Source organism: Copadichromis virginalis, linkage group LG14, assembly GCF_057382275.1.
Source record: "Copadichromis virginalis isolate Kocher_CV1m ecotype Utaka linkage group LG14, C_Virginalis_male_GT1.1, whole genome shotgun sequence".
NCBI classification, from domain to species: Eukaryota; Metazoa; Chordata; class Actinopteri; order Cichliformes; family Cichlidae; genus Copadichromis; species Copadichromis virginalis.
The window spans coordinates 2523522-2635968 of NC_140631.1; the positions used below are offsets into that span (position 1 = coordinate 2523522).

The 112447-nt window shown below is 45.6% G+C and overlaps 5 protein-coding genes across 11 annotated transcripts; all 5 read right to left on the reverse strand.

Moving 5' to 3' along the window:
• Positions 1–16414: 16414 nt before the first annotated feature.
• On the reverse strand, positions 16415–26809 carry LOC146693211 (aldehyde dehydrogenase, dimeric NADP-preferring-like). Of its 2 annotated transcripts, XM_085479018.1 has the most exons (10): positions 26619–26808; positions 25468–25631; positions 25143–25374; positions 24500–24585; positions 23431–23639; positions 18901–19018; positions 18656–18797; positions 18410–18576; positions 18221–18320; positions 16415–16856 (listed from the first exon to the last, which is right to left on the reverse strand). In XM_085479018.1, the coding sequence occupies exons 2-10, from the start codon at positions 25621–25623 to the stop codon at positions 16543–16545; spliced, it is 1524 nt and encodes a 507-aa protein (XP_085335144.1). In that variant the 5' UTR covers positions 25624–25631; positions 26619–26808; the 3' UTR covers positions 16415–16542. The 2 variants fall into 2 exon arrangements, with proteins under 2 accessions (XP_085335144.1, XP_085335143.1); XM_085479017.1 differs by having other exon boundaries at positions 25143–25631; positions 26619–26809.
• Positions 26810–26962: 153 nt separating this feature from the next.
• LOC146693212 (aldehyde dehydrogenase family 3 member A2-like) lies at positions 26963–41450 on the reverse strand. 5 transcript variants are annotated; one of them, XM_085479020.1, is made up of 13 exons: positions 41377–41450; positions 41149–41208; positions 40496–40658; positions 38875–39106; positions 38049–38134; positions 37752–37960; positions 37550–37667; positions 37310–37451; positions 36945–37111; positions 36759–36858; positions 36439–36677; positions 29809–29912; positions 26963–27340 (listed from the first exon to the last, which is right to left on the reverse strand). In XM_085479020.1, exons 3-13 carry the CDS (start codon positions 40655–40657, stop codon positions 27262–27264), a joined length of 1638 nt encoding a protein of 545 aa, XP_085335146.1. In that variant the 5' UTR covers position 40658; positions 41149–41208; positions 41377–41450; the 3' UTR covers positions 26963–27261. The 5 variants fall into 5 exon arrangements, with proteins under 5 accessions (XP_085335146.1, XP_085335148.1, XP_085335145.1 ...); XM_085479022.1 differs by lacking the exon at positions 41377–41450 and having other exon boundaries at positions 40496–40670; positions 41149–41296; XM_085479019.1 differs by lacking the exon at positions 41377–41450 and having other exon boundaries at positions 41149–41294.
• A 3550-nt stretch (positions 41451–45000) lies between these two features.
• On the reverse strand, positions 45001–79713 carry ulk2 (unc-51 like autophagy activating kinase 2). Its single transcript, XM_085479025.1, has 27 exons — positions 78542–79713; positions 74557–74649; positions 74332–74373; positions 65535–65567; positions 63414–63450; positions 61508–61681; positions 61091–61164; positions 60870–60971; positions 60725–60783; positions 59506–59588; positions 58850–58900; positions 58679–58767; positions 58165–58333; positions 56626–56683; positions 52325–52474; positions 50824–50969; positions 50657–50737; positions 49882–50144; positions 49627–49805; positions 49225–49334; positions 48951–49088; positions 48617–48858; positions 48333–48511; positions 48088–48206; positions 47843–48000; positions 47620–47755; positions 45001–47451 (listed from the first exon to the last, which is right to left on the reverse strand). Exons 1-27 carry the CDS (start codon positions 78629–78631, stop codon positions 47387–47389), a joined length of 3120 nt encoding a protein of 1039 aa, XP_085335151.1. The 5' UTR covers positions 78632–79713; the 3' UTR covers positions 45001–47386.
• Positions 79714–81171: 1458 nt separating this feature from the next.
• On the reverse strand, positions 81172–83640 carry tmem97 (transmembrane protein 97). Its single transcript, XM_085479026.1, has 3 exons — positions 83449–83640; positions 83229–83373; positions 81172–81636 (listed from the first exon to the last, which is right to left on the reverse strand). The coding sequence occupies exons 1-3, from the start codon at positions 83560–83562 to the stop codon at positions 81362–81364; spliced, it is 534 nt and encodes a 177-aa protein (XP_085335152.1). The 5' UTR covers positions 83563–83640; the 3' UTR covers positions 81172–81361.
• A 14540-nt stretch (positions 83641–98180) lies between these two features.
• On the reverse strand, positions 98181–108155 carry LOC146693215 (tyrosine kinase receptor Cad96Ca). 2 transcript variants are annotated; one of them, XM_085479028.1, is made up of 13 exons: positions 107644–108155; positions 107457–107529; positions 107299–107386; positions 105487–105712; positions 105203–105341; positions 104280–104378; positions 103726–103886; positions 103453–103590; positions 102248–102359; positions 101380–101479; positions 99621–99720; positions 99087–99227; positions 98181–98802 (listed from the first exon to the last, which is right to left on the reverse strand). In XM_085479028.1, the coding sequence occupies exons 2-12, from the start codon at positions 107470–107472 to the stop codon at positions 99120–99122; spliced, it is 1287 nt and encodes a 428-aa protein (XP_085335154.1). In that variant the 5' UTR covers positions 107473–107529; positions 107644–108155; the 3' UTR covers positions 98181–98802; positions 99087–99119. The 2 variants fall into 2 exon arrangements, with proteins under 2 accessions (XP_085335154.1, XP_085335153.1); XM_085479027.1 differs by having other exon boundaries at positions 98181–99227.
• Positions 108156–112447: the final 4292 nt, after the last annotated feature.

Sequence of the window (112447 nt, forward strand, 5' to 3'; positions counted from 1 at the left end):
AGGGGCACACAGGGGGTAAGAGTCACGAAGGGAAAACACATAAGGAACAACGTAACAGATCAACCCAGGAAGCATGGCCTAAATAAAGAACAAAATACAAAAATACATGAAAACTAAGAATACTGGGCCCACATGGCCCAGGACCATGACACCACCCCCCCCTAAAGGGCTGGCTCCCGACAGCCCAAACCCGAGAAACAAAAACAGAAAACAACCCACCCAGGGCGGGAGGCGGGGGACCAGGACGGAGGGACCAGAACGGGAAACAAAACAAACAACAGAAAACACAGGAGCACATGACCGTAGTCAAAATAAAGTTCAGGGGGCCGACCCAGAGCCCACAGGCACAAGAGTTCATGGGTCACACGGTCGGGGGGCCGACCAGGCGGGTGGCACAGGTGGCAGAGCTGGTCCGGAGGCCGGCCGTGCGGAAGGCAGCGGCGGCGGCGAAGGAGACGACGGAGCAGTTCAGGGGGCCGGCCGCGCGGAAGGCAGCGGCGGCGGCGGAGGAGACGACGGAGCAGTTCAGGGGGCCGGCCGCGCGGAAGGCAGCGGCGGCGGCGGAGGAGACGACGGAGCAGTTCAGGGGGCCGGCCGCGCGGAAGGCAGCGGCGGCGGCGGAGGAGACGACGGAGCAGTTCAGGGGGCCGGCCGCGCGGAAGGCAGCGGCGGCTCTCCAGTGTCAGGCGTGCTGGCCATGGCCCGGTGGGCACAGGACCAGACGAGGCACAGGCCGGGGCTGCGGCAGGCGAGGCTGAAGACTCGGAGGCTGCGGCAGGCGAGGCTGAAGACTCGGAGGCTGCGGCAGGCGAGGCTGAAGACTCGGAGGCTGCGGCAGGCGAGGCTGCAGCTGACGAAGGCTCTGAGGCTGCAGCTGACGAAGGCTCTGAGGCTGCAGCTGACGAAGGCTCTGAGGCTGCAGCTGACGAAGGCTCTGAGGCTGCAGCTGACGAAGGCTCTGAGGCTGCAGCTGACGAAGCACAGGCTGGACCAGGCGTAGCAGAAGCACAGGCAGATGCAGCCGGACCAGGCGACGACGAGGCGGTCGCAGGTGGCGGCTGGACAGGCTCCTCGGGCCCTCCAGCTGACGAGGCATGAGGCTGGACGGGCCCCTCGGACCCTCCAGCGGAGACAGGAGGCTGAACGGGCCCCTCGGACCCTCCAGCTGACGAGGCATGAGGCTGGACGGGCCCCTCGGACCCTCCAGCGGAGACAGGAGGCTGAACGGGCCCCTCGGACCCTCCAGCTGACGAGGCATGAGGCTGGACGGGCCCCTCGGACCCTCCAGCTGACGAGGCATGAGGCTGGACGGGCCCCTCGGACCCTCCAGCTGACGAGGCATGAGGCTGGACGGGCCCCTCGGACCCTCCAGCGGAGACAGGAGGCTGAACGGGCCCCTCGGACCCTCCAGCTGACGAGGCATGAGGCTGAACGGGCCCCTCGGACCCTCCAGCGGAGACAGGAGGCTGAACGGGCCCCTCGGGCCCTCCAGCTGACGAGGTAGATGGCGGCGTGGGAGCCGCGGAGTCCTGGATGAGCTCATCCGAGCTCCCAGCAGGAGCTGATGCAGAGCCAGAGAGATTTGAGACCCCTGGCTGGATGTTAAGCTGACCAGCGGACCGTACTGCTATCGGGGCCTGCGCTACAGGCGGCACTGGAGCTACTGGGGCCTGCGCTACAGGCGGCACTGGAGCTACTGGGGCCTGCGCTACAGGCGGCACTGGAGCTACTGGGGCCTGCGCTACAGGCGGCACTGGAGCTACTGGGGCCTGCGCTACAGGCGGCACTGGAGCTACTGGGGACTGAACCGGGGGTGACACTGGAGCTACTGGGGACTGAACCGGGGGTGACACTGGAGCTACTGGAGACTGCACCGGGGGTGACACTGGAGCTACTGGAGACTGCACCGGGGGTGACACTGGAGCTACTGGAGACTGAACTGGGGGTGACACTGGAGGCCCAGGTGACACTGGTGTACTGGGGTGAAGGCAGCGAGGATGCAGTCTCTCTCTTAAGGGAGGATCGAATGATTTAGCGATAAATCTTGACGGGAAAAGATGCCGATGCTGAAAATACCAGGCAGCGGGGGCTTCCAGGAGGGTAGCCGACTGAGCTGTGAAGGGCTGCGAGGGAGCTAACTGAACTGAGGGTGGCTGCGAGGGAGCTAACTGAACTGAGGGTGGCTGCGAGGGAGCTAACTGAACTGAGGGTGGCTGCGAGGGAGCTAACTGAACTGAGGGTGGCTGCGAGGGTGCTAAGCAGCTCGCTTTGACCTCCGCCACACAAGACACAGCTCCTGAATGAATAGTCATAATGTCTGGAAAAGACACAGAGTCCTCACTCACCACAGCAGGTGAATTAGGAGTCCGAATGTCCGGCTGTGGGGTGGTGCGACGGCGGCGTGAACGCCGTTCCTTCTTGACTGCAGCTCCCGATGAACCAGACAACGGCGCTTCATGCGCGCCGGGCGGCGTCGCAGAGGCTGGTGAACTGGGTGCTGATGGAGCGGTAGATGAGAGTTCCTGGAAGCTCAGGGGACCCCCGAGAGCCAGGCGGGTTCCCCGGAAGATCTCCTCATAGTCAGGAGCTAGCCACGGCTTCCACCGGAGCTCTTCATCCAGTTGATCGCATGCTGCACGCTGCCGCTCCTCCAGGTCGAAATCCATGACCTCCCCCGCATCCTCGTGTGGCTCGTTGGAGGGCGAAACATGCCGTAGCGCGGGGCGACGGCGACGCGAACGCCGCTTCCTCTTTGAGGTGGTCGTGGATGAAACTTCGATTTCTGTGGCGACCGGCTCCTCGTCTTCTGACCACATCCGTGCCAGATAGGAAGCGGAGGACGGGTAGGTCGGTCGAGGCGGTGAGGGTGAACGACTGAGCTGCGACAGCGAAGTGGAAGCCGGCGAGTAGAGGGACGGCGCCAGCGTAGAGGAGTGTGGTGCCGTGGCGAACCTCAGCGTGCCGACTTGTATGCTCACAGCAGGCGGAGGGGAGGCTGCGCGGCCACGGGGCTGTGGTGACGCAGTCCGCACACCGGGCCGCTGATGCTGCCGAGGGCAGGCTGGGAGGATGGTGCGGAGGAAGTCCGAGATCAGAGGGGGTAGCGCCTCCCATAACCAGGGAAAAACCGTGACGCTTGTCCCCAATGAGTAAAGTAACTCCTCCCTCTCCTCCTCACTAGAGCTTCGGCTCCACTGGTAGCATAACGACTCCACCGCTTGTATTACGTCTCTGCCAGGAGTCGCTGGGTCCATATCGTGGTCGCGTTCTTCTGTCATGGTTCGTTGTGTGGCAGGCAGGAGAAGGACCCAAGATGCAGACTCACAGACACGGGGATAAACTTAAAGAACACAGCTTTAATGCTGGCACGGCAGAACGTAGGAAATACAAAACTAAACTGGGAAAACTAAATACAAAGCTCGCCAAGAAACACAGGGAGGAACACACACAACATGAGGGAGAACGCGACGCCGAACAGAGGAAGACGCAGACAGAAATACACAGAGGGTTAACGAGGAAAGTGGGAACACACGGGGAACACAGGTGACACAGATAACCATAACGAGACAGGGCGGGGTGAACATAACGCTGACGGGTACAGGCACAGAGGTTCAGACAGGAGGAGAGAGAGCACGGGGAGAACGCAGACATAACGGGCTGGGGAAAACATAGAATAAGGCACAAAGAGAGACGAGGGCTCATAAATACACAGAGGGGCACACAGGGGGTAAGAGTCACGAAGGGAAAACACATAAGGAACAACGTAACAGATCAACCCAGGAAGCATGGCCTAAATAAAGAACAAAATACAAAAATACATGAAAACTAAGAATACTGGGCCCACATGGCCCAGGACCATGACAAGAGAGGTCTGTTAACACATAGTGAGTGAGAAAGGTGACTGGAAAGGAAAAACTCAATGCATCATGGGAATCCCCCGGCAGCCTACGTCTATTGCAGCATCACTAAGGGAGGATTCAGGGTCACCTGGTCCAGCCCTAACTATATGCTTTAGCAAAAAGGAAAGTTTGAAGCCTAATCTTGAAAGTAGAGATAGTGTCTGTCTCCTGAATCCAAACTGGAAGCTGGTTCCACAGAAGAGGGGCCTGAAAACTGAAGGCTCTGCCTCCCATTCTACTTTTAAATACTCTAGGAACAACAAGTAGGCCTGCAGAGCGAGAGCGAAGTGCTCTAATAGGGTGATATGGTACTACAAGGTCATTAAGATAAGATGGGGCCTGATTATTTAAGACCTTGTATGTGAGGAGCAGGATTTTGAATCCTGGATTTAACAGGAAGCCAAAACAGGAGAAATCTGCTCTCTCTTTCTAGTCCCTGTCAGGACTCTTGCTGCAGCATTTTGGATCAGCTGAAGGCTTTTCAGGGAGTTTTTAGGACTTCCTGATAATAATGAATTACAGTCGTCCAGCCTGGAAGTAATAAATGCATGAACTAGTTTTTCAGCGTCACTCTGAGACAGGATATTTCTAACTTTAGAGATGTTGCACAAATGGAAGAAGCAGTCTTACATATTTGTTTAATATGTGCATTGAAGGACATGTCCTGGTCAAAAATGACTCCAAGGTTCCTCACAGCGTTACTGGAGGCCAAGGTAATGCCATCCAGAGTAAGAATCTGCTTAGATACCATATTTCTAAGCTTTTCAGGGCCGAGTACAATAACCTCAGTTTGATCTGAACTGAATCTAAATGCAGCCTGGTTAAAATGGCAACAGGTCACTGGTGTCCTTTGTGACAGAAGAGTGCCAGATCGACTCAAGGGAAAAATCTACAAAACGGTGGTTGCCCAGTAGCCCTGTATGACTCTGCATGTTGCCCGCATTGACCACACATGAACTGGCCCTAAACACCATGGAGATGCGCATTCTCGATGGAGCCTGGGAATTACAAGATGGGACTGTGTTATGAACAAAGACATACAGAAGTGACTAGGTGTAGCCCCAATCAAGGAAAAGATGCTTGAGTCCCGCCTGAGGTGGTATGGACACATGATTCAAAGCAATGAGAACTCTGTAGCAAAAACGGCTATGAGGACCAACCCAGAAGGACGCCGGCCTTGAGGCAGACCGAAGAAACAGTGGATGGACAAAATTTAGGAAGACATTAAGACCGTCAACGCATCACCTGAGGACGCCTTGGACAGAACCAAATGGAGAAACCTTTGCCAAAGAGCGGACCCTCCACCAGCGGGAAAAACGCGAGGATGAAGAAGAAGGCCCCTGTTACAGTCCACCACATAACAGCAGGCAGGGCATACATGAAACACCTTAACCAAGTGGCCGACACAGTACACAGGAACATCTGTGCCGAGTATGAGCTGAAAGTCCTGAGGGGAAAATAGGATCTGCCCCCTAGGGTGGTGGAAAATTACTGAGCTGAGATCCTGTGGGACTTCCAGATAGAAGACAGGTAAAGTGGTGATGGCTAACCAACCGGACATAGTAGTGGTGGACAAGCAGAGGACAGACAGCGTAGACGAACCAAGTAATAGCAATATCAGGAAAAAGAGAAACTCGAGGAAAACCAAGGGTTGTGAGTGGAGCTCGAGAAGATGTGGAGGGTGATGGCAACAGTGGCAACAATCAGAGCAGGGCAGTGACTCAAACTGGGCGAGTGGCTCCACCAGATCACAGGAACAGCATCTGAGATCTCTGTCCAGAAGCCCAGGCACAGCAAAGCTACTGCGCAGGACCCTCAACATGTGAGACACACCAGTCTGACGGTCCCGGGGTCCAGCACCAGGAACCAGGACCTGGTCCATCCAGGTCTTTAGATGACATGCTCCATCCTGAGCCATAGGCGTCCCCAGCAGAGTCACAATGCATTCACACATTAAATGAGGACGTGCGTCATCAATGTGAGTAACTTATAGGAAAAGAAGGCTGGTGAATGCCCTTTATTTACTGACAACTGCATCACTGAAAGCATTAATAAAATGTTAAATATTTTCTACGTCATTGCAAATTCTCTTGAATTATTGATGGTGGTAAAATCAAAATAAGCACTGGAGCTTTGTTTGTGCATTTGGCAGACGTTTGTGACCAGAGATGCTGCCTGTCTGCAGGGAGTGAATCACCCTGTAATCAAACGCAGTAACCAGCAGCAGCCCGACGTTCGACATATACGTGCTGTAGCACTTCCAACATTGATGAAAGTTGATGCAAACACACACATGAACACATTTCCATTATGAATGTATGCAAATATATGTTCACCTTCGCACTTGCTCTTGAATTGAGGTCAAGATTTCAAAATTAAAAAGGTGTGTTCTTCCTGATCTTCCAAACTATGAGACTGATGCATTATTCATGAACTGTAATGAGGCAGCAGTGTATGAGACATCCCACTGTACCTCACATATCGTGCCCTGAAGCCAAATGCTTGGCAGGGAAAAAAGTATGTTTACATGTGTCTGTTCCAGCGCAGCAGTGTGATGAAGGCGGGAGCTGTGCAGCTCGCTGCCAGCAACATTCAGGCAGACAGCTGCTGGCTCTCTGGCTCAGGGAGTTTTATCCACAGAGGACATGAGGGCAAACCTCAGCAAAAGTTAACTTTGCACATCAGCAGCAACTAAAGCTCTTCAGAAGCATCTCCCGCAGTGCATGAGTCATGTACAAAAGGAACAGATCACTACAGGAGGTCAGATAGTGAGTGCTGCAGATAATAAAAGCCCTCCAATCAGAACTCAGATTTTAGGCCAAGAATAGAAAAAAAACTTGGAAAAGTGTCTCTTTAAAAATCACTTGAATGTTGCCATAAATCCAGATATTTTTGTTCTGATGACATTTTCTAGCACGCCTTTGTTCTGCGTGTTACAGCCCGCCTCATGTAGCAACATGAGACGTAAGTTGTGTTCGGTCTGCAGGCTCCTGCTCGTCGGAGGCGTGGGAGCGTTGTGGCAATGTCACGCAATTACATCCCCATAACCCCAACTAAACATCACTATAATTAAACAAGGGCTTTATAAATTCTTAAAACAGATTACAATTGTGTCACACACTCGCTGTCATGGTCCTGAGTCATTTTGACCGAGCGTTCTTAGTTTTCTTGTGTTTTTGTATTTTGTTAGTTTGTTGCCATCCTGGCAACAAGCTGTTCCAACTTCTGCAATCTGGTAGAAGGTTCCGCATCTTCCAGGCAAGGACAGAGAGACTCAAGAGGAGCTTCTATCCCCAAGCCATCCATGCCCTAAACACACACACCCGCCCTCTCACATCATCTATAATTGACTGAGACAGGACTCTTCCAAACACTAAACCAAGGCACAATGTACATTTCAATTCCTTTAATTTTAAATATGTTTATATTGTCTATCCTGTAAAATAGTCAGATGTCTATTCATATTAATGTACAGAATTCACCTGCTTGCTGCTACTACTGCACATTCACCCAGTGTATATATATATAAAATGTTCTTCCTCTACACCCCCCCCCCCAATTTTTGCGCATGTCGAGGAGCGTGTCAGGCTACATTTCACTGTGTGTTATACTTGTATATTGCGTTTGTGTCTCTGCCCCCGTGTCTCTGCGCCGTGTCTCTGCCCCCGTGTCTCTGCCCTCGCGTCTCTGCCCCCGTGTCTCTGCCCTCGTGTCTCTGCGCCGTGTCTCTGCCCCCGTGTCTCTGCCCTCGCGTCTCTGCCCCCGCGTCTCTGCCCTCGTGTCTCTGCCCTCGTGTCTCTGCGCCGTGTCTCTGCCCCCGTGTCTCTGCCCTCGTGTCTCTGCCCTCGTGTCTCTGCCCCCGTGTCTCTGCCCTCGCGTCTCTGCCCTCGTGTCTCTGCCCCCGCGTCTCTGCCCTCGTGTCTCTGCCCTCGTGTCTCTGCGCCGTGTCTCTGCCCCCGTGTCTCTGCCCTCGTGTCTCTGCCCCCGTGTCTCTGCCCTCGCGTCTCTGCCCTCGTGTCTCTGCGCCGTGTCTCTGCCCCCGTGTCTCTGCCCTCGCGTCTCTGCCCTCGTGTCTCTGCGCCGTGTCTCTGCCCCCGTGTCTCTGCCCTCGCGTCTCTGCCCCCGCGTCTCTGTCCCCGTGTCTCTGCCCTCGTGTCTCTGCCCTCGTGTCTCTGCCCTCGTGTCTCTACGCCGTGTCTCTGTCCCCGTGTCTCTGCCCTCGCGTCTCTGCCCCCGTGTCTCTGCCCTCGTGTCTCTGCCCTCGTGTCTCTGCGCCGCGTCTCTGCCCCCGTGTCTCTGCCCTCGTGTCTCTGCCCTCGTGTCTCTGCGCCGCGTCTCTGCCCCCGCGTCTCTGCCCCCGTGTCTCTGCCTCGTGTCTCTGCCCTCGTGTCTCTGCGCCGTGTCTCTGCCCCTGTGTCTCTGCCCTCGCGTCTCTGCCCCCGTGTCTCTGCCCTCGTGTCTCTGCCCCCGCGTCTCTGCCCTCGTGTCTCTGCCCCCGTGTCTCTGCCCTCGCGTCTCTGCCCTCGTGTCTCTGCCCCCGCGTCTCTGCCCCCGTGTCTCTGCCTCGTGTCTCTGCCCTCGTGTCTCTGCGCCGTGTCTCTGCCCCTGTGTCTCTGCCCTCGCGTCTCTGCCCCCGTGTCTCTGCCCTCGTGTCTCTGCCCCCGCGTCTCTGCCCTCGTGTCTCTGCCCCCGTGTCTCTGCCCTCGCGTCTCTGCCCTCGTGTCTCTGCCCCCGTGTCTCTGCCCTCGTGTCTCTGCCCCCGCGTCTCTGCCCTCGTGTCTCTGCCCTCGTGTCTCTGCCCTCGTGTCTCTGCCCTCGTGTCTCTGCCCCCGCGTCTCTGCCCTCGTGTCTCTGCCCTCGTGTCTCTGCCCTCGCGTCTCTGCCCCCGTGTCTCTGCCCTCGTGTCTCTGCCCTCGTGTCTCTGCCCTCGTGTCTCTGCCCCCGTGTCTCTGCCCCCGTGTCTCTGCCCTCGCGTCTCTGCCCTCGTGTCTCTGCCCTCGTGTCTCTGCCCTCGCATCTCTGCCCTCGTGTCTCTGCCCCCGTGTCTCTGCCCTCGCGTCTCTGCCCTCGTGTCTCTGCCCCCGTGTCTCTGCCCCCGCGTCTCTGCCCTCGTGTCTCTGCCCTCGTGTCTCTGCCCTCGTGTCTCTGCCCCGTGTCTCTGCCCTCGTGTCTCTGCCCCCGTGTCTCTGCCCCCGTGTCTCTGCCCTCGCGTCTCTGCCCTCGTGTCTCTGCCCTCGTGTCTCTGCCCTCGCATCTCTGCCCTCGTGTCTCTGCCCCCGTGTCTCTGCCCTCGCGTCTCTGCCCTCGTGTCTCTGCCCCCGTGTCTCTGCCCCCGCGTCTCTGCCCTCGTGTCTCTGCGCCGCGTCTCTGCCCCCGTGTCTCTGCCCTCGTGTCTCTGCCCTCGTGTCTCTGCGCCGCGTCTCTGCCCCCGCGTCTCTGCCCCCGTGTCTCTGCCTCGTGTCTCTGCCCTCGTGTCTCTGCGCCGTGTCTCTGCCCCTGTGTCTCTGCCCTCGCGTCTCTGCCCCCGTGTCTCTGCCCTCGTGTCTCTGCCCCCGCGTCTCTGCCCTCGTGTCTCTGCCCCCGTGTCTCTGCCCTCGCGTCTCTGCCCTCGTGTCTCTGCCCCCGCGTCTCTGCCCTCGTGTCTCTGCCTCGTGTCTCTGCCCTCGTGTCTCTGCGCCGTGTCTCTGCCCCTGTGTCTCTGCCCTCGCGTCTCTGCCCCCGTGTCTCTGCCCTCGTGTCTCTGCCCCCGCGTCTCTGCCCTCGTGTCTCTGCCCCCGTGTCTCTGCCCTCGCGTCTCTGCCCTCGTGTCTCTGCCCCCGTGTCTCTGCCCTCGTGTCTCTGCCCCCGCGTCTCTGCCCTCGTGTCTCTGCCCCCGCGTCTCTGCCCTCGTGTCTCTGCCCTCGTGTCTCTGCCCTCGCGTCTCTGCCCCCGTGTCTCTGCCCTCGTGTCTCTGCCCTCGTGTCTCTGCCCCGTGTCTCTGCCCCCGTGTCTCTGCCCCTGCGTCTCTGCCCTCGTGTCTCTGCCCTCGTGTCTCTGCCCTCGTGTCTCTGCCCCGTGTCTCTGCCCTCGTGTCTCTGCCCCCGCGTCTCTGCCCTCGCGTCTCTGCCCTCGTGTCTCTGCCCTCGTGTCTCTGCCCCCGCGTCTCTGCCCTCGTGTCTCTGCCCTCGTGTCTCTGCCCTCGTGTCTCTGCCCCGTGTCTCTGCCCTCGTGTCTCTGCCCCCGTGTCTCTGCCCCTGCGTCTCTGCCCTCGTGTCTCTGCCCTCGTGTCTCTGCCCTCGTGTCTCTGCCCCGTGTCTCTGCCCTCGTGTCTCTGCCCCCGCGTCTCTGCCCTCGCGTCTCTGCCCTCGTGTCTCTGCCCTCGTGTCTCTGCCCTCGCGTCTCTGCCCTCGCGTCTCTGCCCTCGTGTCTCTGCCCTCGCGTCTCTGCCCCCGTGTCTCTGCCCTCGTGTCTCTGCCCTCGTGTCTCTGCCCCGTGTCTCTGCCCTCGTGTCTCTGCCCCCGTGTCTCTGCCCCCGTGTCTCTGCCCTCGCGTCTCTGCCCTCGTGTCTCTGCCCTCGCGTCTCTGCCCTCGTGTCTCTGCCCTCGTGTCTCTGCCCTCGCATCTCTGCCCTCGTGTCTCTGCCCCCGTGTCTCTGCCCTCGCGTCTCTGCCCTCATGTCTCTGCCCCCGTGTCTCTGCCCCCGCGTCTCTGCCCTCGTGTCTCTGCCCCCGCGTCTCTGCCCCGTGTCTCTGCCCCGTGTCTCTGCCCCGCGTCTCTGCCCTCGTGTCTCTGCCCCCGCGTCTCTGCCCCGTGTCTCTGCCCCGTGTCTCTGCCCCCGCGTCTCTGCCCCGTGTCTCTGCCCCGCGTCTCTGCCTCGTGTCTCTGCCCTCGTGTTTCTGCCCCCGTGTCTCTGCCCTCGTGTCTCTGCCCTCGTGTCTCTGCCTCGTGTCTCTGCCCCCGTGTCTCTGCCCCCGTGTCTCTGCCCTCGTGTTTCTGCCCCCGTGTCTCTGCCCTCGTGTCTCTGCCCTCGTGTCTCTGCCTCGTGTCTCTGCCCCCGTGTCTCTGCCCCCGTGTCTCTGCCCTCGTGTTTCTGCCCCCGTGTCTCTGCCCTCGCGTCTCTGCCCCGTGTCTCTGCCCTCGTGTCTCTGCCCTCGTGTCTCTGCCCCCGTGTCTCTGCCCCGTGTCTCTGCCCTCGTGTCTCTGCCCTCGTGTCTCTGCCCCGTGTCTCTGCCCCGTGTCTCTGCCCCCGTGTCTCCCTATGTGTCTGCGTTTTTATGGTGATGTGAGTTCTCGTGCCATCTTGTTTTCTCCAGCCTGTCATGTCCGCCTCTCTCCCTCGTGCTCCTCATGCTCTCTCTCTCCTTCTCCAGTCTACTTCTCCGTGTACTTCCTGTTTTACTTTGAAGGTCCGTGTCCTGTGTTGGTGTGTTCAGTCTTGTGTTCTCCCTGTCTCGTTTGTGTAATCAGCGTCCGCCGTGTGTCCCAGCCGTTTCCTGTCAATCCTGATCTCCTCTTGTATGTAGTGTCTGTGTCTTCCGCTGCTCGTCGTCGCATCGTACTATCAAACATCGCTGTTTGTTCCGTTAACCTGTTTGCCCGCCCGTTAGTTTGTTTTCTCCTGTTCAATCTGCGACTGGCAGTAAAGCTGTTTATTCTGAGTTCACCCTTGCCTCCGTGAGTCCTGCATTTTGGGTCCTTTTCCCTGCCTGCCTGCACACAGCCATGACACTTGCCTCTTGACATTTGACCTCTTAACCTTTAAAACGCATTATCCTGCTTATTCAAACAACTCAGATCACAGTGCCCCATTTCTTGCCTATTCACATGTATAGACTGAGCAGTTATAATATGGAGGCAAGGTGCCTGGCTGAGATGATTTAATGTGTTATGGCACTGTTGGAAAGTAAGGTAACAAAGGATATAATGACATGTTGTAGAACGCTGTGTTTGGTGATGTACCCAGAGAGAGGGCTGGCCAAGTGTGTCATATGTGAAACAGGCAGGCTCTAGACCTTCCTAGTACTGAGTACTCAGTAGGCGGGCTCAGGCAGTCCAACCTGTCCTTGGTTGACTGTGAAAGGCCCTTCAGTGACTCCTGTTCCTCCTCCCCAATGTCATTGTTCAGTTCATTGTTTTGGTGTGGACCGTCTTGTTCCATCCCTGCTTCCCTCGCTTCTTTTGTTGTAGTTTGTTCCTCAAATGGCGTTGCTTCATTTCCCTGAGCTCACCCACGTGTCTGGTCGCAGGTACGTAAAGATTCCTCTTTGTTTCCACTCCTCAAATCATTCCTAACTCGTAATAAGTGGAGCTCACGTTCTCATCCTAGCTTGTGTCACAGTTGGGTTGAGACTCAGTCGCTCTTTGAATTCAATTCAGTTTTATTTACACAGCGCCAAATCACAACAACAGTCGCCTCAAGGTGCTTTATATTGTAAGGTAGATCCTACAATATTACATACAGAGAAAAACCCAACAATCATATGACCCCCTATGAGCAGCACTTTGACGACAGTGGGAAGGAAAAACTCCCTTTTACCAGGAAGAAACCTCCGGCAGAACCAGGCTCAGGGAGGGGCGGGGCCATCTGCAGCAGGGGTGAGGTAACGGAGGTTAATAGTAACTAACGATTAAATGCAGAGTGGTGTACGTGTCTGTGTGAAACAAGGTGAGAAAAGGAGAAACAGTGCATCGTGGGAAGCCCTAGGCATACGTACGTGTACTGTAGATGTAAGCATGCATAATGTAAATAGAACTAGCCTAGCACAGAACCATATTAGCATTAGTGTGTGAGGAAGAAATCAGAGCAGTGCAGTACTTTTACTAGAGCGTGCTCTAATCTGTGTAATAACATATTGTGGTGAACAGTAATGAACGCTGCACTGAGGTCTAGCAGGACAAGCACAGAGATGAACCCTGACAATTATACCTGTGCTGGCGGCAGTGAAGTGGATCTGTAGAATCACAGTAATTAGGATCTCTTTGCCAGCACGTCGTTATTGAGCTAAGATTTAAAAAGCTCTCTGACGCCTCTGGAAAATAATGAGACAATAATAATGACACGACAATGATTCTAATGCTCAAGAAAAGTCTAAAATATAGGATCTGGCAGGATCCCCGTAGAAAGGAAGACAAAAACGACTAAAATCCAGTGGATGGTCGCTGACAGAGCCAATCTGATTCAAGTCACAAAGGCCACTAATGAGCACAGATAAAGTGATGAGCAGTTAATGAGGCAAAGTGGAACTGAAAATACAAGTTGCTGACAGCTACACACACACAAATAAAGTGACGAGTAGTTAATGAAGGAAAACAAAACTACAAACGCACATGACAGCTTCGCTTGTCTCGTCTTTAAAAGTCCAGAATGAAGCTTTTAAAGATCTGAAATATGGTAAAACTGTAGGAAGTAAATAGTGCTTTCCTCTGAGTGACTCTACACCACTATATAAATGACTGTATATACACTATACGATGCTTACGCAACGTTATTGAGGCCTCCAGGAAAAAGTGAAGGCTGCCTGTGTGAGTGAGGCAGGCTGCTGAGAGGGCGACTGTTTCTTTTTGCTGGCTCACGAGCTAAAGGGCTCAGTATCCACAGACCTATTAGGTGATAAAGCTGTCAGTTAAGAGCTTAGCAGAGCATAGCAGAGGGAGCAGGGGGATCCAAATGCTAATGGGGTGCTAGCTTAAATGACTTAAACAAGCTGTGCTACAACTCTTGTTGTACTTTTACGTATAACTAGACATTCACTGCAAGTTTTCCATGGGTGCAGTGAAATATCATGCAACATGATATTAACAGAGAGCCTGTCAAGCCTGAGAGGCAAAACCATCTTCATCTTCTTTCAGCTTTTCAGTCTACTCTCACTGCTTACATGAAGACTCATCAGACGAGTGTGACGATGTGAAGGACAGTTCAAACATCATGTCCAAGTCACTTTTCTTCTCTTTTCAGGATTACAGAGACATTTTAACAAGAACATTTTGTGGAATTACTTTTATGTGGAGCTTTAAAACTCCAAATAAAAGCCTATAAATGTGAACACATGGAACACTTATTCACCATTCTCAGTTCTGGCTCTCTACCATCTCAAAGATCTCTGCTGCCATCTGGTATAGAAACATCGTATGATTTCAGTAAACTACAACCTCTGCGCTCATATGTTGTTAACAGTCCGTGTCATGTAGGTTAAAGCTATGAAGTTGTACCTGTGGGTGGCTGTAGTTCAGGAGGTTGAGCAGGTCAGCTACTAATCAGAATCAGCTTTAGTTAGGCTACTCCAGTCTGCTTAGGTAAGATACTAACCCCAAGTTGATCTCCAGTGCTTCCATCAGAGTATGGATGTGTGTGAATGTTAGACAGAAAGCACTTAAGCCCAGAAAAAAGTGCTTGTGTGATGTTGTATTAAGTGCTTTGTATAGTAGAAAAGTGCTGTAGAGGAATCAGTCTGTTCACTGTTTAAATGAACTAATCATATTCAGCATTTGTATTTTGTTTGGCAGGGATGCTACAAAAACATACATCTATAGAAAATAATGAAGCACTGGAGGCAGGAAGTTAGCAAAGACAACACGCAACAGAATCACTTCATAGCAAGTCTGTGAAATTAGCTTTTAGAAGTGATTTAAATCAGGTCACTGATCGTGTGAGCCTGAATTCCTCAGACAGGCCGTTCCAAGAAGAAGGAAAGAACCCATATTAGCACTGTCAGTAAAAGATACTGATTTTTGTCTTAGTATGGAAACTTGGAGCCAGGATATGTCCTTCAATGCACATGTTAAACAAATGTGTAGGAATGCTTTCTTCCATTTGTGCAACATCTCTAAAGTTAGAAATATCCTGTCTCTATTACTTCCAGGCTGGACGACTGTAATTCATTAATATCAGGAAGTCCTAAAAACTCCCTGAAAAGCCTTCAGTTAATCCAAAATGACCTTGTAGTACCATATCACCATATTAGAGCACTTCACTCTCGCACTGCAGGCTTATTATTGTAGGGTCTACCTTACAATATAAAGCGCCTTGAGACTGTTGTTGTGATTTGGTATCAGCGAGACTGCATGCTACATTGACCTGCTGCACCATCTTGTGGTCCAAATTAATATTACAAGAACGTATGACCCTGCCCTACTGTAACTTCTGTCTTCAACGCAGTATGTTGACTTAAAGTCATAGAGGTTGTCTCTCTGCATTCTGTTGATTACAGTCGTTCTAGAAGAGTTTAAACTCAGTTTAAATTTAAAAGCCAGATGGGTTTTTGTGACTGCTCTTGAGCAACTGTTCTCATTGAATCATATCTGGTAGTCATGTCTTAAGAAACAGGAAAGAAATCCAGCAAGGACATGACATGATCCCTAAGAGATTCACCTAAGCTCTTCAGAAATGGTCTCGGCGATGGGCGAGTTGGCTCTGGTGAGGTGAAAGGTAGGAACAACAGATGGGTTTAGAGTGGAGGCAGGAATACATCGGGGATTGGGTCTGAGCTGCTTCTTCTTTGCAGTGGTGGTGGAAGGGCTGAGAGATAGGATCATGTTTGCAGATGACATTGTGATCAGGCAGGTAAAAAAGAGCCTGAAGAGGTGCAAAGTAGAAGAGCAAAGTAACAAAATGCATGAGAGTGAATGAGAAGGAGGCAGGCAGAAAGGTGAACATCCAGGCACTAGAGATACTGAAGGTAGATGAGTTTAAATACCTGAGGTTAACTATCCTGGTGAAGAAGCGAGTGCTGGCAGGGTGGAGTGGGTGGAGACGAGTGTCAGGGCTGATTTGTGACAGGACAGCATCAAGAGTGAAAAGTTAGGTTTACAAGATGCAGTTCCATGTATGTTTGCACGTGTTTAAATCACACCTATTTTCCTAGAAAATGTAAACGAGGGGTAGAGCAACACTTTTGCACAGTAGCTTTAATGATGTATGGTTTGGAGACAGAATCACTCAGAAAAAGACTGGAAGGAAAGAGTGAAAGTTGCTCTCCAGAGTCAACATCTGGGTTGTCTTTGGGAGTCCTGAATGGACAAGATGAGAAATGAGTAGATCACAGGGACAGCTCAGGTTGAGTGGTTTGGACACAAAGTTAGAGAGACGAGGCTAAGATGTGCAGAGGGATCGTGAATACACTGAACCAAGGATGCATGAAGAGAGAAGGAACACCAAAGAAAAGGTTCATGTAAGAAGTCATGCAGAGAGCTGGGGTTACAGAAGAGGATGCTAAAGATGAGACAATACAGAGGCAGATGGGGCACTGCAGTGACCCTTAAAGGGAAGAGCCAAAACAAAAAGAAGATATTAAATTAATTTGTCTCAATAGTGCCCTCTTGTGGTCACAATAGTAACAGAGTGTAAAAGGATGGAGACTTGCTCAGTTTTGTGCCAAAATAAAATGAAGGTTTAAGAAAAAAAATGGAATATTATATTTTAAGAACACATCTTTTAATTTTAAACAACAAATTACATCAATATTTCCTCACAAAGTGAATGTTAACCGACTGTAAAAATAGAATCCAATTCACACACTGCTCATAAAAGAGACAATAGATCAAGCCAAAGGTTACTGTTTTATTCATCTTTATGAAACAATAAAACAAGATTCATCTGATCATGAACATCTGTGAAAAGCACTTTTGTTTCTTTGGAAGGATCTTCCATAGCGAGGTCACAGTGTGTCTAGTTATAGAAGCCTCTCCAGTACCAGCAGGTGCAGTTGAGGCCCGCTGCAATGAGCAGGATGACCAGCAGGGCGATGAGGAGACCGAGGCCGATGATGGTGGCAAGAATGGCCCACACCAGGGTCCTCTTGGACATGTCAATCAGCGGCGACGTGAGGGCCATCCGAGCCCTGCGTGCCCGCTGGCGGTTCTGAGGAGGGTACCTGGCCAAGTTAACGCTCTCCATGCCCAGTGACCGGACCATGCATGCCCTGTGGTGGCTCAGCTGCTCAAAGGTGTGTTTGCCATGGTAGCGTCCCATACCACTCTGACCTGGAGGGGTGACACACAAGTCAGTCGTGTCTTCTAAAAGGAGCGCTTCATTTGTGATTTGTGCTGTCAGTATGTGCTCACACATGGACTGTAACAGGGTGAGAGTGACTTTTTCTTGCATCAGTGATCACAGTGCAAATGTGCTCCTGATGTAAAGATCCCCAATATTGTGTATGTGTCCCCATACATCACTGAAGGTTTAAAAGGTGAACTGGCTGATGTTAGTAGTGTGAATGATGTAACACTTAGCTTGAATAGTTTTATTGCTCGCCCACAGATTTGCACAGTGGGTCAGTTTGTGATTGTAGGGTCATTTTTTAACTCAAATGAGGGAGACTACAACACAGCCCGGAGACAGACAGACAGTCCTCTCTACATGTCCAGCCAGCTTGCAAGCACAGCCGTCTCCTCCAGCCAGAGATGCTGAATAATAACACATTTAATGTTGGAGGGCAAGCTTACACATGGGAAGTCCAGGTTTCAGTAAGATACATGAAGATAGATGCTATTACCGAAATAGGCAGTGTTCTCCAGAACTCAAATTTGATCTCAATCTTGTCCAGTATAATTTGCTTCATATAACACTTTTAACTGTTTGTAATCTCAGCTCCTGAATGTATTCTTATTCAGGCTTCATGAAGAAAGTCTTGCTCACTAAGCACAACAGGCATCAGCTCAGAATCAGCTGTAGTTCCAATAAATGTGTGGAACAGTTTTCTCAAATCTGCAGGAGCTGTCGATGAATGTTTGCTCACTGCTCCACAGCACACACAGAAAAACGCCAAACGGAGCAAGTTTTATTAAAAAGGACTCGACTCAAAGAAAAACAAATATCCTGAGAAAGGAGACGGAGATGGGTTAAAGTTAAAGGTTCACTTCTGCTGCCAGCAGATAACAGCTACTCACTAGTAGCTTAAAGGTAACACAAATGTGACTTGACACAGTAAAAGTTCACGACTCAGTGCTGGCCCGCTCACTGACTGAGCAGCTCTTCACAAGCTTGACTCACTGCTGAATGAATGGGTGGCAGCTGAGCTCCTGGAGGCGACAGGACACACACACACACACACACACACACACACACACACAGCGCAAAGAATAGGAGGGCTGTCCGTGGCATGTCCAGTAACCAACAAGTTAGCCAATGAGCAAGCGGTATCACACTCGGACCCGCTTCTCTGCCTCCCTTTCTTTTTAAAAACAATGTTTAGCTGCATCCATCTTTGATTGTTTGTAGTTTTGTCTGTCATCTGACATCATGGTTTAGCTGACACTGTTTCATCTGATGTTGTGTTTCTTTGTCTAAAGTTGTCACATTTTGTGAAGCTTTCCCACTTCAAAGCCACACTTTGAAGTCTTCCTACCTACGCCACCGAACGGGAGGGAGTTGAGCGTATAGTGCATCATGACGTCGTTGACCGTCACGCCACCGCTCGTCGTCTCCGCAATCATTTTTTTTATTGCCTGTGAGAAACGTGAGAAGAAATCGTTGTAAGACGAGCACGAGGGACGCTGCTAACGTTAAAAGCTACTTAAAGATGGTTCCTTCTCACCTTCTTGTCAGAGCAGAAGATGTACAGAGCCAGGGGCTTCTCTCTCTCGTTGATGAAGGTGATGGCATTGTCCATGTCACTCACTGTAACTATGGGCAGCACGGGGCCGAAGATCTCCTCCTGCATCAGCCTGGAGTGGGGCGGCACGTCCTTCAGCACCGTTGGGGCTTTCAGTGCAACATCAACATTTATCAAACAGAGCACAGATGGATCTGCATCGCATGATTCAATCTGCATTTTCATTACCAATGTAGCGCTGTGAGGAATCACTCTGTCCACCCACCACAGGAGTGTAGCCCTCCATCAGCCCCATGATTCTGTTGAAGTGACGCTGGTTGACAATTCGCCCGTAGTCAGGTGAGCATTTTGGATCGGCACCATAAAACTCCTGGAATGGAGCAGAGAGGTAGTCTGAGTAAGGTTTCACACCGTGCAGCTCCACCTGTATGAGCGATGTCGCAGTGATTCTCTTTGGTTATTGGGTGCTTTACCAGAAGCGTTTGTCGGATGCACTCCACCACTCGGCCCTGGATGCACGGCTCACACAGAATGTAGTCTGGAGCGATGCACGTCTGCCCACAGTTGATGAACTTCCCCCACGTGATACGACTGCAAACAAACCAGGTGGAGAACAACTTTACAATATTCGTGTTTTGGTTCATTCTTAGAGGACCTTTATTCATTTTATTGAGAGTGTAGCTATCCCCCCCAAAATAAAAAAACAAGGAAAAAAACACCTTTTTCTTGCTTTGACATTTACTTCCTTTTAACTGAGAAAAGATTTGTTGCGGCCCCAGCAGGGCCTCCTCCTGAAGTTACCTGTGTGGGCGGGTCCTACCGTCTCTCCTGCCTTAGGTGCCGCCTTTTTCTTTTGTACAGCTGACTCACATCAGCAATTAAAGGTATTTAAATGGTGATAGCGGCTTGTAGTGATGGCCAAATGAAGCTTTCTGAAGCTTGTATTGAAAAACGGTTCATTACTCGAAGCTTTTCAACACAGTCCTCTCTGGTGACATCTGGTGGCCAAAAATACAAAGAGCAGCTTGAATCCACAAAATAAAACCAACTGCTTCATAATGACTGCCCACTCTACAGAGTGGAGTTCTGTCTGATATTGGGCCACCGTCGTGTTGCTTTGAACGCGTATTGTTTGGTGGTTAAAAAATGTGGTTTATTTGTTTAATAAATAGTTTTGACCAGTAAACTCTTCTTGTTTAAACATGCACCATGGTGTGGTCTTTCTTTGCTTGTGACTTCTTGATGTTGGTACATACAATAATTGAAAAATACCACGTTACATATAATATATACATATAATAATGTACAACACATTATGGAGTGCAGAGAAACTGGTAGAGATGCAGTTATACAGTCTACCTGGGCCCCACAAACTATCAGCTAAAGAGAATAAAGAAATTCAATTGCTGCACATTTGGCAGACTAACATTTTCAGATTAATTAAACAATAAAATATATATTTTTACAACATTACATGGAAAGAGTCAAGTGGAAGTTTTTCTAAAGTTATTTAATGATATTTATATTATGGAAGCAGATTTTTGACATTTTACCTTTTTCCCGTTTTCAGATATAATAAACACGCACAAAACAAAAAGCAAACGGCCAGAACACAAAGCTGGAAAACCCACCTGATCGACAAAAATCAACTCAAAATTCTCCCACACAACAGAACCTCCTTTATTCCTCGCTGGCTCCAAATCTCTCAGTGGAATGATCAGTGGTTCGCTGTCACCATCAAAACACTCCACAAATCCCGGGAATGATTCATTTCCTTTTAAACCATTGAATCAGACACCGAAGCAGTTAGGCTCTAACTGAAGCTTCGGACGTCACTGATCACGTGACTCTGGCCAAACGAGTCAAGCTTCAACGCAGAGCTTCTGAAGCAGTGTGTTGATTTTTTTGACGCACGCACCGGAGCGTCAGCTTCAAGCGGACCATCACTAGCGGCTTGTCCGTCTCTGTTAGTTGAGTTATTAGTAGAAACTTTAATAAAACTCTCGAATTTAACCCCTTTTGCCGCCCTGTCTCCTTTTTCTGACCCGCACACTTTTGTTACTTTTCCTGGACCCTTTTAGGGGAATGTAACAGATTCTGGTAACATCGAATGGTTCATGACATTTCTGTGAGTTTGATCTTTTCTATTTCGGTCCTTACAATAAAGAGTTTGTTGTTTTTTGTACAGTAGGCTTGACATATTTAACTAAATGACAGAGTTGGAGTTTAATTCAGTCCCAGGAGTTCCAGAAGAGTGGGTCAAAGTGTGCTGCGTTTAAGGACCTGTATTTTCCAGCTTTTTGAGTCCTTGTAATTGAAGCACAGGAAAAGGACTCAAACTAAGCTCTGTTTAACTGCAACCAAACCAAATGTATGTTTAAGTTCATTTACTCAATAAAACATCAAGGCCTAACATTTATGAACTGAAACCAAACAATGTTTGTCACGTTAGTCAAAATGTCCATGTGAATTTTTATACTCAGGAATTTCTTAACCAACATTTTAATATACAGTGGGGCAAAAAAGTATTTAGTCAGCCACCGATTGTGCAAGTTCCCCCACCTAAAATGATGACAGAGGTCAGTAATTTGCACCAGAGGTACACTTCAACTGTGAGAGACAGAATGTGAAAAAAAATCCATGAATCCACATGGTAGGATTTGTAAAGAATTTATTGGTAAATCAGGGTGGAAAATAAGTATTTGGTCAATAACAAAAATACAACTCTGTTAGAGTAAATAGTTAAACATTTGTCATTTTTATATTTACCATTTGTCTATTGTTTTTAACTCTGTGAAAGGAATTCTTTCTTTCCTCCCATCCCCAGATTCTCGAGGTTCTGGGTGCAAGGTTGAAGTGTTTTATCACAGGAACATCCTTTTGAAGGTCTGTTTGATGTTTGGTAGAACTTCCCACCCTTTGTATGGTTTGACTGTGTTATCTATGGTAAACCATACATTGGGTGTGGGGGAGACTACCCTCTTTATGACCAAGGATGTTGTTCCTGCTTTTAGGTTTTATGACCCTTTGATCAGCAGGAACAAACAAACACACACATTTACATACAGTCCTTGTCTATGTAACCAAAGGGGGTTGCAAGGGGAGGTGTTTTGTAAACTATTGTTTGAAGTTTGTCAATAAAAAGGCGGCGAGAGGAGGCCACCATTGTGGTCATTTCGACGTGCTGGTCACAGATGAGAGGCCTCCCTTGCGCAAGAAATCGATCGAACACTGTTGCCTTGTTTTTCTTTCATGGGAATAAGTCCTGGATACAGCGGGGTCTGAGTTTAGACCCAACAAACTCAATACTTTGTAACATAACCTTTGTTGGCAATAACAGAGGTCAAACGTTTACTATAGGTCTTTACCAGGTTTGCACACACAGTAGCTGGTATTTTGGCCCATTCCTCCATGCAGATCTTCTCGAGAGCAGTGATGTTTTGGGGCTGTCGCCGAGCAACACGGACTTTCAACTCCCGCCACAGATTTTCTATGGGGTTGAGGTCTGGAGACTGGCTAGGCCACTCCAGGACTTTCAAATGCTTCTTACGGAGCCACTCCTTTGTTGCCCGGGCGGTGTGTTTTGGATCATTGTCATGTTGGAAGACCCAGCCTCGTTTCATCTTCAAAGTTCTCACTGATGGAAGGAGGTTTTGGCTCAAAATCTCACGATACATGGCCCCATTCATTCTGTCCTTAACACGGATCAGTCGTCCTGTCCCCTTGGCAGAAAAACAGCCCCATAGCATGATGTTTCCACCCCCATGCTTCACAGTAGGTATGGTGTTCTTGGGATGCAACTCAGTATTCTTCTTCCTCCAAACACGACGAGTTGAGTTTATACCAAAAAGTTCTACTTTGGTTTCATCTGACCACATGACATTCTCCCAATCCTCTGCTGTATCATCCATGTGCTCTCTGGCAAACTTCAGACGGGCCTGGACATGCACTGGCTTCAGCAGCGGAACACGTCTGGCACTGCGGGATTTGATTCCCTGCCGTTGTAGTGTGTTACTGATGGTGACCTTTGTTACTTTGGTCCCAGCTCTCTGCAGGTCATTCACCAGGTCCCCCCGTGTGGTTCTGGGATCTTTGCTCACCGTTCTCATGATCATTTTGACCCCACGGGATGAGATCTTGCGTGGAGCCCCAGATCGAGGGAGATTATCAGTGGTCTTGTATGTCTTCCATTTTCTGATGATTGCTCCCACAGTTGATTTTTTCACACCAAGCTGCTTGCCTATTGTAGATTCACTCTTCCCAGTCTGGTGCAGGTCTACAATACTTTTCCTGGTGTCCTTCCAAAGCTCTTTGGTCTTGGCCATGGCGGAGTTTGGAGTCTGACTGTTTGAGGCTGTGGACAGGTGTCTTTTATACAGATGATGAGTTCAAACAGGTGCCATTCATACAGGTAACGAGTGGGGGACAGAAAAGCTTCTTACAGAAGACGTTACAGGTCTGTGAGAGCCAGAGATTTTCCTTGTTTGAGGTGACCAAATACTTATTTTCCACCCTGATTTACAAATAAATTCTTTACAAATCCTACCATGTGGATTCATGGATTTTTCTTTCACATTCTGTCTCTCACAGTTGAAGTGTACCTCTGGTGCAAATTACTGACCTCTGTCATCATTTTAGGTGGGGGAACTTGCACAATCGGTGGCTGACTAAATACTTTTTTGCCCCACTGTATTCAGCTTTCAAGAGTTTTCATGTTTCTTGTTGTATCCAGGTCACAGTGGCTGTTTCAGTGATAGTTACTGAGTTGTGATTTTAAAAGTGCATGTGCTATACCAGCATCCACTGAAACATACAGAAGTATCAATGTACGTTGTTGGGGCTTGGAGAAGGTTGTAAGTTCTGCTATTATTGCGCTGAGCTTCAGTCACCCTGATATGTACCTGCAGACACAGTCAGCGCCTCTGTGCCCGCTTTGATTATCAGACTTTTAAATTCCCGTGTCAGCAGCTGTAATTCACTTCGTTTGGCTAAATGTGGATTACCGGCAGGCGACCCTGATGTTGCAGTTCTTGTCGATGTAGCAGGGGCTCTTCCCTCCCAGCTCCAGGGTCACCGGGGTGAGGTGACGAGCTGCAGCTTCCATCACCAGTTTGGCCACTGTGCTGCTGCCCGTGAACACGATGTGGTCAAACCTGAGCCTCAGCAGTTCCTGGGTCTCTGACACACTACCTGTCACCACTGGGTACAGATCCTGCAAAACAAACACATTTACTGATATATAAGTTATTTACATTAAGCACAGAGTAACTGACTGTAATATAGGTCATGTTTCCAAACATATAGTGATGGGAAAATCTCTACTGGGGAGGGGGGGTCACACTTACATGTTTCAGATTAAACAAATTCTAATATTAGAGAGTGATAAACCAAATAAATGCAGTTTTAAATTATATATTAAGTGGAAAAGGCTCGCACACTCATGTCTGATTATCAGACCTGAAGAATCAATAAATCACTTAAACAGAACTCGAGTCACAAAGTAAAGTAGGCTAAAAGCAACACATCACACCATGATCTGAAGAAACAGATTAGAAACAAAATCACTGACATCTGTGCGTCTGCATCAGCAACTCATCCAGGAGGACACCCACGAACCCACAACAGCATCTACAGAACGACTACTTTCCTCAGCTAAGGTCAGAGTTCACGATTCAACAGGATGACTGTTCGTGCTCAAAAACCCTCCAGCGTGGCTGACATGAAACAGTAGAACCTCACAAACGCTTGACTGGAATTAGGTTTATTAGGTTTAGGACGAAGTTACCCTTTCCCACAGGGCAGGGCAGGTTTGCAGAGCTTTTTTCCTTAATAAATGAAATCATCATTTAAAAACTGCATTTTGTAATTGCTTTGGTTATTTTTGTCTATTGAACTTTGTTTTTTGATCATCTGAAACATTTAATGTGCAAAAATTCCTGTTTTGTAGCAGCATATTCAGCGAAATGGCAACAAACGTTGAATCCTGTGTGTCATTGGGGTCTAAATGTCTGAAGCACTGTAGTATGATGGCTCAAGGCTTTAATGCATGAACAATAGACCTGGTGTTCAGACCTTGTCCAGATAGCGAGGCAGCAAAGCCCGGAGCAGCAGCGACGAGCACTCGCTGAGCTCCGATGGCTTCACCACAGCTGCGTTCCCTGCAAAGAGAGAACAGTTTTCCATGAACGGGATGAGATCACCGTGTGACGCAAAGCCGGCGTGTAGGAGGCTGAGAATGCAGAGAGAGAGGCAGTCAGATGCACTCTGTTTCCATTAGTATTTTATTTTTTGAATCGGTTTTGCAAAAGTTGAACGACAGGGAGCAAAGACTGCGTTTCTGAGCCGTCAGCTGACATGTCTGGTACCGAGACAAGCTGATCAGCTGGGACTCTGACTAGGACCAGTTTATCAGTTACATCGATTGTTTCTGTATTTCATGGAGCTCAGCTGACTTTTTTACCTACATTTAAAAGAAGAGGATGTTATGTAGAGTAAAACATTCCCACTGTGGGTGATTGCCTTGTTAGATCTGTTAGAAATACAAAATACATTTTGGGTTTGATAAAGTCTAACATGACAGAATCCAGCTGCACACAACTGAAAACAGCACAGTGACTGTGACACCGGGTTGCGGCCGTGCCTTCTCAAAGCCATCTCAGACTGCTGTTATCAGGGGTACGTGACTGTCGCAGGTGTGGAGAGAGTGTCTCCCTACCTGCAGCAATGGCGCCAACAAGTGGCATGAGAGTAAGGCCCCAGGGGTAGTTCCAGGCCCCGATGATGAGTACGACTCCCAGCGGCTCTGGCTGGATATAAACCTCATCTGATATCGTGAGGAGGTTCTTTTCTGCCGGTCGCGGAGCAGCCCACTCTCCAAGCTTCTCAATAGCCAGCTTAATCTCGTTCTCGATTCCAATCAGCTCCAGGAGTGGTGTGTCATACTGACTCTGCAGGAAACCCAACACAGTTAAGCAAGCAAACGAGCCCCGATATACACATTGTATTTCACATCTTATTCTTAGTCTCTCGTGTCTGCTAACTCTGTTGATGTCCTGTTTGAGAGCAGTGGCTATCTCCGTCTCTTTCTCAGCGATCATCCTCTGCAGGGCGTGGAGCTGCTGCAGTCTGAACTCTAGAGGTCGAGTCCTGCCGCTCAGGAAGGCCTCCCTGGCCCGCTGCACTGCCTGCCTCTCCATACACACACCTGCATGAGAACAGAAAAGCGTTTGTCCACAGGACTCTCAAATGTTCACAGATAAGCTGTCGTTCTAGCAGAGGTGTTGCAAACATTTCTGCTGTCACCAGGAAAGCCTGTCTGCCCTCCTAGCTTACCTTAGAGTGAGCCTGTGTGCTCTGCCGAACTAATGTTTTACTCTCAGCAATTTGAAGAGCAAAACAGACGACTGTAGGTTACAGAGTTTAATCTTATCAAAGGCTTTACAGACAGACAGCAAAGTAATAAAAAGCAGCCTCGAGGCGCACAAGCAAGAGACACCACACACACACACACACACGCACACACACACACACACACACACACACACACACAACAAATGATTTGATAAACAACTGACACGTCTGAGAAAATGAACTGAAGTTTATCCACGTAAAACAGGCAAAGGTAGATTTTCAGCCCCACGTGTTACTACTGTGGACACTTTGCAGTCTGTTAGTGTGTCCGGCATCGAAACGCAGTGAACACTTCATGCCTTACAGTCATAACTGACATAATGTCAGTGACAAAGTGGAATAAGAAACGTAAAATATACTTTAGTTCCCTAAAATAAAGAACTTTAGAAGAAATAGACACACTAAATTTAAAAATACACGTACGTGACAAAACGAAGTCAAATAGAACATGTATCCTGTATGATGCATGTGTTTTATTGAGACTGTCACATGTTTGCATAGCTGATAATAACTGTGCTGTGATAAAGTCTTAATTGTTGCACGCTGAGAAAAATACCTGGCTGTATGTTGCTTGCTGACTGACGCAAACTCCCTGAAAGATGAGTAAATAAAAATGAAGCGCTCCGCTGGTGTTCGCGGACCGGACGAACAGCTCACATCACTACAGAAAACTGATTCTGTCCGCTAAATGCCGCACAGCTCGTCATTTTACAATTAATCAATCGCGTTATTGATCACCGATAATTCACCATGGCGCCCACTGTCAAAGTCTGAAACTTACCGAAGCTCAGGTGCAATTGTTCCTCGGATATAAGCTGCAGTCCGTCACTCGTGTGATCTCACGGACGCGCTGCGGGATCCCTCCCTCACCCAGCGCCCTCACCCAGCATTGTCCTGTGTTCATCGGTCACGCTGCTCTGGGATCAGTTTACCGGGGTAGATTGGTTACCGTGTCCGAGTTCACTGAGACCGATAGCGTCGTGCGCATGTGCACACCCCACTTCAGCTTGGCTCATCTTAATAGCAGTCATTCAGTCAGGCAATCTATTACAGCCTTGAGGTGATGTTAATGATATACCACAGACAAGTGGTGTGCAAAGAAACAGAAAGAGCAATTTCAGCAGATCTCTGACTATGAACTTTTTATTGATGTTCAACAGCAGGCAGAACAGACATTAACACGGAGAGCTGGCATCTTGCTGGCTTACCTCTAAAGCAGGAGTTAACAGTGATTTTGTTTTTATTCTTAAAAGAATCACAGCATCACAGACAGGTTTGTATTTTCAATATCTACCAGAGTGAATACTGAAGAATTAAACTCAAAGTGTAGCTAAACGTGTAACAGAAAGGAGATGCAACAATAACAGAAGAAAAACAAATATCAGTGAAATATCATGGAGCGTGAAACATCTGCATTGCTGTGATTAGTCCGTGTGGCTGTCCCGGGATCGCCTCAGCGCCGGCACAGCGCCATCTACCCGCTGAGCTTCATCGCAGGAACCTCTGCAAACAACAGATGACAAAGCTGTCAGCAGTGGGACAGTTTTAACTGTTCACATGAGCATGTGTGGATGTCCACAAAGGCAGTGGGGTGGACTAAAACAAAGGAGGCTATTTAGCCATGGGGAGTGAAGCATGCTGGGTAATTAAAGGGAGGGTAGACGAGCAGGCATTACCGGTATGTGGTTAGATCTCCTGCACAACACCACACATTGTGTCCAAGAGACAAAGCTATTGTTGTGTCCAGTGTACAAGCCTGTGGACGGTGGGTGTATGGGGGGCACGAGTACCGAGATTCATTCGGGAAAACGCAATTATTTACAAAGTTGTAACCACACAAATAATGCCCTAGAAGGGGATGACATATGTCTGCAGTGCTGTGCAAAATATTACTGTGCAAAAGTAGAAGAACATGTGACACCGGCGCGCAGACGACCTGATTTTCAGTCCTGCTCTTGTGTAATTTGCATCACCTCAGCCTTTTCTCCTCATTTACCTTAAGAATGACTTTACAACCTCCGTCCACTGGAACCACTGGATTTATTCCAATTTATTAAGATCATGACTTTCAGACACACTTTATCTTTTCTTTTTTTGTTTACAGGACACGTTACTCACCAAGCTGAAATACACCAGTTGTTTTTTGGCTGGAAGCCCTTCTGGGGATTACCTTCCTGGTGCAAAAATACTATTTTATGCCTTTAAAACTGCGTTATCTTTGTAGACTCAACTAAAGTAACAGGAACAAATGTGGTCCTAAAGATATCATGTAATATTGGTTCTTTGATAAGCCATCAGTTATATGTAGACAACAGAGGTGTGGACTCGAGTCACATGACTTGGACTCGAGTCAGACTCGAGTCATTAATTTTATGACTTTAGACTTGACTTGAAAAAATGTTCTAAGACTTGTGACTTGACTTGGACTTTTACACCAATGACCTGGGACTTGAATTGGACTTGAACCGGTTTACTTGAAAAGACTTGATATTTCACCCCAAATATAAAATTTAACATGCATATTATATAGAGATTGAAAATGTGACGTCATTCACGGGTAGAACCGCAAAGGATTCTGGGAACTCGTGGCAAGCGGTACTAGCGCACGCAGGCTTTCAATTGAAATCAGTCACACAGCGATAAAAAGAAACACAAAAATGGCAAGAAGCTGTTGTATTATTAACTGCAATAGCCGGTCGCATGACAGCCACAGGAAGCCGACGGGTAAAGAGATCGGTTGTTATCGAATTACGTCGTTGAAGAGAAATTGTTCAGCCATGTTTCCGAAGTAACAAAGAGGCGACTGGATTGCAGCCATTCAAAGACCAAATATAACGTCCCAGAACCCTCCAGCTCACAGGTTAGTCTGCTCCAAGCATTTACACGAAGGTCAGTGTTTTTTAGTACTTAATACGTCATTTTCATAACATAATTGGTGATATAGGTTACAAGCACGTCTGGCGCTGAACAGAAATTGTCGCGCTATGCTCCTTTGTTTATTGTGCATAAATAGTGAATTGTCCTGACACAATATTGCGTTTCGCTTCTGTTATTATGGTACATTGACAAAAACATATACTTTTATTCACAGGATAAAACAGGTTTTTTGTATCACTAATTGCCCAGTACGATTACAGCATACAGTATTATTGTCACTGCTACATTTCTGTGATGCTACCAGAAATTATTTCCACTACTAATTAATTACCGTTGAGCTCAAAGGTCCTATTAATAAACGGTTAACGAATGTGTATTTATGAAGACAATTTGTGAGACTGGTGAACTTATGATACGTACGATGGTCTTTCGTTCTACACGGTGCATTTCATGGTCCCTGTACCCATCCGTCGGTAAACTGTACCTGGGCTTGTTGCAGTGACCTGAAGTTACTAAACTTCATGAGTGTATGCACTCACTCCAAGAACCGTATGATTATAAATATGCATATAAATATGCTACAATGAGATAGCTGACTTCATCTAACTAGCAAATGTTGTCCAGGCTACGTTGGTGATACAGTTTTTTTAATGTGTATGATATTTTTGTCATGCGATTTTAAAGCTGGTCCTACAAACGCATCCAAGAATAACATGCAGCTTATCTCAGAACTGTCGGTGAAAATTATTCTTGGAGCTAAGTTTAATTGAGCTGCATTTTAAAGAGGTGCAATTTCACAATTTGTGTATATTTTCTAAGTTCACTATTTTGTCATGTGTTGAGAAAAACACAGATTTTAAAATTACATGGTCTAATATTTACATTTAGCATAACTGCAACATTATTTTTTCTTTTTAAAGACTCGAAAGGACTTGAAATTCAAAGTTTCAGACTTGTGACTTGACTCGGACTTTTACACCAGTGACTTGAGACTCGACTCTGACTTGCCTGACATTACTTGAGACTTGACTTGAGACTTGAGGATAAAGACTTGAGACTTACTTGAGACTTGCAAAACAATGACTTGGTCCCACCTCTGGTAGACAATACTGTTTGATTCCTTGACTTCGGTGCCTTTTATACACTTGAATGATTCATAGGTCGCTGGTACGTGGCTTAAAACTATCAGGTACAAGGACTGGAACAAAAATGAGTGAAAAATGCTGAGAGACCTTCAGAAAGCCTGAATTTCTGCTCAAGACCACTTTAAAAATACTTTAGAGTACTTTAATCTATGGAAAAACAGAGTGAGTTAAATATTACCACTGAATTTATCACTTTGTGAATAACAGCAATCTAATTTTGAGAGAAATCTTTCAGGATGTCTAAAAGATGATGACAACATGTGGACATGAGAGCAGCATCACAGCAGAGACATCCAGATACTCTTCTAATACAAGATTGTTTGGTCACTTGGTTACATGTGCACAGTTTGCAATGACAGTAGATGACACTTGATCTCCCTACATCACTCATGATTAAATATAACACTAAATAACAAAATGTTCCTGGTCTAGGCTTATATATGGGGACACACACTTCACTTCCACAAGCATCACATTTCTGTAGGGTGGCTGTAGCACAGGTGGTAGAGCAGGTCATCTACTGATCGGAAGGTTGGTGGTTTGAGTCCTGGCTTCCCCGAGTCTGCATGCCAAATATCCTTGGGCAAGATATTAACCCCAAATTAATCTCCGATGCATCCATTGGAGTATGGATGTGTGTGAATGCTACTTAGAAAGCACTTAGAACAATGTGCTTGTGTGAATGGGTGAATGCAAAAGTTGTGTAAAGCGCTTTGAGTGCTCAGAAGAGTAGAAAAGCTCTATATAAGAACCAGTCCATGTCTTCTTTCGTTTGTTTTCAATTCAGTGGAATTCAGTTTTACTTATACAGGACCAAATCACAACAACAGTCACCTCAAGACGCTTTATGTTGTAATGTAGACCCTACAATATTACAGAGAAACCCAACAAGACCAGGTTTCCTCCAGAAGGTTTGCCAATTACCTGTGAAGCCCACAAGAACTTTGCCTACTCGTGTCTTGCTTTGCTGTGTAATTAAATTGTCCTTAACGTTCCAGCGAATAGGTTTATGCTACAAACCTATCACCTGTGCGTCCAAACTGTAAATGAATCACGCATGAGCGAAGCCGCTGCTCCCGCACTGACTGTAACGCAGTCAGTTCTGCTTTTACTCTTATGTTGTTTTGCGGGTCACAAGGTTTAAAACTACTTATAAACACACACACACACACACACACACACACACACACACACACACACACACACACACACACACACAGTAACTCCACCAGAGTGCCTATTGCCGGTCCACTTTTGCCGGTCCAAGCCCGGGTAAAGGAGCAGGGTTGGGATTGTGACATTAAAAAAAAAACAAAAAAAACCAACAACAATAATTGCTAAAAGAAATTTAATTTGTAGTTCTAAATAAATTCTAAATGCATTTAGGACGTTTTTAGCTCACTTTATGTCTCTTCCACGATGTTATTTTTCTCTCCAACAACGTAGGTTACAATTACATTAGACGTCATTTAGCGACTTCTAGCGACTTTTAAGACGGCCAATAGCGACTTTCCTTACTGAGGAGTTGGCAACACTGTGTGGCACATTAGTATATGTGAGGGGGCAAACTCCTCAAGATGGGTGGTGACCATGGTGGCCATTTAGAAGTCGGCCATCTTGGATACAACTTTTGTTTTTTCAATAGGAAGAGGGCCATGTGACACATCAGACTTATTGGTAATGTCACAAGAACAACAATGGTGTGCTTGGTTTCAACGTAACTTTATTATTTCGTGAGTTATTTACAAGTTTCTCTTTGTTCACAGCCATTGACATGTCAAAGGTTAACACGTGAGGAGCGGATCGAAATCGTGTTGATATCTGGTGAACGCAGTAACCGGGTCATTGCAGCAGATTTCAATGCAGACCCCCTACGAGACCACCCATCTCCCATGCTACAGTTAGCAAACTGCTTGCTAAGTTTCGTGAAACTGGTTCAGTGTTGGATTTGCCAAAATGTGGACGCAAGAAAACTGTCACTAATGAAGAAACATCAGTGGCTGTCCTAGCTTCATTCAGCAAGAGCCCACAGCGTAGCACTCGCCGCATGTCACTGGAGAGTGGCACTAGTCGAACATCCCTTCGGCGGATATTAGCTACTCACAAATGGCACCCTTACAAACTCCAGCTACTGCAGCATCTCAACGAGGATGACCCAGATCGGCGCACAGAATTTGCAGAATGGGCAAAACAAAAACTGGAACAGGACCCTCAGTTCACGCAGAAGATTTTGTTCAGTGATGAGGCAAACTTTTATGTGAATGGTGTTAACAAACAAAACCACCGCTATTGGTCTGACACTAACCTACACTGGATGGATCCCTCCAAGACTGTTGGAACAACAAAAGTGATGGTTTGGTGTGGTATATGGGGCACAACGATAGTGGGTCCATTCTTCATCAGTGGAAACCTCAAGGCCACTGGATATTTGAAATTACTACATGATGATGTGTTTCCCTCTTTATGCACTGAAGCTGGCACGTTCCCTGAGTTTTTCCAGCAAGATGGTGCACCACCACATTATGGGTGCAGGTCCGAGCATTCCTAGATGAACAGTTTCCTGGAAAGTGGATTGGTCGTCGTGGGCCAGTTGAATGGCCCCCAAATTCTCCCTATCTGACCCCCTTAGATTTTTATCTTTGGGGTCATCTGAAGGCAATTGTCTATGATGTGAAGATACGAGATGTGCAGCACCTGAAACTACGGATACTGGATGCCTGTGCTGGCATTTCTCCTGCGGTGTTGCTATCAGTGTGTGAAGAGTGGGAGAAGAGGGTTGCACTGACAATCCAACACAATGGGCAGCACATTGAACACATTTTATAAGTGGTCAGAAACTTGTAAATAACTCATGAAATAATAAAGTTACGTTGAAACCAAGCACACCATTGTTGTTCTTGTGACATTACCAATAAGTTTGATGTGTCACATGGCCCTCTTCCTATTGAAAAAACACAAGTTGTATCCAAGATGGCCGACTTCTAAATGGCCACCATGGTCACCACCCATCTTGAGGAGTTTGCCCCCTCACATATACTAATGTGCAACAAACAGGACTTTAATATCACCAACCATGTTATTACGGTGTATCCATATAAATGGCCCACCCTGCACATGAAAAGAGAAACAAATTAAGTTTGAGTGAAAATGTACATTTTTTGCACTCTCTGGTTAACTGACTCAGTGACTCAAAAAACCTGATTCACTTTGGTGAGTGACTCATTAAAACTCGATTCAGTAAAAAGAATCGAATTTACCATCACTACAGCCTAGTGTGTCCTTAACATGGGTGAGCCAAGTGTAGGGATGCAAATAGATAAGAATGTAACAATTCAGATTACTGATATCACTTATCAATATGATTCCTTATCAACTCCCTTATCAGTTCTCACTGGCTCCATTTTGAGAGTCACTGCTACCACTAAGCAGCATATCAAAGAAATTATTTTCCATGCAAATTAACTGCATGCTGGCTAACTTAGTGTTAGCATGCTGTCTGTGCAGATGCTTGCAAAGAGCCGCAGTTGTGCTAGCAATATAATACAGTTGTTTCTGTCCTGGATGCAGTTTACACTTTACCATCACGCTCTCATCCATACTTGTTATTAATCTCTGTCTCTCCTCCACAGCATGTCTTTATCCTGTCATCATTCTCTCACCCCAACCAATCACAGCAGATGGCCCCGCCCCTCCCTGAGCCTGGTTCTGCCGGAGGTTTCTTCCTGTTAAAAGGGAGTCAAAGGAGCTTGCAAAGAAAAGCGTCTGGACTTCTTTAAGTTACTTGAAGACGTTTCACCTCTCATCCGAGAAGCTTCTTCAGTTCTAAGGTCAAATGGTGGAGAGTCCCAGATATAAACCTAGTGGGAGTTTCCCCCCACAGAGGGACAAAAGGACCCCTGATGATCCTCTAATCGCCTGAGCCAAGGTGTGAAACTGGGTGTGGGTCCCAATCAGCCAGAGTTTCGGGTGTGTTCATTGTGAAACCTGGCCCCACCTTATCATGCGAATTCCTGAGGTCAGATAGCCCAGGATGTGAGTGGGCGTTAAGGCGTCTGGAAAGGGATCTCAAAACTGGATTATAGATGGCAGAGAGTTGGTGTAAAAGTCAGCAAAGAGGCACAGAAAAGAAGACCAGACACCAGCGAGGGAGGATAAGAAGGACAGACGCAACAACATTGTCATCCCCTATGTAGCCGGTGTATCAGAGAAACTCAGGAGAGTTTTCTCCAAGCATGACATCCCAGTGTATTTCAGACCCAGCAACACGCTCAGACAAAAACTGGTTCACCCGAAAGACAAAACGCCAAAACACAAACTTAACAATGTGGTGTATGCTGTACAGTGCAGCGAGGAATGCTCAGACCTCTACATTGGAGAGACCAAACAGCCACTTCACAAGCGCATGGCACAACACAGAAGAGCCACCTCCACAGGACAAGACTCAGCAGTCCATCTGCATCTAAAGGTCAAAGGTCACTCTTTCGAGGATGCCAATGTTCACATTTTGGACAGAGAGGACAGATGGTTTGAAAGAGGAGTGAAAGAAGCATCTATGTCCACTGTGAGCAACCATCTTTGAACAGAGGCGGGGTTTACGACACCAACTCTCTGCCATCTATAATCCAGTTTTGAGATCCTTTCCAGACGCCTTAACGCCCACTCACATCCTGGGCCATCTGACCTCAGGAATTCGCATGATAAGGTGGGGCCAGGTTTCACAATGAGCACACCCGAAACTCTGGCTGATTGGGACCCACACCCAGTTTCACACCTTGGCTCAGGCGATTAGAGGATCATCAGGGGTCCTTTTGTCCCTCTGTGGGGGGAAACTCCCACTAGGTTTATATCTGGGACTCTCCACCATTTGACCTTAGAACTGAAGAAGCTTCTCTGATGAGAGGTGAAACGTCTTCAAGCAACTTAAAGAAGTCCAGATGCTTTTCTTTGCAAGCTCCTTTGACTACGATGACCTGGATGACTGAGAACCTTCACAGACATACTGTTAAAAGGGAGTTTTTCCTTCCCATTGTCGTCAAAGTGCTGCTCATAGGGGGTCATATGATTGTTGGGTTTTTCTCTGTATGCATTATTGTAGGGTCTACCTCACAATATAAAGCACCTTGAGGCGACTGTTGTTGTGATTTGGAGCTGTATAAATAAAACTGATTGAACTGAATTGAATGTGCATCATGCACATAAGGATGAACTACTGGAACCAAGTCTTCCCATCTTCCCATCCCTAATCAACACATTTGTTTTTTTAATTGTTGTTGTTGCCGTTGGACCATTTAAATGTAACATTACCAGCGTATTTATAACGTGGTTAGAGGGGCCCCATCTAAGACATTTGGTTTGGCACAAACCGGTTGTGACAACACCTTGGCAAAACTCCAGCTAAACAGAACTCTGGCCAATACTAAACACTGTTTAAAGATATTAAAAATTAAATATGACACTTTAATTTTAAACTACTGATTTTAGCCATCACGTAACAAGCAAAGCAAGGATCTATGAATAGCCATCACAGGGACAGTTAGACAGCTAGCTGTAGCTTAGCTATGCAGCTTGTATCGGTTGCTTCACGTCAAATTTAACTTTACTGATACTCATGTTATTCTGCCATGTTAAAATATTCCCTGAAAAACCCGCCATTTGAATGGGAGTATTTGTTGCTTTAAATACCTGATATATTGTAAATTCCTGGTGGTGCAAAGGCACTGAATCACTTTAACCTGCATATGTGGCTGGAACGATAAACAGTGTTCACTGGCAATGATTAGAAAGTGATCCTTAGCCATGAAGTAAGTACCACGATAGAATGATGCCTGATTTTAATGCAGAGGCCCTGAAGGTTGTTGACGTGTCACCCTGATTTTGAGCATTGTCCCGTGTGCACAGAGATTTCTTGAGAATGTTTTGATATTATTATGACGGAGATCAAAAGTGAAAGTTGCCTCACTAATATGCTTTTTTTCAATGAACCTATTAGTTGCAAAATGTTTCTCTAGATGTTTCTTGCATCACTTTTACTTCTAGTTTTGAAACAAAATTTGATGCTGCGATCAAACTCAAAATGACCCTTTTTGCTACACTTTCTCGATTTAAACACTGGATGTGTTTTTTGTCCTATTGTAAATAAAATGTGGGTTCATGACATTTGCTAATCATTGCATTTGCTTTCTTACGCATGTAGATGGACATTTACAGTTTTTTGGAATTAGGCTTGTACATATTGTTGTAGAAGACGTGACATAGTAGTCCGAGAGACCTTTGAGTAGGTCTCATCGTTGTTTTGGTTGATGCTAGCTCACATAACATATAATACTAAACCATAAGGGTTGTTGCCATTGTACATTGCACTTTTTTTGATGATAATTTGGGCTGTTTTCTCTGGGCTTTGTGTGTGTGTTGTTTGTTTTTGTCTCTCTGTATGGACAGACTGCAAATCAGTTTCCCAATGGAGACAATAAAGTTACCATTGACCACACAGCGTGCAAGATAGCTAACAGCACACAAACATTAACATTGGAATACTGGCTAATAGGAGCAGTTTTATGAGGCTAGGCAGAGCTTCTTTACCTGCACCACAAACGATGCCACGCCCACAAACATAGCCAGCAGCATCATGCGACGCAGCCTGCCCAAATTGATCTGCTTGAGCAGAAAGAACCGAGCCCAGCCCAGTTTCTTGGCAGTGTGTGGGGGGTAACGCATGCTGTTGACTCCTTCCATCTTCAGCTGTTTGATTAGGCAGCTGCGCATGTGGCTCAGCTGGTCAAAGCCGTAGCGACCGTGGTAGCATCCCATACCACTGTGACCTTAGAACGGAAAAAGAACAAGTCAGCATCAAGATGAAAAACCAGTAAGTCTGATGGAGGGTTTGACAGGCATCCACTCACCAACTCCTCCAAAGGGCAGCGAGCTGACAGTGAAGTGAACCAGACAGTCATTAGCCAGCAGAGCTCCACTGGATGTCTCAGCTATTACTCTTTTGATCAGCTGTGGATCACACAGGAGGAGTGAAGGGAGGAGATTTAAAGAGATCTAAATAACAGGAAATGACGTCTGCAGGTGATGCGCTGTACCTTGTTCTCATTGGAGAAGACATAGATGACCAGCGGCTTCTCTCTCTCGTTAATAAACTGGATGGCCTCATCCACACCACTCACTGTGATGATGGGCAGCAGTGGCCCGAAGATCTCCTCCTTCATCACTTTGGATTCGCCTGTAACGTTCTTCAGCACAGTGGGAGCTGCACACAGACGACAGGGTCAGAGGGCAATGACCAATACACCGCACATACAGAGCTTTGGAACAGAGGCTTTAACCATCATGTGCATGACCTTAGAGAAACACAAAATACAAAGATGGTTCCACTTTACAACCAGTTGGCTTAAAACAACATTTTGAGGGATACCAGCTGGCTCCATCATACCACTTACATACATACCTATATAGCACTGGGATTCATCAGAGTCTCCACCAACAACAACTGTGCTGCCCTCCATGAGAGCCATGATTCTCTTAAAATGCCGCTTGTTGATGATTCGTCCGTAGTCCTCAAAAGTCTTTGGATCATCTGTGTAAAACTCCTGCATTGTGTCAAAGGAAGATCATTTAAGAATAAAAGAAGCATTAAAGTGCAAAAGTCTTCAGCCACCACTCATTTCTTTATATAGTGCAAACCAACCTTGATGCAGTTCTTGATCTCCTCCTGTACTCTGCTCTGGATGGAGGGTTCACACAGGACGTAGTCCGGAGCGATACACATCTGTCCACAGTTGACAAACTTTCCCCACGTGATGCGACTGTGGGAAAAAGAAAACACTTGATGTTTGGAAACTCAGCTGTGTTTTTTAAAGTTTCTCCTTTGTTCTACAGAGATGACCGACCGGCACGCAACAGTGATGTCACAGTTCTTGTCGATGTAGCAGGGGCTCTTCCCTCCCAGCTCCAGGGTGACTGGGGTGAGGTTGCGAGCCGCAGCTTCCATCACCAGTTTGCCTACTGTGCTGCTGCCCGTGTAGAAAATGTGGTCAAATCTCTGCCTGAGCAGCTCCTGGGTTTCTGGCACTCCACCGGTCACTACCGGGTACAGGTCCTGTGGAAAGGGCGTCAAGTCACTGGAACTCCTAGCATGCTTACACTACATGTACGAGAAAGGTAATCCAACAGCGAAGGAGCCTCACCTTGTCCAGATACCGAGGGAGGAGCTCCTCCATGACCTTAGCAGAGTGACAGCAGACCTCAGATGGTTTTATTACAGCTGCATTACCTGAGAGACCGAACAGACACAGTGGCATGGATGACGGCACGCTTTAAGAACCGACTGAGCAGAAGATGCAGTATTCATTCGCAGGACAACTGGTTTTATTTCTCACACTTTACTGGTTAAAGTTGGACAGTGAATCATTGATTCCAGTCTACAACAGCAGCAGAGTCCTTCCCCCATTTCTTTTTAATTAAGGCTTAGCATGAAGGTATTTAAATCTATTCTAAAAATGCTGAACTATCCCTTAAAAGGGGATCCATCATACTCATTTCTAGCTCATCTTCTAAAACAGGTTAAGCTCCTTTTCACCTTCTTTTAAGCCGAGGTGGATCGAGCTTCTGCGCTCCAAGCCAAGGCTTTGTGTCTGACAGGAGCACATAGGGCTACTGTACAGAGCCTGGAGTGGAAAAACAGAAACCGAGTGTGTGGAGACTGAGCATGTGGTTCACAAGGATTACCTGTGCACGAACTGATCTTGGGCCATGATTACTAGTAGTATACAACACTGTAACAGTATAAGTAAGAAAAGGACAATAGGTTCACTTTAAACAGTCCTTCCTTTGTGATTAATATCTCTAAGGCTGATTTGCCTACCCTGCTCTCTGTGATAATGTGCAAAGTGTCAGTGCACTAGAATTTGTGCAAAAGGAGGTTTTGATATGCCAACAAAGGTTGCACATGTGCTATAGACTATGCACCTAAAAGAATACTGGTAAATAAATACACATGGGTATATATGGTACCGGCAGCAATAGCTCCGACCAGCGGCTGCAGGGTGACAGCCCAGGGATAGTTCCAAGCACCAATGATGAGGACCACTCCAAGGGGCTCAGGATGCACGAAGACCTCATCCGATACAGTGAGGAGGCTCTTCTCCACTGGCCGAGGAGCTGCCCACTCGGCTAGCTTCTCGATAGCGAGCTTGATCTCACCCTCCACTCCCAGTGTCTCAAATAGCTCCGTCCCATGTTCACTCTGAAAGCAGGGGCAAAATCCAGTGTTGGACAGTTTGCAAACCAAACTGCTTCCTGGATGATCTGCAGCTGGTCTCCACAATATTCAATATGACACCAACACAAATAGTGACATCATTTCCATAGAAAGTAGAGCTTCAGGCACACAAAGTAAGAAATAGCAGTCAGATTATTGCCGTGAAGAAAATGAGAGCATGTCCCTTTGATTTCTTTTAATATGACACTTGCTTGAGAACTTATCTGGTGTCTAAACTGCTGTGAACATACAGACGTATACTAAGTATACAAGAACGGGTCCTGCCAGAACATTTGTTTTAGTATTAACACTTTCCAGCCACATGTTTCATTTTCTCCACAGGGAACTTACATGTCACACTGTCGCAGCCACCCCTCTCTCTCTCTTCTTGTAAATATTTTATACTTTTTACTTCTATAATGTTTCTGTAACACAAATGAATGTGTCATGATCGTGGCCCTACTAAGGTTAGGTTACTTATTGTTGTTTCATGTTAATTTTTGTGTCATAATCAGAACCATGAGTAAGAAAGGTGCTCTCAACATGCTCCACAGCACTCCTAGTGGGCTACTAAAGTGGGCCTAGTTAATCAGCCAGCTGGCGTATCCTCGGCTCACCATTAGCCCCTGATTACTCTGAGCATCTGCCAGTCTGCTCAGGTCAGGTGCAAGGGTCTATGTGGATGTCCATGTGTCATTCTTTAAACTGCATGGACTCATCCTCAGAGACTTTATATTACAATGTCCCAGGCAACAGACTTGAAGCTAACGTCAAAGACGTCAGGACTGAATCTCTAGCTGTCCATGTACGCAGCAGTATCAATGATTTAGACCCACACATCTGGTAAAGGGCTGATTACTATAGGGGTGCTGCCCTCCTCCACATTGGACTCTTCTCCACACACTTCGTGGACTAAATAACACTCCCTTCCAGTACTTGCACTATTCTGTATTGCACTGTTTGACTCCGTCTGTGTATTGTCTTTATTTATTCTCATGCTTTTCTATTCCTATTCTATTTCTATTCAAGTACAATATTGCTGTACTTATTCTTAGTTTATCTTGTTTCTGTATAGTTGGATTTTTATCATTTTTATCTCTACAGTTTGCACCTTTGATCCAGGAGGACAATATTTCGTCCCACTGTACACTGGACTGTATATTGTTGGGTTCACTTGTCTGTACAAGCATCTGAGAGAGAAAGGGTGGGAGAGCAGGTGAGAGCTGTACCTGAGGTGTTTGGTGTTGTCCAAGACTGTGCTCACATGCTTTAAATATTTATAAGCCGTTAATAATAAGAATAACGGATGGTGTTCATTCACAGGTTTACAGACGACGCTAATGTACCATGTGCTGTTAACAGTGATACTGTCACCTTGCTGAGGTCCTTCTTGACAGCCTCTGCTATGTCCTTCCGTCTCTCTGTAACGAAGCGGAGCAGGTTCCTCAGCTGGTGGATCCTGCTTTCCAGAGGTTTGGTTTTTCCCGTCTGGAAGGACTTTCTGGCCCGCTGCACGGCCAGTTGTTGTCGGGACATCCTTCACAGAAAGCTACAGCACGTCAGTATTATACTCGACTCTCTCTGTCTGCTAACGAAAGGCTACGTTTTCCCCGAAGATAAGCACTGAAGATAACCTTATAGAGACCGTAGCCTAAACGCCCACGTTTCTGACATTTGTCACATGTGAAACGTCAACAACACCCTAAAGCAAAGCGTGAAGTGTACGGTACTGGGAATGAACATGATGCTATCATTACTGCTAATAACGATGAAAGGTTATATAACCTTGTTCGCTATGAGCAGCTTTCCCTGAGCGTTAGCTGTATAATCAGTGTTTGAGAGCCATTGTGATCCAAGAATGTATTCAGTACTGCATAAAACTCCACGGTGCACAAATTGTTGGTGGAGCTCCAGCTCGGATTAGCCTGGCTGCTAAAACAGTGTTTATGTGTAGCTAACATGTTAGCGGCTAAGCAGCGTTAATAACTTGTGAACATCTGAAGACCGGCTAAGCGAGTAAGTTTTACCTTAAAAAGTCCCTATTCCACTCCAGCTGGTTCCAGTATTAACCTCCAACTGGACACAATCTGTTAAAACAAGCCCAGGAATGACGACGGCAGCAAATGGACGGTATGCATGACAATCAAGGAAAACACCAATCAGCACAAGAGACGTCTAACTAAGCACCGCCTACCACCACAACAACAGGCTGCTTTTAAAGGTAAGAAGATTCAAGATAAGATAAGATAAGATACCTTTATTAGTCCCACAAGGGGAAATTTCATGTTAAGGCTGCGGACCTGTTGCACGCAATGGCGGCGCTATCTTACCCGGGACATTTCACAGTAGTGATGGTAAAATCGATTCTTTTTACTGAATCGAGTTTTAATGAGTCACTCACCAAGATGAATCGAATTTTGTGAGTCATTTGAGTCACTGAGTCAGTTGACCAGAGAGTGCAAAAAATGTACATTTTCACTCAAACTTAATTTGTGTCTCTTTTCATGTAAATCCTACTCCTAAGATGATTGAAAAAGAAAAACAACTATTTTTATAGAGCAAAAAAGAGCAAAAGAAATTACGATTTCTAAAGGGAACGTTTATTTTATTTTTATTTTATTTTATTAGTATTTTCCTCAGATGTGTCAAATATATATTTTCTCATTTGACTGTCCACTGAGCTGTGAGCCAGGGGGCGGTAATGCGCCTTAACATTGGTTGCCAACCAAGAAGAAGAAGAAGAAGCTGTGATCCAGGAGGGAGGGGGTGAGTGAGTCCTGAGTGATTCGTTCATGCTATGATTCAACTCAGGAAAGGAAGGGGTGAGTAACTCAAATGTGTTGTTAGCATGTTAGCAGAGCGATGCTACTGTGAGCTGAGAAACTATTGTCTTGATGTGAGCTTCTACTCGGGGGTTTTTCTTCCAGTTCAGAGCAGAAACGTTTCTGTTAAGAAACTGGCTGTTTTCCCCCACAATTTTAATTATAAGCTAGATATATTTCTATTAATGAAATTAGTTTGCTAACAGCAAAAGGGACGAGTCAGTGAATGAGTCAGTTGGACTTGTGAATCATGATTCACAAGTCAGTAAAGTGGTTCTCGAGTACTGAACGGTTCGTTCATGATTCGCACATCACTATTTCACAGGCTTGTCGGTCAGATTTGGAAAGGTTGATCTACAGGTATTGAATTTCTTATCAGAAAGACTGGCAGACCCTGTCGACAGGGAGACATAAATAAAGTAGAAAGTGTAGAAAACACGGTGTTCTATGAAAAGCGCCTATGACAAAAGTGTGAAATTTGTTTTGTAATGTTTTATTTTATTTTTCAAAGAACAAAACAACTAATTAAACCATTTAAGTGAAAGTTTTGCTTAAAAAATAGAACACAAAAGATCTTGAATAAGTAGATGGCAGTAGTGCGGAAAGAAACGAGAACATAAGGAGCACCAGCTGCTCCTGAAACATGTCTGAGGTCTACTTTGGAGGATCCCACACTTCTCATTCCTGTCATTTGACGCCACTGTAGCAGCACAATCTTCCAGTTTAATGAGACTGAGGTCCTAAATGCAGCCTTACAATGAACATTGCCTAACAACTATTCAGAGAACTGCTCGTGGATGTCACTGCCACAGAAGGACTGGGCCTTCTGTGGCCTTCCTGTCCCACTCCACAGAGAAGGGATTGTCTTAATATTTTCACAACTTGTTCATAAATATTAACTCTTTACACCAAAGCATATTCTGTCCATGTGTTCATTTGCTATTGTGAAGGTTACATTGTTTCACTTTTCCAAGTTTTTTTGCGCCTTTTGTCACACTTACCATTGTTTCTTTGTTCTAAGCCTCTATGGAAGTCAGGTGATTGGGAAGGGGGCCGCCCAGCTTTTCCTGACCTTTATGGTTGGTATGGTCATTTCATATCTAACCTGATCAGGTTAAACCAAGAGGCAGGGTGTTTTTTCCATAGGAATCTTTTATTCTGTTTGTTTTTCGGGTTGTGGAAAAATTTCACAGGAGTATTTGTCCCAGAGGGCGACATTTAGCTGTGCAAATGAGTGAGTCGTGGGATTAGTGAGTTTTTATAGGATTTTCAGGTACTCATGTGGATTTCTAAATTTGCTGGCTTAAACTATCGTTACTGCCTAGACCACATGTGTCGAACTCCAGGCCTCGGGGGCCGATGTCCTGCAGGTTTTAGATGTGTCCTTAATCCAACACAGCTGATTTAAATGGCTAAACGACCTCCTCAGCATGTCCTGAAGTTCTCCAGATGCCTGGTAATGAACTAATCATTTGATTCAGGTGTGTTGACCCAGGGTGAGATCTAAAGCCTGCAGGACACCGGCCCTCGAGGCCTGGAGTTCGACACCCCCGGCCTAGACTTAATGTGAACTGACAGCCCTCTATGTTACACAGTCATAGGTTGGTTCAGAGGAGGATCAGGGGTGTCCAACTCCAGGCTTCAAGGGCTCGTGTCTTTGATTCAACACAGCTGATTTAAATGACCTCCTCAACATGTCTTGAAGTTCTCCAGATGCCTGGTAATGAACTAATCATGTGATTCAGGTGTGTTGACCCAGGGTGAGATCTAAAACCTGCAGGACACCGGCCCTCGTGGCCTGGAATTGCCCACCCCTGATACATACTGATGACAAATTGAACCAAAAATGTCATACTTAGATTCATGAGACCTACTGCCACTGATTCTCATTAACCAGTTCCCTTTCTTAAGAATGGCTCCTTCACAATCACCCTGTACCTCAGACCATTTCTGATTATGCTTCAGTGAACACTAGAGGGCTCAACTGAAGGGCCGGCTGCATCTCTGTGTCAGGTCTTTGCAGGATTTTTTCCACCCTATTTCTTAATGGCATGACTTTCAGGTATTGATTGCCTGCTCTGTTTATAGTGGATGTGTCGGTTCCTCTCTTGTCCTCCACTTGTCCAATTTTGTCAAATGTTTTAAGGACACTGCACAGTGTCAAAATATGGCAGGATTTCATCTAATAGCTCATTGGTGCAGACTTGGCACCTATAACACACCCATTTCTGTAATATATCTATATAACCCTATATTATTGCTAATATATATTTTGTAATATATCTATATCATGGCTAAAGCATTTGATGGATGCAAACTGCATTTCGTTGCCTTGTACTTGTGACATGTGCAATGACAATAAAGTTGAATTCTATTCTGTTATCAGAGTTGTCTGTTATGTGTCGACTGCACCAGTTTCTCCCTTGAGTCAGGTGTCTTGGGTCATGGGTCAGGGCTTTAACATTCCTCTAAAAATGGTGAAAAACCAGCCAGTGTCCCAGGAAAAACTTCCAAAGGAAGTCAGAACACCTGGAGAACTATTGTTCAAAACCACTTTTTAAAAAACAGCAAGAAAGTCTTTGGAAATCAAAAGTTTTGAACTCCTCCTGAAGATGATGTAGTGACAGAAGTTCAAGTTACAGGCAGGAAAAAGCTTTTAAAACTTGAATTTGGGTCCAAATTAGTTTTTGATTTGTAAAAATCAGATTTGAAGAGAGATTCTAAGGAGAAATTTATTTATGCATCATAGTAGCTTCACAAGTAAATTTCCAGTTCCAAGGACAGCAAATGTTAATTAATCATTTAAAACGATGTAAATTAAATGACTGAATTTAGGATCGAAAAGTCACATTTGTAAATTCAGTTGCACAGTAGTCCAAGTAATTTGTCATTTGTTAGTTCGAGCCGTTATATTTTTAAGGATTAATCTGAGAGATTGTTACGTTGCAGTCTTTGCGATTTAGGAAACTGACTTTTCTTGTTAAAAACAGAAATGACAGAAATAAAATTGTACATTTAAAATCAGAACTAAGATTAAAGACAGCGCAGTGACACAGCTTCACTTTTCCTTCTCTTTTTAATAACAAAAACTGCATTTCAGTTCCATAAAGAACAAAGAGAGACCCCCCCAGTGACAGACGAGTATAATGTTAAACGTGGAAAAACTGGTGTTCATCATCAGGGTCTGATGGTGGGGGCTTCCAAAATGCATTGAGATCAAGCTGGAGAGGCGCAGAACGACAGGATACATACATTCCACATCCTAGAGGTTGTACAGGGTAAAATGCAGACGTGGTACCCATGCTTTACCTAAAATATCTCAGTTTTACTCGTAGTTCAGAATGGTACAAAGTTTCAGGTGGCTCGCCTTATTTATCCCTCTTCACCCTTTATGCAGAAAAGGCTTTATGTGGCTCAGAGCGCCCATGACAGGGATGAGGGAAAACCGAAACCCAGACATGTCTAGAAAAGAAAACGAGAACAGTACATCGGAGGAACAGTCCAGAGACCGCCGTTATACAAAGAATGTATTCACACCTGTACAGAGGAGTAGGCCTGTGTCTGCTTTCACAAGAAGGCACCTCCTTTCCATGCTGACTGGATACTACTGGCCTTAAAGCACACCTGGCAAGTGCACGTGTGTTTATATATGCTCGTACATACAGTACATACCCCGTGAGGACTTGACGGGGGGGCGGGACGATGTGGATTGTGACAAATCAAGTCTCACAAAATTAGGAGAATGAAATCTGAAGACATTACGCTCACTCGGGAGCGCTGAACAAACATGACCTCAACAATGAACAGTCCTGGTAAAAAGAGTTCTCTGGAAAGATTTGGAGCTGCCAGAAGTTTTATTGTAGTCTTTGGCACACTCCTGTTGTGCCCAAGGAGGGTTTCCTTATCAAACCCTTGGCAGACTTGAATACAAATTCATCTATCTACATATAAAGATTTGTGCTCTTTGACTGACAGGCAGGGCGTTTGATATCCACGCCCTCTCCCACACACTCACCCTCCTCTCAAAAAGAGGCTAAGGGAATAATCACATGCTCCACAATAAAATATATACAAGTCTGCAAACATGGAGTTTGTGTTTACTCAAAAAAAGCTACAGATTCTGACGAAGCATAAAAAGCTGTAGTTTGTTTTTAGTCTAAGGAAACATGTTATTAAGGTAACTTGTCAAGTAAATATGACCAGTTTAAATCCATCGAGGTGTAAAGTGGACACCCGACTGGCTGCTCAGCGAGGCAGTGGTGACAGAGTCTCTGATCCACTCAAGTTCTGGGTTTCTTTTGGATATCTGCCGCCACCACACATTAGCCTCCATCCCTCATGCTGTGAGTGGCATGATCCAAAGGTTTCAGCTTTCTATGCAAACGCTGACATTTTGTATTTTAGCTATTAGTTTGAAAATCAGCCTGAATGCGTCACATGCAACATACAGTTAGTGTACCTGAAATCCAAAGATTTAGTGTAACACTTCCAGAAGGTTGGGAACAATCACAGACTGAACAAAGACATTTGTAGAAGCTGCAGGAACCGAATATTCCTACGCACCAAGCCACTCTAAGCAGAGGAAATTCCCATGCCAGAATCAGGATGACTCCCAGTGACATCACCAGGGAATCTCGGAGAAAGCTCCAATCTGTGTCACACTACACAGACTGAGCTGCACTCAGATAAATAGATCATGATTAAAGCTGTGGCTTTACAGCAGCTTGATGATCATCCCACACACAGCAGGTCGATTTTGAGGCTCGGAGCAGAAGTGATCACGTTTCCACCTTCCTCCTCCTCTCAACGGTAAAGTGCATGAGCTAAAAATACAAGAAACATAAAAACAAAGCAATCACAAATTAGATGTTCCTCCCCCCCAGACACAGAGCTCTCCAGCTGTCTGTAACAGTTTAATGTTAAAGTCCACAGAGTTAGATCTGTTACAACGAACAACAACACGCTCCTTCAACTCCAATACTTGAGGTTTTCAGGGAGAATCCATGTGCATGTGAACCAATAAATAACAAAACGAACTTCTGAGTAAATAACGGACACTGACAGGATTTGAAAAGATGAGCCACATCTTATGGAGCTCGAGTCTGTCGAGGTCCCGTGAGTCCTCTTTGTTCTGGTAGAAACGAATCCCCAATGTTTCCGTCTGATGGCGGTCGACCATCGTGACATAAAAAAGTGCACCTGAAAGGGCAAGTTCACCTACAGCCAGGTTCAGCGTCTTGTTTCCGGATCTGCCATCATCTTTGGTTGTAGATTTATGCGGTCACTCTGCGATGCAGCTGGTAAAATGAAGTCATGATAAACAGAGATGGAACCTAGCCGATGAAAGGTGCTTGAACTGCTACACAAGGAATGAGGGCTTTGTGGGAACGGTAATCAACAGTCTTAGGACGTGGTCCCTCTGTCTATGATTTCACCAGCTCTTCTACTCGTACAGTGTGACAGTACAGTAGCACAGAGCTGAGATCCTGCGGTCCACACTGGCCTTGTCTGCAGGGAACAGATACAAAACAGGAACTCGTTAATAGAAGTCATTAGATAAACGTGGAATGCACAGGAAATGCTGCAATGTCTCATGAATCACAGCGCCATCCTGAACGCGTCTGAGTAAAACATCCCCCCAAGTTCAAATGCTTAAGACGGTGAGCTCGTGCTTACATTTCATCACGTTTTCGATGTCTGTGGGGTCTTGGAGGATCTTGGACAGGCCGTCCAGGAGCATGGAGGCCTTGCTGTAGCGATAGGCTATGTCCTCCGTCTGCTTGAACATCTCATCGAGAGCTGCTGACTGAACCTGGAGCACGCACACGATCGCATTAGCCTCACCAGCACCAAGTCTATCTGTACAATAGGTTTGTCACTGCATACACATGAGACCCACCAGCTCCACTGCGTGATTGTAGACGAGCTTCTCTGCGGTGACGCTGTTGATTTCGTCCACAAAGCGCTGCTTATCAGAGAAGAAGTGGTTGAGTTTGTCGGTCAGCTGCCTGCACAGGGAGATGCAGCTTTTGTAGCGCTCATTCAGACTCTTGACCACTGAGAGGATAAAGGGAGAGCCTTTATTAAACTAATAAAGATAAAATACAAAGGAAAAAGGCAGCGAGGAAGCCGAAACGTCCTTACCCTGTTTGACGGCAGTGGAAGGGTTGAGCTTGGCAGATTTAATCTGAGCTTTGGCCAGATGGAGCGAGGAAGCAAGGAGCTGAGCTGCCTTCATGTAAAGCACCAACTGCTCCACCTGCCTGTAGGGGGCAGCACAACCACAGCTCGTAAGACAAATGGGAAGTGTTTACAAACAAAGGGCCCTATGATTACATGATATTAAAAACTATATTACTTAAAAATCAGAGCAGACTTAAGTTACTTACCCCCACTCTTTGCTCAGCTGGCTGATCTGGTCCACAACCACGCTGTCCTGGGGAGGGTAGAGGGATGCAGCCGAGATGCCGAGCTCTGTCCCCCCGGCTCGAAGCGCCGCCATCTCCAGGATGCAGTCGGTAAATGAAAGCATCATCCGCAGGTGCATCAGGGTGTCTGTGTGCTCACGCTAGGGCACGGAAAGAAAGATTGCAATGAAATGTTGAAGAGGAGAAGAGACACTGCGTGAAAAGAATCAACCACTTCTTGTAAGGCACCAATCCCTACTTCTCACCTCCATCAGAGTCTCCTCAGGAAGTTCAGGGGCTTCAAAGGTGATGAACCCCTCTAGGCTGGGAGGAGAGGTCCCATACGGGACGTACCGCAGGCTGCTGGGTGCCCCCTCTGCCCCAGGGGCCAGCTGCCCACCTCCGTAACCTCCTGGAGGAGATGAGCCTATGGCCATGCCCGGAGGAGAGCCGACATAAACCCGACCACTGACTGAGCACAGAGAGCCTGCTGAACTGTTGGAGCCCACTGAGGGGACAGAGAGGAGAGAGCATGGCAGAAAAATTTTAAGCTTTCCTCCTAAAGCTCAGCTCTGCAAGAAGGTGGCAGGTTTCCCTCACCTGAAGTGGTGCGTGATCGGGTGCCCAGGTGGCTGCAGGTTGGAGGAGTGCTGCTCTTGGGTGGTGAACCCACAGTGAAAAGGACCGTACGAGGACTCGCTGACCCACCGTGAGCGAGCGTGCTCGGACCTGCGGGGGCTTTGGGCAGGAGGAAATGTGCTCGTTACTTCTGTCGTTCAGTGAACCGTTTATTTGTAAACGATGTTCTCACGGCTTAAACTGGACACAATGTTGCTAATTTCACACATGCAGAGTATCTGCTCAGTGCTCATACCTGTGTCCATGGGCCGCTCAGTATTCAGGCTGTCACTGCTGCCCTGATAGGGCTGCCCACCCAGAGTGATTCTGATTGGATGGTCAGACAGACGACCTGTACTGACAGACCTGTAAGGAAAGTGCAGATGATGTCAGCAGAGGTGCACAGCATCATCCTTTCACAGTTAAAACACTCTTAACATCTTTCATGTAAAAAGGAAATCAATCAGATTTCCGGGAAGTCTGAAATTGAGCCAGGCGAAAGATTGTCACTGCATAAGAACACCAACTGATCAGCTGTTTTTTATTTATTTATGACGAATCTCACAGTCCATGTTGTAAGTGACTGCACTGGACTGTCCATATGTGCATTTATCAGATTTAACAGCTCCAATGGAAGCAGATTTGGGTGCTTCTATACCTGCCAAATGTCCGGCTGCCCTCAGGAGCAGCTGGTCGCCCGGCGAGGAAGGGGTTGCTGTGGTGTCCGCAAACATCGTGTGCGTCAGCCAGCATCCTTGTGGGTTGGGGGCTGTCTGCCAGCGCCATCAAGTTACAGGAGGCTTGTGTTTTGGGGATCTTAAATGGTGCTGAAATGGTCTGAAAAAGAGACAAAAAGGTGAAGTAACCTAAATTTAACAGCTAAAAGCATACTTCTTCACTGAAGGGCACTCACTTTAGTTGGGGAGCCAATGATTGTGGGCAGTGGGGACTTTTGAAGCCAGTCAGACGTGCGAGGGGAGGAGCCCAGCAGCTTGGTGGGGGAAGAACCAAGGTTGGTGGGACGGCCAAGCTGCGGGGAGTGACTGCAGGAGGAGGAAGGCTGCACAGGGTCAGACAGCTGCTTGTGGAGCTTCTGCCTGGTCTGGTAGACCTCAGTAAGAATGGGGGCGCTCTGAAGCCGAGCCCCCAGGAGCTGAGAGGATGGGATGGGGGAACCTAAAGACACAGTGGATTAGAACCAATACCAGTTAGTAATCATCCATGGCTTAGCATCAAGTCTACCATTTTCCCTACAACCTTCCACAGAGTGTGTGCTGCTCATTTGTGTGCCTCTTCACACAGGGGACAAAGCACTAAAATCTGATTCATCATTTAGGACAGTGAAGCCTCCTTCCTGGTCACCATGACAGCAAACCTCTTGACACAAACAGTGAACAAGGCGTAAGACATGTGCGGAGCCAGAGACTCTGAAAATGGGCTGGAGTCATGGTGACTCATGCACTTTCCAAAAATTAAGTCATGTCACTAGCAAGAGAATCAGAACTCAGAACAGCAGTTGTTGTCAATTCTGCTTCTTTTAAATGTCAAACACATCGTTGTTGGGAAGGGTTGTATACTGTGGATCTCCTTTTTCATTACAACTGTACCCACAGCACCTGAAACTGAAGGGAACAGGACAATACAGAGTGAGATAGCCCTGAGAACGAGCAGGGAGCCTGAGAACGTACCTCCTGAAGAACTGCGGCTGCGGGGTTCCTGGTTCTGTAGGTGACAGCAGCAGTGACCCAGCTGCTCAGGGATGGTGCCCACTGCACACAGAAAGAGCTTAGATTTGTCAGGAGACTCGAGAGATGTCCCCTTCATGTCTGGGAGGTGTCATTAAACGTAAGCTTACCGAGAGGTGAGGGCGAGTAGGGCCGGGAGCTTCCAGTGGAGAGGCGGCGGCCCACAGTCTGAGGGACGTCTGCGGAGCTCGGAGACCCCGAGCCCACCTTGGGAAAACCCATTGGACTGGTGTTAGATCGCCTCACTGTGCCAGATCTGAAAAACACAAGCATGAATCTTTAATTATACAAAACAGACATGAAGTAACAGTCTAAGCCAGTCTTCCTTTGGCTCATTTCATCTTGTGGCAGTTTGCAAACATTTGTTTGGCTGCTGAGACGACTCACGACAGCTGAAAGTTGGCAGTTTTCAGTCCGATACTAAACTGTGTAGTCTACTCAGTCGTCTAAACATGAATATCACCATCATCAGCTCGTTACACATTCATGGTGCTTCGTGTGATGACACAGATACCCCACATCATCATATCTGTCAAATGTGGGTAATATGTTTTGGTGGTACAGCTGTATGTTCCTCGCTGCACTTATGAAACCACGAAGGCAGGACGAATGTCTGCAGGGCTGAAAGAAATAGTGATTCCATGCAATGCAACTGGTAAACTGCAAAACATAAAACACAGAATGTTTTTTAAAATTAAATTAATATCTTTTAAATTTGCACAGTCGTTTTTTTGGAAAAACAATTGACACGATTCTCATCCTTGTATTAAAAGAATCTTTGTGGTGATTCTTTATCACACGTGTTAATCATGCACGTTAAAGTGAAACATTACAGTTTGACTGTCCTGTGGTTAAAACATAAACGAACACCTGAAATTCACCTGCATACGTTGTTCACGTAAATTGTGCTAAGAAAACTCAAAAAGCATCAACCTTTCATCAGCTGCCTCCTCTGCACTCCCCACCTAATATTAGCATTTGTGTGCACTGTTCTGCTGCTAATACAGAGGAAAATGAATCCACAGATGAGGAGGAATGTAACTAATGTTGCTCCTGCAGTGAGAACAATAACACTAACCATCTGACTCTGAGCTGAAGATTTGAATTTGTCTCTGACACTTTGTTCAGCATTACGGGAGGAATTTCACTGGCAAAGTAAGTAAACCACCAGACGAACGAAATTCTACAGAGAAGCTAACATAATAAACTTCTAATAACAGAGCCATTAGCAATGCCACAGTGAGTAGCTCCACATATTTGATTTGGCAGATTTTTACGCGGGATGCCCTTCCTGACATAACCCCAGAGGGATCTGTGTCTCCTCCCAGGATCCGATCGAGGACCTTTCCCTTGTTAGGCGAATATGTAAACCACTACACTATCATGTAACTAGTTTCCCTGAGAAACAACGTGCCATCCCTTCTCTTCTGTCTTCACGTGAAACTGTCAACAAACCCCTCAGTAAGGCCATAAACTCAAGCAGGCAGTTGACTGATGTAATTTCAGTGAAACCTTATGGCTGATGAAATAGTTGTGGTGAGTTAAGCATTCCTCTGCAGTTCATCATTGCCACTCGATAAGTTGACTGAGCAATCCCAGCAGAGTCCTTACCTGGGGGAGCTGTAGAGTGTGGTGTTCGGGCTGCTGGACAGATTCTGCTTGATGCGCTGGTAGTTGCGAACCTGCGTAGGAACTGGAATGGGGGTGGTCTCAGCCCGCGGGGACACCATAGGCGTCTGTCCTGGGGTGGGCTGTGGCTGCCTGGAGGGGACGAAGTGAGAAAGGAGCGTCGTTAGCCAATGTGTTTGAAGTTGCTGCTGCTTGCTTGTTTGCGTGAAGTTGTCTGGAGTTTCAATTGTCATGGTAAGTCCAAAAGTTACAGCTTGTGAACTTTCACAGCCCTGAGGTCTTTGTTTACGCTCAGATGGAGGCAGGTTGGGGAAGTTCAGTTTTAGCCCAGCCTCTCAGGGACAGAGGCTTCCATGTAAACACAGGCAAGACCAATCAGCTTCAGACTTCACTCTGCTTGGGGCAGGACTACATGTAGGGGCAGCCAATAGCACGCATGAGGGCGGTCCTCTGCTGTACAGACACGGGAGGGGAAGTGCATTTACATTCTTTTATCATTCCAGAGGAGACAAAATGTTCTGAGCGTAAGGTAATGACACCTAAACAGGGCCTTTAAAAAAAACATCCTATATGTTCTTAATGTTTTTTAAAGGTGACACGAGTTAGAAACCCGTTATGTAATAATGAAAGCCTGGAAGGGTCCATAAGGGAGGGAGGGAGGAGGACACGTGAGGCTGAACTAGTCCAGACAAAGAACCCGAGAGCAGCTGCTTTGTGGCATATCTGCAGTTCTGAGAAATAAACACTAGCACGTGCTGCACCACTAGCATGTGAGGTAATGAGCCTTGTTGAAGCGATCCATTTTCTCTAAGCTGCTAAAAGCTTTACTGAGCCTGGCCATTGTTAATATGGAGAAAGGTGTTGCGTGCTGCTGTTATTGGCTTTAAAAAGGAGAAAGAACATTTGGTCAGTGAACAGCTGCTCTTCAAAAAGAGCCAAGAGTAGAAAGAGAGCGAGGCTGTATCTTCAAACTCAGCTGCGTCTCCGACGACCTGGTTTTTAAACCATGTCAGCATCTAAAAAGTGTCCTCATTCATCACCATCACTTGCTTTGTCTGTTTTTTTACAGTAACAATATCTCTACACGCTCCTCTCGCTGCCCCCAGGGTCCACACTCCCTTCCTGTGCCACCTTTCATCCTTTCTCTGGACTCCAATTCAGGACAAAGAAAACAGGATAAACAAGGCTTTGGTTTTGGAGAGTGTGCCTGCTGTTTCCAAATTGCTAGGGACAACTACTGCAATGAAATGAAAATTGGTTCTTCCTGTGTGTCAATGATTAACTCATTTATGTAAGCACTGAAGACTTATTGTTAAGGGGAAAAACAAAACCATGAGAACAGTAGAGGGAGGGAGTAAAGCTGGCAGCAGAGGGTGTTAGAGGGGCACAGCACAGAATAGACACATAGGAAGCTGAAATGGAGCAAGTGTGAGCAAAACGGGAACAGAGAGTAGTGAGGACCGTTGGCTTGGAGCTGGTTACACATGAAAAACAGGAAAGTAGGGAGACGAAGTGCAAAGCATTGGGGAAGGACAGGGGCACGAGAAAGTAGTCACAGAGAGCAAGCAAATGTATGCAAAATACTACACAAGGTAGTATTTAACTCTCATATTAACCTTTAACTTGAATTTTGGGTCTGTATTCAATCAAAATACTTACGGGTTTTACCATCTATCTATCCTGCTGAGTTTGAAGTTGTCTGCATTAACAGTGTTAGGCTACTTGAAGGGTTTCTCCCCAGGGTGGCTGCTGCTTGCACCACTCTGCATGCAGGGGGAGGGGCATACACACACACTGGTGCTCAGCTGTCTGTAGGGTCAAATGGTGATTACAGACAACCTGAGATGCCACGGCTGTAGTAGCTGTTCATGTTAAACGTTCAAGCCTGCCTGATGGCTGCATTGCATCGCAAAGTCTGTGTGAATGAGTCCATGCAGTCACAAAACCACCGGCAGAGATGTGCACACCTGCAGAATGTAGAAACTGTGCGTAAGAGGCTCGGAAAAGCATTCGTGTCAGCATCGCTCAGAAGACAAACAAGTGCTGCTCGCCTGGGGTGTTTTCCCAGACAGCGTTAGGGGTACGCTGCATGCCTGCCGCAGTAATCAGGTCTAACATGGGCAGTGAAACTGAACTCAGCTTTCTATAAGATTGAGTTCACCAAACATTCTTGATGACTAGTTGCAAACAGCTAACTGATGATTTGTTAGAACATCTGTTACAAACATGGTTTATTTGAAGAGTTTCAGTCAGTTTTCAGCACAGAAACAGCATGAAGGTTACAAATGATCTGGCCTCTGACTGCGCACTCATGTCTGTGCTCGTCCTGCTAGCCCTCAGTGCAGCTTTTGATTTGGGGACCATAAATTTTGATTACAGAGATTGGAGCACGCCACAGAGATTTATAGGTACTTATAGGTACTGCACTCCAATGGTTTGAATTCTATCTAATAGACTCCAATTTGTTCATGTAAATGGGGAGTCGTGATCCATGCTACACATGCTTTGCTTGGGCAGTATCATCAAAAACTAGTATTTATTAGTTCTAGGCTGGACAAGTCAGTCATTATTTATCAGGCTGTCCTAAAATCTCCTTGAGAGTACAGGACAGAACTGGACAGGGACTAGAAAGACAGAGCATATCCCCCATACTGGCTTCTCTTCTCTGCCTCCCTGTTAAACGCAGAATCAAATTCAAGATCAATTTAAGAGTATTTTAAAGTAGAATGGGAGGCAGAGCCTTTAGCTTTCAGGCCCATCTTCTGTGAAACCAGCTCCCAGTTTGGATTTGGTAGACAGACAGCGTCTCTGCTTTTAAGATCAGGCTCCAAACTTCCCTTTTGGATAAAGCATATAGTTAAGACTGGATCAGGTGACCCTGAACCCTAATCCCAATAATGCCTTGAGGCACCTGTTGTTGTGATGTGACGCTATATAAATGCAATTAAATTAATAAGGAACTTAATCAAACTAAACTGAATTAATGAATCAGTGTGGGGTTGTGTGCAATTTAATACAACATCACAGGTATCACAGGTAGGACAAGGAAGTCTGAATGTATTTCAATATGGACTATCACATTACTGCAGTAAGAAAAACACCAGCTGATCAAAGGGAATAAACTTAGGAAGCATATGGAAGGCCAAAAGGAGATGAAAGCCGTGTCAACGGCAGTGTGAGAGTGTGTTTGTGTACAGTACTTACTATAATAAGACCAATATTTATTCCATAAACTGTGTTTGCGTGTGTTAAAAAAATGCAAGAGAGGTTTGGGGACTCTTATTCGAATACACACAGTCCTCTCTGTGGGTCTGGTGCTGTTTTTAGCACAGCACCACCATGTTGTCTGGCTCGGTATCTTCTTTGTAACCGATTAATCACGAAGAGCTGGTAGTGGGCAGGAGCGTTCAGTCAAGATAAATAAATCGGCACCATTTAAGGGTTACCCAGGATAAAGCTGGAAGCAGGCTGTTTGTCAAGTGCTCACAGAAATAGTGATACAAAGAAAGAAAGCCAGCCCTGCTGACACAAAAATAGATCATATTAAAATGGATAATATGAGCATTCTTTGTGTGAAACAGTCTGACTCATCGTGACACACTCCTATTGTCCTGAAAATATCCAATTCACAGCCCACAAACGGTGCCTGGTGGCTTAGTGACGCTGGGCTGCATTCAAAGCATCTCCAACATCCAGTGAGGTAACAGCCTTTTTTATGAATCACACTTAACTGTTGTTAAACAAAACAAATAATTACTGAAAAAAACAGATGTGGCGTGTCAGCCCTACCACAGCTATGTCTGGAAAACCTCCATTCACCTCAATGTGGCCAACTCTAACCCAGCTCATCTTTTACATGCCACCTGCAGTCAACAGGGGTTTAACATTATAGGGCACAGAATTCTGGTAGCAGCAAACCACCTGTCATCTAAATGGGGAGCAAGCACACAAACAGCAATGGGTAGTGAAAGTCAAAGCTGAGTGTGAGTCTGCTGTGGCTGCTCTTTGGTGGCTCATTACTCTCTGCAGTACTTCAAATTGATCCACTGTTTGGTCCAAGTCTCTCTCTGCAGACACACTTTGCTAGTTCTGCTCTTCGGGCTATGTGCATACAGCAACACACGACAAGTGCCAAACTTGCTGACAGAAGCAGAAGTCATTTATGGTGAACTTTCAGTTCTCTCTTTAGAACTGCATTTTCTTTTTCGGCTGATAATTATTTTGGTAAGGTCAGAAAATTCAACCTAACTTGAGCAGAATGTGTTGCACAGCCTCGTACTCACCCTCCACACATGAGAAACTCGCTGGATGCCCGACGACCCGGTCCCATTGGTTGGTCATCTGAGGATGAGGAAAAAAGGAAAGAAAACAATCATTAACACACACACACACACACACAATGTCTGTGAAGGTTCTCAGTCATCCAGGTCATCGTAGTCTAGGAGAAGCTTCTTCAGTTAAAGAAGGATGAGAGGTGAAACGCCTTCAAGCAACTTAAAGAAGTCCAGACGCTTTTGTTTCCAAGCTCCTTAGACTAAACACACAATGTTGTTGTACAGCAGTTACAAACAGAGGTGAGCAGTCTCTCGGTTTTCTGATGAAGAGTTGAGACATGTTTAACCAAACAGAACTAGTCTAATAAAAGTCCAGTGAGCTCTGATAAATTCCTGACCGTTACATCCTAATGGGGTTTTTAAACGACTCGAGGGTTTGAGTAAACGGAACATTTAACACATTATTCTTTGGACAATTCTAACTCACACTATTACTGTCTGAAATGTAAAATGTTGTAGATTTACGAGTAGTCTTAGGAATAGTTTCTTTTTTCTATTAACAAAAAACCCCAAAACAAAACAAAATCTTAAGGAAATATCAGGTGTGCTGGAGTTTGGTTTACACCAGAGTTGCACTGTAGACTACATGGTGCGACATGCTGGTGCTACAGCTGTCATTACTATAGCATAGGTTAGCAATTCCCATAAAAGCTGTGATTTGGTCAGCTGTTATATTGAGATCACACGTGAAGCACATAACTCACACTGGTGTAGTTGCTGGAGTCTTGGAGCATTTTATACTCTACAATTAACTAATGGGAGAACCACTTCTGTCTACAATATAACAAGTGGTCTATGTCAGTCACCTTCAATTAATGAGTACATACTTCTGATACACAGTAAATAAAGACTGAGTTCAGTTTGCATGTGTTACAGCCTGGCAGTCCCTCCAGCTGATACCATGAAGTCACCACATGGTCTGCACACAGATCCATGGATATATGTATAGATTCCTTTAAAATTACAGATAATGGAATGGTGCTGAAGTTATGTCTTTGATGTTAAATTATCATTTATCGTCGAATTAAATGATAATGTAGCTCAGGCTGAAATAGGCAGTTTGCAGTACTATGGCAAAGTTTACAGTGATGGACTCTGGTGCACTGCTAGGTTAGGTCCTGGGTAGACACACAGATATTATAAAAGAGACATAGCACTGAAAGTACTGAACTTTATGGGAGCAGCAAAGTAAAGTAAAAATCAAGCACAAATATAACTTTCCTGGAAAAAGCTAAACGCTTACATTATTTTGGGGGCCATTATTTTATTATTTATTATTTTATTAAACATTTGGTACATGATGTTTTTATGTTCCAATCACCATTAAAAGTCATTTTAGATAATGCATCATAAAATGTGAGTCATTAATTTAAGCAGGTCTTTAGTTCTACCTCAGTACTAGCGGTTGAAAAGAAGACATGACGGCTAATATAATGAAGACATTAAGATGCAAGTTAGGTGTAAATATAGACAGGTGTTGGCACTTACAGCTGTCAGCAGAGATGTGGGGCACCAGGACAAAGTCGTCCGTGTCACAAGAAGAGTTCTTACTGCTGGTGCTTCCTGCAGACTCTTTGGACAGCTGCAGGAAGTTGGGCGGACCGAGTGGAGGGGATGACAGACCATCCTCTGCTAGAGTCTGCATGTCTGGCAGAGACTGTTCACATGCAGAGAGAGTATGGGAGAGGAGGGGGAGGAAGTATAAATTGTAGTGAGGCTCCTGACTGATCCCATTAAGTCTTCCAAGCAGGGCAGCGCTGACTGTCAAACTAATCTCGTTACATTGTTACAGAGAACACTGCTGAGAAATCTCTCCTTTCCTCCTGCTGCAGTGACATGAAGAGATTGCTATAACTAGCGGAAGATGTAACCGCAGCAGCACTCACGCTAGCAGTATTCAAAGGCAGCACACACGAGGACCTAAAAATAAGGCTGAAGTGTTTTTACACAGGATCTGTGCATTTCCCAAACAAATCCATGTGATACATGTGATCAAACTCACAGGAGGAGAGCTGTAGCGGATACATGGGGAGCTGCCACAGGAGCTGTCTGTCACAGGATTGGAGGTGATGGGCACAGGAACTGGACACGCTGAGGGGGGAAACTCACCATTAATCATGGTTTCAAGTTGATGAGGCGTGGATGTGCTGTAGACTCTGACCTTTGTGCTTACATTTTTTAATGGTGGATGACGACTCCAAGAAAGGGTGGCTGAAAAATGTGTCTGAGAGAGAGATGGATAGGTAAGTGAGAAACAGCACGATATACCCCATCTAAACCTGTTCAGAGTTTTTCTTACTCTTCCCCTCCTGCTGCATCAGAACCAGCCGACTCACACAGATTCATTTTCATTCTTAAAGTTGCTGTCAAAGCTCAGAGTCAAGTTTTCACTTTTACAAACACTGAAATCCCAATTAGGCTGTTAGTTTTTTCCCAGTCGTTACTCATCAATATGTTTTATTTATTTATCTAGATTCTCCATCTTTCTAACTTTGAATCTGTGGACAGTCGTGCAGCTGTCCAGCCAGTGGTCCAAGGAAAAGCTGTGATTGGCTGTCAGGTGTTGAAATCATTTCTTAAGTTTTGCCTTGTATTAGTGGAACATTTTTAATCTTGGTTTATCCTGTTCATTTAATTGTAGGAAACCAAAAATCGTGATTTGTATTGAAATTCAACTGACTTTGTAGCCCTGGTAAACAGTGGAATAAAGTGTCTCACTGTGCACAGTATCCTTATTTAAACCCTACACAGTTTAACACACTTTATACTGAAATTAGAGGAAAAGTATGGAAAGCACCACTACTGAAAGACTGTGATGTCAGTACGTACCAAAGTCCATTCTGTCCTTCTGATTCCTCTGCAGCAGCCCAAGCAAAAGATCGCTCAGCTGTGGGGACGTCTCCCTCGGGATGCTGGGTAGTAAGAGTATGGAAACATCAACACTTTGTTTCTCTCAGGGTGCATATCAGCTGTGCAGTGCATTCTGAGGCACGTCAGACAATGCAATGGGTGCACTGTAGCTTATAGGATTGTTACTGTTAATCACGTACGTATTACAAAGTCAGTACTGTTAGTCTGCCAGTTTGGATACAGCTTGACAGACCATTTGAAAACTGACCTGCAGGTAGCACTAAGTAACTGAAGTCAGAACTTCTACTCCTCCACGGCTCCATCATTCGCTATGGATCTCTGGCTCTCTCCCACAGCTTGTGTTTTTGCCCTCTTCCTCCTCTCAGACAGACCCTCCCTGAGCCTGGTGCTGACGCAGGTGTCTTCCTTTTAAAAGGGAGTTTTTCCTTCCCACTGTCACCAAAGTGCTTGCTCATAGGGGGCCATATGATTGTTGGGGTTTCCTCTGTATTATTGTAGGGTCTATACCTTACAATATAAAGCACGTTGAGGCACCCGTGGGTGTGATTTAGTGTTATATAACTGAAACTAAATTGAATATACACCTTAATTTAAAACTGAATTAGTTCTTTTCAGCCTATGCTGCTATTCAAAGCATACAAGTAGTTCAAATATGTCAGAATTGGGGGTGTAACACCTGACAGAACACCACCTTCATGCCCCAAACCATGTCCTGGATGAAACAACCGACGCCTCGGCACCAAAGCTGTGCCTTCAAAGCCGACTTGAATTCTTTCCTACCACTCAAAGCCAGTCTCAGCTTCTTCCTCAGCTCTGTGCAGCATCCTTTAATCCTTTCCTCTGCCTTCACTCGCTTCCTTTTCTTCATGTTCACCTGTGTCCTCCTCTCTTATGTTGGTCTTATATGGTCTTCCCTTTTCTTAAGTCACATGTTCACCACAATCCACAGCAACAGCAAATAACACCATACCTACACAGTTTCTGTTCCTAAAAACTATACTGTATAGTCCCATTTTCAACTAGACAGGTATAAGCCACCAACTTCAAAACATAATCTTCAGGTATTATGTGTCACTTGTATCCTGTTAAATCTATTGATCTATTTGAAAGAAACAGACTGATTGCACATATTTATTATGCATCTCGTGTCTGAGGCTACGGTGTGAAGGTGACTTACATGGGTTGCAGATTCTTGTTCTTCTCATAAAACATCCGTAGGTCTTGGGGACTGTTGGCCTGAAAATATAAGTTGAGAAATAAGACGCACAGTCGCAAACACCGACAGGTCCACGCGTTATTGGTTTGTTGTGCACACTGTTAACCTGGAATGGTGGCTTTCCAACCAGACACTGGTAGATAACCGTCCCTATGCTCCACAGGTCAGCCTTGGCGTCATAGTTCTGGGACATGATGACTTCTGGGGCCTGAGAGAGAACAGGTCACGAGCCAAGAACCACAACACACAGTTATATGTAACAAACCGAGCAGACAGATCTTTTTTAAAGCTGACACACAGAAAATATAGAGAATAAAACACACTGACCATGTACATGGGGGACCCACACAGTGTAGCTGCCATCATGTTGCTGTGGAGGTACCGTGCAAAGCCAAAGTCAGCTGTAGAACGGAGACATGAAGCACACGTGTTGTTATCACCAGTAACACAAACCACTATTGTTGGATGAAGAATGAATGGAGACGCCCTGCACTCCAAACAGAGCTCGTACTGTGGTGTATAACAACACAACACTGCTACCCATCATCATCATCATGGCTGCATTACTTTTATAAAAACTTTCTGAATTTATAACATATTGATTTAAACTTAACCTCTGGCCACTGTAAATGACACGAAGCGAAACAATGATAGGTCTGTACACGCTTCCAAAATGTAGTTATGAGAAAACTACGCTGCACGTAACTTAATAACTGATAGTAACTGACATTCTTCTTCCATTACCAATTTTGATGCGGATGCCACTGATGTTGGACTTCTTGCGACCCACGTATGACAGCAGGATGTTCTGTGGTTTCAGATCACGGTGAATAATGCCTTTGCTGTTGAGGATGCGCATGGCAGCAGCAATCTGCTGTAGAAAGACCCTCAGTGTATCCTCTCTCAGCGTCCCCTTAGCTTAAACAAAAAAGACCACAGTAGTCAGGATCCAGTTCAATGTTTTTCCTCAAGGAGCATTTATGTAGCAACCATGCAAAAATGTTCATTAAGCTGCATCTATGTCAAATTCTCGCTTTGTTTTCAATTCAAAATTCTTTGAGTGCCATGTTTCGCTCATGTTCCTGCTAATGAAAAATGTTCATTACTGTTAAGACATAAAGTCATAAAAACTCTGTGGGCATAGATAATCTGCTCTCTGCCCAGCACAGCGGATCGACTTCTAACATGAAAAGTTGTGTAAACTGTAGAATAATTTACTAGAGATTATGCAATTTAAATGGCTGTTACCTACGCAGTGTTCACAGCAGCACTCCAATAATAAGAACACAATCACATAAGGTGCCCAGTGTAACGTAGCGCTCTGCCCACAAAGGTTTCAATTTCACAACCACTAGTGTTACTCAAGCAAGGCTCCTGGATCACGGATCCACAGAAGGGTCTGACCGTGACCCATGCTGCAAAAAGCACCACGCAGGCAGGTACGTCATGCAAAGGTACAGTGATAAGAACAGTTCCAGCAGCACAATCAGTGTTTTTATGGAACAGAGGTGTAAACACATGTTCTTATCTAACCAAGGTGCCGTCGACTCGGAGGATTTGATTCTAGAAGCTGACCTGGTTTTAACCCTGTGAAACTATTCACAGAAACAGTGTGTTGGACACCAACACCTACATCAAATAAGCCGAGGTCACAGTTTGCTTGTTTAAATGAACCTGTCCTGTCCGGGTGTCCGGGCTGAGTGTTTCAGCAAAGTTGTTCAGTAAGCCAACAACACTTTATCCTAAGTCAGGGGTGGGCAACTCCAGGCCTCGAGGGCCGGTGTCCTGCAGGCTTTATATCTCACCCTGGGTCAACACACCTGAATCAAATGATTAGTTCATTACCAGGCCTCTGGAGAACTTCAAGACATGCTGAGGAGGTCGTTTAGCCATTTAAATCAGCTGCGTTGGATCAAGGACACATCTAAAACCTGCAGGACATCGGCCCTCGAGGCCTGGAGGTCCACCCTCCCCGGTGTACACAGTGGTCTCAAACAACAGCCTTGATGTCATTGCAGATGTGATTTTTTTTAAGCCCAAACCTTTGAGATCAATTCTGAAGTATATGCATTTAAACCTTGTGACATTTTTACAATATTTCCATGTAATTCTTAAATCAGTGTTTTGCTACACGAGTAAAACTTACTGTAAATATTCAACAGTAAAAAACAAAAGTTGAGAATTATTTTGATTAATTGCTTATTTGACTATCATAGCAACAACACTGCTCGCTTTAACATTGTTTATTTTCAACATGGGTTTGAAAACAATCTGATTTTGCTTTCATTTATATTTCATACAGAGCCCAAGTTTTTGGTTGTGGTCACAGATCCAAGGCTGTTAGCTTAAAGTGTGTAACCTGCGTCATCCAAAATGCAAACACAAACATGAAACTTGACTATCTGGTTTTTCTCATGTGCAGCTTCAGATTCTTGTCAGGGTGGCACATCCTGCTCTCATGACAATCCCCCACCCTCAACTTCACAACTGACCTGGTAAACTTCACACTTCCTTTATTTTCTTTGCTTTACGAGCAGACATGCTGATATGATACACCACTGCATGCACACATAATCATAATATCAACAGTTACATTAGCTACTTTGTTTTGATGAACAATAATAGGTGTGTGGGGCAGACAGATGCTTACCTTGCAGGTAGTCTGCAAGATCACCTCCGTTACAGTACTGTGTGTGCAAAGACAGACAAACACCATCAGCAACAATTACATTCAGTTTCAACAAGTTGATTGGCTCCTTATGCATATACATGTGCCTCGGCATGCTTTTATTTTAATCCTAGTCCAGATTACTGCAGGTTTATTAGTTAACCTGCTAAATGTCTTAAAGGTTACCAGTGCTGACAACTCCACTTGAGAGAAATGATTTCTCATGAGTGAAAAGAAGAAGGGGCAGATGAGACTGCAGCCGTGAGTTAAAGGAAAGGGCTATAATACTCTGTTATGAGAAAAGCTGAGAAAAAAACTGATCTAGGATCTGCTTCCATTTAATCTGTGAGCTCCAGGTACAGACGGTTGGTGATCAAAAAGCTTCCCTGCTCTGATCTGTAGTGGAGGGATGACACAATCCTTCGAAAAGCTGCATCTTGATGCTGTAACAGTGGAAGCCAACCCATAATGCATTTTAAAGCAATTGGCTTGCCTCCAGCAGAGGATAAACAGGGGCTGACTTTACATCATGTTCAGTGGAGCTTCACAGACTAACATTGTCCTGAAATACCCCACAGGGGTTTAGTTGACTTGACTCTCAAATCATCATAAGTGTAAACTCGACTGTGGGAAGATCCTGCGCTTCCAGAGGCTGTTTGTTTTCTGAATGGAAAGCTGGATTTCAACCAGAAAAGTCATCAGCCATTACTACTGGAAGAGAGAGATGGGCAACTTGGTTAACCATGACTATCTGTGACTAGATATCAGCTGAACAACATAAGGCTAGTATGGTTTTTAAACTTATTTAGTAGTTCTTATCTCCTTTTACTTTAATCCCAACAAAGTATACGATGTAATTAATGTAACGTAACAATTCCATACACTGGCCAACCCAACAACTGAAGCCTGGGTCTAAAAACATCTAAAATATGCACTCAAACGCTTTAGTGTAACAACAACAAGCACCATGTGCTAATGAAGGTAAACATATCACAAACCAACTCTATAGAGAGACTTGCACTGGTGGATTTTGGTCAGTTGACATTCAAACTGTAGAACTTTATTTGTTCATTTGATGAGCATCAGACATGTCGCCTGTATCGCTTACACAGATGCTTTTATTTGTTTCATCTGTGTAGGCAGGTCTTTTAAAAGACAAACAAAAAACACTAATATAAATATACCAGAGCAGTTTTCAAAGATATGTCTGCTGCTGAATGAACAAAGAAATATTCAGTGTTCTAACAGCTTCACTGTTTATATTATCCCCTCCAGACTCGGGGTTCAGTGAATACAATGCTCTCTTCATTGGGACTGCATCTGGCACATTTGCTTGGGGCCTATGGTTAATGTTTCCAATACCAGAACAAGACGAGGTTTCTCCACCCAAACAAAACACGAGGGCACAGCTCCAATTTGGCCAGGGCAAGTTCATACTTAACATTCCAGCGAGGGCCTGATGATCCGGTGGTGCTTATTCCTTCTTAAGGATGGAAGTTGGAAATATATCCATAAGAATTAATTAGCAAAGCTCCACCAATCTTCAGCTAGTGCCAGCTCTGAAAATTTTCATACATATGATGACAAACCCCCAGACAAGCTGGAGGAGGTGGCTGGGGAGAGGGAGGTCTGGGCTTCTCTGCTTGGGCTGCTGCCCCCGCGACCCGGCCCCGGATAAGCGGAAGAAAATGGACGACAAAACTGTTATGTCAACATCCTCAGAGTAATGTAACCTCGCTGTAGGACAAACAAAGTCACGTTTCTAACAATGTAATGTCCTAAAAACTCCAAAGCAAGATTTTAAGCCAAGGTAGATCTGATTCTTAGAAAAGAGGCTTGTTGTCAGAGAGAACCCTGAGATGGTTTGTTTTCTATCCTGCAGCCAGCCGAGTGTTGCAACACAAGTGCAGAAAGTTGGAGACCGTGTACAGAGTGAGGTCATCAGGAGGTTAAGAGAAAAAAAGGCAGCAACAACAGAACATTAGTGAAGCCTACGCCAGCACAGAGGGAAAGAGCACATGCTGACATCTGGCCATAAATCATTACTGTGTTTAAAAAACACATATGTTCCAACTATCTACAGTGTCATGTTTCTATACTTACCTCCATGACCAGGAAAACAAAGTTGGGCGTTTCCTGGAAAAGAGGAGACACAGAATCTGTTACAGCAGCCATTTATCCTGCAGCAGCTGTCAGCTCCAAACACACACGACAAAACAGCCACTGGAGAAAACACAACGTACCCAAACTACTTGCGGATGCCATTTATAACAGACCTGGCTTTTTCTGAAGCTGCATTTTTATTACTTCCATCTTACTATGCATGTACATGATGTTAGAATAATCTGCAACATCGTTCTGAATGGGAACGTTCACCAGAATGCCCACTCGACTTGGAAACTGAGAAAACGTTGTTGCCAACTTCTGAGGGAAATTTTGACCCGTTGCCAAGCTGCTGACGTCACGCACGAGCGGCAGATGAAAGTAAAGGGGTGACTATGGAAACCAATTAGTGGACATAACTGAGATGAACAGGTCAAATGATTATATTTGCATGATGACGCTTCTGTTTAGTAGCTTCCAATGATTAAAATCATCTGTAAAAGTCTCTGCACTGTTTCATCCTTTGATCATGTGACCGCAGTGCATTGCTCTTATTAACCTGCGCTCTCACTGACTTATTCTTAGTGCTGATTGGTCGGTGAAGCCTAACCACATAAGACAGCACGGTGGTCGTTCCCACTGACCTCCATCAGCAGCGGCTTTATCTTTCTGTTGCTGTTAGCTTAGTTTAAGTACAGGATGAGTTGACGGTTACCAGCACTCCTGTTTTCAGTTTGGTTTATCTAAACTAGTTTAGAGGAGCAGCCTCAGTCCAACGGCCCACTGTGTGGTTGACTCTGGGTTTTCCTCCTCTTTTGTTTGTTTAGCCATATGGGCAGCCATCTTTTTTGTTTCTGTTTGTCCTTCGTAAGTAACAACATTTTAACTCAACGTTGTGGCGTCTTATATGTTCTGTTCTTTAGAGCCATAAAATTGTGAGCGCCAATGTATCAAATTCATCTAAACACAGATCAGGCCCTGAGGCTCAATTTCAGTCACAACATAACTTTAGTGCACCACACGCACAAACTCTTCTCTAGCATTTCATGAGATTCACTCAGCTTATCGAGCCACACAACAAACACGACTACTCGCTGTAGCACGGTGACACCATGTAAGTCAGCTGATGTGTGTGACCCCGACATAAATGGCTTTGGTGTTTTGTGTCTTCTAGGTAGCTCTTAAGTAATCCTTTCCAACTCCATACCAATGATTTCACCAGCTGGGGCAGATGTTGGAGGGAGATGGGACAGCCGAATCCATTCTTGGTGTGTCAAGTAGGAGGGATTACATAATGTGGTCGTAATCTTGAAGAGGGGGAAGTGAAAGAAGAGTCACATCACAAAGCCCACTTCATAACTAACCTCAGAGACACTGAGGTTAGTTATGAAGCAGACATGACTAAATAACACTCTTACACAAACAAGTTTGAGCATCCACAGAAAGCAGAGGTTAGCAAACAGCAGGGAGTGAAGCTGTTGCCTGGGGATTGATCCGTTTTATCCATGACGGTTCGGGCCCTTCACACGTTACCGTCTCTGGCTGCAGCAGTTGCTTCGGTTTCGGCGCGTTGCCCATTGGTAAGAAACAACATGAATTTCAAGAGGCAGGTGGTGACGACTGCACATAGGGCAGCCTCTGTCTGTGAGAGCTTAGAGGAAGTAGCAGCTCACAGTTATAAAAGTGACAATCTCTGACCATTTATAAATGATTTCTAGAATGTACCGTTCACACACACTGGCTGCTTCTGATGTAAACACGGGTGAACTTTGGATTTTGATGGGTGGATTGGGCTGGGCTCCAAAAACATCGCCTTCCAGCACAAAATTTCCAAAACAACTATGACATAAATAGACTCTCTCCTCCTCTCACATCATAGCCATGTCACACACACATAGCACTAGGGCTGCCACGATTAGTCGACTAGTCACGATTACGTCGACTATCAAAATCGTCGACGACTGATTTAATAGTCGACGTGTCGTTTGAAGCTTTGTAAGATCCTGAAAGACGCAGGAATAAGTGGCAGGATTTAAGAGTGTAATAACGCACTGAAACAGAAGATGGCAGCACTGCATGTACAAGGATGCCAACTGCCGTTAAACCCCGAAGAAGAAGAAGCTGTGTCCCAGAATTCATAGCGCGGCCCAGCTCAGTTTCCAACAATGGTGGCAGCTAGTTGGTTTTACTCTTATTATTCTTTCTGGGTCACAAAATAAATGTTTAACATATTTTTAGGCGAGAATGTAGCTGTGTAAACCTCAAATATCTGCTCAGTTTATCAAGACACCACATATTTTCAAAAGTGCTCCGACGTTTTCAGAGACGTCTGTTACCCACTAGCTCGATAGCTAGCCGGAGGCTAGGCTAGGCTAACTAGAGCCGTGAGAACACCGGACTCCCGGCAAATCGTTTTCAAACCGACCGCCGTCTTTCGCTACTCAGGTTAAATATATATATAAGTCACTTAGATAACTTCAAAATGTTATTGTTTGGCTTTTTTTAGTATTTTATTTGTTCCTGAGTAAATCGGTTTGGCTGAGATTAAAGTTTTTACACAGCTGAATAAACGTCAAGCAGACAGCTGATTATCAGAAGTGTGAGATGCTCAAGAATTTACTCCGGTGTCCTGTTATATTTTAGAAAGCAAGGAGTTTATTAAACCACAACAATCTGCAGATTTCATTAAAATTTAATAAACTATCATCTTGTCTTTATTTTTAGTTAGCACATACCTTAAACACTTAAAGCTGTAAGCTAATGATAGTTATATAAGAGCAGATGCTGCTGGTGCAATAAGCTGTATGTCCAATGGATGATGATCTGATTAGTCGACTAATCGCAAAAATAATCGGTGACTAGTCGACTATCAAAATAATCGTTTGTGGCAGCCCTACATAGCACTTAGAAGCCGTTTCACAAGCAACTCAGCTGGCTGGCTGCTTCGCATGATAACTGACGACACAATACATGGGCGCTGAGCACATTCACATGAATGCAAAAATACTTTGGACTGCAATGAGTCAATGTGAGCCAAAACAAGATACTGCCTGGTTAGCTGTTCCACTATTACATCATGCCAACTCCAGGAGTGCACGGTTATGTAACTATATGGGGGATGGGGAAAGGTCAAACCGAAGAGGGCAGGGGTGCACGGTGAAGCGGGAGGTCAGGAGACAGGTTCTTCACAAAGACTGGAATAATTCAAGGGAACTCAGCTCCGAGAAAAGCCTACGTTTGACCAACGGGAGAACAACGCGACAGATGGCTTGTGTAAGTGACAGCAGGGAGCAAAACAAAAAAACAACTAATGATGTGTTTAGAACAATAACTCAGGATCACTTGTTGACCATCACAGCTGCTCAGTCACAGATACACAGGACAGGATGTTTATCATTTCGCAGGAAGAGAAACATCGCGTCATTACGCAGATATGCCAGTTCACTCATACATCAATATACACTTGACTGCAACAGGTCAGTGCATGTACAACAAAAAGGCCAATAATACACTTTTATTAAGGGCCAAGACAGTCTGACACACAGTACCCACAGTTTCACAGGCTTGTATTTTGTGGCTTGAGACCTTCAGTCAGCTTCTTATGCAACATGTGTACTGAACATCATGTGACTGTGTGCGCTCATGCTTACGTGGTGATTAAACAGACACATGTACATGTTCTAAGCAGATGACTGGGCATATGTTTGTGTGCTCCAATGAGCAGCCACAGTGATTTCCTCTGATCTTCTACCCAGTTAAATGTCTGGAAAGCAAAGCTGTGCAAAAAGAATGTAGACACAGGACGATTTTCTAGGAAAACTCAAACGAGCTCTAAAACAGCAGCTAAGAGGAAATGTGCCTCTTGCTCCTTAAAACAGCCCCTATACCAGATGTTTTTACACATGTCAGGCTGGAGGGACCCTCCTTGAACAAGCACACAACGTTCCTAGGAGCAGCTTTCTCAATAACCAAAAACCTGTCTTCCTCTGTTTAACACCAGTCAGAACCTGTCCTGCTTTAATCATGTTGATCTGCTCAGTGTCCAGTTATTAGCCTTTTGTAGAACTTTCAATAATAAAATTCAAATCTTTGTCAGGAGGCAGGAATTACTCAGTTGGACATCATTCTTATGTGCTGAGAACAACAATCAACTTTTTGTTGACTGAGCACATTTTCTCTGAGTCGTCTTGTTTCTCATTTGACGAGAAGGAATTCAGTGAAACCATGAAATCAGCCATTATTATGCATCCATCCATCCATCCATCGATAAGAATCCAAATAGCAAATCTGTGGTGGCGGCAGCGTTAGAGAGGAGAAGGAACCAGGAGCCTGACACGGGACACCTTATAATTAGACCAGGCTACCTCACGCTGCTGCAGAACGCTTAACATCAACAGTGCAGAGGACAAGGACTGTAAGCCAATCAGCTGTGTGCTTGAGGCTGTCATTAAACACAGCAAATGAACAGAGCTCCTCCAAACTACAGCTCTGGTCCCAAGGACCTGCAATCTTTCAAAGGTGCAGACTCCTACATCCAGCTACACGGTCTTCTGTCAGCACACAGCTATTCTGAGAGGCTGCTGGTGCATCTGTGTACATCTGTGACTCACTGCATCCAAAAAAGCTAGCACACTCTAGTGTATGTAGAGGTTTCCAAAGATATGTAGAAGTTTATTTAGATTCTACAGTATGACCAGAGTGAAAATCAGCAGAGAAAAACATGAAAGAACTGTGACTGTTCTGTGCCATCAGCAACTAGCACGAGAAGTGCTGAGATGCCACGCTGTACGTTAATATAGTCCCTCGTCAAAGTGTGGATGCTGAGTGAACACATGTAACATACACAGGGATGTAAGCTGTTCTACTAAGTGTGTAGTAACAAGCACATGATCTATATGGTGCTCATAAAGATCCAAAGCAGTGTGAACACAAACAGCACTGTGAGCTAGAATCGCTTGATCTCCACATCTAAATTTTCACTGACCATCGAGCTAGCATTTTCCAAATGACCCTACTGAAAAAAGCAGTAGGTCACTGTGTGTACTGTTATCACTCACAATGTTCTGCAGTTCCAGCTCATACAGGATTGCCACAGTAATGTAAAACCAGCTTTGTTGCCAGTTTGCTTTGTGGGCTTGGGATGAAATATTAAGGTAGTGGAACCATAAGAAGCAGAAAATCTCTGCTCCATGCTCCTAATACAGCGGCTAGGACGGTTGCACAAGTTGGTTTGGGTCACATTTCCTGTTGTGTCTGGTAAGCCCATACATACAACACATGCTTCAAACAACAGCTAATAGAGCTGGGAACAGGTCAAGTGGGGGAGCTGGGGGGTAAAGTGAAATATATATCACATATAAATAATGGGAAGTGACAGCTGCCAGGCTTGTAATACACCAGACAGTACAGATAACCGCCAAGGGAGCCCAGCCTGCCACGCAGCATTGTTCTGCTAGCACAGGGAACACTAAAGGGACAGTAAAAAAAGATGCAGCTGCTAAGAAAAGACACGGAGACACTGTGCCTGAAGCGGTGACAGGCAAAGCTTGGTGACCGTCTCAGACATGCAAGCAAGAGGTGACAGAGCTCAGGTAAACAAAATCACGACCCAAAGTGTACGAGTACGAAGGAACTGCAACCACACAACTGAAAGAGTGCTGGGAGTGACTAAAATGCTTTTAAGCCAAAAACAGCAGCAGTATCTCATCTCATGCCACAAACATCATGTTGGGTTTGGGTTCTTTAAACCCCAATTCTGTCAGTATGATAAACAGATTTGCACACTAAAGTCAAGTATCAGTGGGATGATCTCATAATTTCACTGACCTCTACCAACCACGACTTTTTGTGTGCCTTCTCTTTTATGTGAGTCTCTTATTTTCTCATGATGTAACCATTTCTCCCCCCAAACACCTGATTAAATATGAAACTCAGAAACTTGAACATCTCATCCCTGCTGGAAACGCACCCTGACTAATGGGTTCCTCAGCCACTTGCTTGTGGAAGAGATCTATTACATCAGCAGGAGAGTGGATGGGTGATGAAGGGATGAGGACATGGTGGGAGGAGTGGACCGGTGGAAAGGCTGACCAGCAGGATCCCAGAGGGAGGCTTACGCAAACACAGGAAGTACCATTGCTATGTGGGATGTGCTTCACCATCACATTTGAAGTGGTAAATTAGTAGTTATGGTATTACAGCCAATTCTGGACATCTAAACAGAACCTTTTTACTGCTTGCTGATATGAACCAATATAACAGAGGATATAAACAACATAGCAGTTTGAAGAACAGGTTTTTCAGCATTCTTGTCAGAACCATCCTACTGTGCGCTCGCCTTGTGACAGACATCAGCAAAGTGGAGTAAATCACGTCATTTATTCGTGACTGCAAGTTTTCTGCCTTTAAAAAATTCAAAATCAAACATTTGTTTAACATGTGTGGAGTAAATGCAGAACAGCCTCTCTCACACCCACCATCAGTGAACAACAGTCTGTGTAGGAAACTAACTCCATCATTAATGCATCACAACATTATCTACAGCTCAACCACTGCTAAACACTACAGACAGACAGCTTTGAAAAATACAATCAAAGGCTCTCCTGACTCCAGTCTCGACGCACGCTCGTCCAGGTAAAGAAATCCACAAACGCTGACCCCGTCCTTCTGGACGTAGTGTTTTCTAAGTGACTTCTTCTTCAGCCTCAGCTGACAGCAGGTTTCCCCAATCATATAAACAGTACATTTCCTTAATGACTGAAACCAGCACCACTAACTAACAATGAATGTATAATTGTTAGGTCTAAAGGGGATCTAACCGGAGGTAAATGGTATGATGCCCGATCTGTGGTGAAGATCCGGGTTCAGGAGAGATGAGCAAAGGTAGCAAGCGCCTGGCGACGGGAAACAGCTAACACTCCTGTCTGTGGACAGTTAAGCTAGCTAGCTAAGTTTAAGATTTGCTCCGAAGCGAGAAGAGGTTTTTGAATAACCACCGTGTAATAGCGCAAGCTAGTTAAGGGTGGATGGCTCTGCCCGACATGGCCGTCGCCTTCACCAGCCAATCAGGATTGGCGGAATGAGATAAATGCTTTTGAGGAATACGCAGGGAGGCGCATCCAATAGTGAGACATTGCAGTCATGCTACTCTGAGAACCGGGGTTACACAAGTAAGCTAAAGTTTTTGTTTTCCTCCTAACGTGAACATGGGCAGCTCAGCAGCAGACTGACTGCACTGACAGGTTGGCCTTTCAGATTAAAACACTTTTCTACTAATTTGACTGCAACATATTACGACTAGTTTCTTGTGGTGCTGTGATCTACTCTTAGAAATGCATATAACAGCATTTTCACATCAAGCTCGATGTGCATGTGAGCCATAGAAAAGGCCAAAATGATAGACTTACTTAACTGTAACTGCAAAGCACTCTGGGTAATTAGTCACATGGCCGCCAGATTGTATTCAGGAATTCTGGAAGCTTTTATTGTGTTTGTCAGAGTTAACGGTTTTAACACCATCATATAACACTAATGCACTTTGACACATTTAAGGAGGTTAACAGGCTTAGTTTGTGAACTTGAGCTGCTTTGTTAATGCCAACAGCTGAGATCAGAGTAAAGCAGGCGAGTTCAGAATCAGATTTTTTACCCTCACTAGGAGTTTTGCTTGAGTTCACTCATGTCTAGAAACACAGACAAGTTTACCCACAGACTCAGCGTTTCCAGCAGAAACTGCATCTGTGGCAGTAGCGAGGCCGAGGGCGTACGCCGGCGCATGAACGCCCGCAAACATGTTTGTGGATGGACAAAAACCACATACACTTTGTAACAATATTCAGCTGCCTCTAAGTTTGTCATCAATATTCCCATCTAGGAAAGCCTATGTACGGCAAAACAACAAGACCAAGTGACTAATGCAATAAAATAATTTTTTAACCAAAGTATTTTTATTTATTTAAACATTCCTTAATGATCCCTTCACTAAGATAAATTCTGACTAGTTGTGCCAAAGTTATCAGATTAAGAAGACAAGCTGCTGCTCAGCTCTTAATACTCAGAGATCCCAAATAAAGTGATTAAGATAGCGGTGTGATAACCAGGACAGCGTGCGTGATCTCGTTGGCACAAAAGATCTACGGCATCATCACAGTTTAGTGTCACCCGTTCATCATCCTAAGCGTCCATGACTTATGCTATATGTGGCACTGAACAACAACATTATCATTTCTTTTTTGAAATTCATATAACATGTTATCATAGCTATCAGAGACAGTTGCTGCTGATCTCACAATCACAACAGCTGCAGATGTGACTCATGTTTGAGGATATATTTACATTTTACTTTCACATTATTTAGCAACATACATTTGAATTATGTCCATAACATGCTAACAAATGTTCATTTCTAACTTACCAACGGATAAGTATACTGCCAGCGCAGCCTGATAATCCGCACCTCTACAATATCATTCAATCACATCCGTTTAAACGTATGGCCAAAATGCTGGCAGCTTGAAATAACAGTAAACCAATGTGTAACTTTAATATGGCTTCATCCAGCTTTCACGTACTGCCTGTGCATTGAACCATAGCCAATCCCAGGTTAGGCTAGCTGAACATATTCTTACGCTTGGTGATCTTTTTGGATGAAGGAAAATTTCTGTTTTTCTACCACGGACTTTAGAAGCTCATCCTCTCAGACACAAACAAACGATGAAACAGTAGTTAAAGAAGCTGCATACTAAAATTAAATCAAACACTAAAGACGTACATTACTTTAAAAGATTCCCAAACTTACCTGGACATCATAAAGTGCCACAATGTTTTCATGCTGCAGCTCCTGAGCAAAAAGAGCAGAAAAGTGAAAAGCATTAGCAGGAGCATCAACTAGCCTACGGAAGTTAATCGGGTCACTTTCATTCATGTTTCTATCTGGGCCGGATTTTATAAGGTGCACGCTCAAGTCGAGTCGACTCCAGTAAAGAGGAAAAAAGGAGGGAATTAAATTCAGGGTCATGCTCACCTTCAAGATTTTGATTTCCTTCCCAAGAAGGATCTGGGACTTGGACAGGTTCTTCTTGTTAATGCTTTTGATGGCCACCTCCCAATCAGTCTTCTACACAACACAAAACAAGAGGAAACAGATCACGTGAGAAGTTAACAAGGATGCTCCTGCACAACAGTTCAGATTGAATTTTTAATGCTGCCACTCATACGTTTCCTCTTGAGGTTTTGAGTTCCTTGACGCTGCAGGCTGACCACTTAAAACCAATAGAGAAAGTGCATGAGTTAGTTGTGGCTAGAGGCAACCATCCTTTCACTCAAGAAATATTTTTGTTGACCTGAAACCCGTAACATCCTGGCCAACTCGTATTGTGATCAATATACCTCGGAGACAGCCCAACAGAAACACACATGTGGGATTTAGTGTGTGATAAAGCTCTACCAGAGTGTTTTATTATTCAGTCTTAGCAAACACTGCCTCGGTTTTAGACGAGGCACGCTAAGGTAACAGACTTTATCATGTAAGATCAAGACTGGAGGTGGAGGTGAAAGAGAGATAACGGACAGTGTGAGCACAATAGCAATATGTACGTGAGGTCATAAGCTCAGCCCAATCAATCTGTGTTTACAGGATGCCCTAGAAGTCTTCGAACCACACTGGGAATCTTTAACATCAACTTCTGTCTAACTGACCGAATGTTTGCATGGTGTTCTACACTGAGCACTGTTTAATACAAGCCTCATTCACCCTGTCACAAACACTCATACAAGTGTATTTTCTATACCCTACACCGTGCCGATGAGTCAGCATGAACCACAAAGAAGGCATGAGACTTACAGACAGCAATCTAATCAGTCCATTAACTTTAAAGGCAAGAGCAGCCAAATTTATCCCCCTGATTTCCAGGTCCTCATCAATGATGGCAACCCTAACCCCTGTGGCTATCTGGCTAAACATTCTGCCACACATCAAAAACTCTAGATTTTATTTTTCTCCAAAATCTAAGGTTACATCTTATCATTGATGTGAATTTACACTTCAAAATTAAACTGATATGGCTTTGATTTTTCTAGCACATGCAAAATGCTGTTGGCACTGCAGTGGACAAGTTCTCGTGAAGGACGAAGGAAATTTTAGCTGTCCCAGTGACACCGGGTCAACTGGCTTTCTGACAGCAAGGTTCTGCACTCAGTGACAAGGCGCTCAGATGACTGTTAGAGCAATATCTTGTTTCCAGATGAGCTCTTGGATCAGGATGCCTTTATTGTACAATATAAAGGAAATGTATTTGCTCAAACCTAGCTAATTGCCACATAAGAGTTATGAAAAGGTGGAGTCACCAGATTTGCCCTGTTGAGCGCGACAGAAGCACGTGTTCATTTTCCAGGATAAAGCATTATCTCATTTATGAATCACAGCTGATTACAGACCTGTGAGCATCAAAGAGATTATAGTCAATAACACTGCAACCAGATATAGCTGAAGGTGAGACTGGACAGCTGAAAGTAGGACCAGAGCACTGTGAGCAGCGCTCTTCATAGCTTATGCGAGCCACTCATTGTACACAAAGTTTAAAATCACTTTAAGCATATTTGCACTGCACAAGACATGATGTGGATCGCACAACACTGGTCACTATATTCTTCATTTCCAGTTAATACTTGTACAGCTGCTGTTATTGTGTGTGTGTGTGTGCGCGCGTATAATATAAAAAAATATATATATATACCTTCATACATTCTTATATATTTCTATATTGTGTATTGTGTATTTTGTTGTACAGTTATTTTATTTTCAACTTTAATTTATATATTTTATCTTATTCTTCCCAGTTAAATTTACCCTTCATTCTAATTTGTGTTGTACAGTTATTTCATTTCTAACCTTAATTTTTTATATTTTATTCCTTCCTAGTTAAATTTACCCTTTTTAATTTTTCATATTTATTTCCTATCTTATTCATAGCCTTTTCCTTTTTTTCTTTAGGTCACGAGCAGTTGTCTAAGCATTTCACTGCATATCGTACTGTGTATGACTGTGTACGTGACAAATAGAATTTGAAATGTCCTTGTCCTGAAAACATTGGGTAGATCAACATCCAGTCAATTAAAACCAGTGGTTATGAATACATCTCTACGATTCATGTTTCAAAGAATAAAACTTGCATTGAGAAAATATTATAATTTGTTATATTATTATGAAAAGTTAAGAAAGCATTTTTAAAATGTAACAATTCTGCATCATTCTAACATGAGTTAAACAAAATCACACCCACAGCATGGCCCCAAAGGAAAACTGCAATTACAGATTTACAGAATTTAATCTTAATTTTATTTTTTATACATTTAAGTCGTATTTCACATAAAATAAAATGAACCTTTGTTTATCATTTGGCCAGAAAAATCAGGTAAACAACTCACTGTCTTATCTATACAGACCGGTAGCGCTGACTTGCACAGTCCTCCCCTACAGACCCACTTTGGGTGAGGAAAATTACCCCTTTATTTTTGAAAGGAGGGGGTGCTTGTTTTGCATTAAATACCAGAAAGAATTTGATTTTGGTAGTTTATAAGGTGATAACATATTTGGTGTAATGTATATTATATTCATTCGCCTCAAAAAATACAGCAGTCATATATCTGTCACCTCATTGCCACTAACTGGGCTGGCTGAACTGTTCCTATTGACTTGCTAGCAATAGCTGATAACATAGCTCTCCACCCAACAGTCCAAATATGGTCATTTCTATCTGAAAAAAAAAACACAACAACAACAGGGCAGCAGAGACAATGTTGAGGGTCTTAAATGCAGTCCAAAACCAGTGGGCGATGTCACAGTTGTTACATCATTTATATAAAGGCTAGGAATAAAACAAAGTGAAAAAGTGTGATATTCACACCAAATACATTTATTTCTTTTCCGACATTTGTTGTTTCAAAGTTCGAGGGGGAATTACCCACAGAAGCCAAAAGACATTTCTCAAACTAGCCCCCGGTCTATCTTATCTGTGAACAGACTCTGCATAATAAATTGATATTTCAGTGCAACATGAGACCATATGCAACATCCAACACCGCCCGAGGAATGAATCAATCCATTAGGTCTGATGCATCCAGGTGCCTCTAACTGTCCTGCGCCTGTGAGCCCACACAATCCTATAAATAGGCTAAACAGAGGGCAGATGATGGGACTAAAATAGTAAACACACTGATCACATGCCAGGTCTGTTTTAACCTGACATGGAAGCATGTGACCACACACAGGGATTGTTTACACAGACACATATGTTTCAGAGTTTCCAGGCTCTGAGCTGGTAATCGATTGTCACAGTGAGATAGAAGCTTGGCTCCAGGGATGCTCTGATGCAGCTTCAGTTCAGGAATTCAGGACCATCTGTTTCACACCAGTAGCACTGGGCCACCGTGATGTCATGGCCTGCATCTCTGTCACACATATATAAACCCACCCCATCCTAAGCTTCTTCTGTCACGGAAAGCCCCACTCCGGGAAATGTTAGCAATTTAATCCACTTTCTGAGCTTAATGATCTCTCTGTGGTTCAGTGTGAATGAATGTTGTGCAGCTCTTACATAAGTAAAGCTCTTCTGCTTAAAAAGGCAAAAGGAAAAACACTGCACCCCCCATGCTCCCTCCTGCCTTAGTACGTCAGCAAGTCATTCACAGCTGCCTGACTCATCTCGATCATGAATGAACGAAATAGCATAAATGCACTCATGCACCTCCCATCAGGCCGGTGAAATGGCACCATAATCACCTGTCACAGCATGACTCCACATTACATCAGCCAGGATGCAGGGGTTTAGTTATGAAAGTGCTTGAAAATATTATCTTTCCCCACAAAAAAGGGTGATATAGTGCTGCAGAGCAGCAGTCCCCAGTTCTACTGACTGACCCAGATTTCCAAACGAGTTGTCTGCTCGCTCTCCCTTTCCCTGCAAGATGAAGTAAAGGAGGGGATGCAAATGTGCAACTGATTTATTTACCTTCCTGTGTCTTCCTTTGAACACCACAGCAAAGGCTCCATGTCCAACCAGATCTTTTCTGCTGTACTCAAAATCTCCCACAGTTTCCATTGTGAATGACCGATGGTCCAGCTGGGCACAGTTGGTTATCCTTGGATGACGCTGTCCTCTTTAGAGGAAAAAAAATCCCAGGGCAAGCTATCGACTGAGTCCTGATGGTGCTGCTGCTTCTTGCACTGCGGAATTATTTCATGACAGGCTGCTCTGGTGTGCGTTATTGCATAAATAAGAGATGCAGCCAGGACATGATGCATTCACATGCCCTCCAAGCAGGCTGGGATGTTTGCAATATCACACACAACGGACGAGTTTAAGCATGGCTAACTCAGTCTGAGCTAAACTATATCCGTGCCAGCTGTCACTCGTTCACCTAGTTCAGTAGCTTCAATCCAGCTTTGCAAAGCACTCTAAGGACGCTCACTAGCACATTGCGTGTCCTGGTCACCTAACCCGTTCAGAGGGACAGTCTACATGATGCCAATCTTGCAGATGCAGACACTGAGCTATCTGTTAGCCTGACAGTGATATAGCCCTTTGGCTATACCAAGCGTCATGTAAACAGCGCCTAGGAACATACTAAGAAGTATAAGAACGTAAGGATACCTGTCCCGATACTTGACAATAAATCCAGACTCAAGCTAAAACATACAAGCTGTAGCAACCTATGAAGCTAGCCAGCATCAGGGAGCTAATACACAGACCATGTTAGCGTAAAACATCAACACAGGACTGTTAGTCCCTATTATCTGTCTTCTTCGACAGCAAGCCCAGGTCCATAAGAGCTGTTGGAAAAACACAGACGTCTCCCCGGTTAGTATAAATTTCATCCGTGTAAATAACAAAAACACTTCGTTGTTTCCTTCGTCGTCGAGTCTGGCAGGACAGCTAACGCTGCCTCTGGAAGTAACTGTCACCTTCGATTAAATCTGCTTCCAAACGCAACGACTGTAAGTCTGCCTGTACATATACTGTGCAGTATTTAAACCCCCGTACAGTGCTGTCACTTCTCAAAATACAGCAGAGCCGCCTACTCTGCCGTTGACTTAAACAATACAGAAACTTAGTGCCATATTTCCTTTTATAGTCTCTCCGTCCGCGAAGGCCAACATAGACCCTTCCTTCCGCTGCAAAGGTTAGTCCCGGCAGTCTAGGACTGTTCGTACAAATAAGACTCACAGCGATAAAACGATACATTTTATCAACGATGTTTGATGGCTGTTTAGATTAACTCTAGTTGATATTCTTATTTTTAAAAAATGATCACAATGAATTCTGGGAAATTAGGGGTGAAGGAGGAGGATGTTGCCTTTAACACATGTAGCTCATATATTTTATTAGTGTTTTTTGACATATATCCTATTTAAACGTGAAACAATGGATATTTTAACAATGGTTAAACAACAAAAGTTGTGTGAGAAGGGGGTTAATTAAACATCTAACTATATGTAACTATACAATATGACAGCAAATATATTTAAAAGAGGGGAAAAACCACCGTTTGTCAGCAAAATAATACATACACTGTTATTAACGACACATCTTGTCTTGCTTAGTGTTTAAAGTCTACACCCTCTGGGGCTGGGAAAAATAGCAGTAAAAGGACAAAGCTGAGTGGACATTTTAACTTGTGCAACAACTTAAAAAAAATGTCTTTTGTAACTAAGGACTGGCACACACACCCAGAATCCCTTCTGTGAAGGAGGTGAAGGCGAGCCTCCACCCTTCCAGGAAGAGAGCCTGGAGACGTGGAGGTGCGCTGTAAAAACACAGCCAAACAGACGCCATAAAAGATTAATAATAAGAACAACTTGAATTACTGAAAGAAACGTTCACTTAGTGGAGCCTTTTATCTAGCTGACTGTATCCGAACAGTGTGATACGGGAGATGTTCAAATGTATGTGCAGGGTCAGTGGGCAAAAGAGCACATTTTTAATCGACTTAAAACAACTGTAAGATCAACAGCTGACAAGAAAATCAATATAAGAGATAAAACAAGAGTTTGTTTAAACGCTTTGATGACAAAGCATTTCCACGAACAAATACAGCTTATCCCTTTATCTACATGTGACGCACCACTCCTGAGTGTTTGGCTTGAAGAAAGGTGACATGTATAGATTTCTCATTAAGGATGTTTAAATAGCTAAAAGTCACAACAGTAAACAAAGTCTGCCTTTCTATTTAATTTCTACATCATTATATCTGTATATAATATCATTACTGCAGTATTACTGCAGGCTCATCTTCTACTTTGAGTCCTTTAAAATGAGAAATGTCAATTAGACTCCCAGTGAAGATGATCTGTTGTCTAATTATTAAGTGTTCAAAAACAAACATCCTGACTGGAAGTTTCACATGTACCTGTATCTTACACTAGCCTCTCTGACAGCACCAATAAGAAGATGAGGTTTAATAAGCACCCCTCACCCCACCCCCACCAAAAAAACAAAACAAAAAAACCCCAAAATGGTTTATGTTCCTGTATAAGGCAGAGATATAGTACAAAGGATGGGCTTAAGCCTCCTGAAACAGAGAAGCTAGATCATTTAGATAGGGGTATGTCTAAACCCAAAGAGAAACATCAGAACAAAAATCACAATAATATGGATTTTATTGAAAGGTCAACATTAAAAGTGACAGTTCTGGATGGTTCACGACGGCAGCTTCTTCCTGATAAACGGTGTGACTCACACAGACTTACACATACATGTTCATACATTCACAAATGTAGAAAAAGATCTCTTAAAATCACAGTAAATTAGATAATATTGTCTTGTGGCACTTCAGTTCTTCTTCTTGGCCTTGGCTGACACGTTCCCAGGCTTAGAGGAGGCGTTGTATGTCGAGGACATCAGCATGGTGAGGAGGAGCAGCACAGGCACCAACAGGTATGGTGCATATATGGAGACTAGCAACCAGCGCTCCTGGACAGTCTGAGGACCAGGATTGGGTTTCAGAGGGAACTGATAGAAGAGGATGTGGGCGAGGATTGGGATCAATGTGGTGGCCACGTGTGTGGAATACACAATGGCAGGAATCCGGATCCACTTACAACCACCTGTTTGAGCGATTGGGAGAAAGGACGTAAGACACAGAAAACCTGTGACGCCAAGTCTGTGAATCATCCAAGGCAATGCAGACGTTTTGTTTGTTTCCAACAAGCACAGAAAATTCAATTCCCTTCATCTTTATTATTTGTGTGTATAATACAGTGTGGTGGTGGCCCGGGTGACATTTTCTCCACCCTCACTGGTTCTTGGTCATTTCCTGGAAACGCCCCTGGCTGAGCTGCAGTTTGGTTACAAACACTTGAGGCAGTAGATGTCTGATGGTAAGGCAACATAAAGGCCGACAGAGGTCGCCTTTGACCAGCGTCTCTGTCCTACTAGGAGATAGTGATGGGATTTCCGGCTCTTTTTAGAGATCCGGCTCTTTCGGTTCGGCTCACTAAAAAGAGCCGGCTCTTTCGGCTCCGGCCGGATCTTCGGGTTGTTTTGTTGCTTTAATTAATTTATTATTAACAATAATATAAAATTATGCACAAAAGGAATTACTAACGTAAAAAAAAGTGGTTTTATTTATATGTTTATATATAAATATATGCGGTGGCCCCTAGAGACAAAACACGTACAAACTCCAAAACACATTTCTAGCATGAACTGAACTTCCAAAGCAGAGCTACTAGATCACTTAAATTACACAACTGAAAGCATGTGTGTATTGTTTGTGTATTTATACACAGGCACTCGTATATATATTCAAATAATTAAAAAAAAAGTTCATTTACCTGTTACTACCACACACCAAATCCGGTCGTTGGTACTTGCTGGCTTGTGTAGCCACGAGGTAACAAAAGCTCAACACTGCGCCCAGCATCCTGGAGCACTGCTGTTGTTCTTTTGTACGTGTTTTGAGTTTTTATGTGCTTCTGAGTTTTTACGTGTTTTGGAATTTTTTCGTGTTTTGGAGTTTGTATGTGTTTTGTCTGTAGGGGCCACTGTAAATATACTTTTATTTATTCACTCCACATAAAATGTAATAAATAAATCATATAATACAAAAATCAACTATTCACATTTCAACTTTTAACTATTTAAATGTTCGGCTTTTTCTTTTTAAACAAATTTAAAGTGAAACAACACAAAACACTGCAAACCACAACACAATTAAATATAAATTATAATATGAAAACAAAAAAAAGATGCATATTCTCTGTCATATGGACCTGCATGAATAAACTTTCTGAATCCTTTATCATCTGCAACTGAAAATAGTTGTAGATGATTACTATACCTTTCTAATGTGACGTTGTTGTCCCTGCTCTCTCTCTCTCTCCCTCCCGCTCTGTTCCTGTGCTACTGAGTAACTACCGCCCCTGCCCCCTCTGCTCAGCGTAAAGCACAAGGCTCGAATGAAGCAGAAAAAAAAGTGCGAGAGAGAGGGTGAGAGAAAGAAAGAAAAAAAAACCTCGCGTCGTTCACTTCAAGGAGTCGGCTCTAAGAGCCATTTCGTTCGCGAACGACCCATCACTACTAGGAGAGCAGCTGACCTGAGAAAGTGCGCGGTTGGCTGGGTGGGTGAGTAGCTTTGATTTATTATGATGATTTTAGTAAAGTTTGGCTCAACCAGCCACTTTTCGTGTTAACTGACCTTTCAGAAAAGCGTACGCTGCAATGGGGAAAAACGGTGTTTGAAGCAAAGCCTCGCAGAAAACAAAGGACTTGAACCACTCCGGGGGGTCCAGCACCATGGGGTCTTTGAAGTCGGCTGCGTACCATTTCAGAAGGTCCTTCAGCTGGAGGGGAAAAGTGTGCATTAAGTTGTAGCTGGAAATGTGCGTGCGTGTGTGTGTTTATTTAAAGTAACTCACCGGTTGGGGGTACACGTGTTCAGGCAGCAGAGCTTGTAAGTCAATAAATAATGTGATCGGAATATGAGTGGCGAAGTAGAAGAAGAAGATTAGTTCTAACACACGGAGAGACATGATCTCTGACTTACTCAGTGCACATAACGGCAGAAACGGGGTCCAAGTCCGCTGTGGAAGCAGTGCAACGTTGAAACGCCTGTTCCCAGGCTGGATCCCATTGGCTAGCGAGAATGACATGAGGGCATTCCTGAACGCACCATTCGTCCCACAGTGGAGAATGCGCATGCCGCTTTACGAGCTCCTCGTGAATGTAGGAATTATTATTATTATTAGTAGTAGTAGTATTTTACAGTTTTCATTACAGCATTAAGAAAAGATCCAGTATGTAGGATAATTTTGTGCTGGTGGTAATAGCTCTGTTATTTGGAGAGATTTTAGACTCAGAAAGCAGAATCCGAGCAAAGGAAAGATGAGACAAAAATTTAAATATAAACGGAGTGCAGTCTCTGACTTATGACTGCAAATATACTTAAGACCTACTTTATTCAGTCAGTGGAAGAACTGCCAGAAGAGCTGTCAGAAAATTCAGTAACATAAACCAACATTAAGACAAGACAGACAATACACTAACTATGAATAGTACAATATATACATATATATACATACATACATACATACATACATACATAAGTCACTCATAAATAAATAGTTGGAAAAGAAACATGTGTAGTTGTAGCAGCAAACAGTGTGTTAAGTGGATGCGTTGTACAGGGAGATGGCCACAGGCAGGAATGATTTCCTGTGTCGTTCAGTGGTGCTTTTCGGTAATCTCAGTCTCTCACTGAACGAGCTCCTGTGACTGACCAACATGTCATGGAGTGGGTGGGAGGTGTTATCCAACATTGTCTTTATCTTGGACAGCATCCGCCTCTCTGACACCACCTTGAGGGAGTCCAGCTCCATCCCCACAACATTGCTGGCCTTACGGATCAGTTTATTAAGTCTGTTGGCATCTGAAACCCTCAGCCTGCTCCCCCAGCATGCAACAGCATAGAGGATCGCACTGGCCACAACAGACTCATAGAAAATCCTCAGCATTTTCTGGCAGATGCTGAAGGACCTCAGTCGCCTCAAAAAATAGAGACGACTCTGGCCCTTCCTGTAAAGTGCTGTGGTGTTTTTAGCCCAGTCCAGTTTATTGTCAATGTGTACTCCAAGGTATTTATAGTCCTCCACAATGTCAACACTGAGCCCCTGGATTGAAACAGGGGTCAAGTGTTTCCTGGTCTTCCTGAAGTCCACGATCAGTTCCTTGGTCTTTGCCACGTTGAGCTGCAGATGATTCTGCTCACACCACGTGACAAAGGAGTCGACCACAGCCCGGTACTCTGTCTCATCATCCCTGCTGATGCATCCAACCACCGCAGAGTCATCAGAAAACTTCTGAAGATGGCAGGTCTCTGTGCAGTGGCTGAAGTCTGTGGTGTAGAGGGTGAAGAGGAAGGGGGAGAGGACAGTCCCCTGTGGTGCCCCTGTGTTGCTGATCACCTTGTCAGACACACACTGTGGGAGACGTACATATTGTGGTCTTCCTGTCGGTTGATCTGATATCCTCGTGTTGGTGTTGTTCCCAGATCATCATACTAAATGTTGTTCCAGGATCAACATTGCAAGTGACCAATCAGAATGTTGTGACGTCACACTTTTGCGACTTCGGGAAAAAACGGTGTAAAACAAAAAACTGTACTAAAGCTGCGTGAAACCGCCTCTGTCCACCGATCAACGGACCCTGACCCTAACCCTAACCGTAACCCTTTAATAAACAGCAAGCAGAATTGATATTGTCCTTGCAACATTGGAATTTCATAAATGCACGAATGGCTTGGCGCGCAAAAGAATAACGTCACAACAATGTGATTGGTCACTTGCAATGTTGAACCTGGAACAAAATTTTCATGATGGTCTGGGAACCACACCAACACGAGGATATCAGATCATCCCTTCCTGTCAGGTAATCAACAATCCAGGACACCAGAGAAGCATCCACCTGCATCGCTGCTAACTTATCACCCAGGAGGGTCGGCCTGATGGTGTTGAAAGCACTAGAAAAGTCAAAAAACATGACCCTCACAGTGCTCGCCGGCTGGTCCAGATGGGTGTAGACACGATTGAGCAGGTAGATGATGGCGTCCTCAGTTCCGAGACGAGACTGATAAGCGAACTGAAGGGGATCCAGATGTAGTCTTACTATGGGTCGCAGCTGGTCCAGGATGAGCCTTTCCAGGGTCTTCATGATGTGGGAGGTCAGTGCCACGGGCCTGTAATCCTGAGGGCCACTGGGACGTGGCGTCTTTGGTACAGGGACGAGGCATGATGTCTTCCACATCACCGGGACCCTCTGCAGACTCAGACTCAGCATAAACAGTTTATGAAAGACTCCACACAGCTGGGGGGCACAGGTCTTGAGGACAAGGGGACTCACTCCGTCTGGTCCAGCAGACTTGCCTGAGTGAAGTCTCCTCATTTGCATCTCAACCTGGTATTGAGTGAAGGTGATGGGTGGGGGGGGGGTGTCAGGACTCTCACAGGAGGCAACATGTGAAGAGAGAGGCTGGCACAGTGGTGTGGCTCTGGATTCCAGGCTGACTGCAGGTGAGGTTGTGGGGGTGGGAGCAGACACTGTGGTGTCGAATCTATTGAAAAACAGATTCAACTCGTCGGCTCTATTCTCACCTCCCTCAGCTCCCCTGCTGTTGGTTGGCCTGAATCCAGTGATGGTCTTCATGCCCCTCCACACCTCTCTCATGCTGTTCTGCTGGAGTTTCCACTCCAGCTTCCTCCTGTAATTGTCCTTAGCCTCTCTGATCTTGTCCTTTAGTAACACCTGGATCTTCCTCACCTCCTCTTTGTTGCCCCCTCTGAAAGCCCTCTTCTTGTTGTTGAGGAGGGCTTTGATGTCCTTAGTCACCCACGGCTTGTTATTTGGGTAACAATGAACAGTCTGAGCTGGAACAATGGAGTCGGTGCAGAAAGTTATGTAGTCTGTGATACACTCAGTAAGCCCATTGATGTCCTCGGCGTGAGGCTCACAGAGTGTTTCCCAGTCGGTCACCTCGAAACAGCCCTGTAGTTCTGCTAAGGCCTCCTCTGACCACCTCCTAACAGTCCTGGTGGTCACAGGTTCCCTCCTCACAATTGGCACATAGCGGGGGGTGAGGTGAATCAGGTTATGATCTGACCTACCAAGTGGGGGGAGGGAGGAGGAGCTGTATGCATCCTTGACGTTAGCATACAGTAAGTCTAAAATTTTCTCTCCCCTGGTGGGACAGTCCACATATTGTTTGAATGTTGGTGTATTGTCCAGTGATACATGGTTGAAGTGACCCGAGATCACAATAAAGGCACTCGGGTGCTGAGTCTGTAACCGAGCTATGGCAGAGTGGATAGTGTCACATGCAGCTGTGGGGTTAGCAGAGGGAGGAACATAAACAGCCACCAAGATGACGTGAGAGAATTCCCTGGGTAAATAATACGGCCTGAGTCCAACAGCACACAGTTCAGTGTCCGGGCAACAAATCCTTTCTTTGATTGTTATGTTGGCAGGGTTACACCACCGGTTGTTAACTAAAACAGCAAGCCCACCTCCTTTCCGCTTACCGCTAGCGATGCTGTCCGTGTCCGTCCGAACAGTGTGGAAGCCTTCCACGGAAGCATTCTCATCGGGAATGTCCTGGTGCAGCCATGATTCGGTGAAACACATCAGGCTACACTCTCGGTATTCCCTCTGACTCCGTACCAGTGCTGAGAGCTCGTCGATTTTATTCGCTAACGATCGCACATTTCCCATCACGATAGACGGCAGACACGGTTTAAACCTCCTCCTCGCTTCGAGCCTCCGCTGTCTCACCGTCTCCTTTTTTCTTCTCTTCTGTCCTTGACCTCTGCATCCCCGAAGTGTTTTCCTCCAAATTTCAGCTGGTACTTCTGCGGGCCTGGCCAGCGAGCCGGCCGGCATCAGGGCGATCAGCTGATCTCTGGAGTAAACAGTCCGTGCGTGTAGGAGATGTGCCGCGGTCCCGTTCCTTGATAAAAGTAACAGTTCCACGGCCACCAGAAGAACAAAAACTCTCTCAATCCACATGATTGAATAAAAGAAAATAAACGGATGAAAATACAAGTCAGAACAAAAAAGAATACGTAAGAAAAAAGAGCTAAACTAAGAGAAAAAGCAGGAGCGACTGTAACAGGCTGCACGCTGGATGGCGCATGCGTACTTACTGCTTCATAAGCTTCATTACCTGGTTGGGTCACCCTCAGCAGCAACAACTGCAATCAAGCGTTTGCAATAATTGACAATGAGTCAATGACAACAGCGCTGTGGAGGAATTTTAACCCTCATTTTGCAGAATTTTTGTAATTCGGCCATTTTGAAGGCTTTTTAGGCATGAACCACCTTTTGAAGGTCATGCCACAGCATCTCAATCGATTTCAGGTCAGGACTGGGGAGGCCACTCCAAAGTCTTAATTTTGTTTTGTTTTTTTAAGCCATTCAGAGGTGGACTTGCTGGTATATTTGGATCATTGAGGTCAGCTTGAGGTCCTGAACAGATGGCTGACACTCTCCTTCAGGATGTTTTGGTAGACGGCAGAATTCATGGTTCCATTTACCACAGGAAGTCTTCCAGGTCCTGAGGTAGCAAAACAACTCCAACCATCACACTACCACCACCACAGGAGGGGGAGGGGGCATTTAGGATTTTTCCCCCTTAATAATAAACACCTTCATCTACATTACACTGTACATACTATGCAATGATATATTGAAACAAGTGCAAATACACAGGTAAACACAGTTTGTCAGCATTTATATTTCACAGTATGAGCTCTCTTAGGCTAAGTTTTTTGTAAAGGCTCTCCAGGTTCTTGAGGGACATTCTGATGCTCTTCTTTGGATGTTGGATGTCTTTTGTTTCATTTTCTGTCAAGATGATCCCACAATACTACAATTATCAAAGTCAAAGCTAACCGCTAACCCATGACAGACCCTTCACTATGTTTTACGCACGGCTGTAGACACTCACTGTCGTACCCCTCTCCTCACCTGCTCTGTGCATATTTCGGGCGATCGTGGCTCAAGAGTTGGGCGTTCGCCTTGTAATCGGAAGGTTGCCGGTTCGAGCCCCGGCTTGGACAGTCTTGGTCGTTGTGTCCTTGGGCAAGACACTTCACCCGTTGCCTACTGGTGGTGGTCAGAGGGCCCGGTGGCGCCAGTGTCCGGCAGCCTCGCCTCTGTCAGTGCGCCCCAGGGTGGCTGTGGCTACACTGTAGCTTGCCATCACCAGTGTGTGAATGTGTGTGTGAATGGGTGAATGACTGGATATGTAAAGCGCTTTGGGGTCCTTAGGGACTAGTAAAGCGCTATATAAATACAGGCCATTTACCATTTACCATATTTCTAATTTGATTAAACACCATATGAGCCGTTCCAACTGTTTTCTGTCCACGTCTTGTGTAACTTCTCCACCTTTTTGTCCCCCTTCCTTCTTTAAGAATGGCTTCCCTTCAGGTGAGACCATTTCTGAAGAGGTTTCAGCTGAAGGGCCAGAACCAGCTCTCCTAATGGCATGACTTTCACATTGTTCTGAGTGAGAAAGTGTTTCCAGACTCATCACTACTTCTTCTGTCTTCCAAGGACTAAAACAGCCAGACAGACCATGTGAAAGATCAGGATGCACATGTGACAAATCTGTCTGTTAATATTGCTTCTTTTGTTAAAACAATGTATTGTAACACACTTTTTTTTTTAATCTGGACAATATTCCAGATTTACATCTGCATCAAATGCCACCCACCCATCCATCCACGGTGGTTAGCACTGTTGCCGCACAGCAAGAAGGTCCTGAGTTCAGTTCCACCATCAGGTCGGGGTCTTTCTGGGTGGAGTTTGCATGTTCTCCCCGTGTTTGCGTGGATATTCTTCAGGTTTACTCCGGCTTCCTCCCTTACAGTTCCATATAGTCCAAAGACATGCAGGTAGTGGGGTTAGGTTAATTATTAACTCTAAATTGCCCGTAGGTGAGACTGAATGGTCGTCTGTGTCTATGTGTTAGCCCTGCGACAGACTGGCGACCTGTCCAGGAAGTACCTCTCGTCCTAAGACAGCTGGGATAGGCTCCAGCTTCCCCTGAGACCCTGACAAGGATAACTGGATGATGGATTGATCGATTCATCAATTTTAATTATTCTTGCAATTTATTGAAGACCTATCATGTTATTGGGAGCCAGTTACAGAATTAACAGTTTTTCTTGAAAGAAATTTGTTTTGTTACAAGTATCTTGCAGCTATCTTAGAAAAATTATGAAGTGATCTCTAGATAGTGGTGAAATCAAAGGAGCAGTACCGAAGAAAACCATTTTATACTGTGAAACATGAGCTGTTGCTACATAAACGTTGAAAGCCAACTTTCTCACATCTCTTCTGTTCTGGGTCGATCTGACCTGCAACATAACAGGAGGGATCATAAATGAAATCTCAAGAACAATGCATAAAATGAATGGCCTGATCATCTTTCTAAAATCCCTAATGTTCAGTTTTGGGACCACTACTCTTATCTGTACATTTGAATAGAATAGAATTAGAATAGAATTCAACTTTATTGTCATTGCACATGCACAGGTACAGGGCAACGAAATTCAGTTTGCATCCATCCAGAAGTGCTTTAGTGATATAGATATATTACAATATATATTAGCAATAATATAGATATGTGAGTATATTACAGAAATGGGTCTATTATGGTATGTTATAATGTACACGGTATGAAGTATGTTGTGAATATTCTATAACTATAAGTATGTACAGGCTGTAGTGAGTACAAGCTATGTACCGGCTATGAACAGGATATAAATATGAAAAACTATACAGAATATGAAATAAATAACTTTACAGAATCTGGGATATACAGCTATACAGAAATGGGAACTATGCAAGTTGTAAACAGTTGTAGGATTAAAGATTATCAAATGTACAGAATGATTATTTACACAGAGCTATACAGTAGTGCAGTTATGATAAGTGAGATATAATTTCTACAGAGGCTATATAAAGTGCTGGTGGTTGTGAGTGGTGGTTCAGTCCATGTTATTATTGTGTGTTTGAGGGTACAGTTGTCCATTGTGGGTGTGTGTATGTCCAGTCCATGAGTTTAACGTGGGTCAGATGTCAGGAGGCAGAGTTCAGGAGTCTGACAGCTGTGGGGAAGAAGCTGTTCCGGTACCTGGTGGTCTTAGTCCGGAGGCTCCTGTAGCGCCTCCCAGAGGGCAGGAGGGTGAAGAGTCCGTGTGATGGGTGACTGGGGTCTTTGATGATTTTCCCAGCCATTTTCAGACACTGCTTCCTGTAGCTGTCTTTTATGGCAGGAAGTGGTGCTCCGGCGATGCGCTGGGCAGTTTTCACGACCCTCTGCAACGCCTTCCGGTCCGAGGCAGAGCAGTTCCCGTACCAGACTGTTGTACAGTTGGTCAGGATGCTCTCGATGGTGCAACGATAGAAGTTCACCAGGATGTCTGAGGACAGGTGGTTCTTCCTCAGAGTCCTCAAGAAGAAGAGGCGCTGGTGAGCCTTCTTGACCAGCTTGGAGCAGTTGGTCGTCCAGGTGAGATCCTCGGAGATGTGGACTCCCAGGAACTTGAAGCTGCTCACACGCTCCACAGCCGTCCCCTTAATGTGGATGGGTGGATGTGGGTCAGCATTCCTCCTGTAGTCCACGATGAGCTCCTTGGTCTCCTCGGTGTTAAGCAGCAGGTTGTTTGTGTCGCACCACTCAGCCAGACGATCCACCTCCTCCCTGTAGGCGGCCTCATCGTTGTCACTGATGAGGCCAATCACCAATTGACTCGTGGCTATGGTTCCAAATCGCTTCCACTTTGTTATAATACCACTAACAGCTGACTGTGGAATATTTAATATATTGGGAATTTCATGACTGGATTTGTTGCACCCTAACCCTATCACTGGAATTCACTGAGCTCCTGGGAGTGACTGGAACGCCTGAATTCAACAATTTGGATGTGTCAGTACTTTTGGCAGTGTAGTGTGTAAATCAGCTTGTAGAGTACACCCAGCACAGACGCACGCACACACAGGCAGGTATAGCCAACTTCCACGTTTATTGATAGATTTGTATTTTGACAGCTGACTCAGTCGCACCGTCTGACAGCTCGAGCCCAGCTGATCTCTGTTGGCCGCTCCTCCTCGTCTCACTATAAACACAGCGGAGGAGACCATCATTAGTCCATAAACAATATCAGCTGTTCTTACCAGCCTCGCGGCGCCGCCCCGTTGAGCCTTCCGCTCCACTCCTCCCCTGCAGCTGCGCCCGGGGCCACGCCTCCGCCACACACCCCCACCGCCCGTTCGAGGCCGGGGAGCCGTCCGGCCGAGCCAACTCCCCCCCCCGCGAGCGAGAGAGGAAATCGGCCACTGCCATCTGCGCCCCCGGCCTATGGATCACCTTGAACTTAAAGGGCTGCAACGCCAGATACCACCGGGTGATCCGGGCGTTGGCATCCTTCATGCGGTGGAGCCACTGCAGCGGGGCGTGGTCCGAACAGAGGGTGAATGAGCGTCCCAGGAGGTAATAGCGCAGGGAGCCAACCGCCCACCGGATGGCCAGGCACTCCTTCTCCACGGTGCTGTACCGGCGCTCGCGCTCTGCCAGCTTCCGGCTGATGTATAGGACAGGGCGGTCGGCCCCCCTTACCCGCTGGGACAAAACGGCTCCCAGCCCTCTGTCCGAGGCGTCAGTCTGCAGAACAAAAGGGAGGGAAAAGTTAGGAGTGTGAAGCAGCGGCTCCCCACAGAGAGCCTTTTTCACCTGCACAAACGCCGCCTGGCACGGCCCCGTCCACTGGACCAGATCCGGGGCACCCTTTCGAGTGAGATCGGTCAGGGGGCTGGTTAGCTGCGCAAACCCCGGCACAAAGCGACGATAGTAACCCGCCAACCCCAAGAACCGTCTCACCTCCTTTTTCGTCCTGGGGCGCGGGCAGGATGCGATAGCCGCCGTCTTCTCCACCTGTGGACGCACCTGCCCGCCCCCCAGGTGGTACCCCAGATACTGCACCTCCCTCCGTCCAACCGCGCACTTCTTCGGATTGGCCGTGAGCCCCGCCCCCCTCAGGGACTCCAGGACCGCGGCCACCCGCAGCACATGCTCCGCCCAGGTGTCGCTGTGGATGATCACGTCATCCAGGTAGGCGGCAGCATACGCTGCGTGCGGACGCAGTACCCGGTCCATGAGACGCTGGAAAGTGGCCGGGGCCCCGAACAGGCCGAACGGAAGTGTCACGAACTGGTACAAACCGTACGGAGTGGAGAAGGCCGTTTTCTCCCTGGCCTCGGCAGACAAGGGAATCTGCCAATAGCCCTTGGTTAAGTCCAGTGTCGTGAAAAAGCGGGCCGTGCCTAACCGGTCCAGGAGCTCGTCGACCCGAGGCATGGGGTAGGCATCAAAGCGTGACACTTCGTTCACCCTGCGATAGTCGACACAGAACCGTATAGACCCATCCTTCTTCGCCACCAGAACGATGGGGCTACACCAGGCGCTGTGCGACTCTTCTATTACTCCCATCCTCAGCATTTCCGCCAATTCCCTCTGCACGATTTTTCGCTTGTGCTCCGGGAGCCTGTAGGGCCGTGAACGCACCGTCACGCCAGGCTGCGTCACGAAATGGTGCTCGATGAGGGACGTCCGGCCGGGCAGGGGGGAGAACACGTCCGCAAAACGCTGTTGCAACGCGACAACATCCGCTCTCTGGGCCTGTGTGAGATGGTCATCACAAGGGAGGGAGGCGGGAATGATAGAATTTGGCACCTCCGGCCCCAACTCATCTCTCTCCTTCACCAAGCTCACCAGAGAAGCGGTTTCAACCTCACGCCACAGTTTGAGGAGATTGAGGTGATAAATCTGCGTGGCTCCTCCCCTGTCCGACCGAGCGACCTCATAGTCCACGTCCCCGACTCGCCGTGTGACCACAAAGGGTCCTTGCCACTTGGCGAGCAACTTCGAGCTGGAAGTAGGGAGTAACACAAGCACTTTATCTCCCGGTGAGAATTGCCTGAGCCTAGCCCCTCTGTCATACAGGCGTTGCTGACGCTGCTGAGCCTGGAGCAAATTCTCCCGTGACAACCTCCCCAAAGTGTGGAGTTTTGCTCTCAGGTCCAACACGTACTGAATCTCATTTTTGGCGGGGCTCGGACCGTCCTCCCAGCTTTCTTTAATCAGGTCGAGCACCCCACGTGGCCTCCTGCCGAACAGCAGTTCAAAGGGAGAAAATCCCGTGGAGGCCTGGGGCACCTCCCGCACTGCGAATAACAGAGGGTCTAGCCAGTGATCCCAATTGCGTTCATCCTCGTTAATGAACTTCCGAATCATGGACTTTAAAGTCTTATTCAGCCGCTCCACCAGCCCGTCAGTCTGAGGGTGGTAGACGCTGGTCCGAATAGATTTAATGCCCAGTAATTCGTACAGTTCCCGCAGTGTACGAGACATAAACGACGTGCCCTGGTCAGTCAGTATCTCTTTCGGGATTCCGACTCGGGAGATGACCTGAAACAGTGCCTGCGCCACACTCTTTGCAGAGATGGTGCGCAGCGGAACTGCTTCCGGGTACCGCGTTGCGTAATCCACCAGGACTAACACAAAGCGGTAGCCGCGTGCACTCCGGTGAAACGGCCCGATGAGGTCCATGCCGATGCGCTCAAACGGGACCTCAATGAGGGGGAGAGGGCGCAGCGGCGCCTTCGGTATGGCCGGCTGGTTAACAAGTTGGCAGTCCGGGCAGGACGCGCACCAGCGGCGCACATCCGCTCGGATGCCCGGCCAATAAAATCGGGCCGTTATTCGCTCCAGAGTTTTCTCGTAGCCCATATGCCCTGCCATGGGGTTATAGTGGGCCGCCTGGAAAAGCGTTTCCCGGCGGCCCTGCGGCACCAACAACTGGGTGTGTGTTTCCTCGGTCTGAGTGTCACGACTCACTCGATATAACCGGTCGTTTAATAAGACGAAACGCGGGTAGGTCTGCGCGGCCTCAGGGCGCACCACGTGACCATCAATAGCCATCACTTGGTCAAAGGCTGAGCGTAGGGTGCCGTCACGAGACTGCTCCAGTGGGAAATCACCCATGGGGGACACTTCCGGGGCCGGCGGGACGTCCCGTGAGGGACCCGCCGGCTCCTCCCCCCCGGAGTCGGTGTCGGACGACCCCGCGTCACCACTGAATGCCGCGCACACGCTACACCCCGCTTCCGGTCGTGATCGCACCCCCGCGTACTGCCCCAGTAGCTGATGAAACCCCGGCCAATTGGTACCCAGAATCAGGGGGTGCGACAGGCGCGGGCTAACCGCCGCCGTTACTCTATGCGTTTTGCCCTTATACTTTAATAACAGCGGCACAATGGGATACCTGTGAACGTCACCATGCACACACCTCACCTCCACCCATTCTGCCTCCAGCAATGCCCCGGGGCGAACCAAGCTTTGGTGTACGAGGGTCTGCGTGCAGCCCGTGTCCACCAACGCCTGGCGTATACCCCCTCGAGTCCTTACCGGAATACTGTATGTCCCTCCGGGACCGGGGGAGGGTGCTGGGGCGCCAGCAACACGAAACACCTGCCCCACTTCCATAAGCGGACAATCCCTCCTCAGGTGCCCCGGCTGCCCGCACTTCCAACACTCCGGCCCCGGCGTCTGTGCTGCTCTCCGTGGCTCGGGGGCGGCTCCACTTGGCTCGGCTGCCCTGGACGGCACCAACGCCGCGAAAGGGTTAGTGGGGCTCAGCGCCGGCAGCCGCTCTGCCTGCCCTGGTGCCGGCACACGGCGTCTCGGGGCCGGCACTGGGGCCTGTTTGTTCGGCCTCCGTCCGGCGTCCCCGGGTTCCCCTGCTCCAGCGGCAAGGTGGTCTTCCGCTAGCGTCACCGCTACCTCCAGGCTTGCGGGCCGGTGGCACCGGACCCACCTCGCCGTCTCCGCTGGCAATCCCTCCGTGAACTGTTCCAGCACCACCTTGTCCACCAGCTTCGTCTCGCCCTCCGACGGTCCCGGTTGCAGCCAGCGAACCGCCGCATCGCGCAGCTGCCGGGCCCAGGCGAATGGTCGGTCCGTTGGAGCCAGCCGACTGGCCCGGAACCGCCGGCGATGGTCTTCGGCGGTGAGCCCCAGCCTGTCCACCACCGCCCGGCTCACGTCCGGGAAGCTGCTCCTCGACGCCGGAGGCAGACTCAGGGCCGCTGTTTGTGCCTCCCCAGACAGCAGGGGGAGCAGCCGCGGAGCCCACTCCTCCCGCGGCCATTGGCAAGCCTCCGCCGTAGCACGGAAGGTCTCCAAAAAAACTTGTGGGTCGTCCCCGTCCCCCATCCGGGGCACCGACACCGACAGCGGCGAGGGCTTTGGCGTGGCAGCGGCCCCGACCAGCCGTTCCAGAACTTGCGTCTGTCGGTCCGTCTGCTCCCGCAGCGCGGCCAGGTGGGCACGCTGGTCGGCCGCCTGATCCCGGCTCATCGTCGCCATCTCCGCCAGCATCTGCGCCAAGAATTGCAGAGGCTGGGCGGGTGGCGTGGCCTGTGGGTCGGACATTCCCCCACCGGCACTGTCCTGGGTTTCGGCACCACTTGTAGAGTACACCCAGCACAGACGCACGCACACACAGGCAGGTATAGCCAACTTCCACGTTTATTGATAGATTTGTATTTTGACAGCTGACTCAGTCGCACCGTCTGACAGCTCGAGCCCAGCTGATCTCTGTTGGCCGCTCCTCCTCGTCTCACTATAAACACAGCGGAGGAGACCATCATTAGTCCATAAACAATATCAGCTGTTCTTACCAGCCTCGCGGCGCCGCCCCGTTGAGCCTTCCGCTCCACTCCTCCCCTGCAGCTGCGCCCGGGGCCACGCCTCCGCCACACAGCTACATCCACGAGAGGGAGAAGAGTTAATGAAAAGGTAAATAATTATGCCTCACAGTGATTTCAAAATAATTTCCATTTTATGATTTCCACAGAAATCGTACCAATGTGTTCATGACACCACCTGCAGGGGTTGGATGTGTTAGTGATGGGCAGGAGGAGAAGTGCAGAACACTGGTGGATAATTTGGTTCAGGAGAAGTCATCTGCCTTTCAGTGTGAAGGTGGCCAACCTCAGGAGGAAGAGAACAGCTGCACAACCCATTTTCATCCTGGGACAAGATGATGATGTGCAAGTATTTGTCGTCCACACTGACAACAAGTTGACCAACACACAGGCTGTATAAGAGAAAGCTGTGTTTCCTAAAGAACCAGAGATCCTTCAATATGTGCAGCAAGTGTGCATTGTTATGGTCGTCTGGGGGGAGTAGCATCAGAGTTTGGATAAACTGACTGCAAACTGGTCACTTACTAAACTGTTACCCTGCTGGGTAATCCTGAGCCACTGCACCAGTTAGTGAGGAGGTAGTGAAGCGCCTTCAGACCGATTCTGCACCTCTGCCACAAAGACAGAGGTGAGTAATCTCTTATGAAAACATGCTATTGGTAGTCTACCCAGTAACGGCTCCTCTTGTTGTTACACCTTTCAAGTAATAGGAAAAAAATCATATTTATTTTATTTGCATATCAACAAAAACAAGCCACTTATCGGGGCCTGGAGCCTGGGGCTCGCTCGGGCCCCTTCGGAGGTGGGGTGCCCCCGGCCTCTCGGCCTGGGGCTCGGTCACTCAGGCACGGCTGGCTGCCGGCGGAGCTCACGGGCGCGTCACTGCAACTCCCCCTGGCTTCTGCTCCGCGGCTGCTGAGTGAGCCCTCATCTGGGACTCTCCTCAGCTCTTTCTGGGACAGTGGCGCAGCTGCCCCTCTGTTGGTCTTCCTTGGTCTCTTGTGTTCTGGGGGCCTCTGGATGTCTGGAGTTTTGATCTCCTCCATACCTGCTTCATGCCCTGGAGGACCCTCTAGCAGATCATTACATGAAGGAACCTTTTAAAAAAACAAAAAACAAGCTCGTCCATGCTCACAGGTGTACACACGGGTGATCACACACACAAACTACACCCTTTTTGGCTCCTACCTCAAAGCACACTGTGTTCTGTTGATCTTATGTGCTGCACAATAATGTTTAATATTTAGTATTTACTGTCATATTCCCATATATCATTGTGATGTTGTTTATTCTATTACTCTTGTTCTCTTCTGTTTGTTTTCTTTTTTCTTTCTCAGCAGGTGATCCAGGTGATCGATAGATGCATTTTTTTTTCTCTGCCCGTTCTGTTGGTTTTTGTCTTTTGCCCTTCTCCCCCGTCCCTCTTCTCAGCTGTTGTTCTTTCCCTCTTTCTTTCTCCCCTTCTTTCCCCCAGTCAAGTCTGTCCCGTATTCAGTAAGTGAAAATAAAATAAACAATAAAAGGTGAATCAAATGGACCATTACGGCAAGGCTGGGATGGTCAGTTTGGTAAAGTAAATCCGTTGGGCATCTTTCTTTGCCTTTAGACAACAATTCTGATGGCAAAAGAGCCAAACGGGACAGAAAAAAAAACAAACAAAAACAAGCCGATGAGTTAAACGTAGAACAGCATTTGGTCCGTCCCCCTTCACAGGTAAGTCTTCCTACAAATCTTTGTCTGCTTGTGTTAGTCTCAAACGTTTCCATTAATACAATTCTGTTCTGTCATTTATCTTTATGTTTGAGTCTTAAAAGCAAAACCAGGGACAAGGTCTGCAATTCAGCTGTTGCAGTTTATTCAGATGTAGCAATGTTAAGTGACCCCTGCTATAGAAATACATTAAAACTGGATTTTTTTATATTGGTTTACAAAACAGCAAAACAGAAAAGCTAAAATATACAAATGAACGCAAACACTGAGAAAGCTTTGAATAAATTAATAAAGAAATGCTATTAAAATACAGACATATTAAATAACGTACATCAGACATGTCAGACTGCTGAATGCTGAACAGCTCCTCCTGTTGGACTTTACGTGTGATCATCTTGTTTCATAGAGGTTCTTCAAACGTTGAGCCGAGAACATAAATGTGATCTAAAAACGTATGTATGTTGAATTTCGCACATTTTCTGCAAACAGTTTATGAAACATCCTTGTAAAGAAAACACAACAATTAGACTCCAGGTAACAAATCAGTGCACACTGAATGATTATGAAGTGAGGCTCTCTGTATTGCTTTCAAATAATCATTCTCAACTTTTCTCATTTAGTATTACTCAGGCTGCGTCGCTGCACACACTGGCATGATTCAGCCTTCAGTGGTCCCGTGTGTAGCTGGTAATGTGTCAGTATTTGTGTCTGTTGTCAGAGGAAGTTGAAGTGTGCGCCTGTTAGGATACATTCACAAAAACAAAGTCCTGAAATGTGACAGTCATCAGCGTACAGTCGGCAGACTGTGATCACACAGTTTGATTCTGTTTACCACAAAAATTGGTTTTATATATAAACTAATATTTTATATATGAAAAATAATATAAGAATATAAAAATACAGAAAATGAAAACCACAGGTATATATTTAAAAGAATCCTTTTTGAACAAACATGCACATTATGACTGTTGTGATAAGTTTTCTGCTCCTTTCATTTATTCAGCAGGAATTAAAAGCCCACCTGAAATCTGCACGCATGATTTAAAGTACCCGTTTAGAAATTAGTGTCCAAACTGACACTCGCTGCTCGTAAACGATTGTTTTCCTGAATTTCGGCCTCATCTGTCACCACCTGCTCTGGACTCTCCACATCCACGTAGTCCTGCAAAGAAGAACACAGTTTATCTCACACATGTTTGTCTATCTGCAGGTTCAAACTGGGAGAAAGTTCAGAAAATAATCTCTATAAACACAATTCAACTACATGTGGGTGCATTTAATAACCAAAACACGATGAAGCAAAAGCTGAGTGAAACTCAAACGTTACCTTTCTGTTTGACTGAATTCATTTCAACAGAATTATCGCGTCAGTGAGTATTTAAGACAGAGAGACTGAGGAGTTTACTCTGACAATACTGTGGAAACACTTAATATAGTCGCGTTTTTGTCAGGATTTTAATGCTGTGTGATGAATATCTCAGCACCACAAAGGCTATGCTGTGATGTTTACAGATCATAACAAAGAGAGAAGAGCTTAAAACATGCTGCTGCTTACCGCATCGTTTTCCATGATGCTCTCCAGCATGCAGACGATGTCTGTGAACGAGGGCCTCAGGGTGTACGGCTCCTGCCAGCAGTCTCGCATGATGTGAAGTCTGTGAGGTCAGAGGCCACTCAGTGATACACAGTCCATGATTCTCTATCATAGTTACTATCATCCTGAGGTATAAGAGGATGGTACATAAGGAATGGTGCGGGACTGGCACATGAATGCGACTCATCCAGTTTAGATATTGATGGGGGGACGAGTTGAACCGAAATTAAGCTAAAGGAGGAAAAAGGTCGGAAAGCTACGTCCAGCAGAACACAGTCGCTTTCAGTTTTACTTTGTGAGTCACCTACACACGTGTTCTGATGACACCTCCCCCTCCTAAACACACACTCCCATCACAAGCACAACACACAAAAGACATGATTTTGTTTTTCTGAGCATAACTTCATTAAATATTCTCCTGAAAACAAAACTCTGTATGAGCCATGAGGCTCGACAAAATGCTCCTGACAGCGAGCCTCTTTAGTAAACGCAGCAGCTTTTTAGCGGTTTTACACAGATGTTGATGGGTCTTTTAGATTTCTGGCAAGCTAACGGGATCGAGGTGTATTCCTACCTTCCTTGGGTGAGGCTGACTCCCCCCTTTGTTAGAACTCTCTCTGCTTATTTGGCCGTTACAATTAGCCAATCAGCCTCCCCGGTGTACGTGCACCTGCTGTTCGTAACCTCTGGTTTGCACGAGCGATCTTGTTCCTTCTGCAGCTTGTTTTCCAGCTGTTTCTTTGCGTATGACACTTTGTCATTTGCTGACTGCGTGTCATAACTGGCCGACTGTGCCTCGTGTGTCCTCCTCTGAGTTCTACCAGATATCTTTGATTTGACAACAATTGTTCTTAAATTTTGGATGTTGATGTTGCTGCTCGCCTGCTGACAGGGACACGCTGGCTGCCCGTCCGTCTTAGAATTGACTTTAAAAGTTTGTTGTTCTCCTGGCTCCTACGTACCTCTGAGCGTTTGCTGTCGTGGCCCCCAGATTATGGGATACGTTGGCCCTCTGTATTAGACATATTTACATCTCTTTTAAAAACACATGTTCTCTGAGGCATTTTAGGAAAAACCAGCTTCTGGACAGATTTAGTCAGTTTTTTGGTCACTTTTAATCTTTGTTATTTCTTTAATTGTATTTATTATCTAATTATTAATTCAAGTGTATCTTTTATTTAATTATTTTATTATTATTTAATTTTCTTTGTCTGATTAATGTTTGATTTCTTAACTTTTATCTCTGTTTTTACTGGAAAGTACTTTGGTCAGCCATGTTGTTTTTAAAGTAGAAATAAAGTTGGATTTTTTCTGATTTTCAGCAACAGTTTATGTGTTGAATATTGATGCTATGATGGCATGTTGTGTTCTTTAAAGCAGCAGCTTCAGATTTGCTCTGAAGTCTCTCACAGTGACACGTGAGCATTACTCTGCTAGAAACCTGAAAGCTGATGTTTGTGTTTCAACAAAGCTCAATGAAACCTGCCTCTGAGTAACAGCTGATTTCATTACGAGGATGATTCTTCTGTTGAGAACAGCAGTATTACTCTTTACTGCAGCAGAGTACACATGTGCGGTTGCATCACGAAACATGAAACGTGGCACGGCCTGCTGAGGGACCCACTGTGACAGGGGGGAGCTGTTTTCAAAATGAAGAAATAAATCTAACTTAACTGACATATATCAATAACTAATATACCTAAAGGCAGTTTTCACTTACATCTCTGGTCTGCAGCCTTCCGGGTTTGTGTTTTTGTGACCCATACAGATGTGGTACACCACTTGCTCTGATGTCTCCAGGTTTGGATACGGCAGCGTACCTGAAAATGTATTCATATCACAATTTCTCTTAAAGTGGATTCTGTCACTGAATATGTGCCCAGAGCAGCAAATATCACTGTGTAATAGAAATCCCTGTGTGGGTGTGGACTGCAGACTTTTAGTAATTTACAGTAAGACAGATAAAAGTATCCAACTCATAATCTCTACAAAGAACCGTACAAACACTGCAGGGTCCACGAGTTATTAATACACTGTAATTCAATTCAGCTGTATTTATATTGAGTCAAATCACCACAACAGTTGCCTCGAGGTGCAGCTATTGCAGTTGCACTGTAGACTTACAGGACAGCTAACGTTTTAAATGTCATACGACTGAACTGGAGAGCGAAGTCAGACAAAAGTAGGACGACAGGATGCTTCAGTCACCCTCTTCATGTGTTTGGATGCTGGTGACAAGGCGCCAGGTTTCCACCTCTGTTCAGAGATGTACTCGTAACCAATGACACAACTTTCCAGAGTCAATTTATGTTTATATTTGTGCTTACATTAATGTTGTGTTATTTCATTTCAGCACTGCTAATACACTGTGGCTGTATCACGGTAGAGGAAACAAGCTTTTAATTTCTCCATTTTATTCTGGCCGGAGTGAACAGCGGCCCGTTGTAATGACTTTCAACCAAAACACGGAGCCACCACAACACAAGGCCGCTCTTCAACAAAGAGCACGTTTGGAACATATTACTGAACAAGTAGAGGAGAAGTCATGATTTCCAGTGGTCAGAGAGCAGCCCAAACCTCCCACTCACCAAATGTCTGCATCTCCCACAGCACGATGCCAAACGCCCACACGTCTCCCTTGTAGCTGTAGTAGTTGTTCTTGAAGTACTCTGGGGGGTACCAGCGCAGGGGTACACGTTGCTGCACAATTTACACATGATGGAAAAAGTGATTTCACCAAAACTTGAAGGTGATATTTTCAACTATGTCAGTGGGACAATTTTAGACATCTAAAAAGATCGTGGAGGAAATGCACGACACCATTACTGCTGGTCTTTTTCTGCACCACAGTTTCCTGTTGAAAAGGATGTTGCTAAATCTCCTGCACACGTGCAGTAACACAGAAGCAAAGTCTGTTTCAAACTGGGCTCAAAAAGAGTTCACTACATTTGTAGCTCAACCAGTAACAAAGGTCATCCTATCACATCAGGTCGGACCAAACGTGAGATGCAGTTACACTTTTTGTTTTTGTAATATCCAGGTTACATTTGAAAGTGTTGTCCTGAAGCACTTTCAGTCAGGACCACTTTAGCTAACGAGAGATCCGCGGTCATTTAGATTTGCTGGTGTGGCTCATCTCTGGGACATCCCCGCTCTTCCATGTGCACACATCGAAAGCTGGAGGTGGGGAGAGGAACAGCAGCAACAAAGCAAGGCACCAGCAACTACAGACAGTGATTAAGTCAGAAATTACATAAAAGGAGAAACAATGGCGGAGGAAGGGGGTGCGAAGCGGCCTAAAGACACGCAGTAACTGTGGACGGCTCCAATAGCTTGTACAAAGGCATGACTGGCTGTAACTCAGGATGTGGAGCAGGTCATCTGCTAAATATAAACACCAAATATCCTCAGGCAACATCTGACTCAAAGATTCTCTCCTGAGTACAGATGTGTGCACACGTTGGACAGAAAGCACTTCTGTAGAAGCTCGTATGAATGGAGCAGAGCTCAATTAGGCTGGTGCTGAGATCAGCTGATGTGACGGTGGCTGACTTTGTTCAAACTCTGCTCAAACCTCAAACATGCATTGATGTTACAGTGAGAGTGAAACTACAGCGCGGGAGCAAAGCTGGAAACGTTTGGGTCACTTTGGATTCTCACTGGGAATCAAACACGAACGGAGGACGTGATCATCCACAAATAAGATCAATGAATTTGAAAATGTGCTGCAAAGCTGTTCGGCAGTCCGAGGACTGTGAGAAAAGGATGCTGTGTGTGCGTACTGCGATCTTACACGTGGGTTTCTCCAGCGACTGCTGCGACGGCTCGCCATTCGCGTCAAGTCTCGGGCGAGACCAAACTCGGCCACTTTCACCTCCCAGGGAAACTTGTTGACCATGACATTCCTCAGAGCCAAGTCACAGTGAATAATCTGCACAGAGAACCAACAACATTAATGCAAAATGTAAACACAACGATAAAAAGTGTGTTCAAACTGTCAAAAACAAAAGTCACACTGGGACAAAGTGGGACCAGTATATTTCCTATCAGTCTGCTATGCTCTTACCATTTTGGAGCGCAGGTGCTGCATGGCTAGAGCAACGTGGTACGAGGCAATGGTGAGGAGGCTCTGCAGCTCAGGGTCAGTACTCAGGTGGGCTCTGTTGGTCTGCAGGAAGGTCCTCAGAGTGCCGTAGCTCACATACTCCATGATCAGAATGTAGGGCTCTGCACAGAGAACATCCCAGTCAGAGACAGAGACGTAGGGCCTTACAGAGGGACACGCCTCCAAGAAGAATGCAACAGACGTTACAGGTTAGTTCGTAGTTACAGGTTAGTTCGTAGTTACAGGTTAGTTCGTAGTTACAGGTTAGGAAAGGGGGGAAACTAAGCATATCTGTCGGTGTGGAGGAAGATGACAAACAAACTGGTTCTTTCTACTCTACCTGAGCACTCTATAAAACATTTACCTGTTCATACAAGCACTTTTTCATGGTTACGTGCTTTTTGGCATGCAGACTGGAGCAGCCAGGGCTCAAACCAACAACCTTCTGATTAAGAAGGTTCCAAGCCGCTCTACCTGAGCAGAGAAACAGCAGTCTGTATGCACATGTTCATCACCTGCAGTGGTGTTCCAGTCCAGTAACTGGAGGATGTTCTTGTGGTGCATCAGTTTTCTCATGATGGAAACCTCCATGTCCACGTGTTTGAGGCGGACGCCTGAGGTAGAGGAAGACACAAAGGTCAAACCAAAGCCCAGATGTAACTGGCTAAATCAAAAGGAACGTATTCAGTTTTGTACTAAAGCTCAGCATGATTCATGTTAAAAATAATCCTCATTATTATTCTTGTCCTGACTCTTAGTTCAGCACCTGAGCTGAAGTGGTAAACGAAAAAGACAACAAAGAATAGTCGATGGATGCTAAAACTGTAGCTACAGCTGAGAGGAGTTGCAGATTCAGGTGGTTAGCCTCTGTGAGCTTGTCTCTGTGGGCAGCTCCTCCCACTTCCTTTTACAGTATTGAATGCATTGTTGTTATACGGCAAAACTTATATTGTACAAGATGAATTTGGTGCCATCAAAGTTCTCCTAGCTCGTCTCAGAGCTGCGTTTGACGTCACTGGTCACAGCATTTTAGCAATTTCATGAAGTCTGGAATCCCACAGGGTTACGTGTCAGTGCTTTTACACTACACTCGCTTCGTTTTTTTCAGTGCTAACAGTAAGTTATGGTCGGGGCTGTAATATTAACACCGAGCGCAACGTCAAAAATGTATGAAATGGCTCAGACCAATTTGTTTTTCAGGAATATTTGATCAACCAGAGCGATGACGTGTTGCAAAAACTGCATGAAAAATGTAAACAAACGTGAGCTTAAAGATTCCCACTAATTCTACTTAAAAACAGAATATTTGAACATCATTATAGGACAGCTTACAATCATTTACTTGGATGACAGTTTCCTTCTGCTTATCATGTCAAGTACTTAATTACTGCTTTCAGGGATGCTCCGCCTGCAGGCAAACCTCCAGCCATGTCCTTACCTTCCTTGCTGATCTTACAGGTGAACATGCTGTGGCCTTTACACGTCCCTCTGGTCATCCTGGCCTGGTAGAAGACGCCCTCCTTTCCTGCTTTGATCAGCTGCAGAAGGTTCAGGTCTGACTTGGTGAAAGGAGGATCCTTGAATTTGAAATAGACCCGTTCGTACATCATCAAGGTAGAACCGCACCAAACAGAACATGTGAAATCTAAATCTATCATCATCTGAAGGTTCATCTTCTGTGTCTACAGCAGGAACACAAAGATATCTGTGAATCAGCGCTACCTGCTGCAGTTGCTGCAGACCTTTCCACAGCTTCTTGGACGGAGACCTGGCTGAAGTGCTGGGTCGGAGTGGAGATTTGGGAGGAAGTTCCCGCTCCTCCTCCTCCTCCTCCACCACAACTGGGATCGGCCTCGCAGGTAAGAGGGGAGGCTCTACCCGAGGCACAGCACTCATCAGCATCTTGTTCTGCCGGAGCAATCTGATTGTCTTGAGAGCGGATCGGTATCTGCAAAATAACGTAGACAGTAGAACAGGTAACACCGACCCAGGTACGGAGGCGAAACACTCGGCTGCCCTACTAAACCAGGAGCAGCAAGTCTGACGACACACAGTTTGGGACTCGGAGCTAAACTGTGTAACTGTAAGTGACACTGCACATAAACCAAAGATCCAGACATCCAGTCTCTTCCACGTGTCCTTGTCAGTGTCATTGGGGGTGGAGCCTATCCCAGCTACCACAGGGTGAGAGGAAGGTCACGCCTGGGACAGGTCGCCAGTCTGTCGCAGGGCTAACACAGAGAGATAGACAACTGCTCATATTCACACCTATGGGTGATTTAGACTCACCAGTTAACCTGAACCCACTAACTGCATGTCTTTGTGCTGTGGGAGGAGCCAAGAGAACCCACTAACTGCATGTCTTTGTGCTGTGGGAGGAGCCAAGAGAACCCACTCAGACACGGGGAGAACACCCAGACTCCACACACTCCCAGCCAGACAGCGCATTCAGACCCAGGAGGCAACAGTGATAATATTCCTAACCTTAATGAAAACAAATCACATTTATCTAGAAATACATTATCTATAAACAGATCACCGAGTCTTGGGAGCTTTATTCTAAAAAAACGAGCTAAAACTGGTGGTTGGATAACACAGACATGAATTCAGATGGAGGCTGCAGAGCTGACCCTGACTCAACATTCGTTTTGAATAAGTCAGTCTTTTGCTATTATTTTTCACTTTTCCACTTTTTGTAATGCACCATCATTTTAGTTGGTAACATGCTGCACAAATAGAAATGTTTTCAGAATAAAAGAACGAGGAACAGCTGAGAACAGCTGGCCATGTGTTCTTTTTGGCTCATTTCAAAACAGCGACACGTTTGAATGGGATTGTATGCTAATACTGAAAGATAACATATGACGCCAAAATATTAGAAACATCTAACAAGGTGCTGTATAAAGTAGGTCCGTAGACATCTGTATTATGAGTCTATGTTAACACGATCTCTTACAGTGGATAACATCTGTTTTTGGACCTATGGCGCTATGCATTTATTATAATAATAATAATAATAATAATAATAATAATAATAATACAAAGGCTGAGCAAAAAAACTAAATTCATCTTCGGTGTTTTCACGTTCTACTTTAAAAGTACATAAACACTGAAATCTGAAGACTGCAGATCTCAGGAAATGAGACGATCAAAGAAGAACATCTCACTTTTGTAAAAAGGGAAATAAACGTCTACACCAAACTTCACACAGCAGGTGAGAGGTACATTTCACAAACAAGCAAAGACAAACTTTAAGGAAACCGTTATAGCGGTTAGCATCTGAGCGGCTCATTCCCTCCGTGAAGCCAGTGTGGCCAAAAATGGGCTTTTATTAACGTCTGATCTTATAATATATTCACGCTAAAGTACGTGAAGGGAAATTGTTATGTTTTATTTAATAATGCTGCTGTTACTGTTGCAGCTTTGGTGAGGACAGTCAGCTTAATTTGAACATAAAATGTAGCAAACAGACCAAGTGAGACTGAGGTCACGTCGTTAATAAAAGCCTTTTTAAAGAACTTCAAATGGACTTACTTTCTGATGCACACGGCTCCCAGCACTGTGAACACCACGATGGTGAAGGAGAGGAGACCGCTGAGGGTGTATACAACGGAGTAGACTTCTGAAAGGCCACAAATAAGTAAGTCTAAGATTCACGAGCTCTTACAAAGCGTCAAAGCCTCAAAGCTCACCTGAACAGTTCGCCATGTCCTCTGCTCAGTGTTTGTTTTCTGGCACAAACTGGTAAAAGAACATCAGGCTGGTCTGGAACAGCGATAGGAAGAACGTTTAGAACGTTTCTTTTTATAGAGCTGATTCACTGAAGCCCAAAATACAAAGAAAGCACAGGAAGAGAGTAACTAAATGAAAAAGCCCTACCTGTGCTCTGTGACAACTTTGATCAAGTCCATTCTTCTCGCCTAAGCCTGCCAGTCAGACACCAGACAGTATTTATTCTGCTCGGTCCCACTTAAAAATTCAAAAATCCGCCTTGTGCTGGATAAAATGTCTGACCCGTGTTGTGTTCAGCAGGAGCTCTCACAGTACATCAACCACAAGACAATCAGAGGAAATGAAGTGAAGCAGCAAGTGGTTTGAGATGCGCTGTTTCACCTCACGCTGATTTCTAGAATGAGTGTGAGTCCACTTCACACTAAACTGTCTTCATGTCAGCTCTCCCAGCTCACGCAGTAACGCTGCAGATGCTCGGTCAGTTTGTAGAAGTATGAAAGTTCCTCAAAAAACTTTAATCATGCAAACTGTTTTTTTCTTTTAACTCTTTGGTTTACCCCCGCACCCTCTCATTAACCACAGTGGAATATTATTTACTGCAGCAAAAATAGAAATACCACAGTACTAACGACATAATCTCAAGTTAGACTCGAAGACGTTATCTGTGCAACTTACAGTAACAATGTCATGTAGAGGGGCTCAAATCAATGTAACAATGTTACAGTGATTATTTGATGGAGCTCGTTTTAAGCACATTATTTACTGTCGGGTAGTTTATTGTTCTGAAAAATGACCTCACTTTAATGTTTAAGGACAGCTTTCATAAGCTTGTTGGGGCTGCCAACAGAAAGAGAACCAGAATCAACAGGTCATCTAAAGTACAAACATTTTAAATTTAATCACACCCAAAAGTTAATCTAGTGTTAAGTTACCGACTTAAACACACTGACGCAGTCATTTTCCACGTCCAACGTGTGACCAGTCACAGTCTCTCTGCTCTGACACTAAAAACTAAAAATGTCAGTCAGGATTAGGCGAGAGGCGGAAAAGCCCCTGACTGGTGCGCAGGGCAGAAAGAGTAGCGCTGTTTAATTCGGAGAAGCTGCTGCAAAGCCCCTGTGTGTGGTTTCCTCTCTCGTCTGTTAGCTGACTGCAAAACACCGAGGAAGGACAACAAAGGTCAACAACTGTTTTAAATTTGCTGCACTTCTTCGTTATGACGAGCACAATCATGTAAAACCACTGCTGTTTCTAACATGTTAGCATGCTTACATTTGCTCATTTGAACCAAATAAAAAGTCAAGTTTAAAAGACTTCCATGCAAAGAAATGAAGGTCCAGGGTTTTGTGGTCTAACCTCTGTCTGCCAAAACTCGCTGTAGGTGCATGTAGTGTGACATCTGTGGAGCCCGGGCATGTGTGGGAGGCTGAGAGATACGCACAGCACGCGCTGTAGAGAGCTCTGCAGTAAAAAGTCGTGAACTGGGGTGAGCACGTATAGACATCTCCAAAAAATACAATTAAAGGAAAACTTTTTAATAATCAGTTAAACTTGTGGGATGTTGCTCTGCTCAATTAACCCTCATAATGTCCTCCCGATTTCCACACAGCTGTGGTCCTCAGGGGTCAGAAATGTCCCCACTTCATTTGAGTGTTTTTTAAAGTATAAATTGTCAATCAATTCAGTGTTACACCTTAGTTTTACTTAAGACCAACACATTAACACAAAATTTACCCAACATTTTAGGGCCACCAGACCTTGTTTACATAAAGTACACTTTGTTTTTGAGCGAAAATAAAACGAGACAATAAAAGATTGTTTTGACTGTTTGTCTAACTACAGAGTGCTGTATGTTGAACTGTAGTGAGAAAGTTCTTTTGAAGCATTTATAAATTTTAAATGGCAGCACATAATCACAGCTGTGGTCCTCAGGGGTCAAAAATGTCCCCATCTGGTTTGATTGATACTTAATTAATATGAAGTGGATTTTTCCCCACTTTTAATTAAAACTTAATTCAAACATTTTGACACAATTTTTTTTATTCCATTTTGAATTTAAGTCTGATAAAAACCTCATAAAAATGAATTTTTTCTTTGTTTTCGGGTAAAACTAAATTAAATCATCAGTTATTGTGAGGATCGTTTCACAACCAGAGTCGGTTGCTTTAAAGAGCAGGAGGGGCCGTTACTCAGTTTGCTGCTATTAGAGATCAGGATGAAATCCTTGTGAGACCCTGTACTGGTGCAGTGGGTCCTGCTTTCCACCTGGTGCACGACAGTGCCCGGACTCATGTGACCAGATTATGCAGGCAGTTCCTGGAGGATACCACTGCCTGGTCTCCATGCTTGCTGGACCCACGTCCAATAGAACCTCTGGGAGATAAACAATATGAGAACAGCACCACCAAGGCTGGAGATGGAGCAACACTGAAAGAGAGGACCGGTGAAGCACGCAACACATAACAACAATGCTCAGTGGCTAGGATCTAAGAGCACACCACAGCAACCATCACAGTGGCAGAATGACTCACAGAAGCTAAAGCTACAGAAGCTAACTACACTCCATCAGCACAAATTAACGAGCTGCTTATGTATGAGATACACCCAGAATGGCTAACTGAAGGCTGGATAGTCCTGATCCCCAAAGATCCCCAGAGGACATCAGTCATGTCCAACTACCGGCCAATAGCCTGTCTCAGCACTACATGGAAGCCCCTTTTAGGCATTATAGCAGCAAGATGGATAGGTGTATGGCTCAATACATAACCAAGGAATTGGCAGAAACACCAGAGGGGCAAAATACCAACCAGTGTTCGAGCAGTCTCGCTAGACTTCTAGACTCTCTAGACTCTCTAGACTGCCTAGAACTGTACAAGATCAGTGTGATGCTGAGAACCTTCTTCAGGAATCCCATGGGGGAACAGAGACCAACAGAGGCCAACTAAAAGTCAATACCACAAGTTGCCATCAAGTCTAGGATCTAACACATGCTCCGTCCCAAAAGCTGTTCTGCATAGACCTGAACCCCATGGATGGAGCAGTCGTTAACCACCTCTAGATGGACGACATCAAGCCTTATGCCAGGAGTGAACAAGACACCAACTCACTGATCCACAACAACAACAACATGGGAATGCCATTGGACTGGACAAGTGTGGTCACATGGTAACAAAGACAGGGCAACATTGCAGACACCTACAAGTACCTTTGGGGGGACACAGAGGCAATTTGGAACCATGAAGAGGCCACCAGGAAAGTTGCAACCAACAAAATAAGAGATAAAAGCCACTGACATTGAAACAAGGAAGCTCCTTACCATGCATGGAGTCCAGCACCCTCCAAGGAAGGACCTCGCTCTCCTGCAGCAGTGCGGTATGAGAAGGGTCCAGAGGAACAAGTGGTATAAATGAGCCCAGAAGAATCTGGTCTACATCAGAAGGTTGAATCTAGTCAGATATGCAGACCACCTCAACCTACTGGATGACTTATACGCAAGTGTGTTTCAGGCACGTCTAACCAGGAGGAAGCTCTGTGGCAGAGCCCATGAAGCTGTGGTTGCAGCCTTACTTCCCCTACAGCGAAGACATTGACTGTATTCCAAATTAGAGATGGACCGATCCGATATTACGTATCGGTCCCATACTGACCTAAATTACTGGATCGGATATCGGAGAAAAATAAAAAATATAATCCGATCCATTAAATATCAGGAAAGCACCTCACAAAACTTGCAACACGCCGTAACTCACCTCAGAACGTTAGCACGTCGGAGCAGTATGCATCACGTGATAGAGCGGCTGTGGCATTCGGGACCTGTCGGTGGTCTGGATAGCATGTGGAGCTTCGCTAGCAACCCGGCATTTCATCTCCCACAAAGTTATCCCGAGAGAAGTAAAGCAAGTGTGTAAGTCCATCTCTGAATGTTTGTAAAGCATTCCTGCGTTAAGCTTAACAAACGATATATGGAGCGACTGCCTCTCCTGCTGCTACTTCAATCATGAAACTGCTTAACGATCAGCTGATCGGCTTTTCTGTCGCGAGTCCGTCTCTCTTCTTTGTTTTTGGTCCACTTTGCACCAGAAAGAGGAAACCAGCGGCTGAACAACAGCAGCACGTTTAAGCTTGATCAGCTGTTGTTAGAATGTATTTAATATTACTTTCTACACCAGGATCTTTTTCTACGTAGCTGACGCTGGTAACTGTGCAGGGGCGGATCTAGCAAAGTTTAGCCAGGGGGGCCGATAGGGCATGAACAGGGAAAAGGGGGCACAAAGACATACTTTTCTTTCTTATTCTCATTTAAAATGTCGAGCTTTTAATAAATAATTATCTGACACCCAAAGTTTTAATTTGATGCAAAATAAATAGAAGTCCATTACTGTATATAGTAACTATTAAGTCTAATATATATACCCTAGTAAGCTATAGTACTTTTTCCTTTGGGAAGGTACCATCTGTGCAGTCTGCAATTTTGTTGAAGAAAGATGTTGAATCTATTTAATATTTCTTGAAAAATAATTGATTTCTGTGCATTTTTTTCACACTGCATCAAATTAAGGTTGATTACGTCGATTAAGCATCATGAGGTGGAGCGTGAGGGGTGGTTCCCTATTTTTTATTTATTTATTTTTGTTGTTGCTGGGAGTTGGAACCCTATTAGTTAGGTTGCTTAATATTTATGCTAAGTACTCTTTAAAATACCAGAATAGGGAGGATGGTGTAGGTTTAAGTTTATTAGATTGATCAGTATTGCTGAACTATGAAATATTTTTTTTGCATACAGGTATAACAGAATAGCTTTAGTGTAGTTGTTGTTTTAAACTTGAGTATGAACTTATACAAAATGCAGCAAGATATTTAAAAACAGTTTTGATTAAAAAACACTATATCGGATTCATATCGGTATCGGCAGATATCCAAATTTATGATATTGGTATCGGACATAAAAAAG

Excerpts from the sequence above, each read along its gene's own strand:
- LOC146693215 (XM_085479028.1), bottom strand. Across the intron at positions 103,591-103,725 it reads AGCACCTGCGCTCCAAAATG|ATTATTCACTGTGACTTGGC; the intron begins GTAAGAGCATAG and ends TTCTCTGTGCAG. Across the intron at positions 101,480-102,247 it reads GTGGGAGATGCAGACATTTG|GTACGCTGCCGTATCCAAAC; the intron begins GTGAGTGGGAGG and ends ATACATTTTCAG.
- LOC146693212 (XM_085479020.1), bottom strand. The coding sequence starts at position 40,657 with ATGTCCCGACAACAACTGGCCGTGCAGCGGGCCAGAAAGTCCTTCCAG. Across the intron at positions 38,135-38,874 it reads GGTCGGAGCTATTGCTGCCG|GTAATGCAGCTGTAATAAAA; the intron begins GTACCATATATA and ends TCGGTCTCTCAG. Across the intron at positions 29,913-36,438 it reads TGGCATCGTTTGTGGTGCAG|TCCTTGTACCTGATAGTTTT; the intron begins GTAAAGAAGCTC and ends TTTTTGTTCCAG.
- LOC146693211 (XM_085479017.1), bottom strand. The coding sequence starts at position 25,623 with ATGGAGAGGCAGGCAGTGCAGCGGGCCAGGGAGGCCTTCCTGAGCGGC. Across the intron at positions 18,798-18,900 it reads GCATCCGACAAACGCTTCTG|GAGTTTTATGGTGCCGATCC; the intron begins GTAAAGCACCCA and ends GCTCCATTCCAG. Across the intron at positions 18,321-18,409 it reads TCTTCTGCTCTGACAAGAAG|GCAATAAAAAAAATGATTGC; the intron begins GTGAGAAGGAAC and ends CGTTTCTCACAG.
- tmem97 (XM_085479026.1), bottom strand. The coding sequence starts at position 83,562 with ATGTCTCTCCGTGTGTTAGAACTAATCTTCTTCTTCTACTTCGCCACT. Across the intron at positions 83,374-83,448 it reads AACACGTGTACCCCCAACCG|CTGAAGGACCTTCTGAAATG; the intron begins GTGAGTTACTTT and ends TTTCCCCTCCAG. Across the intron at positions 81,637-83,228 it reads AGCGTACGCTTTTCTGAAAG|GTGGTTGTAAGTGGATCCGG; the intron begins GTCAGTTAACAC and ends TCGCTCAAACAG.
- ulk2 (XM_085479025.1), bottom strand. The coding sequence starts at position 78,631 with ATGGAAACTGTGGGAGATTTTGAGTACAGCAGAAAAGATCTGGTTGGA. Across the intron at positions 74,650-78,541 it reads TCAAAGGAAGACACAGGAAG|AAGACTGATTGGGAGGTGGC; the intron begins GTAAATAAATCA and ends TGTGTTGTGTAG. Across the intron at positions 61,165-61,507 it reads TGGCATCCGCATCAAAATTG|CTGACTTTGGCTTTGCACGG; the intron begins GTAATGGAAGAA and ends TCCGTTCTACAG.